Source organism: Papilio xuthus, unplaced genomic scaffold (assembly GCF_000836235.2).
Source record: "Papilio xuthus unplaced genomic scaffold, Pxut_1.1 DF825017.1, whole genome shotgun sequence".
Lineage (NCBI taxonomy): Eukaryota > Metazoa > Arthropoda > Insecta > Lepidoptera > Papilionidae > Papilio > Papilio xuthus.
In genome coordinates this window covers 4,615,868-4,728,119 of record NW_013533632.1, presented here as the reverse complement: position 1 = coordinate 4,728,119, position 112,252 = coordinate 4,615,868, and the positions used below count along the sequence as shown (strand labels likewise).

General features: G+C 32.8%; 2 protein-coding genes across 4 annotated transcripts; both read left to right on the top strand.

Moving 5' to 3' along the window:
• Window positions 1–10,559: 10,559 nt before the first annotated feature.
• Window positions 10,560–12,135, top strand: LOC106126203 (probable NADH dehydrogenase [ubiquinone] 1 alpha subcomplex subunit 12). Its single transcript, XM_013323694.1, has 4 exons — window positions 10,560–10,726; window positions 10,801–10,926; window positions 11,413–11,605; window positions 12,058–12,135. Exons 1-4 carry the CDS (start codon window positions 10,625–10,627, stop codon window positions 12,087–12,089), a joined length of 453 nt encoding a protein of 150 aa, XP_013179148.1. The 5' UTR covers window positions 10,560–10,624; the 3' UTR covers window positions 12,090–12,135.
• A 2,596-nt stretch (window positions 12,136–14,731) lies between these two features.
• Window positions 14,732–70,243, top strand: Bmap-A (apterous A). Of its 3 annotated transcripts, none has more exons than XM_013323934.1 (6): window positions 14,732–14,869; window positions 23,993–24,309; window positions 50,540–50,713; window positions 50,842–51,098; window positions 62,333–62,535; window positions 68,730–69,011. In XM_013323934.1, the coding sequence occupies exons 1-6, from the start codon at window positions 14,834–14,836 to the stop codon at window positions 68,922–68,924; spliced, it is 1,182 nt and encodes a 393-aa protein (XP_013179388.1). In that variant the 5' UTR covers window positions 14,732–14,833; the 3' UTR covers window positions 68,925–69,011. The 3 variants fall into 3 exon arrangements, with proteins under 3 accessions (XP_013179388.1, XP_013179387.1, XP_013179389.1); XM_013323933.1 differs by having other exon boundaries at window positions 23,987–24,309; XM_013323935.1 differs by lacking the exon at window positions 62,333–62,535 and having other exon boundaries at window positions 23,987–24,309; window positions 68,730–70,243.
• The last annotated feature ends 42,009 nt before the right edge of the window (window positions 70,244–112,252 follow it).

Sequence of the window (112,252 nt, the reverse complement as noted above, 5' to 3'; positions counted from 1 at the left end):
ACAAATTACATGCCAATAGCATCGCTTTATCTCCTTCATATTTGTTTGAAATAGAAAAGTACTTTAACGGTCAAACTCATTAGTCCAAGGCAATATCAAAAAGTACCTAATAACTACGGCGATAGAGTTTAATTAAATGTGCTTCCATATTAAAATTAAAAAGTTTAAATATCAAAAAAAAAATAGTGGCTTGGGATTTGAACCGCCGACCGTACCAACGGCGGCGAACGGTAAGGCCACGAGACCAAACTAGCATATATGATGACAAACTTAAATTTGATGTTGGTTTTATCTACCTAATATCTGTCATCCGCGTCGAACACTTTTAGTAAATTTTGAAAAACGGTTTGATGCAAAGTGTCAAATGAATGTAACAGAAGTAGTTTATTCCAAATTGTATCACAAGTATATAGAGATAGAGTTCAATTTTGTCAAATGTACCGATATTTTTGCGCACCTTGACTGCTTCGTTACTTATGACGCTGTGGCTGCTACGATATTTATGAGCATCTTGCATGTACTCATATATTTGACGCTGTGTATGTACCGATGTATTTGAGCAGGGTGGATGTATCTATTATTTTGAGGACTTTTGTTGTACCGATATAATTGATTACTTTCGGTGTACCTATATATTTGCATATCTTGTCTGTGACGATCTATATGACGCTGACTGTCCATTAAAATCCATACAATTCCTCATCTATTGGGATATCCATTAAAACGGGATCAAGGTCTTCCCAGAACTTTTCCTTAATACTTTCATCACATCCAGACTGTGGCGCATAAACTCTTACTATTATACATTCATAATCAGATCCCCTAACAATATTTTTATTACTCTTAACATCATCATCATCAGCTCACTATATGTGCCCACCGAGATGCTCGGAGCCTTTTTTTTTTAACGAGGGGAAATGCACTTCCGCACCCCTGCGCCGGGCCAGTGTGCAATGGCGCAGGGAGTGTGGGACTCGCCTACAGTCGTTCGGCCATACCCACTAAAACCCCTCTAGCCCTCCTCCTCGCCATATGGCCGGGTTACGGGTACGCGTGAGCACTCCTCCGCGACCCAGCCGGCGACCGTCCGCAATCGGACTCTCACGTCAGACCACGAGAGCTGCGGGTGGGCAGGATAAACCAGTACCCTCCCACAGCCCTCGCGGCCTCCACACGTCCACGGCCACGAGGGATGCAGGGGGGCAGGATAAACCAGTACCCTTCCCACATCCCTCGCGGCCCCACACCTCAAACTCCGACCACGAGGGATGCAAGGAGGGCAGGATAAACCAGTACCCTTCCTACATCCCTCGCGGCCCCTCCATCCCTCCGGCCACGAGGGATGCAAGGAGGGCAGGATAAACCAGTACCCTTCCCGCATCCCCCGCGGCCCCACCACCATAGGCAGCACGGAGGCAGACAATCGTCCACCTCCGGCGCCTCCACCGGTTGGGGCCCGGCTAGCGCGCTAGACCTGTCGGAACACCATCGACTATTCCTGCGCGCACCGCCAGGCCCGGGTCCGGCTAGCGCGCTAGACCTATCGACACCTCGTCGACTAGTCCTGCGCGCACCGCCAGACCCTGGTGTTTGGTTCGCGGGGCTTGCGCCCTACCCCGACACGAATGCCGGGGCATTCCCCTATCCACCACCCGGGGACGCGCCATGTCGGAGTTCACATCTCCGCCCACCCGGACAACCGAGCAGGTCCGTGGAGGGGCTCGGAGCCTACCCTAAGTTCAGGGTTCTCTTAACATGTGTCACACAATTTTTCAGTTCACTATGCAAAACAATCCCCACTCCATTCCTCTTTCCGTCACTTCCACAATAGTATTTGTCCACATTGTCCCAACATTCCAACTAGCTATTCGAAGTCGTTCAACCCTGTAACAAATACTGTAATAATGTTTTGGCTTTAAATGTTTTTACTGGCCGGCCGCCTGCCTAACGCCAAACCCTTCTCGGGACTACTTATATACTACTTATTAACTATTTTATTAATCTCACTAAAATTATTACAATAAATTATAAAACATAAATAACAGGGAAAAAAACAGTAGGCACAGACGTAGTCAAAATATCATGATACATATACATTTTTCCGACGTTATTACGGTGAGGAGATACATTGGGCTGCAACCTGCACGTATCTGGTTATATCTTCTATGACGTACTTGCAAGGACATCTAGCCAGACATAGGGTAGGGTAGGTATAAGTTGCTAGATAAATAGCAAAATTTGCATGGTACAGGTAATAAAACTGCACCTGTCGAGAATATAGAGGATTCTTGATAATCTTCTTCAATTGGTCTTTTGGTCTTTTAAAACTGTTTATCAAGCATTGTTTTAATATAAATACAAATTGTTTGACAATTCTCATGACATGACATGTGTCACTTTTTAGTATCTTACTAATATTATAAATTTTGTACGGGTGGATGGATTAATGGATGTTTGTTAGAAGGTATCTCCGTAACCGCTTAACAGACCTCGCGGAAATTTCGCACAGATTTAGAACATAGTCCTGAGGAACACTTAATTATTCACGTTATGAGCCAAGTCATAACGTTCCACTAATTTTCTCATACAAGTTATTGAGTTCATGAAATTAACTGAGTGTGTCGAAGCCTAATCTTATGACACTTGTAACCCAGATTTTAATAAGTCCCTCTGTTCTATTACATTATTAGACAATTCTGCAAATAACTGCTCACTAGACGCTACAAATATTTTAGTTATATTTAAATGACAACTTCTCATTCAGCTAAAGGCTATACTAGATTGCCAAACTTTACAAACGCTCTTTTTTCGTCTGTCCAACAAACGATTTTTTTTCGAAGTCGGTGCCTACGTCGCCTGAGTGCTTTATGCTTCTATAGTTTAGCTTTATTACATGATCTGAGTAATAATTTGATGAATATATAATAAAAGTCCTGTGTTCTGAAGATGCCTCTTGTCTTAAGATTGACAAGGAGAATGATTTGGGAGATTACAGAAAAATGAAAAGTAAAAGGTAATCGAAAAGGGTTGCTACGCGCACACTGGCAACGAAACCCCGTAGCCGGTGTTGCCGCAATAACGTCATGTCAGTGTGGACATAGAAATGGCTTCATTTAGTACTAACATTGGCAACATAATTTGACTGTTTAATTTTTTTTTCTAATTTTAAGAATTCAAGGCCAAATCTATCGTCATTTGCCACATAGTACTTAATATGGTTATTGAATAACATTACTATTATAATTAATATATTTATTTTTACTTATAATCGAATAAGTAAACTGCAGGAACTCTTTAGTATTCTAGTAACGTTTATTATAATTTAAGAGAAGGCAAATAAATATCAATTTCTTAATTTTAATTTATTCTATATAAAATATACTGTCTAATGATTGACGTTCCTTGGACTTATTCAGAAAACATTATTGATTTTGTTTTAAATGTTTATTTTTAATAAAATATTACGTAGGTACCTACACAGTCGCAACAGCTGAATTATTAACACAATATTTTTTGTACTTACATGTGTTTCGTCAGTGTAAACTAACGTTTAAGTAACCCTTCATGTAAATGATAGTTTATTTTTGTTATGTACAGTTTTTAAAAAGAATTCTTCCAATAAAATAGTGCCAAAACTATTTTCCATTCCACCTAATTTCATGTGGGACCTGAATAATATATACTTGTCTATTAGTACTTAACAAAAAATAAAGGTGAGTTTCCACTGATTACTCCTGCATAAGAATATTGCAATATTCTCTTTGAATAAAAGCAGATATTAATTTCAATAGGTATTTTTCAACAAGCATGAATGATCTTTTTAATATGTTATTTACTTATAGGTACTTAAAATTTAGTTATCTAGTCTGCATATAAGCAATTGGACTATTCTGCAACGATAAAATATATTAAGTTATTGTTAAAATTGTTTTCATTGTTGTTTTGTGATTTTTTTTATACGAAAAAATTAAAAATGAAATGAACTACATGTTTATCTTCTCTTCTATTGGACATTTTATTCCTAAATTGAATTATAAATTTATTATTTCTCTTTTCGCAATAAGTTTTTTTACAATTCTACTGGATTTTTACATTCAGCCAGTTGAAAATAATTCAATTTTTTTTTTTTTATTTAAAATGAAATTAATAATTCATTGTAATTTTAAAAACATAAAATGTAATTTTAACTCTACTAAAAACTCTCGTTTTGAAAGTACAGTTTTTAATCATAAGAATGGAAATGTTACATATATGTGTCTTTAGCAAGCCATGTTTTTTGAACAGTACAATAGAAGTGGCATTGTGGGTTTCCACTGTAGAAAAACTTGTAAATGACATTGCCATTCTCTTTGCAAAAAAAAAGAAACTAAATGTTTAAATACAAGCAAATACAACAGTGGAATAGCACGGTAACATTATAATTTGTATTGGCATGTATCACAAAGCTGTAACGTTTGTTAATGTATATCGTTGTCTCTGTTTAGTCAAAGAGAAAGAAAGAGATGACAATATGACAAGTGTTGCTGCATTTCTATTGTAACGTATCTTTTTAATGCGCAGGGCGCTTTATTTATATCTTGTGATAGATTAGATATTGATGTTAGATGATATTAAAATTTGTAGTGGAAAACAGAATATGTTACTCTTCCCATAGTATTTGACTGTCAACATTGAATCAATAAAACGTGTTTTTTTAATCTTTTAAAATAATATGTCTTGTAAATTATTTAGGTCTTATTCGGATGTTTTTGTATTAAATATGTCACCGAACGGAATTATTTGTTTTTAAAACTTCGTCTACTTATTTTTATTTAAATTTCATGAGCAATATTCTTTCAAAACTGTCGATAAATGGAACATCATTACTGCAAAAGCGTCGCCTGCCGTTGAAGGGAGATCTGGTTATATATTTTTTTTAATTTCAAAGATTAATGCTTATTTGGGGTTCTTTTGAAATTAAAAATTGAAAAGTCGTTTTTGAGTTACCCATGTTTGTCTATAGGGATCTGTAGGTTTATTAGTATGTAGAAGTAGTTTATATATCTATTTTACATTTTTCCCATCCCTAGTAAAGCAGAGAGCGCAACTGCCACTTGGCGACGCCCATGGATTCTCTTTTTAATTTTAAATTGTCGAAATTTACGTTCGGTTGGTGACATATGTTTCAAGCGAGTAATACATATTTAGGCTTTTGGTATACATTTTTTTCTAAGTACAAGAACATTGCAAATAAAAAGAGTTTCGATTCCCTTGTACATTATATCTTTCTGAAGATAAATTGATATAGTAATTAGTAATTTTGTATCCCATTTATGTAATCAATATAATAACTAGAAATAGTAATGAAGTGATTCAATTTGTACTTTGTAGAAACAATATGTCGTATTATATAACAATAATAATAAATAATATAGTTGTAAAATTCATCGATAATATCAGTTGTGTTTTGGTTGTGTTCCTTTTCACAAAATGTCAATTTATCTTTTTGTTATTTCGTAGCAAATATTTTGTTAAAATATTTCCAATATATACTGCAACTATTTATATGCAAATGGTAAATATGATTTTATTATATAATTTATTACATACAAAATAAATCTCCTTTATATAAGAATGTAATTTATACAGATTTTTGTCAATTATAATAAAACTTCATGTGCCGATTTACATAAGATTATGTATTTTACAGTTAAAATCTAAAATTAAAACATTATAAGTACATAATTCTGTGCCAACTATAATTATTTCTTCATAGATAAAACATTTTATTTTTATAATTACGAAATAATCTATATTCCATTAATTTAAACTATTTTTAAATGTTGCCATATCTTATTGTTTAAAAGTCGTGTGTAATTTTAATTATCATATAAAATATCTTAATCCATAGATGTTGTAAATTCTATGTCTATTCTAGTGTTTGTTTTTATTATCTGTGTATTATCGATAGTTTTTTATATCTCTCTATTTTAGTCATAACTTTAGATCAGGATAAAAACGAACGCGACATTTCTCGTTAACGAAATGTCATTCAACATGTTTTCATTTGATTTAAAAGGAAACTATCGTTAAATGTGTGCACAATTTTTAAAACGCAACAATTTTCTTTAGTTTGTAGTTTATTTTCGAATCTGAATCCAATGAACACCATGTAAAATCTGTTTTACAACAAAAAAATTAGTTATTACTAGTTGAAACCCTTTGACCGCTGGTGATATTATGACGTTAGGGAGCATGTTTGAGATTATCTCATAATTTTCAATTTAAATAATTAACAATTATTTCTATTGTTTATTTTCACTTTGTTACCGCTGCCAATGATCATTTCTTTAAAAAAAAATTATTTTCAGTTTGTTTTAACTACTATAATTCTATATCTACCTAATATATCATGTATTGTTGTATTTAGAAATGTGCGTTTTATATGCACACCCACTTATCTCATCTTTCTTTTCGTCGAGCGAAAGTCTATCTGTCTTGCTGCACTCCAGTGTGTTATGATCTTTATCACACTTTATCAAAAAACAAATGATCACCTTACCTTCTTTTTCCCTGATCACCTTGTTCTGCTACGTGTAACACGACAATGTTGGAATAATCTGTTTTGGTACGCTGTTAGCAAAGGAAGGCTTAGCAAGATTACACTTGCGTTCTGCTTCAATTTCATTTTCTAGAAATGCACATAACAAAGTTTCGATTTTTCTCTATTGGGATTTTAGCCCATTGCCAATGGATATGCCACATTGAATTTAAAGCCGATTTCCTTAAAGATATCCAGAAAAGTCCTGTTCGGGTAACGACAAGCTTGTTTTAGACCTTACAAACTTTCCTTTAACAAGCAAACTCGACTCGTCCCGTCTTCATACTCTTCTGGATGCTTAATATATATCCCTTCGTCAGATAGAGATCCATATAAAAAAGCTGTTAAAACATTGAACTTACTTATTTCATTTCCACACTAGCTGTGAGAGATCTTGCCAATAAAAGTATTATTTCTCACATTCCAGGTTCTTTATTGCCACCTTACCTTCTTTCTCGTTCTTGTCCTGCTTCGTCAAGAAACACGCCGTCGTCGAAATAACCTGCTTTTGAAAGGTGTTAGAAAAAGAAGATTTGGCAAGATTCTGGCTTGGTCCATTATAATAAAAGATCATCAGGTAATGATGACTTCATTAATGGCAATAAGATGCATTCGTATTTTTCTCTCACAATTCCTAAGGATTCCAAAATTTGCAAATTAACAGAAATTTTATTAAAAATGAAAATTATATGTTATTTTTTGTTAGAAGAACATCTAAAATTTCTCTGACATATATTTCAATTAAAACCTCATCCTTGGCGAAGCGTTTATTCAAGGTATCTACTACCTTCTCATAGTTCTTCTTTGTAGGCGGATAACTTTCTACTAATGTTCTTGCCTTCGAATGTGGAGCCATGCAACTTAATAAATATGTAAATTTTTCTTCGCTCTGGATTCTTTTTGAATGATTTTTTTCATACAGAGATCCACGACTTCTGGTTATCGTCGAATTTACGCATTTCTATTTTTGGTAGGTTCAACGGTATCTGAGTGCATCCCTGTTTGTTTGGGTCTGGTCTATTACATTTTATTTGCAGCCATCATTTTTTATTTCTTGACAGTCCTCGAATTCGTTGGATATTGTGTCTTCGTTGTAGTTGACGTCTTCATACATTTTTTGATCTAGGCTTACTATAGCTTTGATTTTGCTTCTAAAAATTCAACATGGGCGTCTGTAAATTTTTCACTCGCCTCGTGTCTATTAAAAATGCGTCGGATTTGGCACCTTTTTCGTGTTAATTTTTTAAGGTCCATATTTCATTCGTATTCTTCTTGTAATCTATATTCCTCATCATCAACCTGCCGTTATGCCTATCGAGGGTCGGCACAGCATGTACTACTCCTCCATACATCTCTATCAGCCGTCATATCCGAGTCTACCCCCTTCTTACGCATATCCTCTTTCACACAGTCATTCCATACTTTTTTTGGTCTTCCTCTACCCTTGTAGCCATCCACATTCAATCTCATTACTTTTTTGCTTATATCATCATCATCCCTCCTGATAACATGTCCAAACCACGCTAATCTTTTACTCCTCAATTTCTCGATCACTGGCGCTACTTTCAAACTTCCTCTAATATACACATTTTTAACTTTATCCTTCCTTGTCACACCACACATCCATCTTAGCATACGCATTTCAGCTACATGCAATCTTCTTTCATCCGAAACCTTGGTGGCCCAACATTCAGATCCGTACAATACGACAGGTCTTACGATGGACTTGTAGATCTGTCCCTTAAGTTTCATTGGCATTCTTGGATCACAAGTTACACCGGTGACCTGTCGCCATCTCATCTAACCTGCATTTATTCGGCTTTTCACATCCCGGTCAACACCGCCGTCATATTGGACGAGTGAACCGAGGTACTTAAAATCGGAGCAGGTTGGTAGGTTTACACCATTTAAAGCAATTGGAGAAAAGCTGGTCGGACCACCAAAATCACAGAATAAATGTTCTGTTTTGGTCCTACTGATTTTAAGACAAGCTCTCTCCAATGTATCTCGCCATATTTCCAACCTGCTCTGTACCTCACATTCATCCTCCCCGACAAGCACGATGTCATCAGCATAAAGCATACACCAGGGTGCTTCTTCTTGTATGTCTGATATTAGCGCATCCATTACCAGGAGGAAGAGATGCGGGCTTAAAGCCGAACCCTGGTGTAGGCCCACCGACACACCGAAGCTGTCGCTATCGCTGATGTGTGTATTGGCTTGGCAATACATAGCATGAATAAGCTGCAGATATTTCCCAGGCACTCCTTTCACTTTCAAGGCCCACCACGAAAACCTCCTCGGAATCCTATCATACGCTTTTTCGAGGTCTACGAACACTATGTGCAGGTTTTTGTGCACACGCCTATATTTCTCGCACAGTTGGCGAATAGCAAAGATGGCATCCGTAGTACCCCGTCCTGGCATAAAACCAAATTGGTTCCGAGTTACCTCACTCTTTTCTCTTATTCTTCCGTCCACCACTCTTTCCCAGGCTTTCATACTGTGTGACATGAGCTTTATTCCTCTATAATTGTTACAGATCTGCACATCCCCTTTGTTTTTAAATATAGGCACTAGTGAACTAGCACACCATTCATCTGGGATCACCTCTTCCTGTAACAACTTGTTGAAGAATAGAGTCAGCCATACCCATCCATCCGCCTTTAGGAGCTTCCATACTTCCACTAGTATTCCATCCGGCCCAACAGCTTTTCCATTCTTCATACCTTGCACCGCTTTCTTTACTTCTTCCACGCTTATCTCTTTCACCATACCAATATTAACCGGCACTTCTTCGAACACTCCACTCCAAATATTCTCCTCGTTCATCAGTTTTTCAAAATATTCCTTCCAACGCTGTTTAATATCATCATCATCCATTAGTACCTTTCCTTCATCGTCTTTTATAGACTTGATGTGGTTTATATCCCTTGCACTCCTTTCTCTCTCTCTCTTGCTATACGGAACAGGTGTTTTTGTCCCGCTGGGCTGTTCAGGCCTTCGTAGATTTTAACCTGTGCCTGTGCCCTAGCAGTTGCGATGGCTTTTTTTGCACATCGCTTACACTGCTTATATACGTCTCTTTGTAATCTATATTCATCCAAACTAAAATTTACATGGCTTTTTTAGTCACGGTCAGTGACCTGGAATCTGAAAAATAAAAGTATTATTTTTCACATTCCAGGTTCTTTGTTTTCTGACACGCGTTCTTACATTTCTTAAGCTCAAAAATGTCACTTCTTTTTTGACACCTTTTTTCGAAATAGGTTTTAATCCACAACACTCACGTCTTATGTCCTCGGTTAAACTATTCAGTAAGTATGCAGCTCGTTTTTTTTAACGGAAAGTATAAGAAGGAAAGAACAAATAACTTCGTTCTGTACGTATCCTGCTCTTTTATAGGCACAACGGCTAATTATCACCAAGCGGTTAAAGGGTTAATATAAATCTGAATTAAAACCTCATCTAAAAGATGTCTAAGTTTTTTGTAATAAGACAGCATCCGTTTAGGCTGTGAATAAATCTGAGCGATAAACAAAATATTGTTATTATTAAATTTTGTTGCTTTCATGTAATGTTTGTTTTCATTATTGTCCCAAAATTAGATTAAGTATGCGAAAGATAGATCGTAAATTATGTAACGAAGTGTAAACAGACATTAAAGCTGTTAGGTGATCACTCTTGATACACTTGTAAATAAAACATGTTGTTTTCTTTGTTATTTTTAACGACAAAGAGAGTGATGATAAACTGCTGAAACCTACGACCAGAGGTCACAGTCAAACATTTGCACCAACTACGAGTAGTTTACGTAGAGATTCTGCCTTAGGTAATCTCGATTAAGGAGAGTTATACAGAAAAACTAGAAGAGTTACGTATGAGTATAAACCAAAAAGTTTCAACATTCCAATAACCACATTTCTTTTGTCAGCACTGGTTGTCAGACGTTAAAAACTAAACGTTTATTTTTTTAAGAAAATATGTCACTTTTTACATCAAAATAGTGTCAAAATCACTAAAAGCTGAAATTGAACATCAACAATGAATCCATTATCAAAAATCCGTTACTTCTTTACAATTATTTATAAGAACGGTGGATTGTGGAAGTCACTATGCAAATTGGGACGTTTTGATACTTTGAAGGTTGGTTTCTAGGTATAGGATCAAACTGCTGACTATCGGTGCAATGCGTTAATTTTATTTTTTAATGACTAAAGGATGGTCGTTACGTCGGTTGCGACGCTTTCGGCAATCAATATTTCGAGAATCCTTATTACTTCCTCGGCCGAAGTCGCTGGGTGGAATACAGCAAGAGCGTTAAACTAGAATATGATGCAACTCAGGTGCGATGTTTTATAATTAATATGTTTACCTATGGTGTAGAATAATGTAGGCCGTGACCACAATTCCACCTAATGTGGTTACGTGACGTTGACCACAAAACGACGTGATGTGTGAAAGTGATGATATGGTTGAAACAATATACCCTATAGTTTAGTCAATGCACATTCGCCCTACTCATCTCGTACTTGTTTGAATAAGGAACAATGATTCCTATCACTTCTGAACTTGGTGTACATCGACTACGAGGACATGATGGTGGATTCTGCCTCATTTTTTTTAATATCCAATGGCTAATTGGATATAATTTGGGTTTCGAAAGATTTCCAATGATTTTGTTGGGCATGGGTTTAACTCATTAAAAGTGGAATAAAATTAAAACTAGAAGATAATTAGAATGATACTACATAGATATTCTTTATTTGTGCTTTTTTACTTTTTAAAACTTTTTGATTTATTCAATTATGATGTTATATTTATTGAAACAGATAACGCCGGAGTGGTTTGGTTGGTTACATTATAGAACGGACCGTCTGCCCGACCAGGATTGTCCCAAGTTTCTGCTCAAATCCTGTTGCAAGAGTCAATGTTGGTTGCTTAATCACGAAGAAAATTTGTCAGGCACTCCGTCAGCTTATTACCCCTACGATACCACACGGCGTCGCATTGATCCTTGGGATGGTATAAAATATTTAGTATTATTTCATGGTTTGGTTGGAGTCTTTTAGTACCTTCTTCTTTGTTTAAAGGTGATATGTATATTCTAGTAATACGCCTTCTAGGATAGATATTACATACATTCACATTTCGATAAACGTTTGAAGATTTTATCGAGAAGTTAATAAAAATCGAAATTAGCACCATCTATATTTTAAAGTAAGAAGTTGTTTTTTGTTGTTGTATAAATGGAATAGATGGCACTAGCAGTCTAAAGTTGTTCTTTAATACGAATAATTTACTTTGGTAGGGTGTTCGTAGAAGTCAGAAAATGTCCTCTAATTACATATTTTATAAGTTTTACTGGAACTTGAAATATTTTTGAATATTTAAACTTTTGAGCTGATTTTGGCATTGCAACGAGTGCTGGGTCCAACTAGTTGTTATTATTTTTATTTTTTATAATTTTTTTACAGGTACATCAATCTGTAGTCGTCGTTCAAATTAAAAATTGAAATCAGAAAATATGTGAAAAATGTTTGCGTTATCGCAAAATAATAACAAATGTTTTAGTTGTTTTGTGATATAATAAAATTAATTAAAAAAAAAAACAAATTATTCTTTTCTTCTTTTTTTATTTTGTTTTTTTTTTCCGATTTAAAATTACCTTACACGGGTGTTCAGCCGTATTCAAGGATAATAAGAAATATAAAGAATATATGTCACTGGCTGAAAATGTTATTTATTGTGGACTTATTGCGGAGTAATTCAGGAGAGTCGCGAAATTATTAGTTTTAACAGTAATAAAAGAAAAATCTCGGGTCGCAGCAGTGCCCGTTCAAGAACAATTCTTATTTCAGATTGACTTTTCATAGGTTTCTGAGATCAAAATCCCTGAATGAATCTTATCCCTCTCATGTATTTATATATTTTTTAAACTGGGATTTTGGTCTCCGATACCAAAGATTTGAGATTTATTTCTCGCCTATCGTAATTTAACTGGTTTATGAAGTGATTTTATTTCTATATAGCTATACGATGATCTCTTTGGGGTTAGACAAAGGGCTTTCTCTTCAAAGCAACTCCATAACGAACTTCAAAAATGTATGAAACTGACAAATGACAATCACGCGACTTATGGAAAGTTATTGTCGGTTCTAATGCATTTTATCTAACCCCGCTTAAACACGTGCAATTCGAAACTATCATAAATTGGGAATTGGGAACTATCATAGTCCTTAGAGATATTTCGAGAATAGTAGCAGTTCTCTATAGGTGTTTTAATAGACAATGATAGAGGAAGACCGAAGAAAGTATGGATAGATTGTGTATGAGTAGATATGCGTTGAAGGCAGTAAAAACAGATATGGCGGCTGATAGAGATGTACATAAATAAAGGATGTATAGTACATACTGTGCCGTTCCTCCGCAGGAGGAAAGGAAGTTACGGTTGAATGCATTTCTTATTTGTATTTTTTATGATCTCTTTCACTACGCTAAGTAAAACGGTGAAAATAAAAACTTTTTCTTGGATGGAATTTTCATTGCAAACTTTACGACGGCGCCGCGTAAAATTTATTTCAATTGCTTCATCCAGAGTTTTTTAATTTTTTTTTCTACCCCGGTAACCTCAGAGCTGCGTCAAAAGCGCGTTGGCGGGCGGTTTCGCTCACTCTATTTAACACAAGAACAGTTTAAGGACATTTTCTTTTTAACTCGGATAGTTTATAAGCGTTGGTTAGTGTTTTGAAAAGGATAAGATTATTTGAATAGATTTTAACTATGTGCTTATTTCATATATGGTCGGCTGATAAAATTGCATGCTTATAATTATGTACAGTGTACGATATTAACTACATAAAGCTACTAGGCAAAGAAAGGAAAAGCTTAGCTCTAGGTTTGTTTTAAGATGGTTTAGGACAGTAGTCGAATGGCAGGATTCGATTCCTCGACCACGCCATCGGATGTCCGTATTTGAACCATTAGGCTATTGGTGCTTAAAAAGGTTGACGGGCCTTTGAAAGGTTACAAAAGAATGATTTCTTAATTTGAAATTCATATCTGATTATAATTTGAATCGGGTTTCATAGCATTTATTCGACTATCAATTTAATAGTAATAGAAATAAGAACGATAATTGAGTACCACTAATTTTTCTGTTAAAATATTACTTAACTGTTTTTTGTTTATTTGTGAAATGATAGAATTTAACTGAAAACATAAATTACAGTTAATACACTAACAAATAGACCGAAACTGAATGGTTTAATTAGTTTAGTTAACAGTGGAGCGATTGCGAGCAAATTCTAACTGAATTTCCGACTACATCACTTTATTAATAATAGAACAGATATGAAGCAAATTGGTATGAATTTAGCTTTGTTGTAATATCGCTAGTTTAGCGGGCGTGAGAATTTAATTACGTTTTTAGATTCGTTTTCTAGATTTTAAAAAAAGTATTAATAGTGTTTCTAAGTTTTTAAATATTATATTAGATTACTGATAGGACAACATTTTTCAATGGTGATATTATGTAGATAAACACTTTTGGAACTTTAATGTGGTAGAGTCAGATTATATTAAAATTTGTTTTTATTTTTAAGGGTTTATCGACTTTTAAATATTTTATCAACATAATTTTACGTTTAAACTCTCGCTTTTTAAAGAAAAATAGAGTAATTAACACAGTTTCATATAGAAAAAATTTATAATAGGTATTCAAAGTTAACTTAAAATTAACAAAAAGTTATGTTCGCATTGTTGGTTTATGTTTAGTGGTCGAATGTGTTGTTGTGGGTTAAACTTGACAATTATATTCTTGAGTATATTTCTTTTAAATAAGTATTTTTATTGCTAGATCTAGTTTTACAAAGGGGCAAAGTTACATAAAAATTTTTGCTTCCAAAATTAATAAAAATATATTTAAGAAAACGACGTTAAGAAAATTAAAACAGTTCATCATACCGTTGTAAAGAATAACAATTGAGCGTAAGTTTCAAAAAATTCAGTAACGGCTCGTACGAAAAAGTGAAAAAATGAATTGCTAGAACCCACCATCGACCCGGGGGCGTTGCATGGGGCGGCACCAGGCGCCTCCTGCCCACGGAGCATCGAGACCGTTGTGCGGCCGTCAGTAGCCCGTCGGCCACGACGAAGTGAGCACGGCTGTGATGCCACGTGTGTTAGTGCGGTAGTGCAGTGGGGCACAGGCCCAATCGTTCGAAAATAGAAAACGGAAAAATTGACCCCCAGATGGGAGTATACGAGGAGAGGGGAGCGATGCACTGGGTGAGATTTTCACAAAAAAAATTGTCATAACTATTTTATTTTTTATTCCGAATTTCTCAAGTGCCTTTAAAACACCTACGATGTTTATTATCGAGGTAAATACTCAGTTAATATTTAAAGTGTACTTAGCGGACAGTTTTGAGAATATTCTAATTTCCTCGAAAGCTCTTTGCCGTTATTTACAATTAGCGCGGCAACTTTGTTATTATTAAACAAATGAAAGCTTACTTCTTTTTTTATTTCAGCAATTCTTAATATGAATTTTAAGAGTTATTTCATAATATTTATTTTAAAAAAAATCTTTACTTAATAAATAAACAGTAGCATATACAAACATAAGTTTCAGTATAAATTAAAAATAAGTCACTTCAAGGATATTTGAAATTATGTCCAATTTTTTTTTATTAGATGCTTGTTTCGCTCAATGTTTTATTGATCTGTTCATAAGTGTAATATATTTCTTGAGGTGTTTAAAGTTATGATATATAAATATATAAATATAGTCTGCAAACTATGCGTTGAAATCTTTTGTAAGATGATGTTTCCACAGAGCCTATGTCTTTTACTTTTGTTTCTTTCTATAAATTTCATTTATTACGATATTACTCATTTTAAATACATGTTTCTATAAAACTTTTATCACTTTTGCTTTCAAATAAATAATTATTATAACAATTTTCTCGTATGAATTATTTGTCAAAATGTTGTAATTACTTTTCATTTAACGTAGTAATGAACCGTACCGCGTAATGTTTTGAGCCTACACGTATCCAACCGCCCATACTAAAGTTTCATAATGAATACAATAATTTAATTAAAGTTGCGAATTAAATTATTTATTTTCCTTTTAATCAACTATTTTAGACTCTATATGTAATTGATTTTAATTGGTAAAAACCGGCATTTGTGTATATTAAAAAATTCAACTTTTATTGTTGACAATTATACTAATATTTTTTTATGAATAACGTACTTAAAGATTACTGCTTAAACTTTTCTTTTATTATAAATAAAAAAGAAATAAAAAGATATTTTAGTAAGAACTTTTATTTTAGGAAAACTTGAATAAAACTAAGTCAGTTTTATTTTGTACTTCTTTTGACTTGTTTTGTAATTAATAAACTCGCTAAACCACGAACTGACCTCACGGTAATAGGCCATGTTGTCAAAAAAAATGTCGCGAAAGTCATCTCAAGTTCAGTGAGGAGTTCAGTCCCTACCATTGATTCACCACATATGTCTATTCCTCATACAACTTTTAAAGATCTCTCTTCTCCAGTATTTTCTCAAGTTTCTCGTTTGTGTTTTTAAAATTCATCATAGTTTTCAGCCGGTAGCTATCCACTCATGGATGTATGCCTTTCCCATTTACTTCTAGAGTTAAATTTATGAAATAACGATTAATATTTTCAGGGTTTTCGAATTTCTTGTTTATATCATATTCAAAACTTGGATTTGTCAGTGGAGGGATATCTTACTCATATTATAAATGCGTTTATTTGTATATGTGGATGATTGTTAGAAGATATAAGTTAACGGCTTCGTAGATCTCTCTGGAATTCGGCATATAATAGAATAGAACGTAGGCGTAGGCGGGAGGTAGTTAAATTAGTTATATAGGTAAACAACGTATCTGCAATCTTCTACCTAAGTTGTATCCGATCGGTAATTTCGCTATTTTAGCGATTTCAGGTAATTCGCTCATATGTCACCTTGTACTTTAAATGAAAACCTTACTTTTATATTATTAATGTGAACGTTTATGGATAGATGGATGTTATTAATGTCCAGAACGGCTTAACGGATTTCGATGATATTTGGTATAGATGTAGAACACAGTCTGAAAAAACCGAAGGTCACTAAATAAGTTTTTTTTAATTCCGCACGGACGGAGTCGCGGCCGACAGCAGATTGCGAACCTAATAAATGTAATTATAACTACGCCGCTGAAATAGATATGACATGTATACGAGTATGTACCGGATATGTTAACAAACTTAAATTTAATTTTTGTATAATTAGTGTTCATGTTGTTTCTTTGAAATATATTTCTAGCGTTTATAATAAAATACTGAGCATAATTAAGTTAATTTTGTTTCTGCATCTCATTTTTTATATTATAAGGTGGCAAATGAGCGTTCTCAATTTCGTTTGCAACGTGTAATAATTCCCAAAAAAAAATAATGGATGCAAATTGCGAATAATTTTATTTGAAGCTTGGTTTAACATTGCCGTAACTTTGTTACAGTTCTCTTAAGTTTTATTTTACTTTAACTTAACATTCCATTGATTACTTAGATACGACTCAACAATCAACGAACTCTAAAAGAGATCTTAACTTATTGTGTTTCCACTACATTCCATCCATTACATTCGAATAAGATTTTTCTTTTTCAAAAATACTTTCAATTAATTTATCACAATACCATCAAAGTGAAATTTATTTTTTTAATACGAAAAAATATAAACGAACCATGTCTTTAAAGATATAAATTGTAACCGAAATGAAGCGGATATATATTTTCTGCTGCACTGTACGTGTATTCCGCTGCAATGAGTAGTGCAAAGTTAATTAATGCAATACAAATTATCGCAAAACGTTTTATGAACGCGATATTACTCCATCTTTTAGAAATAGTTGTAATAAAGTAATGCCGCTAAAAAGTAAACATAATAAAGATAACTCTCTCTTGTAATATGAAATTTCTTAATGTAATTTTGACTAATAGCTGTAAAGAGCCTATCAAGTTTTTAGCAAGTTTAGTCAATAAAAACTTTGTAATACAGTTTGTTAGTATAATAAAATTAGAAGTTTAAAAGACACAAGTATTCAATTCGAACTTTAGTTTTATCACAAGCCGATTAGACGGCCGCCGTCGGCGATTCGGGACGCTAATGTTCCTTCTGCATAGAACCTTCTAACCTTTTGTTTTTATACACATTTTATTTATTGCCGCCATTAAACAAATTCAAATGACACTTTTGTAAAAATATATATATTTTTGTTTAAAACAGTATTCGTTTTGTATTACATTACTGTGTGACCGTAGATTATATTTTAAAGTTATTTAGTGAAATGTCAAATATAAAATACACAGATAATATATTAAATAATATTCTATTTTTTTAATAATATGCGTAATACTAAACTAGCGGACTGCCTCGGGTATGCACGGGTCTAAATTTACCTTTAAACATTTTATAAACACAAATAAAAATAAAAAATAGCTTCTATGTTAGAGATAATGCAACATTCTAACTGTAAATGTATTTTTAAAATCAGTTCAGAAGCGATTCATCTGAGGAAAAAAGTTATATCTCTTAAGAGACTTTATAAGAGATGTAACCTTTTTCGTCGGATGAGTCGAGGAGTTTTCAAAATGATAAAATATAAATGATGGTGTGCTAATATAGTTGTAAACTCTGGTCAGTAAAATACAATTGAATTTTAATAAAAAAGGTAATGAAAATGACACAAATTTAAATCTAGATTTTAAGATAGAATATTTATTTTAGAATAACTTTACCACATTTAATATGTGTACGTTAATTATTTACTAAGATTGCTTATTTATTTACATACTTTCGGTTCTTTATTACCTGTAAATATTTATATATTAAGCCCGACAAACATTGCTTCGTATTTTTGTTTTTATTATAAATTTTATAAATCAATAAATGGTATTTTTTTTAATATAAGAGATAGCGATTCTTTTTGTCTTCCTTCTCATCTTAGAAAATTAGAAAACTTTAATGATAGACGTAATTTATATAACTTTTTTTAATTCAATTGTGGTTAGTTTCTTCTACATTTTATTAGACGTCTAACTGTGGGGTTTGGTTGACTTTACACATATCTTTGAATTTCTTCGCAGATATGTGCAGGTTACATAACGATGTTTTCCTTTACCGTACATCGGAAGTACATCGGATAAATGAACACATGTAAATCGAAAATCATATTGGAATATGGCGCGATTTGAACCCAGGACCTGGAGATTCCAAGTGGTTAACCACTGAGCCACCGACGCTTTGAGATTGTCAAGTCTAGTTGTTATTTTTATGATTGCCTTGTAGCAGATTATGAAACAAAATATACCAAAATTAATTGATTTTGTAATTCTTCCAATCCTTTTCCGTTTATTCATTTATGAATACTGGATTTATTGTGGGTTGTTAAAAGTTTCAGCTTAGTGGTTAATTACCGCTGAGGTTTCGGGTTAGTGAGAGCCGGATTTAAATTTATTTTATATTTAACTTTAAATAAAATGTGTTAAATTTATTTTGGCTTTAACTTTATCATATTTTTGTGCAGTTGTTAATAATTTCAGTATATTTTCCGTAAATAAGGTGTCCCATTATGTTTGAAAGTTGGAAATTAAGTAACAATCAGATTTTTTGGAAAGTAATAATAAAAGGAAATAGTTAACTGTAAACATACAACCAGGCTAAGATGTAATTAAGTAAATTAAAACTTAAAAGATTAACCGTAAGTTTCTGAGATCAAAATCCCCGTTTTAAACATAACATTTTACTTTTATACTTAGAAAAAATAACCTAAAAACACTACGTGGCCCTACGTAAGAATAATCAAAGATGATAATGGTCACAAAATATTATACTGGTATGATTGTCATTACATATTTAATAATTAAGTAATAAAGCCATTTTTTAACCGAACGTCTAACATCTTGTATATTCAAATTACATACATATCTGCAACATATAGATACTTGCAGCCAGAGTTTAAATAATCACTAAGTGAGAGATTACGATGATACAAGACTCTGGGAGTTGGTAAAAATGTGAAGTATACCACTTGAGAGCAGTATAAAGTTGTCCACAGGTCAACGCGTCGAGCATAAATCTTTAAGCTAAGGATTTCCTCTTATCAAGATGGAAACCCGGAATGTTACGCTCTGAAGATCTCGTTCAATCCGTAACAACGATTCACTTTACCGTTATTTAACTGTAAGTGAAGCAAATATAATTTTAAGTCCATTAAAGAAATTGATTTTCGTTGTGAAAGCTATGAGACTCTTCAGTGTTCTTAAACAGACGATACATCAAACTTTGAACTTTATTTTTTAATAATTTACGCATGTTATGAATTACTCAGATGTTTTGTATGAAGTAGTTTTTTTTTAAATTCTCAATCATCTAAGAAATGTACGGTAAATTAGTCATTTAGGTACATTATAAGTAATATTTCACATATGAGTAGTTTTTATATATTAACATAGTGTAGATATAAGTATACATAAGTACAGTTATTACCTAAAAATTTTGAAGTCGAACTTATAAACTACTAGTTAAGTGTAAGGTAGTTACTCTTCTCGTTGGTTATCGAGAGTTAATATTTTTATTTTATTTGCAATTTTGAAAATTTCATCAGAGAATAATTCCGGGAATCTCTACTGGGACATATACGGGTACAGTTCAGTGTTTGATATTAAATAAAATTATTATTTGCTTTAACATTTCAAAATTTTATTTGCAATATAAATTCCGCGAAAATATTCTCCGATTCGGGGAACTGCAATTGAGTTGAAAATTCAATTAAACAGCTTAAGTTACGGTCGCGTTGTGAAAAGTCAAAGTTAACGACTACATTTCAATGAAAAAAGAAATGTAAAAGCGGCAAGAAAATTTTCTCGACGCTTCAGTTGTGGAATTGATGTTTGAATTTTAAATTCTTATTTAAATACAGCACCTTTAGCATTCACTCCCTACAAAAGTTATACCTTTACAAGAAAATCTATTACTCTAAGGAAGCTCGAAATGCAATTTGTATTTATTAGTTGTATTGGTTGTTTATCTTTGGCGACCAATAAAAAGTTTGAATCAATTTTAGTATAATTGCTTTCCATAATTCCAAATAAATTTAGATGTTTTGAAGTAGAATATATTTATACGTTCTAATTTTCGCATTTATAATTTCATACGGTGTCACCCCGTCCGTGCGTAGTTAAAAAAAATAATTAAAACCGTATGTGTTCTTCTAGACTATGTTCTATATATTTGCCAAATTTCATTAAGATCCGTATGGCCGTTATGGGGATAACTTCTAATAAACATCCATTCATTAGTAAGATAAGTAAGTTTGAAGTAAGTAGACAAATAAAGTTAGAATTGTTTTGAATAAAAGCGTAGTTTGTACGTGGGTAAAATCAAAAACGTCAGACATATTGGTGTAACATATCACTGCCAAGATGTTGGCAAAAGCCGCTAGCTCGCTGCAGCATTAATTAATTGGCAAGTTGCTTAAACGCGCCAGACATACATATACATATGTTCGGTGCTGTATTGAAACGTATTAATTACTGTTATTTGTCCTTTTGATACGAGTTGGAACTAGCTACGGTGCTGGAGCTGTACCCGTGCAATTGGCTCGTAATAAAAACGAATCTACATATATGAAATAAGGAAAGACTTAAGTTTTTTGAACACCACGGTGAGGTTGAATTAGTAAGAAACAAATATATATGTAACTAGCTGACGTCCGCGACTCTGTCCGTGCGGGATTAAAAAATAGATAGCACCCGATACTGAGACCTATTGAATTATAGTAACCAACATTGTGACAGGAGAATTTTTTAAAGACGTAGACGTAGTTACTATTCTTAAAAATAAAATTATTATCAAAATTATCAATTGCACCACGACTTTATAATTCATAAAATGCATGTATGTATGATATATGTTTATTGGAAAAGTCAAAAACTACGATCCCTTCTTTTATAAAAGGGGTGTACACTAAACCGGTCCATTTGTTTGCTTAACTACTCTCCGATATGCACTAATCTACTTTCGTATATTTGTATACAAATGATATTTAAGTTCAAACAGCTGCGACTTTTACGACCGTTAAGATAACCTTAATTAGATGTAGAAACGATGTGATAATCATTATACATATATATGTGTACGTAGTTTTGTATGTCAATGCGTTATAGAAATAAAATATGTAAAGGGTGTATTTTAATTAATTAAAGAAGAAATATGTAGACAACATGTATACATTAAGTCTTTGTATAATGACGATTGTTCCCCTTAAATATCTTTCTCCGGTTGATCGTAAAGGTAAAGTTTGGTGTTTTTTTTTAAACTAACAAGGTTACTTATTCAGCAACATCTTGAGAGTTACCAATCATTATCAAAATGAAGTAATTCTATAGTTTTATCGCAGTAAACGGGGAGACGCGGCAAGTTTGTTTAAAAGTATTTATAGACTGTTCATAGATAAAGGCTAACAAAGTTCAAGTAGATACATTATTTTGATTATTGTGTTTGACTATTATCTGATAATGAAATTCTAAAATTGCATTTCGATTCTATTTCAAACTGTACGTACAAATAGGATGACATTTTTTATTCAAAAGAAAAATTAGAAAAATTATAATTATGTATTTGTAATAAACATAAAATTCTCTTAACCAACAACTCTTTGAAGCGTCAATAGCCTAATGGTTAAGGGTACGGATTTCCGATCACGAGGTCCGGGGTTCGAAACCCGCCATTCGACTATTGTCGTAATCCATATCCTAGAACAAGCTTAGAGCTTAGTTGGAATGGTAAAATAAATATTAGTAAATTTACAAAAAAAATTGCTAATATTAAAAAAAATATACAACTCATATTTATAACGTAGAGGTATAGGCAGATATTATAGGTTTCCATTTGGCGCCATCCTGTCAACTCTTTCGCCTTTTTCATATTCATAAAATTGTCTTATGATATCATATTTCATCATTTGATTAAAAAAAAACTCGTGTATAAAAGCTTTAAAAAAACGCTTGAAAGAAAATTTCCTTTTAATTCTCCACTAAAGGTTAATTAATGAGCCCACGGTTCCCGGCTCTTTATTTATTCTCCCATCTCTTTATGCTAGTAAGCTACGAGCACGTTTCGTGGAGAGATTCGACGGAAGTACCATGGATGCAGCATCAAGTGCTACGTCAAAGCCTGTTTTCTATTAACTATAACGCTTTGCAAAAAAATACGAAAATGAAAACATAATGTTTCTTTTTGGTTATTAAAAGTAATGTGTTGTTTTCGATTTATTGGTCTAGATTTAACTTTTGTATTTTAATATAAATATTACGCGCTTGAAATCAAGCTATATACTGTTATATGAATTCAATAATCTTTAATTTGAAATTGAATAACAAAATAACATTATTAACCATAATTATTGAATTGAAATATATAAATAAATTCATCAAGCGTGTGACGTGCAAATATAAATTCTGCAAATATAGATTTTTTCTTATAAGATGTTATGCTCTGCAATATATTCCATTAATATTATTCCAATTATGTGAGATAAATCGAGACGAGACAAGAAGTCTCTAGACGTCTTTGTGAGCACTCGAAAGACTTACTTCAAATAACTTTTTTCTATTGTTATATCGGTTAATTAGAAATTGTTTATTATCAAACACTCAGACACTCCATTTTTATTAATAGTTGGCTAGTTGTATAAAACCATAAGGATATTTTTAAAATCAAGATTTTTGTAATGATATGAAACTGATTTGATGACTTTGGGAAAAGAAATAGTTAAGTATACCCAACCTCATGTCTAGCGTTAGAAGAAAGTATTTATTATTCGTATATAAAATTGCGGAAACCAGTAATACTATACATTTTTAGCTTGTACATGTCCCAGAGTGGACGGCTATTTTTACAGCTTGATTTTAAATCGCGTCTGTCATAAAAATAGCCGCAAGATTTATTAACATGTGACCGTACATAAATCCATACATCACATTTCGATGATAAATTCTTGCGATAAGATATAGTAGACTTTCTTGCACTTTGGTAGAGCCGTGGATCTTGACAAAAAGCTTACGAGCGATTGACTTTAACGACGATAGAGAGAAATGTCGGCGACCCGTGCTATGTCCGAAACTCTATGACATTAATTGCGTAAGTCACTTAACGATTAAAATCGCCGAGTTTTAAAGAACTTACTGTTCTTTTGTATGTATTAGAGGTGAATGTTTGCACTTAAATGCTTCAGCATTTTAAAAGTCGTTAAAAGTAAATATTAGGTCCTAGGCCTAAATGGGACAATTCTATGTTGTTGTATTATAACGAGTGTTATTATTTCAGCAACAGAGTGAGCGGTATCTGCCTTCGGCGTATGAGCAAGGGGGCGAGTTGTCGCCGGTAGCGACGGCGACGTCGCCGGCCTCCCCCCGCGACTGCACCTCGTGCCGCAAGCGCGAGCCGCCGGACGAGCCCCCCGCGCCCCCGCCGGAAGAGGCGTGCGCCGGCTGCGGCTCCCGCATCACCGACAGGTTCTACCTCCTGGCCCTCGAGCGCCGCTGGCACACCCCCTGCCTCAGGTGCTGCGAGTGCAAGATGCCCCTCGACTCAGAACAACGATGTTATGCTCGCGACAGCAATATATTCTGCAAGAACGATTATTTCAGGTAAATTTCTATTCATTTTTTTCTAAATGCACGGTTTTTGATAGAGTTGTCAAACTATTATTATAATAGAGCTGTATTCATATAATTGTATAAAAGACAGTGAATATATTCAATAATATTTGACCGCATATTAATCAAACATTAAATCAGTGCACTTACTTTCAGGAATTGGGGAGATACTCTGATTTTCTATACATAAAAAATTGCTTATTATTATTTTTGATAGCATGAAGCTTAGTTCATATGAGGAACGCAATGATAGTAAATTTTTATTAAATTTTATTGTAGAGTTACTTGAACATTGGAAATTGTACAATGGAAGAAAATTATAATTTTCTTTTACTAACAACTCGATAGAAGTAGCAGCAAGAGATTATTTATATGGTGAATTTATGTTAGTACGGGGAAAAAATCTCATTTGAAAACTTCATAAATACAGTAAAGTGTTGCGTGTCGAGATAACGTTATAATGCAAGCTCTTTGTAAATGTGTTCATTAGTACAAAAGTTAAGAATTAATTTTAATTGACGTTGTGAATTAGGACTGCAGTAATATTATTTTTCGAAAACCTGCCAGCAATTTAGAAAGACTTTCATCAGTGCATTTTTATGTTTAGGCCTAAATATATAAAGTTTAAGAAGATAACAATATAATTTTGTTCAGGTAAATGTATAGTTCGCAATATAATTTTAGTACCTACACAATTAAGCATAAGGCTCGTATCTTTGTTGTAATTTTTATTACCTTATAACATATCTTCTACCATAAATCGTAATTACTATTTTATAAATTTAAAGCTATTTTATTCTGTCATATCTTATGTTTAAAACAATTTTATTCGATTTCGTGATTTAATAATTTTGAAAGCATATTTATTACCTATAACAAAGTAAAATTAGAAAATAAAACAGTATTCAAATAGTAAGAAGAGTACTATATTTTACGTATATTTTAACAGTGGTAGAGCCCGCTTTAACATCTTCGCACGAATTGTCCCGCTCGCCCGGTGAAATACCACGACCACACAGAAAACAGGCGTGAAGTGGAAGCAATTTCGCGTTTCGTCTGATGAGTGTGCGACCCGCAGGCCTAATTTAGTCCTCTTTCCCTTCCAACTCTTTTTCTTATAAGGAAAGGATGGGAAGTGGACGTGGACTTTCCGGATGAGAGTATGCATAGAAAAGGAAAATATTTCTTCTTTCTATGCATCCTCTCTTCTGTCGATTAAAGGTAGGCAACGCATATACAATTGCGTATGTCTATGGGCAACGGTCACTTCGCTATTTCAGCGATTTCGGGTGGGGATATAAAAACGTAGTTAAATTTTACGTTTAGAAATTTTTGCAAAAAAAAAAAAATGATTGAACGATATAACTTCCAATGAACAATTTTTTCGTAAAGCTGTCGGTTTGTTTTGAAATACGTTATTCGTTTTAGTTTCGTGCATCGCGTGATGGTTTGTGCTGAAAAAACATTTTGTTTTTTACAAATAAAAAGTTCCACGATACTCTTCAATGGCGCACAGATTATAAATGTTCACTGTTATTTTACTAAAATCTTTTATCTGTTGTATTTGGTCTCGGATGATTGTTATAGTGTGGTGAATATTGATTTATATTATTGTAACATACGTAGACATAACAATCTCATTAAAATATCTATCATATCATATCAACATAATGCCTACAACTTTATATTTTTTATTCTTTCTAAATTTTAAAAATGAAATTGGTAGTAAAACTATTTTTATTGTTCGAAAGTTTATTTCTAATTTGTGGAAAAACATATAGTAATTATTCTATTGTGTTGATATAAAACGTATAAAGCATACTTCTAATTTATACATATGTTACTCATCCATTGTGTTCAAGGAAAGGCAGTAAGAAGCTTGTGCATTTTCTATGCAAGAGACTTAAGGACGCCAGCGCTGTGCGAGCTTACGTCATAAAAGTTTTAGAAAATTCTTTGTGTAAAGTCATTCTTATATCTTGACTGGAATTTTTTATTATTATGTTCTCTTTTGCACTGGACTACGAATGTTTATTGTAATGTTAAAAGCAGATTTTAACTTACATAATTTTATTTCTAAGTCACAATTAATAAATAGTCATAATAGGCTAAAATATCAGTTATACTGACAAAACTTTTAGATTATAGATTCGAAGTTATAAGAGGTTTTGATTGTAATTTACAATATTAGACAAAGATGTATACGTATCAATTGCATTAGTATTTGTAGTCTTCTATCGACCTTCGCTCATCGGTCAAAGTTCCACCGCAGTCAAGTACGATCAGGTCTTAATTATAATTTATGTATGTCATATCTATTTGTGCAAAGTCAAAGACATTGATTTGAAATATTAATATAACTATTTGCTCTAAATAGGTTTGAGCGATAAGTAATGTTAAGATTTAATAGGGTAAAATGTTCAACTTAGACTCGATGTTCACTATTAAATCATATTATTACTCATCATCATCATTAGCTCACTATACGTCGCCGCCGAGGGGCTCGAAGCCTATCCTAAGTTAAGGGTTATTAGCCCATAGTCAACCATGCTGGCCAAGTGCGGGTTGGTTGACTTTAAGCATATCTTTGAATTTCTTCCCAGATACGTGCAGGTTGCATCACGATGTTTTTCTTCACCGTAGGAATGTCGGATTAATGTACATATGTAAATCGGAAATCGAAAAACACATTGGTACATGGCGGGATTCGAACCCAGGACCTGCAGATTACAAGTCAAGTGCTTAAATCACTGAGCCACCGACGCTCTTTATATAACTATTTGCTCTAAATAGGTTTGAGCGATAAGTAATGTTAAGATTTAATATTGTAAAATGATAGACTTTGACTCGATGTTCACTATTAAATCATATTATTGCTAGTCTAGGAAGATTCGGACAACATAAACTATATTATTAACCTCGAGAATGTGTTTTTCGAATTTATAACCCGCGATTCGGTATTTCTCGCCCCAGAAATACCTATGATATTAATTTATTACAAATTCCAAATTGAAGAGGCCTAGTTTTGTGTTATTTTTTACAAACATCGATATTTTTGTTTGTCTTGGATTTTTTATTTGTCTATATTACCAAAAGTATAAGGTATAAAATTAACCAAATCGCACTCAAATTACTTGTAATGCCTTAACAATAAAGTGTATTTCTATTTAATAATCATATTGATTTTGCTCTGAAAACTAGATTATAAAAAGGTAAATTTTAAAGTTTTTATTGATTTTTGTTTTATGTCTTTTTATATAATTTTATTATTATGTGAATATATTAAATACTAGATTATTAATGGTGCAATTTATAAAAATGAATAGACAAATGTGAATTGATTATTTTTTAAGACTATAACACAACATACATCACGTACGAATATATTAATATTAATAAGTTAAAACGGCCGTAATAATAATTATTATTGATGTCATTTCCAGCTGATAGTCTGATGATTTAATCTAAACTATATCTTTTTGTATACTTCACAGAGAAATAATTTAAAAGTATAGGTAAAATAGCTGTCGTTAGCGAATTGTAAAAAACTTAATAAGCCTATGTGTTCTTCCAGACCATGTTTTACATCTGTGCCAAATTTCATCAAGATTCGTTCAGCCGTACCGCAGATACTTTCCAACAAACATTCATCTATCCATCCATCCATCTAAACATTGGCATTTATAATATTAGTAAGATGTTGAGTATTATTAAACGAATTGTTCTTTTGTTATTTAAAATGTGTTTCAAATAAGCATAGAAACAATTTTATAATATTAAAATTATAAATGTGAAAACTTAGATGTATAGATCGACATTATACAGTACATTATCCCGAATGTGGAAAAATTTCATCATAATGATAACATTCTTACACATACTATTGACATTTCGAAAATCTCAATGTTATATAAAACGCTCAATCTTGAGTTACACCTACGAGTACTAGTCTGTCTCGGCGTTTTTCCTATTGCTACTATTTAGACGTAGAACATAGAGACAGTATTTATTCTTTTGTTTCAACAATAGTACTACTGGATTATGTACTGTTCTGTACTCGTGTGAAAGTATTAGTTTTGGGCGCGGGCCACGTAAGTCCGACCGTCACCCATCTGCACGGCTATCTGATGTACGTTTTACAGCCCACCCCGGTCACAACTCACTTAGTATTATCGCCGCGTCCAACTTGGACACGTCCTCATCTCAATAGCACATCTCTACGGGACGTCGGAGCTAGGAAATACGTGTGGTATCTGTTACAAGCGATAGCGGATTTAATTCAATTATATTTTAATACCATATTGGTTTACAGTAGGTCATTATAAATAAATGTAAATAAGGTTATTTAATGGTTGTCATATTATAATTTATAAGTAATTAATTATAAATTATCCACTTTAACTTTTTAACACTTGAAAGTGAATGATGAAGTAAAAAATATTATATTTGGTATGTCATGGTTAATTTAAAAATAACACATTAATTATATGTAGTTCATTTTATAAGAAGCATTATTTAAATTACGTGCTTAACCGGCTCGCCTTGAAATCTATAGCCAGATCAAATTCCAGACAATGTTTATAGTTTTCTTTTAAAAATAAATTAAGATGGGGCTTATATTGCACCTTATCAACCAAAGTGTGATGACGTAATAGGCCATGAAATGAAGCGTGTCTGCATAATTAAATATAGCTAAATTCTAAATTGTCTATTAATTTGTAAAATTAAAATAAATAAATAATTTGATACTTTGATAGTTTCACAATATTGCATTATTAATAAAATTTTTAGTATTTGAAAGATTATATTTATTCAATATAAAAAAAATAATGATAAAAACGCTCATTAATTAATTTGGACCAAAACGGAGGTATTAGCTAAGCTTCTTTTTTTATGTTCCACGTAAATTTAGTTTTTATTGTGGACTTTGTCGTCGATATGTCATATTGATGCGATAACAAAGTCTAGTAGTACATAATTAATAAGGTACGAAAATGAAACGGTTTTTACAATATTTTTAATCAAATAATTGTGATAGGCCTGATGATAAAAGTAAATATTAGTAAACAGAAAATTTAATACAAAACAAATTGAAACACATCTTGTTAACGTGAGATTTTAAACAGCCGTTTTCTTAGCCTTAGCATCTAGCCGTGAGTTTACACTGCTGTAAAAGCTGTATCAAAATACATTCCGAACCATCTTATTCTTTTTAAAAATAGATTTATTAACATGCGCACGTATTTCAGCAGTGAAAGCTTACGGTAACTATATACATCAAAACAATATATAAACTCTTTATATATAGGTTTGCCTTTTACGCAAATTTCATAGAACCCTAAATAAGCATATGCGGAAAGCAAATTTTTCTTAAATTAACCAGATAAGGCATCTGAAAGTATAATAAATGTTTATGTTTAGATGTCTTTAATTCTATTAAGTCAAGTCTTTTTATTTTTATCTGGCTGATTCTAAAAAATAAAAAAAAATGATGATGATTTTAATTTTATGTATTATTAATTTACATAGATATATGTCAATTATCAAAAGTCTGAGATATTGGGTAATATTTATTTATTTTTTTTAAACTTACTATTAATAGTTTCTATTGTGATATTTTTTTTTTGCCAAAAAGTGTTGGCTCACGCCGACTTTTTCTTATATTTGTTTACTTTCATCCGACATAAATATTGTTGTTAATTTGTGATATACATTCAATGAGTTTTTATATAATAAAACAATCCTTTTTTTTCCGTCAAGTTAATAGCGTTATTTTTCTTTGTTGATTGTTTAACAAATGATTCGCAGACATTACAAACATATCCTGTATTAATACAACTACACATTATATTGTAACTGCTCAATAAATTAAATTGATAATTATGCATGTTTACTTTGACTTTGAATTAACTTTTGAATGTTTATCAGGAAAGTGCGGGAAACACCAACATTATTGTTTTTTGTTTGTTATGTTTTTGCTTTATATTTCTATTGACAAAATAAAAATGTTTCATTACCTACAGGAAGTCTTGTAGACTTCGCCTACGAGGTATCATTACTGTTATCAGTCGTCTGAACAGCATTGGTCCAATGAAATACCACGCCCACTCAGTAGACAGGGAATGCGATAATATTGTATGTGGCCGTGTAAAATGTTTAGACTATGACCCTTCGTACACAAGGCTACGTAAAACTCCGGAAACCGATGATTTTAGTCGCCAAGTGACAGACTGTCAAGTGATAAAGCAAATCTCTACAGTTGTTATTTTGTAAATTCGCGTTAACTGCGTACTCGCTATGAATGTATTGACCGAATAGACGAGGACGTTGAATTGTGAACGCGAGACGTGTTGTGTGCGGACTGCGCGCTACGCGGTACTCGCAACTCAAGTATAAGATATTAGTATCGAAGATTTACGTTTCCTTCTTTCGAAGTCTCATTAACCGTTGGTTTCCGAGACTAAAATCTGTCTATAATAGCGATATCCCTGTCATTATCTTTGACAAAACAGATATAACAATATGTTTTAAACGGGGAGTTTGGTATCAGAAACCCACGGTAAAAACGTTGATTGATTTTTTAATTTGATTGTGGGTGAGTTCACGCAAAGGAGCAATGCAATCAGCTCACATTGTCACATGATAGTGTAGTTTAAAGTCCATAGATATAGAGACGCAATCGACTTTTATACACAAAGTTATAGTACTAAAGGCCTAGGTTGCAATATTTGCTTTATCATTTTATAATATCTACTTTATTGTATACGCAACATATTAGATACATTTAATTTCAACGTCCTTTATCCTCATTCATAAACCAAATGGATTAATAGCCTAATCGTAAAAGTAATTGAAAATCGATCTAACGGTCATAGTTTCGAATTTTGCAATATGTTTCGAGTTGATTTGGTATGGTTAATGGAAATGTTGATATTAAAACATACGTGTATTATAAATTTTATGTTATATGATGTGTATAAAAAAAAATGTTGGGTGTGAGTAAATATTTTGATTTCTAAGGTATAATCCGATATCGCATTATCGTGAAACGAAATGTTATTCGCCGTGGTAAGCGCTAATGAAGCTATTTTTTTAAGGTACGTGTTATGAAAATGTTAAAATAATTTAATCGGCGCACGCGAGAGCCGACGTAGCCGACACCGTCGTAGAAAAAAGTGTCGCATAAGAGGTCGCTTTGCGAACTCTAAAAAAACGTTTCCCGCTTCGGCTTTATCGTTTAGTGAAAAATTACTAACGCTTTTATAAACTGAAAATAAGTGGCTTTCATGCGTTTTGCTTCAATATAGGAATATTAAAACGGCTTCTTAAGTGAATTCTTCTTATTTTGTACAGTCGCGGTATTTTACTGATCCAGTCCACATAATTACTTACATAATAAATGCTTTTTGGAAATATACTATGGACATAATTTTAAAGGCGTCGGTGGTTCAGGGGTCAAGCATTTGACTTGGAACCTACAGTTCCTGGGTTTGAATCCCGCCATGTACCAATGTGTGTACATTTATCCGACGTTTTTACGGTTTAGGAAAACATCGTGATGGAACCTGCACATATCTGATATATGAGAAGTCAACCAAACAGTACTGGGCCAGCGTGGTTGACTATGGCCTAGTCACCCTTGACTTTGGGTAGGCTCTGAGCCCCTCAGTGGGGAGTTATATTGAGCTGATGATGATGATGATAATTTTAAATATCAAATTAGTGAATAATCTTTCTAGTAGATTTATTTTTATGATCTTTTTAATACTTAAAACTGGGTTTCATATTCAATGCCATGATTATCTAAATACAAATGGGAAGACATAAAGATATCTAAATAGCTACAGTAATGATAAGGTTACTGTATTTAACGCATATTGAACTTTAAATGCATCTTCTTTATCAGTTGCTGCAGTTATCACTACCATTTGATAAGTTCGAATTAAATTTAAATGTTAAATAGATCAAATATATTACATCTTGCTTAGTCCAGTAGAGTTTGTAAGCGACAAAATGGAAATTAAAAAGTCGTAAGAGTTATGCATATTTGGAAACCAAAGACGTAAGTTTTATACGTTCAAGATAAAAGTTCATATCGACACTAATCATTAAGTACACACTACGTGGGTTTTTATATGGAAAACATACGTACAACGACGTAGATTGGTATAATTTATTTAGTCATCGTCTAGAGACCGTTTGTAGGGCATCGGTCGGCTTTATCTCGGCGTCCTTTAGCTCTCAAATAACATTATCAGCTCCCAAACCGGGTGGAATACAAGAAACAATAAACGTACATCGTAAACGTTCGTTATGTGGACATAAATCAAATACGGCCCTGGCTTCGAGACACTTGTTAAATTGCTCATAAAAGTCTTCAACGCAGCGAATACGCGTATATTAGAGTAGGTTTATGGCAGCTTGGAGCCAAGGCATCGGTGCTTTTGATAGCTTTAGTACTGGACAATAATCAACTCTCTTCATACAATTCTTTACACATACTCTAATTTTTGCTCTCACAATATCATTTTCTCTCTCACAAAATTAACCACAAATTAAATATCCGTTAAATTATTTTTTAGAGAATTTCTAGTTTTATAATAATTTAATTTATTATTTTAAACTAGAATAAGAGCGTTAAGCGACCTATAACATCAAATTTTTCTTCACGTTTGTGAGAATTACGAAGGCCTTTGTTATAAAAGTTTTATTCCTTTTAGCTCTAGAAATACTATTGAATTAAAAAATTATTATAATATTAGTACAGGCTGTATTTAGCTCACCCAAAACGATAATTTATGCCTAGATGTATAAATGTATTATAGGAGCAAGAAAGCTGTGTCAGTACCGGGCCAAATGGTGGTCCGCAGTCTCTACCTACCCCTTTAGGTTACGGGCGTGAATTAATTTGTTAATAGTATGATTTTTATTTTTTAGATTTAACAAAAATATACCTACTAAAATTATCAACTAAATGAAATAGTGGTAGACGTTTTAACAGTAATAATTTTCCTTTATAATGCAAAACAATACAAACTTTAATATGTATTAAGTTTTTAGAGAATTATTTTTTTTCATATTTTTTGTTTCTTTTTAACTTAAACAAAAACAGAATGAATTATTATTGAAAGTAAAAAATATTCATACCGTGACTGCTTTTATTGTAGCAAAACTAGAATATTTTTGTTATTATTATAATCCAACATAATTTTTAATGCATTTAATTATTTTATCTGAAAATATAGTAGACATCTGTTTTCTAAAAAAGTTTGACATGTAAGATATGATTATTGTAGATTGATTTACTCATACTGTATCTTGTAGATTTAGTAAACAATTAGAAACTACAAAAAAAGTTAGAAAAAAAACATAAGGGAAACAAAGTTGTGTTTTTATGTCGGGTGAAAGGATCGAACTAGTGGTCACAATTGGAACAAACCAAAGTCGGCGCGGCGTCAAGCTGGGCATTGTTTATACCCGTCATTGTGCCGCTGAATGTATGCGAAATGCTATATTTTCGACGGTATTATTGTTATACGGGTGTTGTATTCTGCCCCCGAACGCAATGCGGAAGCCAGCATTTAAAAGGTGAGAAATGAACTGTGCGTTTCTCAACTGTCTTGCACATCATGACACAATTCGTAAAGAATTGAAATTGTAAATGCGAATTAATTCGTGAGTAGCGTAACGCGCGAATCTCGTCGAGCATTTCCGTCATGTGATGGCTTAAGATTCAAACAATACTACGGGCAGAATTGTCTGTTCTCGATTTTGTAAATTAATTGTGATGCACTGTTTTTTAATTTTAATACTGTCCTTTTTTCTTAATAGCGCCAATCACATCGGGCTGGATTAGTGTTGCGACTATAATTATAGAAATCTCTGATCTCTATAAATTGATAGTTTCGATTTAAACTGCTGATATTAAGTGATACGCAACGCTACAAATCGCTACTAACAGCACCTAAATGGCGTAAATCCGAAAGGCACAAAACACCACGTCCTATAGCCAAACTATTTATAGAGGTCAGTGGTAGAATTAGACAAGGACACTATACAGTTAGTGTATGAATCGAAGTGTCTGTGTAAACACGAGTGGCTTTTGAATCATCCGCACTTTTCGTACTTTAAGACATAATTTTTTAACTAATTCAGTAGTTTAAAATCAAAATAACAATTGAATGCTCGGGTCACACACTTTCATAATATTTAGAGGTTGCTATATACATATTTATAAGTGTTTTTTCTGAAGCTAAATTTGTAAGCTGATATTGATTGTGTAAAGACGTCAACTATTACGTATACTTATAGTATAAAATGTTAATTACGTGCACAGCATCTTTTATTGCCATCCCCGCAGCGTTTTATCTGATCACATCAAGATTCATATTTATTTTTTTGATGGAATTTAGTCGTCTTAGTATGGGAATGAACTTAGATGTCACCGCGTACAACTGAGTATTTTTATTTATCTACTTGCTGTCGCCTGCGACTCCGTCCGCGTAGATATATAAAAAAAACAATATATATATAAGTTAAATAAAAAGCAGCTCTTCAAGGCATAAATTCGAAAAAGAAGTAAATAAACACTATCTCATGTCACCAATTTTCAGCCATATCGGTAAAGCCGTTCTTGATTTATAAATAGTGTAACTAACACGACTTTATTTTATATATATAGAGAGTTAATATTTTTTTGTAAAATTTTAATATAGACAACTGTTAAATGAAACCGCAACTGAGAACGCAGATGCGTTAATTAATCTCTTTTGTGATATAATAATTAATGTGATTAATAGTACAATATAAATATTGAAAGCATTTACACACGTGTTTGAACAACACTATTAATATATTGCGCTGGTCATTTATATAATTAACCTTACGTGCAGGAAAGTCAAATATTACGGGAATACGATATGTAACTACCATGTTACTAAATTGGTAATGTTATCCCATGAACTAAAAAGCGTTGATAATTGTGAAAACTCATAAAAGTTCATCTATGAATGATCGTTGTTACTATTGAAGTAAATGCTGGTTAATTCTCATAAATAATAAATTGTATACATCCATGTTAGGGGGTAATCAATCTGATAGACAACTTTTAATGTTAAGACTCCAAGATCAGTTTCTCTATCAGACCGTATCATCAGTATTAAGCAAATCTATTCTTGCAGTTGTGTTGAGAAAAAAACCTTCTTATGCCCTTTACATAGAGTTGAATATCACTCGTCTAGAATGGAGTATTATGAGAACTGGGTGCATTCGAACAAAAGTTATTTTCCCGTCGGAAGCTCGCGTGACGTCACGGCTCGTGCGCCTGCGCAAAGTCTGACGGATTATACGATCAAACTCCAGGGGATCACGCGAGCGTTAATTAGCCTTTTTTTGGCCAAGTGTAAGGTCATTCCATTAGGGCCAGAGAAAAATTGTGACCACCCGCACGAGGCATAGCGCTTACATCGCTAATTAATATTTTTTATTTTACCAATTTTTGTCTTTATATTATCAAAAGAATTCTCTTAGCTATATTGTGAAATGTTGTATAACAGTTAGCAGTTAGTGCCTGTTGTGTTAATTTGTTACCTATATATGCGACTTAAAAGTAAGTTTAGGTGTATCTTATGCAAGTATACTTACATATATACTGATGCAACATACTTTTTTAGAATATTGTAACAATAGGAGGTGCAATTAAAAAGGGTATATAATTGTAGTTTATATAATTAATAGATTGTTAGACATTGAGTGATCCCGGTTACATAGTTGCGTATCGCTAGACAAATATATACTTTATTACGATATAAAGAAGTACATATGCACTCTATGAACGCGTGATTGTACTCGTGTTAACTTTGTACCATTTATATACGTATTCTAATAAAATAATCTCGAATCAACGTCTAAGTAAAATCAACTTGAACTGCGATAACAGTTTGGTCTTTGATAAAGCTAAGTAAATATATTAAAACTAACTATCGCCGGCGACTCCATTTGCGCAGAATTAAAAAAAAATACTAGCCTATTTGTTCTAATTTAAATTTTACAACTTTGCCGAATTTCAGAAAGATCCATACAGCCATTCTGGAGATAGCTTCTGACTGATATCATCATCCATCTAAAAATTTGAATTTATACCATTAGTAAGATTAACATTGTTTGATAAAATAAAAAAGAGAAATCGAGTGTTAATATGAATTAGGATGATATTCTAATATAGCTGACATTCTAATTTGATAGATGTAAAATAGGATTACTATTTATTATAATCGGCGATAGCAATCACTATAAGCTTTATAAAAGAAATTAGTTAGCATAATAATAAATTAGTTACCTAACTAATTAGGCAGGTGGCTGGCTAAAAATGTCTTAGGTCGGGGACACTTCCTAAATTAATAAATAATCAAGTAAATAAGAGAAAAAAAAATCTTTCGCTTAATATAATTCGAGAGGGTTATACAAATATGTCATCACACTCCTTGATATGATATGGTAAAAGCTTACAATGCAAGCTATATGATAGATGATATGAAATTGTCAGATTTAAAGGTACGTATTTTATATCTATTAACATACATAATATAATTAAGAACTAGGATTTATCGATAGTCAACGATCACTGGAGGTCTTGGACGCTGGCCTGGATATATTCATCATTTATAATTCATTGCCTAAGCGTTATCTACACCGCGATCGCGTCCGTCGGCAAAACAAGTTCATTCATAAGAATGATCATTATCGTATGTGGGACCGCCCGTTCATTGTCTCTTAGTTCTCACTGAACCGCTGGGGCGATGACCACCGACCAAAATATATTCTAATTCCGCTATTTAGCACCACTTTGTCTCATGCGATTTTTTATAACTGTTTATGAGCCTTCGCACGGTACATCGGTCGGTTTTCGCTAATTAGATAAGCCTAAAGAACACCGCATTATTCTTAGACAATTTTTAGGAATAAGATGAGAAGTAAAATAATTTTTTGCTAATTAAAATGTAGATTTTTTTACATTATTAGATGGCAATTGAACAAGCGGCCGCCTGAATTCCCCGAAAATGTCCAAGCGACCGCTTACAACAGGCAATTGCAGTTTCAAAAAACAAGAATAACATCGGCAAGTTATAAAGTAACAGTAAAATTTCTATATGTATTTGTGGTATCGCTTACTTCAGTTGTGTAAAGTGAAAAGCGTTTGTAAAGCAAAATAGCATAGGAGGATATTCCGAGCACTCGCTATTGGCCCGGAACCGCGCACGAGTCTAACTATAAACATAAACAGTGTTGTCACGCGTTGAGCAGACGGAGTTATCGATACCGCGTCCGGGTCAGGCGGGCCTAGTACGTTTTGATATCGCCCAGAAACTACCTATTATCTCAACGTCCGCTGTAAGTTATTGATTGACAATAGTGACGTCAAAACTTCCAATTGTCAAGGCTTCGACGCCTTTATTTTTTTCGTTTCACTTCATTTATATAACCGATTGTTAATCGAGTTAATTATAACCTGTTTATTAAAATGTATGCTTTGTAGATATCTTGATTTTATGCGTCGTTTCGCTTTACCGCGCAGTTACACAGGGTTGCAATTCGTCGACACAACGACTACTAGGGTAAATCTAAACGTTGACGTATTGATATTAGTTATCTACAAGTGGGCGGTACATTTTTACGCGTATAGATAGTTAATGGAAATATAAATGTAAATTTAAATTTCTTTTGGATTAATCTTAGTAAGAAATGTAGAACGCTACGAATTTAAACTCATGTAAATTTGTGGGGCGTATATAATTTTTGTTATAATTATATATGAGAATCTTCTCATATCTAATTATAACAAAAATTAAATATTTCAATTGCCTACTAATTTTTATTCAGTATGTTGGTAACCTGTTCGGACAAGTAGACATAAAAATGAAAAACATTAGATTTATGATTTTTATTGCTGCGTTAAATGTTATATTTATCTAACATAAACAATCAACTCTCTATAACGTTATTATAGATAAGACGATGTTAAAATCAAATAAATATTTAAATAGGTATATTAGCGATACACATTCATAATTTAACCACATTTATACATAATTCTAAACCAATTGCTTGAACTTTGACGTAATATTATGTAATAAAGGTCGTTTTAACATTTATTTTATTCTGATTACTTATAATGTAATAAAAAATAACTGCTTTAAAACTGGTAACGGCGAGTACGTAATTAGTTAAGTTAGTCATTAAAAGATAAACTTTCGAACTCGTAGCACGTATTACAATGCTGTGATACATTGGAATATTGGTTGTGCATATCAATGTTTACATCTTTACCAAAGTACGTCGCACGTGATATCTTCTCTGACATTCTTATTTATCTTAGAAAGCATGATTATATTTCTACGATGCGCAGTTTCATTTTACACAATGTAACATATAATTAGTTGATAATTATTGCAGTCTGAATTTTATTATAATTAAATTAATTTGTATACCACTACGGTAAAAATGCATTATATAAAAAATATGTACGTTAACCACCAAAAGTTTGTGTTTACAAAACATTTGACCTATTTAGTAAGCAGATGTGTTTAGCGGAAGCAAAACTTTTTTTGTTGCGATTTCGGAGAACAAGCTCTCAGTCAATGTAATAAGGGTTATAAATATCAACAAGCGGACCGTTGTGTGCTGTGGGGATTTGTTGACAAATGAATGATGACAATTATATTGTGTGGTTGGATCCATTGTGCAATTGACGTCTCTGCTTTGTTGTTCCCCGCTGTTGCGGGTCTTCACGTTTCACAATTTTTTCGTGTCGAAATATTCCAGACTTATTATTATTAGTGTCATTTGAACGTTATCGTAGACAACATCATATACGTGTAATATCATTCAGTTAATATAAGCCAATGAACGGAATTTTATAGAGGAAAATCCCCGAAATTTTTACTTTAGTGCAGAATGTTTTCGCTTTTTTCTTAAAAGTTGTTTTGGCAACTGGTAGCTATAATACAATGGACATACATATATACCTGAATATAAAAAGACATGCCCGATAAAAGCATTATCTTTATGCCAATCGAAATTTATTTTTCTCTTGTTTATATTAAGATTGGGAGAATTTTTCTGGCTCCATAAAAATGTGTTATTTAATTCACTTTCAAGTGCATTGTTGCAAAGTTAAAGTCGCGACAATGCATTCGACTAGCAAAATAATGCGATTTACCGCCTCACAAACCATAAATACCCTATACGTTTGTGGAACTATCAGATTCATCGTAGCGTGCAACGTGTGTGCGCATCACTACTATTTCAGATTTGTTTCCATACGGCCTTATTGCAACGAACAAGAGTCGATAATCCCGTAGGTATGGTACAGTTTTTTATACAATGAATGTAGCAGTTGGTCAAAGACTTTTAAAAGGGTAGAAAGCTCTTGACTGCATATATGTAAACAAATGAAATGAGTGATTTTATTAACGTTTTTTTTTAGAGATTTGGAGTAGTTATGCAAGCGTGACGTCAAAGATAAGTTGAAGTCGCGCCGAACGAGTGCTGTTGTTGTTTTGTTATTGTTATTTGGTGTATTGTAATTGTTGGAGTGATGTATGTAAATATGTACTATTGTTTAAAACAGACAGAGTGTTTATGAATGAGTTTTTAAACGTGACATTTTATTAAGAGAAAATATTGTGTTTTATTGATGTCTCGTACTTTGTAACACTACATTGTAATAGTAAGTACTAGTTATTGTTATTGAAGAGTACCGAGAATACAATTTTATAAAACATTAAAACGAGGCAACTAATTTATTTCAACAATAATAATGATTCTTTAGACACTTCTCTGTACTATGATATTGACTTCGTATAAATCGTCATCATAAAAGACTCGGAGATAAAGGAATCAAGAAAGGCTGACAAGATGCAGAGGTGTGCGGGCTTTACCACAATCCTAGAGTATTTGGGAACAACAATTACTTTACGTTATGTTGTTCTCCGACAAGGTCGTTTTTCTAGTTCTGATCGAATTTCCTATTGCATGGCGCTGTGGCCAACAAAAGTAACATAACATGACCTAATAACTGGAAATGCAGTATTAACAATTTCAAGTAAAAAATACGTTAAGAAAAAAATAAACATACTTGTAAAGAAAACAGTATATGCGATATGAATTTAAGACGCCACTAAAGCTAAAATTTCTTCTGTTTAATGAGTGAAAAGGAAATTTTATAAAAATATAAAATTACCTAGTCGATGTATACGTAGATTTAGTGATAAGAAGAGCGGCGGGAGACCGCGGCGTGGCGTTTATGAATAAGTAATGCGCGTTAACAAAATATGTAGGGAGGTAGATTCTGGTACTGAATTCCCATAGATGTGTTTCCCATTTCACGTGTGAATCGGAGTCGAAACGACAACTCGCGGGACCACGGCGGCGTCACGCTGGCTACCATTGTATGGTCCCGGTTAGCGAGGTCCATTGTTACCGCGCCGTGCCCCGGCTCTCTAGGCCATGGGCTCCTGCCGGGTGTATATTTGCAAACACAGCGCGCGCCCACCCGCTGCGTGGAACCCCTCGCGGGTTGATATCGCAATTTGTTACGAATTTAGTAATACGATACGCGGCTCGGCTCCGGACTTACTCTATTTTTAATCTTTACAAGTTACCACTTCCGAGCGGTTGTGGGCGTTACGGGTAAACTTAAACACGACAAAGTACTACGTATAACATTTGCCTCTTTTAAAAGTGTTCATATATGATTTAACATTAATCAAAAGAACAAATATTCCGCAGTGTGGTTTATAAAATTAATTTAAATAAAACATGTTCCAACGAAAACAAATAATATAAAATACTTCAAGCTCGTTTTGCATTACCTATTTTACACAGGAATAATTCTTGTTAAACAATTTATTGAAAGAGACGGTGTTTACACAGTATCATATTTTTTTTTGTTTAAACTCTGGCATTACTAAATATTTTATTAGTACTTTATATATTCTGTAATAAAATATTTTTACATCAGAGCGTTTCGATATTATCGAGACGACACTGTAATAAAAATGTAAAACGGTAGGAATCAAACATATAAAAATGCATTTAGATAAAATTGATGGCTATTGTAAAATTCGAATGACATATCCCATCGTTTTACATCAGTTTTTAATTCCTCTTAGTTTATTACCATTGCCGGCTTCTTTGTGGTCAAACCGTCAAAAGTAGATCGGAATACACAGAGTTGGTTCATTAGACATAGAGTTTAGTAGCTATTTATTTTAGAAATTATTTTATAGTGTACGATGACTAATTAGTAAGAATGGTATCGACAAATTATCGAGTTGACTGACTAAAGATGCTCTGTGCAGTTGTGGTCTTATGGTGTTGCACCGTTTGAACGGGTCATTCGCAGATAACGCTGCATCGGACTCTACACTCTGAAAATTAAACTTAATTGCTCTCTACTTTCTCGATTTTCGCTTTCAGAGTCAACTAAAAATAAAGTGTACGAGTGAACCAAAACAATTTACACAATTAGAACGTTTTAAACACATATCAAAAGAACTCTAACAACTTCTTGAGTAAGTCAAACTGTAAATTCCTCCCGTTGGTTTCAATTAACACTCATAAATGACACTCGATTTTAATATATTTACTTCGAGCTCCAATAAGACGCAATAAACATAAACTTAAGTATTTATACGTAGATTATACTGTTTTGATTGAGACTGTGGAAACTTTCGATTTTTTGTCGACGAAGAATAATATTTTTTTTGATATTAAGATTGATTACCAATTTAATGTTTACTGGCTTACTTTATTACAAACAAGTCTTACGGCCGTCTGCAACCATTTTTACTTATCCAAGTAATTTTAAATTGACGTATTTAATAAATTAACTACTATAAGAATTGCGATAGTCATTGAAAAACTTTTCATTTACCTTTATTGATATATTTTTGTACTCTTTCTCATACAAAGATAATAAAATAATATAAGTTTCACAAATTACTTAATACCTGTTCAAAGAAGTGAGGTTATTTGTTGTACAACTACAGCACTTATAACTCTGTACAATATACTGGTATGTTTTATAAGTTTTACCGGTCGTGTTAAATGTTATGCGATGTTGATTTATCGGACCATTAGCGTCGGTTAAAAACAATTGATACCAAAGAGCGCAAAAAAGCTGCCGTTAAATCAACAATTACGAAGCGAAGTTACACTTGAAGGAACTAGTATAGTGTTTACTTATTAATGCAACCTATAAACATTTATGGTTAATTTAACCGTTGCATTTATGTTCTATAGAATTCGCAAAAATATAACGGCAATTTGAAACAGTTAGCACATTGTTAAAAAGAAGACTCATAGGAAACAATCTATTTACAATATTATAGAAATTGAAGTACACAATCGGAAATAAATAGTCATATACTTGACGCCTTAGTTCCAAATTTGTCTATTTGCATTTCGTATTCGTATTTCCTCTGCTTTTTGGATCATTTGTACTTTGATAACAGGAAGTTGCGATGTTATTAACGTTCATAACAACTTCGAAACTGTGTCGCTTAACAATTAAAACACATCGTGTAAGGTATGAGAAAATCATGTCGCTTCCGTTAATAAGTATTTCCTGGTCCGATGTCTTATTTCGCCTATAATTGTAAACATAGTGAGTCCTGTTGTATGTTAATTTTGTCTAAATGCTGTTTACTGAAACATCGTTGATTAGGACACTTTAAAGTTAATGTTAAGTTATAAAGTTGAGATAAAGAAGACTTGCCTTACTTTTGAAATAAATAATTTTTTATACATATTTCGATGTTTCTATTATGTCATAGTCAAACGTAAAATTCCATTAAGATACCGAAACTATTGTTTTAAAATATATTGTTTTAAACATCATAAAAAAAATAGCGGAATGATAATATATTTTTGCACAAGTATTTCGACAGTGGAAACACAGTTAAATCAACATGTTAATAACAATTGTAGTAATATGAAAAGTTAAAGAAGCAGTGCATATTTTCTGGTAAGATGTGAATTTAGCGAGATCAAGGTCAATCTCTTCCTCAGCAACAATTTGGTTAGAAGTGGGCGACTGATTCATATCTACGAACGTGTTGAGGTAAAACGGCAATTACACAACATTTATTTCATTTATATACAATTTGTATGCATATCTGGATGTTTGTCAGACGCAAAAGATGTAAAATCGTGTAACGCGATTTGACATAATCAACTTTACTTAATGTATATATTTAGTTATTTAAGTGAAAACCTAGGCAAGGGGACTCCCATTAATAGTATATTTTTTTAGTTAATTATTAAGTACACTTTTAAATGTTTTTCTTTTTATGATATAGCGTCAATAGCCTAATGGTATAGGGTACGGATTTCCGATCACGAGGCCGGCGGTTCGAATCCCGACATTCGACTATTGTGGTGAACCATATCCTAGCACAAGCATAGCTTAGTTGGAATGGCAAAATAAATATTTTATTAAATTTACAAAAAAAGCTACTAATATTTTAATAAATAATAAAATTATATGTATCTTTAGTGTATAAAAAATTATATAGTTATATCGTTCTATCTACACCAACAGAGATTCGTGAGCGCTTACCTTTTTTATTTGAAGTAAATTAAGCCCCACAATGAAACATAATTCTCAATGTTGTAGCCACTTTGGCTATACAATCTCCAGTGGGTGGTGAGACAACGTGCCTGGTCGAGACTACCCACGATACATGACGAAGAAACTACGCCATCTTTCATCATTTCAATTACTCGTTACCTTATAAATTAAAACATTTTTTCTAATTTAAGAAGCGTTTGAAATTTAACATCTCTGTCTACAATACATCTTTCATTATCTTAGAAAAAAGCGGAGATAAGATTGATACTATTATTTAAATATCCTTCAAGTGGACGAAGTCTCAGGCTTAAGCTACTTAGATATAATTAGGCAGTGCTTTAAACACAAATAGTTCACATCAACAATGATCGCTTCAGGTGAAACTACGTGCCATCAATTCATTCCAGTTTAGTTATGTGGCCTGGCCTCTATTATTATTGCGCTAAGAATATATCAGTTCACATTTTCCCCTACTATTGTCATTGGCTGCATTCTATACAGGTAATACTTAAAACAATTATGTTTTAAGTTTTAAGTATTTTTTATGGTGTTTTATTTTGTTTTGGTACGGTTAAAAATATAAGTATCATTGTGACATACATATGTCTGTATTTCTTAATATAAAAACTAGTCGAACGGGTATTAACAAAGGTTACAATAACATTAAGTCTACTACTAAGAAATCTAGAAAATTATTCATTGGTATTATACATGTTACTGGATAATAATAATATTGAACCGGAGGAATTTAAAACAAAAAAAAAACTACAATAATAAAGTGTCTCTTGGTACACATGGTAGGGGACGGGTGGGGTTTCGGTCGATTGGCATGCGACACTGTGACGTCTTGGGGCGAAGCTCAAACGTGCGGTGTTAATTAATGGCAACTGCGTCTATCTATCGTTGACGCCCTATCAATCTCGGCACAGCGCGCCGGCGAACATTTGTACTCATCATGGCGCGTAAAAAAAAAGTTTCTCTGTTTAAAACTGTACACTTTTATTTGCATTCTAACATATTCAATAACTGTTTATTCTGTTGGATTTTTGTAGTAAGTATAAAGTTTAGTTTGATAAGAAAAATGTAATCCCATTTAATTTTAATTCGTATGCTAGAGTCGAGAAAAAACATCAAATTTACTCGTTAACATTTAGATACTTACATAGTTTAAGTTTTTAATCTGTTTAATGTTTCATGAGGTTTAATCTGGCGATTACAACATTAGTAACAACAGCTAACAAAAGACTAAGCCAAGATAACGGGAGAGGCTAAATAATTCGTGACATGGTTCATAGCTCCTGCGTTTTAACCAGCTACTGTACTTATGAAATTGTTAAAGCGTGAGCTAAATTAACTCACAAATGTCAAATAACAACAACAAGACTCTCTTACTAATATTATAAATGCAAATATTTAGTAGGATGGATGTTTCTTTGTAACTAGGTTATACCCAGAACGGCTCCATGAATTTCACTGAAATTTATAGGCATAAATATAGAACATAGCCTAGAAAAACACATGGGATACTATTTAAAATATTGAATACATAAATATTAAAAATTATCTTAACTTAATTAAAGTTACTAAAAATAGTATAAAAGCTTTAACTCAAGGTAGGTAGACTGATTAACATTTATGCTTAGTAAATCAATTTTTAAACCAGTTAAAGTGAAACATAAAATTAAGTATAAACCTGATCCATGAAGCAAACTTCTTAAATCAAAATGGGGTCAAAAATTCAACAAAAATTGACTCCAAGCCATGAAGCTTATCGCCTAGGTAAACTAAGAGCTGTTAGGTAAACTGGGAGGAACTGAGATATGCGAGGTCAACCATCTTCGCATCTTACGTAGTGTAGTAATTAGAGTGTTTGTCATTCATTGTGTGTGCTAATTGATAAGTGAATATTGCACTGACACGTTCGAGAGCCGTGGGAGAGATCTGCTCTACATTTTTCAACGAATACATCATATCATCACTATTAAAACATTTTAATCGTATTATAAAATACGTGTGCAGGATATTTTTATATTTGAGTTAATTTACTATTAGGGCGAAAACGATCTTATGCGTTTGGGGTTAGTAGGTTTTTGGTTTTAATAACAGTTCATAAATTTTATAACAATATTGTACGACCGGTAATAAAATCTTGCAGGATTTGTTTAAAATCAGCAAAAGTTTCGACCAACATGACTCCTGACCGGAGGGTTATACACATGTTATAAAGATTTGTTTTCCGAGCGCATTCCAGTGTGAGCAGAAATGTCGGCCGCGATATTGCTTACCGCCATTATCGTCGGTGAATTGGCGTGTTATATTCGTTTGGCGTGTCACATTATTAACAAATAAAGCTTGCCGCGGTCCATTGTTGACTTTGGTGTGACGAATCGCCTTGTTTCTTGCGTGAAACGTGCGTGACGTCACTGCGGCGTCGAACCGATAAAGGGCTGCAGGTTGAGACACCGAATTTTTTAATTCGATCCTCGTTAGCCTAACATGTTGACCGGATCGAAGGTTACTATTCGAAATTTGCAATGGTCGTTTGTTATTTTATTTAAGATTTTTGCCATGCATGCCTTATAAGCTGAGCTGTGATTTGGCTTTTACCGGATTTGTGTTTGAGGCTTTGTTTCTGGCGGAACATGGTTACGCACTAGAATTGTTGCAGATTAGGAAGAACAACACTCAACAACAAAGTTAAAATTTACATTACATTTCTAGTCTCTAAATTCCAATACAGTAAATTTTGGTCACTGTTTACCAACTTTTGGTTTTACAATAATGATTAATTGAACAGTCAGATTACGACTTCAGTCGAACCAGAAAATATATTCCTATAATAAAAGTCACAACATTTTCAATAACATAAATGTGCTCGCAAGAACCGCGGTACGATTGCAAATAAATGCAGGCAAAGGTATATTTTAACTTCAGTTGCGTTTTATTTATGAAGTCGTATAATGTAGTTTATCGAATGCGAAGAAACAAGAACTGCATTGACGAATTTAATCAAAGAAAACAAGAGGAATAAATAAATTCGGTGAAACTTGAATGTTACTGGAGTCTTCGTCGTTCGTTTCTTATCTCTCTGTTACTGCAATTGTCGCCATGAACTTAAGTATATTTAAGTTTTTTGTTTGTGTCTCCTTTACTTGGTGTAATAATAAATTGAATACCTGCATGTTCGTTTTTATACACTTTATTTTTACGTCTACGTATCAGAGTTAAACGTATTTTAATTTATTACTTCATTTTATTGTTTTTTTACATAAAATATATCGCAATTTTGAATATTAACCATTAAGTAAGAGTTCAATTTACGATCAAAGAAAAACTTAAGTATTAAATGAATACGGAATACAACATTCAAATATTTTTCCAACTTTAATGTTAATATTCATACTTAAAGTAAATTTATCATTCATTTACTAAACTGTTTTATGCTTTAATCAAATGGTTAATGTGTAAATTGATCTGTTAATCGACAAAAAAGTGATATTTAGTAGTAAGTGAAACACATAGGAATGCCTAGGTCAGTTACAAAGGCGGTCCAGACTGTGTGGCCGGTGATTACATCTCTACTCGTGACTGAAGCCCACGACTGCTACAATACTTCGATGGCTTCATTTTAACCTTACCTAGCCAGGTCAGGGGCGGTAGATGGTCAGGGGTGGGTGGGGGGACCCCGTTTAATATTATGCTAATTACAATCCATTAATTTTTAGAAACAAGGAGAAACTAACGCACCTGTCATTCGTGATCGGTCATTCTTTTGAAATTCGATGCGCGATTAAAATAAATGATAGAACGAAACATTATAACTATTGACATATTTCCTTTCTAGTAAAAAGTTAAATTTTCGCACTTCATTAATTTAATAATATTACATTACATGGATATCGCTTTTGTCAAGTGAACTCGAAGGACTATTGTAATCAATATTTTATTTGAACATCTTGTTATCTGATAATTGTTTTTTGGGTGAAGATCATGCTTTTTGACTTACTTGGTTTTTAAAAATTAAAAGATAAAGGCCCTGACGATAATTTCTGAAGATCAAACGACCTGAAGTAAACATTGAGAGTGTTGTAGATATATTCATCGTAATATTGTATTAAATCATATGTTCATTTGATTTTTTACCTGCAGGGTGGTCCATCTTTAATAATTCATTAATTATAATCTGTAGCATTTAATATGAAAGCGTGTTTTCGGATATTCCTTAGGCGTTTCTGAACTGCAAACGTGAGAAGAATAGCCACGTTACATTTACATAATGAGACTATTTATTTTTACGACCTTCTTATAACGGTGGCCAGTATTTTTTGGCGCATATTAAAGTTCTTATTAACGTTATGCTTAAAATATTTTAATCGATTTCATACTTTGCAATGAGTACTCAGCCACTCTCTTTTAACCCGATGATTGTACTAAATTTGTACAGTCAAATTATTAAATTGGCTTCCCACTTAGGATCGAATATTGTAAAGTTGTATTTTATCACGCATGTAAGTTGATATAAGATGTTTTCGACCTAAATACATTATGAGCGTTAAATGACATTTCAAAGAAGTGGGTATGGAATAAAAATCTTCGACTGTACATAACTCATAACAAATGATATTCGTTTCATGCCATATTTACCTTTATAACTACGGATTAAGATCCTTATCTCACTGCAATTTGACATGGAGGCGGGTGACAGCGAGCATTCACGTGACTCGAGTACGTAATTGTTCATAATGTAAATGCATATATATTTTTCTTGGCTTCTACTTACATTATGTTATTGTAGTATTAGCTCCTAATAATAACTGGTTAGATTTATAATTGTTAATTACTACCAGATAATTAATAAATCCATTTGTAGAGGCTTTTATCGATAATAAGTATCATTTTGAGCGTAAGGATTGTAGGTACATATTTTATAACACCTTTTATTTATATTTAAAATACAAATTCAGCACTTCTTACTCTATAAAAAGCATACGTTGTGTTGTCTCATTTAAAAATAGACAATATGGTTTAATTTAAAGACATAGCGAGGGTGAAGAAATATCACTAAAGTGGTTATGTTGGTGTTTTAGAAAATAACTTAGTGAAGTTCAATCGCGATATGCGAGAGTCGTGGAAGTGGGACCACACGGGGATGTCTCATTCGGGAGTCCAACTTACTATCTACAATCTCGACCCTTTACCGGTTTTAATTATTTAAGTTAAATTGCTTAGAGTCCACAAATGTATAAAAGATTCATCTAATATCGATTCGAGTATTTTTATGTCACCTCTATTAGATTGTGACATATGTTTTTGGCGCTGTTTTAATGCCAATTTCCAATTTCAATAAATCTACTTGCTGTAGCCAGCGAATCCGTCCGCGTGGATAATTAAAAAAACAAACTTATTATATAGATAAGTGAAATAAAAAGCAGCTCTTCAAGGCATAAATTCGAAAAAAAGAATCAATAGTATCCTATGTCCGTCTCCTGGCTCTAAGCTACCTCCTCACCAATTTTCAACCATATCGGTAAAGCCGTTCTTGAGTTATAAATAGTGTAACTAACACGACTTTCTTTTATAAATATAGATATCTTGACCGAAAAACAACTTAAAACAACTTTATAAACATTGCTTACAGTTTTTCTAATGTAACATATTTTCAGATGAAATTAGTTCAAGATAAAAACTTTCAAAAATATTAATCTCAAATTCTGCAACTAGATTCATTTTATATAATAAAAGCACATAATCAGAACTTTACTTATAGTATATCAGTTATGTTTGTGTTATATCCAGTCTACTATGAATGTGATATTTTCGATCATTATATTCGAATAATTAATCTCATTATTCTAATGAACTTGTTCATTTAGGAGCATTAAAATGTTTGTTTCACATATTTTGATGAGCTTTTATCGTTTTATGTACAACTAGCTGTCTGACTTCTCACTATTGGACAGTTAATATTTTCTCACACAAAGTAGCATTCTAATGGTGAGAGTTTTTAAAAATTCATACAAAATATGAGTATTTTTTCTCTTTATAACATCAATATTGCGTTGCGGTCTTCTGGACCAAGAATTTTTCTTTAAGATTCTAACTTACTAAGTACTTGTTTAGAAGTTGTTATGAATAAAACAGCCTTGTGACAAAGTCTTGCATAAATTACTATGACACTCGTCATGTTACTTTACATTCATTAGTAGGTAGGTATCGGTCATTGACATTGAAAACATAACCAGACCAGTTTGTTTGCTCTCGATTTTGATTTGTGTAATTATATAATGACAAAGTGTCTTTGTCAGTCTATAAATTTTAATAACTTTGTTCGATAACATTTGTTATTATTTAATTTCCTACTTAAAAATAGACTTGCAGAAAACATATTATTATTGTGTATTCAGTAGTTTGTTATTCTTAAGATACCTCTTTTAGCGTAAGTTGACTATTTATTTTGATGCTTTACTACTGTTTGTTTTCTACAACCAACTGCTTTACACGCGGTTTATTGAATCGTTAGCCATGGTTAAGTTACTTAAGTTTTTCTTAAGCCTTATTTTGTTCTTATGTTATGTTATTTTGTTATAGGTTATATGGATCTAAGCGGTGTGCTCGATGCAACACACCGATCTCAGCTTCAGAGCTGGTGATGCGCGCCCGTGACCTCGTGTTCCACGTGCATTGCTTCTCCTGTGCACTTTGCAGCACGCCTCTTACTAAAGGGGACACATTCGGTATTAGAGAGTCTGCAGTGTATTGCAGGTGAGTTCCAAATGACAATAACAGGCTTATTATTTTATTTATACATGTCCTGACAAAAATACTCTTGTTTCTAGTATATACCAACTAAAACAATCAAAGATAGAATTGAGATATTTTTTTCTTTTTAGGTTACATTACGAAACTATGCCGGACTACGGGCCTCACATGGCAGTCCCCGGTCCTCCTCAAATGTGTCCAGGACCTTACGCGGGGCCACCACCGGGCTCACATTACCCGCCTTATCCATCACCTGAATTCGCGCCGGTCGAACCTGATGTTCCTAAAGGGCCCTTCTTTAACGGGGCGGCAGCGCCTCCGCCTCGACAGAAAGGGCGTCCGAGAAAAAAGAAGCCGAAAGATCAGGACATAATGACAGCTAATCTCGGTGAGTTAACTGAAGTGTTTTGAAATTTTGCGCACGCGCGAAATTATATTTTCTTATATTTTATTGTTCTTATGATTGAACTGTTTTACTGAACCTAAAAAAATTCCAGTAAATCAGTAACACCAAGATATAAAGTGGTCGTGAATGATTAAAAAATTGCCAGTGTGAAGGGTATCTCCCGCCATTTTGTATAACCGCAAATTAATATTAATCATACATTAGGGTCGCTTTGCCGACAAAACGTTTACAATTTTGTTAACACATAAAAGTCAAAACTGCATTTACCTCACTTGATTATCAGCGGTGACTTCCCGTATGTTCGTTTTATAAAATAAAAACAACTTTTTGCCTTTTACAAGATATCGAAACCAGTCCGTTTATCTGGGCGGCAGCAGTCGCGCGGTCGACTCTGCGTGCCTCGTACCTTCACAAGAATTCCATCTCAATTTTAAAATAAGAACTTACTTGAATGCTTTTAATGAATAAATCACATATAGTAAAAGCATAATAGTTTATATGAATTTAACTATAACCGATATAAATCGATATTAAAAATGTTCGACTTTGTACATAGAATCTACTTTCACAAACTTGTTAAAATTATTATTCTATCCATTCAAATTATTAGCGCATATTATATGCTACAAAATGAATCAAACAAAGTACTTTAACAGACAGAAATCATAACAGAGGTAACAATCTTATCTAGATGCATTTTTTGTCTCCTTACAGAACTGTTGTAACAATACGTGTAAGTGTGGAACAAAACATATGCACAATTGAACTGGTTCTCAAACGACTTATCAGTGATTACTGTTTACATTTCACGTTCAATTGATTACACTTCTTGTATCAATTATTATGTTATTTCAATCGGAACCAAACGGCTCAATACACTAAACGATGCGTCACTGAATGCGGAATTAAATCAATACTTTCGTATTATTATGAGGCTGTAAGAAATAAATTATTCATTCAACTTTTATTGCGTTACCATAGCATGGCATTTACTAATTAATAAAAAAAACACTGACTTAATACATATCAGGGAAGAATCAGAATCATCAGACACCTAACGATTAAATATCGCTCAAGATATTAGTTACACTATTTATAACTCAAGAACGGCTTTACCGATATGGCTGAAAATTAGTGAGGAGGTAGTTTAGAGTCAGGAGACTGACATAGGGTACTATTTATTCATTTTTTTCGAATTTATGCCTTGAAGAGCTGCTGTTTATGTAACTTATTAATATTATAAATGCGAATGTTTAGATGGATGTGATGTGGATGGATGGGTGTTTGAAGATATCTTTAGAACGGCTGAACGGATCTCGATTAAATTTGATAACCTATAGAACATAGTCTAAAAGAACACATAGGCTACACTAATTAAGTTTTTTTATCTCCACGCGGACGGAGTCGCGAGCGACAGCTAGTTTAGGTTAAAAGTGGTTATGACGTTCGTTCATAGATTACTCTTCTGTCAGTTGGGCAAATACAATCCCTGTATCTCATCTAAAATAGCACAAACTGGTTTCTCACGTGTTCGCAAAACCGCGCGTGTGTCGGACGTAATCCAAAGTTCATCATACTAGCCACATTTCAATGAACCGATGTTCGGTCCGGTGCTTCAACAACACTCTTCGAACATCGAGATGCAAAGATTTATAATTCAAAAAACAATTCGTTAGTTCATTTTTAACGGAGTGATTTATTTTCCAATAGTATCGGATTTTATAAAAATAATGCAATATTTGAAAAGTGAAAATAATTTAAATGAATTCCTCTTTTGAATTCCTGTTTCCAATGTTTCGTTTATTGGAATAATTTCCATTAAATCGGAAATTTTACACGTATTTATCCGATTTCGGCTCAGAGCCGTGTAGCTCGGTTACTCAAAATATCAATTATTGGGTTTTCATACTTTATTCAATATTTATTGACCAGAATAATATACGGATTATAGTTTGTTTACTGGTCTAAATGATTTGTTTTAGCGGTTTTACGTTTTTGTTTTCGGTAGAACATACCTATGAAAATGAAAGTTACGAATAGAATTTGTTTAATGTGAATTTAGTTACGAAAATAACTAAATTTCGTTTGATGAACTTGACAAGAGTGTGTCAGAAGTGTTAATAAACGCAGCGAAAGATTATAAAAATATTGAGGTAACGCGGCCCGACGGCGCGTTCGAGCTCAAAGCAACACTTGCGAAGATATTAACTGACTTGTTTATAATACTATTATACATTGGAAGCTTTCATTTTAAAATTATTTCCTTATACGCGATAGGTAAATATGATAAAATAAAAGTTTAATTCTATTCTATTGAGTCGGAAATTATTCGTTTGTAAAATCAGTCTTGTAATTTATTCGGTCATGTTTTTCTGAAAGTCACATTTTGTTTTCTCAATTTATGTCTGCTACCAATGATGAAATGACCATCTATTGTCTCGTAAATCACAGTATAGTAAGTAAGCAAAATACGTATTATTCTTTGCGTTTTCATGATAACTGATAATGGTAAAAGTGTTTGTGGTATTTGAACACAAATTACATAATTATACGTTTAGGTAAAGTTAGGTAAGATTATGTCACGTTTGCGATTATTTGAATAGACGTTTGTTAGAAGGTATCTTCATAACGGCTGCAAGGTTCTTGCTGAAATTTGACATAACTGTAGAATATAGCCTAGTAGAATACATAGGCATAATTAAGTTTCCTTTTAATTCCGCGCGGAGAGAGTCGTGGGCGATAGCTAGTAAGTAATAAGTTCACGTTAAACACAATGTATATAATATACTTTGTTCAAAGTCTTCATCGTACCTTCTATTATATTATATTATGTTGTCTTTAGTTGTTAATGTTTTGACGTTAACATTGATAACAATGGGTAATAATATCTCAAATCTGTAACATAAGCCTTTTTAGAGTTTGCAAGTATCTCGTGATTATGGTACCCATTTATAATAATACACCCTCGGGCCTAGTAGATATTCAATATTACTTGTGTTTTCTTCCTACAAGAAATATTTTGTCATCTAATTTATATCGGAAAATTTGCGGTATTAAAATATTTAATTTAACACAAACTGTATACTTATGTATATTTTGATGAGAAAGAAGTTATGTAGGTATAGATAGATACATTGTTCATGTGTTTATTGAACCCGGTGATTTAAAGTCGGAATGGGGCGCGTCACCCCATGTAATACGAAGCTGAAATATGAAGAACGATTCTCAGTTTATATAACATCATAAATCTGTTACCGGACGAGGGCGGGATTCGGTTTTTTATTGCTACATGAGAGTAAAGGATAGGTCTCTTTTGAAGATAATTAAAGTATATTTCAGTTCACAATGTAAATCTTTCAAAAGAAAATGTACAGAAACTTACGGTTTAAAGCTCGTGACTACGAATATGTTTTGTCTGTATACTTAATTAAAATGTTATCGATTTTTATACGTAAATTATTAGCACCTACGTAGATAAGACATCCTAAAATTACCTGAAGGGCACAAGGCTTTCATAAAATACTGTTCTGCCCTCGTGTGAAATCATTATAAGGTAGTGTAGAATGATGTCTGACGGTTATGGCGCGACATTTTGCCGGGGACCGACGGGTCATCGTAGTACTGTCGTTCCGGCGCCCGGTTTGGTGAGCTGTGTGGTAAGTTTTTGCTATGGCCATTTTCGCGGATCGGGTTACTTTTTTAGCTGCCAATTTTGGACCGCCATAATCAATTACAAGGGAACGTCGGTTTGCGTAACGCCGCGAATGGCAGACTGTGGGATCCGCGGCCCACGCCTCGAGGAGTCTGCCTGGTACTCGTAATTTGTTGCAAATGTACATATATTGAATACATTACAATACATTTGTAAATTTTAAATGTTTACAAAAGTATATGTCGGTTGGTTATATATTATCTAACATACCTACGTGAATTGAAACAGAAAAGATCTTAAAACTAGATATAATTATTCGATAAGTCTCTTTTGCAGTGTATGATAAATTTATAAATAAAAAATAAATTGAGATTAAATTAACTTTTTAATTTTTATTCCGGATAATTCTAAAGAAATCTATCCGTTTGTTTCCGCTTAGATCTCCTAACCTTACAACAACCTTTTAGATATTGTTATCTTATTACAACGGTATTAAGTTCCCAGCACCAAAGCACTGTAAGGCGAAGAATAAGCTCGCTATCAGATCGTGGGAGGTTATTCTGATGTCAACAATATAACTACGATCGCACGTGAATAAGGACGCAACGATGTTTACTTAAAAATAGGGACATCACGTACCATAACGTGATGTCAACTTAATGTATTTTTTACTTACATACTTCAATTTTGTATTTAAGTATCAGAATTAGGCTGGTACAATGGTAAGATTAACGCACTTTTGTTACGGCAACCACGTGGCAGGCATAGGCGGTACCGCTGCCCGTGCTGAGTGGACGAGAAGTTGCCAAATGCGCGTTAATGTTCAAGTCATAGATACTGTCAAAACGAAAATAATTTTTATTTTAGTTTTTAAATCTTTCTAACTTCGGAACATAAAAAGCAAAGAAATGGAGATAATAATTATTATTTACACAACATACATAAATACGTGACGATGTAATATAAAAAAAAACATTTTCATATCCAATATATATTATATTCGGTTTTTAAACTGTATTTTCAACATAATCATGAAGTTAAATAACATGAGAACGAAGTTTAGATAGAATGGATGCCATATGTTGCGAGGCAATCGTTTCGGGCGCTGAGTTAATGGGGCATAAACGCTGACATGCACCTCATATACTTGTCTAGAAATCGTTCTACTTTGGTTTACAATTTAGAAGTTTTTTTTTCGTTATTTATAAATTCTTATCAATTTCTGTGAAAATGTTACAATAACAAGTACCTAATAGGGTTTTAAAAACCATTTAAACACAAATAGATTTTTAAGTAAAATATATTAAAAATGGTGAAATTCAAAGAATTGCAATAAGCACTTTTACTCCGAACTAGTATTGTTCGAGTACAATTTAAATAATATTCAGTAAAGCTTTATTAAAAGGAAACTTTATCCATGTTATTTTTATTTAACAGTATAACATAAAAAGGCTTCATGATTAAAAGCTAATGCACTTCATATTATTTACACGTTTTTAGAATGACATTCACACAATAATATTTATGTGTCTATAACTTTTTTTTTTATAAACGAATTTTACAATTAAAGTAGGATAAAAAAATGTCCCCAATCAAGTATATAACAAATATAACGTTTCATAACTCGTTATTCGAAAAACATTCGCAATGAAACTTAAAAACATTCCCGCGGCGCAATTATTTCGCAGTGCACTGAACTTAATTCGTACACATAATTATAATTACATACTCGCTTCGACATCGGCAAGACACTGTCAGCTCGCCCTAACTTTTGGAGCGGTGTGTCCATAAATTACCCACAAACGGGCGGATAAAAAAACGCTTCCTACTTCGGTAACAGGAGCGAAGTAAATTATATGCCGTAATGAAGTTGTCCCATCTGCTCCCCGGGTCACGTGGTGTCACCTTTTACGTTAACTTTTTTACCTTTTGTTTTAGTAGTTTTCTATCAACCAGAGTTAGGGACCGCCATAAATTTAATATAGCCGCATCTACAGCACCGTGATTTATTCCCTGCCAAAATGTATGCCTGTGTTTTTTTTAATATCGTTTTCGGCATCGGATGTGTCGAGTAGCGTCCGACGATCATACAGATAGGGTGACCGCGCGCTCCTTCTCCGACGGTAGTTGCCTTAAAAAAGTTTCACCTTTTTATTTTTACTGAAACAAAAAGCCGTTTGGATACTTTTAAGTTTTTCCTCTGACATTTTTGTATCTTTTTATACATACTGATAGTAGATTACGTAGTCACGAAAGTTTACAACTCAACTTGGTTTACTTCTTAAACGATAATTTTTATTGTTATTCCACCACTTAGTTTAAATTAATTAAATTATTTTAATAGGTTCTGATATTGTTATTGTTATTAAATTACAGAACGACTTTTTGTATATTTATTCAGCCCAAATTTATGATTGAGGAAGAGTTTTATATTTATTTTTTGGACATTAACCAGACCTTTAAGACTTTAATAAATAAAATAGTAAAACTATATTAAAATGATTTGGTTATAGTCGCATGCCCATGCAAGGAGATTGAAAAATAAAATGTTAATAACTAAGAATACATCAGCATTTTAAGTTAAATAACATTACTTTATAATACATTATTTAACTTCAACTTACATGAGCCCTTAAAAAAAATCTTATAGAGTTAATGAAAGTAATTAATCTTAGTTTCGTAACCGTTATATGACGAATATATGAATGAGAGAATAATTAAATTGATTTTTATCATTTATTAATGAGGAGTAAATTTAAAATGATTATAATATCCCCTCGGCGCATGGTTTCACTACACGTCAGTCGGCTAATGTGATATCCATGTAAGTTCGTTTTGTAAGCGCCGCTATCTCGGCCGAGACATCTGTATCAGTGGCACACCGACCCAATAGCTTTATATTGAAGCCTTATTTATTACTCGAGCCTCTCTCAAATTTAGAATAACAACGTTTTGTATACAATGGTAACTTCTCTATTAAAAGTCTGAAAACATGTTCCCAAAGCCTTCCGATTTTAAAATGTTTCGTGTTATTCAATTGTTATTTTGTTTAATGTGTTAAGTTTCTTATTTTATTTATTTATTTAATTATAATATGTTCGTTTTAGGATTATTAAATTACGTTATAAGTTTTGTTTATTTATTTGCAAATTAATTGTTTATTTTCTCAGAATTTGATCTTGCTAAAATATTTTGTAAATGTCAGTAAATTATAAATAACAATTTGTAGTAAATAAACACCTTTATACACTTGTATTGTTTTACTTGGTGATAGTAAATAATTCGTTCAGATTAATATTTACTGACAGATTATAAATTAACGAACTTCTCAGTTGGTCAATGACATTATGATGTTAAAGAAATAAACATATTTTAATGTCGCAAGTCACATGTTTAACAAACAAACTGAGCCGGCACAAAACATCTTGTAGCTGTAGCTGGAGTAACAAAATTAATCATTATTCAAATTTTTATGTCTCACTTTAAAATTTGTATTTATTTCGCAAGACATACTTTTAATATGAAAATAAAAGAAAAAAAATCATCGCTTATTGCGGTATTCATATGGAAATAATATTACATATAATAAATCTCATTAGGATCCAAATATGACACGGAATCAGACGATTGCCATCTGAAGTGATATTTTGATTTAATATCGCACGAATATTTAATCGCGGTTGATTTAATGGGAAATACTCTTTTGAATTACTAATACTGAATACATTTTTGTTATATTTTTGGATAAGTTCATATTTTTATACTCCTTGACATACGAGTACTTGTTTTGATAGTAGCTAATCCTAGTTATGTTAATGTAATTTTACTATGTGACGTAATTTTTTAAAAAAAGTTGTCTTAATAATTTCGTGATTTCTAGCTTCTTAATATCTTTTACATTTAATATACAATATCTTACATCAATAGCTGTGATCGTCATCATAGATTATAATATATGCAGCCGTTATAAGTTTTGATATCTATCGTCTGAGTATAACTTCATAGTTCTAGAGTAATAACAGTTGAAATATGACCGGCGCCCGACTGCTTCGCGCCACCCGACCACATATGAGTTAAAGTCGCCAGTAGCGCCCCCTGCTGATGCGTTACGTGATACTACATATGCGTCGATTAAATTAATATTTTTATTTGTATCCGAGTCACGATGACATCTCGAAAATTCTCTCTTTTTATCCGTAAAAAAATCTATTGAGGTATTTATAAGCATCGATAGAATTTACAACGTGTTTCTGATACAGGTCAGTCGGTGAATTGTTTTGCAGTGTCATCAGTAACAACGAAAATATCCCATAGATATAAAATGCTAGTGGCCACCGGACGAGATGATATCGCGTAGGAAATCTCATTTTTTTGGAGGACTTTAAACATGAATGGTGCGTACGATTTATGAGATCACAGCGATCTTTTATAACCCACCCACTTTTTACACGGATTTTTTTCTAGCCGTCGACGTGTTATCTGCGTACATTTTGTGTCTCAATCTATTAATAACGTCTTCTTTTAGCGGACGTGACGTTTTCGAGACGCGATCTTATTTATCGATAAGTGCCGGAACCGCACCACTTGCAAATAGCTAACATAAAAAATAATAAAATAGTGGAGCAGCGACAAGATATATCTCTGCAAAAAGTTCTTTCCCTCCTGCGATATCTATATACGAAAGTGTTGAGCTTGAAATTGAACATGAAAATTCTCCGCTTTGCAAATATTCCTAAGCCGGAGAGACCGTATCTGGTGCCTAGTGGATGCACGACCGCCTGAAGCAGGTCACTGACCACCAGCTTAGTTAGACCTTCCCCAGCCCCCTCTCACTTTTCTGGAGCGGGGCACGAGGGGATTTTCAACTGTTGCGGAGGCTCTTCGTGTTTTCTCACTAGTTTTATTGTTGCCAGAGGGTGCATAAATCATGTCAAGTAAACACAAACGTTCCGTCAACGTGGCAGATCGTACCTGCGATCTGTTACAGACCACCTTTATTACCTAAGCGTTAAAACTTAGAGTCGAATGTTTAGTTATATTATTTTTCAATTAAGCTCATAATTTACTGTCACTATTAAAGTAATATTTAAATCATATGTAAAACTGGGTGCACCGCTCATTAAACTTTCATTTCTCAACGGGAAAACTTTTGACTTGTTTTATCGCTTTTAAATCTTGTATTAAATGAACGCTATGAAAGCTTATGGTTATAAATATATTTAAGCCCTGATATTTATCAACAGATAGATTTCACGATAGCCACTTTACGGTACGCATAATATCCTCAGAATCGTTGATATCAACCAATGATACTCTTAGTAAATTGACACGAAATACATATATCGCGTTTGAAATGAAGTTGGCTCTAGTCTAACATCACCGGTGTAAGTTACGTCACCGTTGATTACTTTCCTTAGAAGTTTGTCTATGTCACAATTTACTCGGTAATCACTTGTTAACCTTTACATTCCAAGAAAATGCATATTTTACAAGAAGCATTGCGTTTGGGCGCCTATATCAAAAAATCAGTATCACCTTTATTATTTCTACCCGTTTTTTCGAAAATTGCCTCATATTTTGTACATAAATTATTGGATAAATTATATCAAAATAGGTATCTTCTAGTTTCCATAACGAATTGAAAATGTATTAAAACAGCTTTAAGGCAGGATGTGAAGTTATATCAAATCTTTATACATGTCTTTACCGCGGAGTTAGTAAACTAAATCAACACTAAAATTTCCGTTGTACAGTAGGTAAGGTAATGCTAGTATCACACGAGAGCAGAAGAGTGAACAATGATGTACTGCTATTGTTTGAACGGATATTTACTTCAAAACAGTGCTGTCCGATTAGGTGTTGTTCGTTCATAATAGCAAATTATTCTGACCTCCTGATCTCCGTAAGCTTCCCTCGTAACAAACCAGCATAAACTTAAAAGTGGTTACATTTTACGTGTATCTACCTCAGCGGAGGTCGGTGAATGCATCAACGAATCCTTGCCTAATTACCTATAGTACTAATTGGTCGAAATCAATAATAACGAATAAGAAGTTAATATGCTTACATGTTTTTGGTAACCGTTTAAAAAGACTGAATTTAATATATTATTTAAATTGGATATCGTTACATGTGGAAAATAAAATAATATTCAAATTATTCTTAACGTTTATACTTTTTTTAATTAATCAATAATTTTAGAATGTCTAAACGCTTTACGTCTAAAGACATTCTACTCCATACTGTGTTCCACCCTCGATGTTTCGGAATATTTATTGGCAACAATCTTTATTGGTCGTTAAAACCTCGACGCGGCAGCCGGCCTTTCCCGTCACGGATACGTCACGGTGACGTTGAGAAATCGTAACTGAAAACAATGAGCGGTATGCAGCGACCGATTTACGACTGAAAAAAAAAACATTTTGCCCACTGTTTGACAGTTGTATAACTGCTACTTCAAGTATTCTATCGACATTTTTTAAATAATTTTTCATTACGATTACATGGCAAATACATATTGTCATCCCTTTCATTCTTCTTGGAAAAGAGAGATAGCAATGATTTATAATTTACGGACTGTTGCCCGCACTTAGTCGGCGCGTAATAAAAAAATCCTATAGCCTATGTTATAGCTTCCCAACAGTGCAAGATTTTTTCAAATAGTTTATATAGTTTCGGGATTAATTCATTAAAACACACAATCAAATCTTACCTCTTTAAAATATAAGTATAGAAAAATATACAATTATAAAACAATGTTAAATAAAAAAAATCAAAAAAATCAGTGCATTCGTAACTCTACAGATTATATTCAGCCAGTGTTTTTATTCTTTGTTATTCTGAGCTAATCCATAAATACAAACCATTAACATTATGTTAATCATGTTAAACATGGAGTTATCATTTGATGCCTCAAATTACTAAATTAAATTTCACGTTAAGGCTAATTGGTGAGCTGTTAGGTCACAGCTAAAGGTAAATTTTATTTAACGACATATAATTTTATGTGTGCGAATTAGCAATGCGAATTGTATGTATATCTTAATTTAAACTCCGTTTATTGTTATTGGGCGTGCTTTGGCCGTTTATTTTGTAATTGCCATCAATTGTTTTATAATCCCATACAAAAGTAGTGTACCGCAGGGTAAAAAGTTTTAATTACGCTTACAAAATGCTTGGATCTCTTACAGAACGGAATTACATTGTAAATATTTTACATTGTACCACGTTTACAACGGCTTTATAAAATTGTAGTGTATTATTGTAGGTGAGGTATTTGATGGTCGCTATTTTACAGGTATGTTTTGATGGTCCTGCATCGTGGAAGTTCAGATACCTCGCTATTAAAGTAGATTAAGCCATGATAGATTACATTGTACACCTCACTCCTAAAGAAGATATTTAATTTTATTCCGAAGAAAATAGTTTCACTAATTGTCTTTACAAGAAGTGTTATTTATGGAGAATTACTTATTATTTTATTATATTTCTTTATAATAACACAATATTCTAACAATTTCAATGTGTTACATTGAGCAGCGTGAATCTTCTCTTCTCGTATCAGATCTGAATCCTGATTACCTGGAGATGGGATTCCGCGGCAGCGGCGGTCTGGGTGCCACCTCGCGCACCAAGCGCATGCGGACCAGCTTCAAGCATCACCAGCTGCGAACAATGAAGTCATACTTTGCTATCAACCACAACCCCGATGCTAAGGATTTGAAACAACTCAGCCAGAAAACAGGTCTCCCTAAGAGAGTTTTGCAGGTAATTTATTATTGGTTTTTAATTATCTTTTTAATACGTAATTGTCATAGACATTTGTTAATAGTTTTTGTAGTTACTTATAATATTTTGGAAGATTTCTTCATTTAAATAACCGATAATTTTAAGAGTTTGATAGTTTTGTAGTTATAATATACACTATTTCCAATGCGTCGTTGACAATTACTTAGATCTATATATGTAATTTGTTAATCTTGGGAATTTCCTTTACAAAGTTACTAAATTATCCAGAAGCTAATGCGATTTTAATGTAGTTAGAATATCGCTCGCTTTGTTACCAACGTGCTTATCGAAGTTGCCGCTTTGCGAACGTATTTCGTTAATAAAAAAAAGTGGTAAAGGTAAATTGTATGCGTCACGACCACTTTATTCATTTGTGATTTTATCACCACAGGTATAAGATACTACTTGAACGAATGTTTGTTGGGCGTTAATTTTTTTACAGCACATAATAATTATAACATAAACATCTAATTTACATTAATTCATATATCTACTAGGCAGAACATTTCTCGGTTACTTTTAATAGTATATTTAGAAAATAGCAATGGGCGCTCAGCTGTCTTTAAGTTCGTATAACAAGGATCAACGTGGCACAAATCAAGTTTGGGTAAGTGTCAAAACTATTGCTTTTAACCGGTTAACCGAAATATATTTAGACATTTTTTGTTTTTTTTTTCACATGAAATGCCTTGATAATTAAAAAAAATTGTGTATAGATTTTTGAATGTTTTCATAAAAAAAAACGATAGTAGATTTTGTTATGTGCGCGGTGTCGGGCCAAACGAGTTGAAAGGGCCAACAGGCCCATCTGCGCAGCCATTACCACCGGCCCGCTCGGGTACTAATAGATTGGACACACCGCGGCGCAGCTTTGCCGTTTAGACCTTTATATTGCTTTTAATTTGTTTACCGAGTGCGGCCCTTTAATGTGGATCTTACACGGTGCCTTCAAAGAGCCTTCCTTTGTTTTCGTAATTACACCATTTTTGATAGTTCGCTCTGGTTTCTTTTCAATATACCAAGTGGAATTTTTCATTGTTTGTTATTGAAATAGTTACTACATTCAATAAAATTATTTACATATAAGTTTAAAACTGTTAATTATAATAGTTACAACATTTTAAAAACCTTAGTAACTTACTGAATACTTCAATTTTGCTTGAACATTAAGCAGCCTCTAATATTTTTTAAAAGCTATGGTAGAGTGAAGAGAAAGAATCTAGGGGAAAAATAAATAAATGAAGCATACAAACGCGATCGGGATATGCCGAAGAAGTTTAGCCGTGTTCTTTTTGGACTATACGTATAACAATGGCTTCATACATACCCAAGAGATGTCGTCTTCGAAACATAAGATCGGTAGGCAGGGTCCCCTTACCAGTTATCGACATACCGAGCCAAGCCGAGCTGACCCGACGCAGATAGCGCGCGCCGCATAAATTTCCCTCCAACCAATTATACGAAGGCAAAGAGAACCTCTCCCTCTGAACCTCCGAATATTGATCGAGATTTTTTTGGAAAAAAGCTTACGGCTTGCCGTCGCCATTTTGCCGAGATAAGGGCTTTTTCGTTTTGTATATACCGACTTTTGGTTGTACGCTCCCGTGGAGAAATGTTAAGGGACGCGGTTTATTTTTTATAGATAGAATCTGACAGAGTTCAGATAAACTATACCCGCATGTGGTTTATTTTCTAAACAGTGAAATTGGTTGTGAAATTTTTAAATATGTTAATGCATTAAACATTTATTCTATATATTGTATTTAATTCAAGGACTCTACAAATACAGTATCAAATTCAGCAACATAAAACGACTTTGCCGCTAGCAAATTACTATTTTTTTATTTGTTAAATTTATATTTGCATTTAATTGTTTTTACAAAATTGATGTTAAAATTAGATATTCATTATTATTATGATGTAGTCTAAATTTTAAATGAATAATCTTAGTAAATGAAATTCTTTGATGTTATTCCGCAAATCTTTTATAGCACATTTAGCTAATGAAAAAAATCATTACGGTTAAAATATAGAACATACACCCTACTATTTCAAACAATGAATTAAGATTTAAACTTAAAGCAATTTCTTTAATACAAAATATTTATAAAAACATAAAAGCAGGTGCGTGTTAGTGTGGAGAGAGCGGGTGTCTAATTGGCCCGGGCGCCTTAGTAATATATGCGCCCGCGACGACTCCAAGTCGAAGCGCTGGCGTATTTAGAACAAACCGCACCATATTTCTCTCCGTGCGTCCGCAATTGCGTGATTTGTCACTCGTTCCGTTCTTTTTTTTTCTCTTCTTCCCTCCTGAAAAATGACTCGGGTTCAAGTAGTGCTGCGTAATTAGTCGATTGAAAAAGTACCTTTCCTTTTTCGGGCGTGTCACACGATCAATCGGTATAGAGTACACCATAAATGCTACGCGACTTTTTTTTACGTACCATTTATTTTAATGATATGACTGATGTATTACAATATCACATATTCAATATATCTAAATTTAGATAATAGTTAAAATAATACAACGATGCAAAGGGTAATTGGTGTATATAGAATTATTCAAACTCATATTTATAAATACAATCACTTGGTTATTTTTAAATCGTTTTCATGCTATGACTCGAGATACAATAAAGATGCCTGCAATGGCACACAAATAACCAAAGAAATGCTGAAGGCGTCTCGAAACCGGCAATTAGTATCGGATGGTCACACCTCGACATTTGGCCCGATATAATTTTACTTTCTAAGTACATTTGGTGACAATAATGAATGCGGTGTCTCGCTCGAAAATGAATTTAAAGAATGTCGATTAAAGGCGAGATCTGCTTGCGCGGGCGCGTGGTGATCACAATCAAACGCTCTAGTAATTAGTACCAACGCATCGCCCTGAGACGCTCGGTTGGGCAGATAATTTCCGCCGCGATTTCAAAAGGCATCCATTTGTCATTCGGTCGCGCGCACTCGCGCCAGGCGGACGTGCCGTGTCTACCTCCTAATTTATTTAAATATTATTTATATAAGGAAACGCGACTATTAATCACATCTCTACAGTTTTTATTTACAATACGCTGAATATTTGAGCGCCTTTGATCACATGTTTGTTTGGACATTTATTAGGGTCTACTTATGAATTCCTTTTGAAATTTGTCAAGTGGGGGAAATCTCTTTACTTAAATTCATTTTGTTTTTCATTTATTTTATTTCATTTCACGTTGATCACATTTCGTTATGATTTAAGTCAATTCACGGCACCATTTAGAAAATTATTTATAGACAATTCCAATTTACTCCAAGCTTTTACCAAGTACTGTCCCTTTTTTGGACAATACAATTGAATCTGTACAACTGATCATGCTATTTCAAAGATAAGCAGGAAATATATAGAATACATATAATATATTTGATATTACAGATGTTCACTTCAAATCAGCCCATGGACATAAGTCTACTAGTAACTGTGTCTGAAGACTGCTGGTAGTATTTTGTTAGATGAGAGGCATTTAGTTTAGACGGTATTTTAAAATATACATCTCGCTTATATATTTCGTTCCCGCCGATTTAATGTTTATATTATTTATTTTATTGCAACACAAATCTAAACAAGCGTCTTTTTACGAATAAAATGTTTTAACCTTCAAATTTAATAGTCGAACGTCGCGTGTGTTGTGACAATTTAGAAAAATATGTTAATTTTACTCTTCTGGATAGTAATTTATCTCATAATGTACTATTATTTACATTTTATTAGTATTTTATTTTATGTACTTACCCAAGATCATTATCGCATAATTAAAAAAACTTGTAAAACCTGCAAAATATTGATGGTATTTTCTTGTAAATATTTTCACACATTTCTTATTTATATTTTCTTAGTCCCTTTAAAATGTATGTAAAAGATAATACGAAGGTTGACGACCTACGCATGAGTATCACGATAAACTGAGCAGGTTTGTTATCTAATTTAAGTTAGTCATATTTCTTTGCCTGAAAACAAAAACATAATACGTTATACCGTATAATATTAAAATTTAATTGTTCAAAAAAGTACTTCGAGCCAATTAGTTTCGGTTGAACTGAATGTTTTGTTCATAACAAAAATTCCATGCGTGTTTGACGTGTAGGAAAGTTCTTAAACTATATATGAAAAATTCTATAGTAAAGTGGTTTATATGGAGACATGAATTCATATTATTTTCACATCTTTCCCATTAGTACATTGAGATCATAGCGAAGCAAATTGAGATGTAGTTTTGTATGAGAAAAGTTATTTTGAAACGTCACTCGGCTGGACGTGACGTAACAAATGACTTGTCTAATGCCGATGCGCGAACTTATTTGTGTTGGCTACAAGAATAACACTATTACGACCCAATTCACAAGTGTCAAGCGTTTAATGGACACTCAATAAGTATTTTGTCTCTTTGTAAATGTCGCTTATAACGCTATTAACTTGCAACATTTTTCAACACAAAGACAATATTTTTAACAGTAAAGAAACACAAACGTGCAAATGAATTATGATTGTTATAGTTTGCGATTACGGGTATTTTTAAACATCAGAATGAATGGCGACGGTTAGCTAAGATCTTAATAATGTGAGAACAGCTTATATGTAAGTAGGTACGCGTAACCGTTTGACCTGAACCTTTACAGCAATAGTCCTCAAATAGATTCAAATGTTCTATAAAATTGCGAAGAAAATCTAATATCCACACTTGGGTATCGTGGTGGATACTTTGCTATCATGGTTGATACTTTGACTATTGTGGGCCGAGTCATCAACTTAAGCTAGAATCCGAGCCTCTAGGTGAGGTGTACAAGCTGATATTCACACAATTGTTTCGACAGTGGAAACGAGAGTTTATGTTTCCGGGACCACCGCGCTGCGGGTTTATCTTGACTTTGACAGCGCCGGTATGTGTCGACGTGGGATCATCAATCGTGGCCGCGCTCACGTCGTCTCCCGCGCTTTTCGCCCATTTCTCATCGCTTCACTTTGAGACACTATCACCTCTCGCTTCTCAGTTTATGATGAATATACACGAGGAATGACAGGAGCGGGCTGCTTTCGGTAATTAGTACGACGAAATGTTACACATTTTTAGGAAGTGTTTTACTGACGTGTGAGCAGTGCTTATTAAAAAGGAAATTAGTAAGAAAAAATATTAAAATTAGTTAAATGCTTTAGTTATCTTAAATATTTTTAAGTAGTTTTTCAATTTTGAATCGGTGATCATGGACGCGCACCATATCAAGGCTACAAGTTCTCTTTAATCGTTTTAATTTGTAATAAATATTTCCTTACGATTGTCATTCGGTTAGGGGAAAAAATTCAATAAATACGCGAGTGAGTGCCTTTATTATGTGTGCTAAAATCGGTTCGATAATAAAAAGATGTTATATTTACGCTCCTCGATAGTGACGGATACGAAATAAGCGCTAATCTAAATTTGGCATTAGGCAGCGTCAGTAGCGGCCATACCGCGCGGGGCGGGGCTAGCGGCGGCCGCGCACGATTGGCCGTGCCACTCGCGCGCATGCGCAAACTCACGCAAACAATATTTGAATACTAGCTTCCGACGAATACTATTGAATATTAAAAGTACTTTCTTACACTATTTAAAGTTAGTTATACTTTTTACAAGTGCTTAAGTGCACAAAAGAATCTTTAAAAAAAGTTTGAGGCAATAGAGATGAATAATTGACCTAATCGTTTATGAACGGAATTAAAATATATTTCCATAAAGCATTATCTGCTATTAGACTAGTTAGGATGCCGAAGTTCTTGAGCGCTAGAGATTCAACTCAATTGAACACAACTCGCCATGCTAACCTCCTGCTATCCTTATATTATTTACAGGTAAATTTCCCCCTTCACCAAGCAGTCTGTGATGTCAGGAGTCTCAAAAAAACAAAGCTTCCGCATCAAAAGCAACTTTGTGCTCCAACGGAGCATAATTAGGTACTTCGAATAACGAAGACGGTATCATGGAGGAACATTCGAAGACTTTTAAGCCAGAGTTATACTTTATTTGGATCGTCGTCGCTTTACGACTCGTATTCTTTTTATGGCGAATCGGCTTTTCATTTTGCTGGCGACATTTCAATGCGGGGCGCGCTTGCATTATTCTCTCGGCCGACACTAACCGTGTGTTTTTTGTTCGCAGGTGTGGTTTCAGAACGCTCGTGCGAAATGGCGGCGAATGGTGACGAAGCAAGAAAACAAAATGGCGGAGAAGTGCTCTCCGGACGCGACGCTAGAGATGGACATGTACCACGGACCCATGTCGCTGCCTCCGCACAGTCCGCCGTACAGCGTCATCGGGGGCCCGCCCAGCCCCAACTCTATGGACTGTCCATAGCAACAATTTTGCGCTTTATGAGCGCTAAGAAACTGGACGAGACATTAAAAAGTGCAACCTTCAAAAGCGCTTTTAATAAATCGTGTAGAATTATAATGGACTTAACAAGTGTTGGTCACTTGGTCAAATATATTTAGTGGACTCTGTATAAAAATTGTGGTTGGAAGGAAGTGAAATCAATATAAAATGTAAAAATATGTGGGATCTTTAATGTTTAGCAGTTTCTATAAATGTACGTTTACTCCATGTTTAATTATAAAACTGCACAATCTTACAGCTGATATGAAAGCTCAATGTCACGTGCACCAGTTCCAATACTGAATTACTATTTTTGCATCGTAAATATTTTTTTTAATCCAAGTGTAAACTAATTTATTTTTTTATGTTTGTTCGTTCTATGGAATTATATTTATTTAGAAATGAAATAAGTTGTTGAACAATTTATGATATAATCTCCGTCCATCAATGAATATGGAGATTAACTTTGGTTTTACTTGCACATAAGGATATCTGCATTTTTTTATTATGAAATAATTTCATGAAGAATTTTGCACTTGTAGCGGATTAACAAGAGGAAGAAATTGTAAAAAAATCTAATAGATTCATGTTAATGTAATACTATTGTTCTATATTATATAGTTATAATGCAGTAATGATATCGTTTCAATAAATACACTGACTCTTAAATGTAGATACATAGGGATGGGCAAATTACAACGATGAATATCGATTTATTAATATATACTATTTATTTATTGAATAAGAATAAATGTAAGTGGTAGGTATGAATTTTTTCCATAAAATAATAATAATTATTAAATATTTAAAGACGATAATAAGCGAACTAGAAATAAATGTTGTATTAGTTTTTGGAAAACTTGCACATTGAAGTAGTGTTAAGCATTAAATTATGATGTAATGTGAATTTACTGTCGTAACACATGTATAACAATATTTCCATCCCTTTCAATCTTTCTGATAATAAGAGAGATAACAATAATGTTCTTATACTTGTGTTCCAACAGAAATTCACAATTAATCCAGCTAAGTACACGCACTTGTAGTTCCTCTTTGTATAAATTGATAAGACATTAATAAAGTTACAACTTACAGTAATATGTTATAGGAATCGATTAATTAAATTATCCTATTATTCATTGTGTAGTTAAGTTAAGAAGCAGACGTGAGTGTAATGTGTAAATGATGTTAAGTTAGAAGGAACAATCTCATGTAGTAAGCACAACAACCAATATATATCTGGAAAATATATTCCTGTCACTATAACAAATTATAACGAATCTGTTAATAAAATATTACGAACTATATAATAATTTCCACTTTTATTTCCACCTATTTTCAAAAACATACATTGTAATAAGGATCTTCATTAAAAAATGGCTGATACTATGAAAAAAAAAATTGAAGGCGAAAAGACGTAATAAAAGAATTATTTTTTACACAGGTATTCTTTTATATTATAAAGTAGCAAACGAGCAAGCGGCCATACATACCGGCAATTGCAAATGCGTTGACTACCTTTAATCGACGGAGCGAGGAGGCACAGAAAAAGGATATATCCCCTTCCTATGCGTCCCTTACTTATTTCCTTATAAGAAAAGAGTGGGAGGGATAGGGGACTAAAATAAGGTCTCCTACACGCACACTCGAAACGCGGACGTTAGATGAAATGTAGAATTGTGTAGACTTTACTCCTGTCTCCTTTGTGGAATTCATACAATAGCTGTTATTGTTGCTGCCGTCTAATATACCAAGTTATATGCTCACCGAAGATATAATTAATCGTATTAATCAGTAAGGCAAATATTTACGAAAGCAACTTAAAGTGGAAGTATAAAATAAATTATTATGATATTTCTTTTCTTTGGTTTTATATAAATAAGTAACTAAGAGATAGCCTACAACCATACATAATAACCTAGTAGGGTGGCATCACAAAATTGTTTGATACAAATCGTGCGTTGAATGCCACCCTCAGCAAAAGCTTACGCGTCATTTATCCCGAGGATTGCGTACAGAAGCTAAACTTTAGAATTACGAGCTGTCTCATAGGTGCGTTCAGAGGAGCCTGAGTTATGTTGTTTTAATTAAAACAATAAATAAGCGGGGCGGCAGCTGGGCCTTTGGGTGGTCCCGTCGGGTAGCTTTTTTCGTAAATTCCGGTCCTTATCGCTAACTCCAAGATCAGTATTGCGTTCTACACCTAAAGTTTTACATACCTACTCATATATGGTAGCATAATCTTATATCTTTTTGCAAAAATTAAGATCTCGTATCACATCTGACGTATCAACTTATCCAAAGTGATTATTTTTTACTAACAAACTATAAATGTAAAAAGGGTGGATTTCACAATCGTAACACTTATATATAAACATGCTGTTGTCTCTATTTTTTAACAAAGTATGATAGGGATGACTGTACTTTTATAAAAATGTTTCGACAGCAGACACTCAAAATTAAGTTAGGTTACGTTATAATTTATATCGGAATTGTTTCAACGTGAAATGTAAATGTTGTGAGTACAATCAAACAAGTGCAATTGATAAAAGGAAACAGTACTTGAGTACGATTGTTTAAATTATTGCAATCGATTGGTTTTACACGGAAATTCTGCCTAACGCAAAGTTCATACCGAACATTACTAACTTAATATTTTCTTTAAGAGAAATTGCAAATAATAAAATATCTCTCGCATTGTAGATTCAATATTTTTTACTTTGAATTCTTTATCTACGAATATAAAAGATATGTTTTTTTCAATCTGTAGATTTCTTCAATAATTAACTGGGCTTCAGTACGTCCTTGATAAATCGAATAATACGAAAGAAATAATAAGTATTAGAGACTCCGAAAATCCCTTCGGAGTCTCTAATACTTTATACTAAGAAACATTAACGAGGATCCAATTAGTAAAGGTTGTTTTTCTTTTTTGAAATTAAAAAGAAACCTTTGTTATTTCTAATTAATTTTATTTGCACTAACTGTCGCAGGCGACTTCGTCAGCGCGGAATTTAAAAAAGGTAGCCGTAGTTACTCTAGTCCAAGTTCCGTAGAAATCGGTCCAGCTGTTTTGAAGATTAGTCGGAAACGTGGATTTGCAGGCATAGTCAGGAAAAAGTGTATAAGTTTGAATTTCGCTATAAACAACGCGAATACATTATGTTCCCGAAATATATTTATTTATATTACGTACAGACACTTCAAATTTAGTAATTGTACAGAAATATATAGATAAAAGAGATTAATTTTCTAAAAATTCTACTGAAATTGAAAGATTATTTTTTACTAAGCCGATACTCGAGTTCTCCCTAAATATTAAGGCTTATAAAAAAGTCCGAAAGAGTGTAGCGTGCAAATTGTTTTAAAATATTACTTTAGACACAAATATTTTGTGGCGAACTCATGTAATTTTTTTTATGCGTACGAGGAGTGAGAAGCCTACGTCTAGCTAAACAAGTACAGTCTAAGAAAAAGGAAGAAGTAATGTGATTGTTCAAAAAATACATACTTGGTTATTAAAAATTTTGTTACATGTCACACGTTTGCTGTGGGGATATAGGATTGCAATATTTTTTGCCTTAACCTTACTGATGATAAGGTTTAATAAAGTGAAAACAAAATAACAATAAAAAAAATGGTTAAAAATACTAACGTAGATGTTTTTTATTAGATTACAGATGTCAAACTTTTCTACTAAAGTCGTTGCTTGGAAGAAGTGGCCGACAATTCCAGTAATATTCTTTTTAATTACGCAGATGAATAGCAAATTCCTAGTTACATCAAATTTCTTAATCAATTCAATTAATTGAACAAAAAACTGCATAATATTTCCTCATTTATGGCAAACGGGTCGAAGTGCATTTTTGTTATGGTTTATCGCAAATATTGCGGGTATCTTCGATATTTTTTTTTATAATGACGCATCAGTACACATTTGGAGTGACCGTGCATCTCTCCAGGAACCAGTTTCCGCGGGCACCGGGTGACTGATCGTCATGAGCAACACTATTGTTCATCTTAGGTATTTACTACCATATTTATTTATTTCTGAATACCTTGACTGCCATCTTCTTGAATTCGGATTCTGTAGGCATGTCTTTGTTGTGGTCGGTGCATAAAAACTGGTCCCACGCTCCTGCACGCCTGAAATCCGGTAGTCACCATTGAAGTGTAAGAGGGACGCAACGATATATTGATATTGTGTAATTGAAAAGGATAGCGATATAGAGTCACATAACGGGATGGTCTTGGATTCAGGCTTTTGTTTTATTGGTATAAATAATTCTCGGAAGCGAGTTGGAGAGTTTCATCGAATTTATGTCTCTTAGTTCCTATTTAATAAAACCGGGAATACTCGTTCGATGACTTTAGTTGGCTCTTGAAAACATAAGAGAACACATATGTGCTCTTTAAGAATAGGTATCCATTTATGTGAATTAAATGTCAGCCTTTTTTAAATCCACACACGGATCCATTCCATACACGGATTTCCTGCAGCCTCATAATATTCTAAATCCATAGCGCTTCGTTTGTTTACTGATCGTCTTTCTAAGGACCACAATTTAGTACATTGACTAACAACAAATCAAAAAACTTATTATCTTGTTTATATACTTAAGAATTAGTGAAAGCTGTAACAAATTACGCGACAGCTGGGATTCGACCGTTTATATCGTTATTCTGATATAAAATAAAGGCTAACATTATAATTCATGACAAGGGAATTGCGTGCAAGACTTAGCTTTACATTAATTTTAGTCTTTTTAGTCCTTACGTTCATAAATAACGACGCGCATCGTCGTGTTTGAAACAAACAAGTCTAGAGGTCAAGTATTCAAGAAAACATCCACCTATAATAAAGGTGTAATATTAAAGTTACAAAGATGTTGCGTCGTGTTGTAATAGTTAAATGTGCAGATTGTTTGATACTTAATGAGGTATTTTGTAATACAGAGGTCTATTCTAACTCTAACAACGTGTCATCTTTCAGTTTGTGCAAGGTTTCATTCGCTGCTATGATTATTGAAGTGAGTATTTTGGCCAACACACAGATGCCTTCGTAGAGCGATAAGTAGCCTGTTTCATGGTTAAAAATGAACACTGGTAATAAATAAAGTTCCGTATATTGTTTTCTTCTCGTAATATAACTAGGTGGTATATACATATGTATATAGTAGCTACGACGGAATAAGTACTAGAGCCTAGTGCAGCTCCATATTATAAAATACAATTTTAGAAGTTTATTTTCTTATGCCCGTATTACATGGCTGTACCATCTTACAATTTACTAATCAATATTATTATTTATTTAAAAAATATAACTGCGTAAGTTTATAAATGGATGGATGTGTTTGTTACTAGGTATCTCCTAAACGTCTAAACGTATCTCACTGAAATTTGGCATAGATGTAGAACATACTATAAAAGAACACATGGTCTACTAATTGAGTTTTTTTTAATTCCGCGCAAACGGTGTCGTGGGCGACAGCTTGCAATTCTAAATATTATTAATTGAAAAGCGTTCTTATCTTCAACAATATATCCTCCTTTATTAAATAAATTATAAAATAACTAATACTGAATGTGTATATGTCTACCGCGGTAAAAGTAGACAACAAAGGTAAGGAATCGATCATCAGACATCTTGTATAAAAGAGGATATGTGTAAGAATAACAGGGGAATAAATACATAAACATAGTATACATATACATAGAGGTAATATGTTTATCTCTATATGGTCCAGATATGTATGTGATAATGTGCAGTGCAGAGATGATAATGGTTGGTAATTATTATTTTCGTATTCAATACCCGAACGATTATTATATTGTTGAATAGAATTAAACAAAAGAATGCTTTTGTAATACTAAATTGTAAGGGAAGAGACGTTTTCGAGGACTCAGTATTTGCATCGGCGCAGAACGGAACGGGGGCGGGGAGGTAGCGCCAGCAAAAAGTGCACAGAAATAGGTCGTGCCCCCATCTAGTGTTACCGCATCCGGAGTCAAATGGGCCGCGACCGGCCGCCACTGCAAAAACCCCGGCCGCGGTATGCGACAAGCGGTATTTACTTTTAAAAGGATCCTTCGTATCTGTTTAAAAAGTTCTTAGTGTTCAAAATGATATAAACTGTGAGTTTTCACTGCTAAATCGTGTATAACAACATATTGTCATAAATATAAATTATTTATGGCCGAAATAGATATATTAAACAAGGAACCAATTAAAATCGCAAATACAAAATAAATAAACTTTTTGGTGAAACTAATTAGAAAACTTGACATACCAAAAATTTATAATTTTATATTGTTTTAATTAAAACTAAAAATATACAATTAACTAAATTTATAAGAAAATTTTACATTAATGTTGCATTATACAACAAAGATATAATATTTTATAACTTATAGGTATTACATTATGTGTTTCCTGTTTGTAAACGTAAAGTTACTAGATAGCACATTCCTTTTAAAAGCGTCAGACTATTGTGTTATTTACATCAAACCTCTGTGTTAACAAAAAGAGAATATAAATTCGCTGTAAAAATAATTATAGCTCGACCACGCTGGAACGATGCTAGGTTTTTATTAATTTGGCTGCAGGCAGATAAAATCTAAATCACAATATTTGGGAGGCGGCGAGTGACGGCGATATCTTCTGTCAGGTGTATTCAATGAATCAAACATAATTGATCGTGCGCCGGCGAGATCGGTGCGGTGACTTTGTCAGCGCTGTCAACTCATACACGGGTTTTTGTCACTTTCATATGACGTGGCCTGTGCCTTTTTTATTGATTCCCCATTGCCCTTGTGTCCCATGTTACGATATGAATGACTTAGGAAATGATATTTAAAATGTTTTTATATTTCAAACGATTTGTAGAAAAACTTAGACATATGTTTAAGACTATACTGCAATAGTTATCATAAAAATAGATATGATAAATTTAGAAGTACTTTTACATTCACAAAGCATACTGACAAATAATCTGCTAATAGGATCTGCTAAATAATTGTATATTAAATTGTTAAACATACATACGAGTAAGCGTTTTTGTTTAAATATTTGTATATGAAGAGAGCTAACTCCGTGTCCGATGTGATCCTGTGCGATGACAAACGTAACCAAACAATTTATGGATGTTAATTAATTTCTAGAATGCTTTGAAATGTAATATTTTTATGTGCTTTGTAAAAAAGATGAGTTAAGCGAGTAAAATAATTTACTTACACCTTTAAATCTTTGCAAGGACACATTAATATGTCCTCAGTATTTAACATAATATTTACTGCTTTAACATTTTAAAATCACGTTTGAATTATGTGAAACGCAAAGATCTTCAATTAAGTTGTAATTAAACTTTACTAAACCCAAGTTATTAATTATGAGTACTCATAATTTTTAATCGCTTCTTTACAATGTCGTGAATTTGTAAAGGAACAAAATGTAATTAGCGTCCTGTCTTTGCAACAAGAATAATAAAAAAAACACATCGCTAACTCTTCGTGTTCGTCAAAAATCACTACACAAAATTAGTTCTAATTTCCATGCACATCGGTAATCAATGTAAAATATAATCTGTTCGATGTTAATAAGGTTGTTTTTGCATTATGACGTTCTGTTTTAATGGCGAGTCTCGGGTTCAGGCCACGTGGCGCACCCCAGTGCCCTCTCCCGCCTCATTGTTAAGGTCAAAAAACAAGCCAAAACTCACGTACCTATCGTATCGGAGGAACAAAGGAATAAAGTGTTCTTGGGAAAAAGCGCTGCAGTTTTTCGATAGTATTATTACAGCAATGCTTTATATTTTACTCTGCGTTGTTTGTGGGTGAGACTTTCTCTAGGGACTGTCTAGTCGCCGGATATATGTACACGTTTACTCCCGTTTATTGCATTTAATTTAAATTCAATTACTACTAAAGGTTTTAATATTAATTCAAAGAAGTGTCTTCTTTGAATTAATATTAAAACCTTTAGTAGTAATAGTAGCAGTATTTATATTTTAGTAATCCACTCATGCATTGGATTGTCTTTCTAAAATGCAATATTTTGTTACAAAACAGATACAATTTTCAAATTAAGGAAATCTGTAGACGACGATCAATTGACAATTATTCCGTTATAACTAAATGGTAATACAATTGAAACACCTGTGTCAGCTAATACATCTGTTATCCCCATTGAACGTGCTCATCGTGTAGAAATAATTTCATTTGATTCGAATCAAATACCACGCGTTCGGATCGGTTCAGCTGACACGTTCTTTATGGCGCGAGCTTAACGCATATTAGCAAATATTATGTAGGCACTCACCCTGTTTTTAGACCCTTATTTAATATTGTTTTTTATTGAATTTCAAGAAGAAAAGTATAATCTAATTCTAGTACAGAAAAAGAAAAGATTTTTTTTAAATACGGATAAAAACAGTGGTAGACGCCAGTAACAACATCTGTGGATAACTGGCTCGACCGCAGCAATACTACGACCACACAGGAGACAGGAGTGAAGTAGAATGAAGCCTATCCACCATTTTCTTATAAGAAAAGGAAGGAAAAGGCAATTGATGGAGGTAATGGATTTGACAGAGAAGGGGATGCACGTTAAGGATAAATATTCTCTTTTTGTGTGTCCCTTCCTTCATTTACTAATGGTAGGCAACGCATCTGCATTTATCTATGGGCAGCGTGTCCATTTCGGCGAATTCAAGTGACCGCTTACTCGTCTGCCACCGTATAAAATAAAAAACGAGAATTTTATGTAGTATTCAAAAAACGTGATAGTACACCTTTTAGTAAATTTTTTCATTCCGAAGCGTCGATCGAAAAATACACGTACTTTCAAATTCCCCAACGTTCTATCACTGTTAAAAATATTTTTTTTATAAGAAAAAAGATAAGCAGACAATTCATTTCATGGTGAGTAAACAATGCAGAAGTACTCAGATATTTTGAATATTTAAATCATGTTCCGGACCACGTTTACGCTCGACTTGTTGAGTCATGAGATGTCATGTCTTATTAGACCAGGTAAAATCACTTTGCTCTCTGATACAGAAACGTTTGCATGTAACTGTTTAAAAATAGATATAAAATATTTAAATCATATTAAGCCTAGGTAAGTTCTTACAATTTTTATACGTAGTACAATGTTTTGTATGTTCTTGGAATTGTACCAACTGAGCTATTGCCGCAGTTATTGCTGTTCAATAAAGCACTTTAAAAACATTAAAAAGTTACAAACGCTTATCCACTAGTATCTTACCCTAACTTATTAGGCATTTTATTATCGTAATGGTATTTTAGTGTTACGAGAAAGATGTTGTAAATATTTAAAAAAAAAACTTGCAAAGAAATATTACAGATCAAACAAACGTTTTCTTTAGGTGTACACTCTAAACCAAAAAAAATTGGCCGAATAAACACGTTAAATCACGTAAAAACAAATAGTGGTGCGTAGAATAGAGAGGCACGCGTGCGCCACGCGTCTATACAAATCCAACTTGATTTCAGGCGAATAAAATGTACGAACGCACGTCCTCTGGGTTCTGGTGAATGAGGCAAAGCCGACAGCCCTTTCTAATAAGCGTGCGCCTTCCGGAGGGACTGTGAAATCGCATCCGTTGAAGGACGCCCCACTGAGAGACGCCCTCTATCTGAAGCGCGCTCCACCGGCGCCCTGCCATCAATAGCGTTATTTGTCCAAGCCTACATGCAATTATAATTTAAGTTTCCTATTCGTGCTGCTTTATATAACTTCACAATTGTACCTAGGTTTTATCTTTTCTTTATTTCAGTGATCGTTAAAAATACCTTAACAATAATAACGAAGAATAAAAATAATAGTATAAACCCACTATTACCTATTTCAGAGTAGGTTAGCCTATTAAGATATTGATGATATTTGTAAAGCATAAATGATAGATAGCATGGTCTCAGTCATATACTTTGTAGACTACATAGACATAATTTTTGTTCTTTTTATGTTAAACATGTTAGGGATATGTAAATCTACATATTAGAATTTTCTATACCAAAACGAGGCGGACAGCAGGTAAAATAAAATAAACACAACAATCATTGGATAAGTACAAGCTTTATCAAAATAAGCCGAGTATATCAGTGGCCTATCGACCAGTTCATACAACTATTAACCTTTGGGCCCTAATGCCCTACTAAATGGCTTGTTTATGTTGATTGAATCACATATCATTCACGATCGGCTTTTATATCGGAGTTTCACTAATCCTCGCCCTATTTGTTCTGCTGGATCCGATTACACGCCCGAAAAGGAGTTTATCGAGAAAAAAAGAAAACCACCATAATAGACACGTGGCGAAAAATAATAAAGTTGGCAAAGAGGTTGGTAATGAACAAGGCCGCGTGGCCCGGCGCGTGCGCAGCCCTCGCGTCCTCATTAGGACCCCGACCGCAGTCGGATACCGAGGGAGGTCCCCAAGTGGTGTACGAGAGACATTTAATATATTAAATTTATTTTATACAAAGATCCGACACGAAATTAATTGTTTATTCTATCAAGAAGGACATGATTGAATAAATTTCTAGGAATTATATGTTATAATACTTGCATAAAATTAATTCAAGGAAAAAAAAAACAGTAATTTGTGTTATACTAATATTTTAACACATGTTCATGGATGGAGCTCGAAACATATACTTTTTTATCTAGCTCAAATATCAAAATCCAATTACAAAAGAAATTAGTACATCTACTCTAGCTTTTTTAAATTATAACACGTAATCTCTCTAAGTATTGATCATAAAAACTAAAATTATCACCCACAAGGCATACCCGCGAGAGATCTGTCTCCGTATCCAATTCAATTTAGAGGTACGATTAATCAAATATGGTCATCGAGTATTGGATTGGCTCAGCCGAGCGCTCTGTTCTCTTCAAAGTACATCGCTTATATCGGAGCTCTTATTACAGAAGGGCTAAAGGCGATGATGGATCGTCGGTGCTTCATACGCGGAGAATAGTTTACTCGGTGGCCATTAAGATAGCGTTTCTAGAGAATATTATTGTATATACTTAATAATACTTCACAAAATTTTTACCTTTCGGTTTCACTGTAATAAATGTACTAAAATGTATTGTTAGCCGTTTTTTAAAGATAATTATAGTGACGATGATATCTATTTGGACATATGTATCGCCTATAAAACTAAATTAAAAAAAAGTAAAAAAAAATCATTGCGAAATATAAAAAAAATGTGGCCCTTATCCGTTTTTTAAATGTGTACCCACCACCCTAAGCTTATAAAAAGTGTACATTCAAAATATACTTTTATAAAAATATAGTTTAAATTTTTTACAATTTTTATTTATTTTCACTTTAAAGTGTTATAATTATTATAATAAATTAAATATTAAACTATTGTTTTATTTTGCTACGCTATTACATCTCCTTGCCCAACGTAAAGGTGTTTGCGCTTTGTTCTTTTTTTCTGGTATTAGATACAAACGGACATTTTGTTAGGCAGCGGGCCTTCTTTATCAGTATCGGGACATCTTCGAAAAAAGGGTTATAAGTGTTGTAAGCGATGACGACAGCTCGCCTCGAAATTCATTCACACATAACGCGATAAAGTCATCTGACTAGTTGTTAAATGTCTCTGACAAAAAGTAGGTGACCTATGATTAAATTAATAAATCAAATTTTGATTGAAAATTATAATTACACTAAGAATTGTACATATTATTATTAATATGAACATCTTTCGCAGGTGATTCCGTCCGCGCGGAATTAAAAAAAATAATTATTGGTCTATGAATTCTTTCAGACTATGTTGAACATGCTTGCTTGATAAAGCAGTTTCGGAGATACCTTCTAACAAATAAAACAATACATACATCCATCCATCTAAATATTCGCATTCATAGTTACAATAAGATTACAAGTGAAGACATACCGTCTTTCAGCTAAGGCACTGATTACAGTTCTGTCGTGTTTCTGTTTTCCCGTGAATATCAAAGGTTCCTTGTTCGACTTAACTATATATTTTAATAAATATTTATATATCTCTATATTGTATTTAGTGGGCTTTGGTTTTAATATTTATGCGTATAAATATATTTATTTGCGTTTCATTGTTCTTATAGTGGCAACATTATAAATTCCCCTTCGATTTTCACGGCACGACAATCGAAACGTACAATTGATAATATTCCGCATTATTTGCCGACTTATGATCTTCAAACACTGGCGATTGTTTCACCCCTCGGTTTTATCTTATATGTTATGTTTATTTTCTTTACGCATGGTACCAAAATGTACGCGGTCTGATATTTTTTATTTAAATATCTTGTACAATAAAACATACGTTTTAAACAGGGTAAATAATGTCACTAACTTTGAAGGGTAAGCATATAACACCGTTTTTCAATTACTACAAGTCTTGCATAACTCTCGGTCTTTGTCATACTTTCAGATAGTATTAGAATCATTTGGCGCGAATGACGTGCTTTCGTTACAAACTCCAGTGTCAGAATGAAAACTCAGGGGACATAAACGTTGATACACTGCCACATTTTCGGATTTGCTTCTTAACAATACTTGTTTATACTATTATTACTACCCTTTTAGTATACCTCTAATCTAATCGATATTAAAAAGAATATCGATCTATTTATTACAGACTAACATGTCGGCAATTTTTATAATGTTATATACATCAATAATATATATAATTTGTATAAATTAAACATGAAATATTATAATCGTAATATGTTTACATTTCCGCTTTCGCTTACAGCTTAACAGAATAGTTAGATTCTTTGCACACGTTTGGGTGACGGTGAAATATTAACGTAAGGGTTGATTTGTTTGGCCATTGTTAACTTGAAAGCTATGTTTGTATTACGCTTTGAGTTCTTTTTTTAATTTATTGTCCCAACTTAACACAGCAATAACAATAGTGAAAATTAGTATTGGTTTTGTTGTTAGTAAATAAAAATAGGTGTAAATTGGATATTCTGTTTGAATAAATAAAATCGGTGATAAATAATACTAGAGAAATTTATTTTATCATCATCATCATCAGCGTAGATTTATTTTATAATTTAATATAATAAACACTTGGATAGCATTTATTAGTATTAAGTCTTTCACCTTTACTTCTGTAGATTATAAAGATACTAGCTGACGCCAGCAACTCCGTCCGCGCGGAATTAAAAAAAATAATTAAAAGATAATTATGTTCTACATCTATGCCAAATTTCATCGATATCCGTTTACCCGTTTTGCAGATTCTTTTTAACAAACATCCATCCACACATCCATACATCTCTTAGCTTGGCAATGAGAATAATTAACCCTTACGTTTTAGGAAAAAATTATAGATGGTAAAATTATTTCCATTGGTAAGACTACACCGTGTTAAGTAAGTAATAGTAGTAACAATTCTATAAATGTTATTAAAAGAAACTTAATTGCTTTGAATTTTCAACATTATAATAACTGAATTTATTTTTAAATTTACGTAAACCAATGGGTCAAAAGAATTAATTTTTAATGTCATTATGGGCTCATATTTAATGAGCATCGTACCTTATTCTGTTCGACGATTTTCAAAGTAGTAGTAAGAGTAAATAATTACTAGTAATTTTATTGATAAACTTTTAAATCCCCTATGAACATCCCCTCGCGTCGCTAGGCAACTCCGTAATTGGCAAAGGGCGGTGAGGGATATGATCATTGGCATATGTCATCTCCCCTTTCTGATGTTCTGTGCATCATTATCTACAATCTATGAACACATTTCTGAATTTAACACATGTTTTTTTACATTATAAATTAAAAATACCATCTTAAGATATTTATATAATTTTATGTTCTTAATTAAATATCATAATGTTAATCAAAATATTTAACATTTTATAATAAAATATCTCGATTTTTAATTATTTAATTATGTTTATTACACGGGACAAAAAACGCATTGTTGAAAACACAATGTAAGTTCGTGTCAATAAAATATAACGTCACGGTGGGAAATCTTCATAATAGATACAGAGTGGCGTACCAAAAGCTTATACCAGAAAACAATGAGGTACAATGAAGATAATCAGGCCCCCTCAACACCGGCAATATACATTAGGCGCGCCACGTTTAGGCCGCGCGTACGCGGAGCCGCGCCGGGATCCGGGAGAAGCGTTGCGAACCGCGCAATTTGTCACTAATGAAGTTATTGTCGCGACACACTAACCGAGTAATTGTTCCATTCAGTGGGCTCAACCCTAGCGTTACAAGTTTATGGCATTCGCGGTCCGATATGATAATCATCGAGTTTGAAATATTGCTTGTCAATTTGTGTTTGCTGGCGCGCCACTGATGTCGGCCGGTTTATTGCCGGCTTCCGATGCTCGTTATTGAGCAAACACCTTTGTCATTAACGTAACAAAGTGCGATTGTGATTGTACACTTGTACAATTCGTGGACTTTGTAACTGAATCATTATGATATATGTCGCCCGCTTTGACTTCACGCTTCTTTGTTCTAAATAATTGCCTAGTGAACTTTCATTCGTGTTGACTAAAATTATTTCTTAGTCGCAATTTTATCGAAAACAATATTTCATCGTAACTCGTGACATTAACTAACATTAAGATTAACATTTGAGTTGTGAATCCATTTCCCCACATGTGTGTACGTCTGTTAAAGTAACATTTGTGTCATGACAAGTGATAGTATCATTAGACAGGTGATATCAAAAGTTGTTTTGAATTTAATCGGTAACAGGTGCAGGATCAAAAACGTGTGTAATCTTGAATCATAAGTTACGGTTCAATAAAACAACGCGGGGCTCGTAACGAGATGCGGAACCCTACTCGGCCCCTAATAGTTGCAGTCAAGCGTCACTCGAACCAGATTTTGGGGATTAGCCTGGATTCAATTGCTCCCCCGCGCCACCTGATCGCAGAGCTTGACGTCCGTAAAATGACCAAGGAATTATTTGTATGAGTAAGCTTTAGCAATTTAATATAACGAATTCATTGCTTTTTGTTCTGTAAATTTAAATACGGTTAACTACCTGTTATTTGTTGATTAGTAGGGGAGAGTTTTATTTATGTTATTAAAAAGTATCTTATTTATGGTATTAAAAGTTATGTGCATATGTATTATATAAATTGTAAGTACTATCATCGTTAAAAGACTTGTTACTAATAAGATATGGATGTAATCCTGATTAAAACGATTTTATTTTTAAATCTTTTTATACATAATATACCCCAACATATATGACGCAGATGCCATCTTGACTTTAATTTGAAACATCTAAGGCAGACTGACAAACCTTCCTTAACCTATTTTCCCTCTCAAATCGTTAGCCGCCAGGACTAATGATTGAAAGAACAAAGTCAACATTTTTGCACGTTTTGAGATATATAAAATTGCTTTAAAGCAAAACAAATTTATATATATCGCAAAATTAACGAATTCATTACTAATATTATAAATACGAATGTTTGAATGGATGGATGTATCCAGGAAGGTATTTCCAGAGCGGTTGCATGAATCTCGCCGAAAATTGCCAGTAATGTAGAACATAGTATTAGAAAACAGATAGGCTCCCAATTAGTTTTTTATTGTACAGACAGAGTCTCGGACGACAGCGAGTATTACATATTTAGTCATCAAATTCATGTATTTACTCTGCTGTTATTTATCAATTTTAGAATTATAATTTTATACAAGCACCAATTTGTAGCTTGAACACATCAAGAGTTCTAGTATGTAATATTTATTCGAGTGTTACTTCAAATTCCAATGAAGCGGGAATGTAGTCTAGACTACAAATTAGTCTACACACGTACGAAATTCTTGGATTTCAGGATTAACATTTTGTATTGTAGCAATTATAATCTCAAAATAATAAATGTTCATATTTAACTGCAAGTCTTGAACATTATGAAAATGTGTTGCGTATTAAATTGTATACATATTTTGTTACAAGAGAAATATATCGTTTTAAAATCGACTAACGAGTGCAAAACTCGATAGTGTAAAATATAATTGTGACTTACATACACATATACACAACTCTCGCCTGTAACCGAGAGGAGTAGGCAGAGACCACGGTCTCTATTAGGCGTAACCAAACGAACCTCTGTAATCCAATTTTCGCCCTTTCAGGAGACGGAACGTGACGGACAAGCCGCGTCGCCACCATTTTCTTCTAGGAATTCAATTTTTGCAATTTCTTTGCTCATATATGTACAGATTGCATCATGATGTATTCCTTCACCCTAAGAACATTGGATAAATGTACAGATGTAAGTCTAAAGACATTGGTACATGGCGGGGTTCGAACCCAGGACCTGCAGATTACAAGTCAAGTGCTTAACCCCTGAACCACTGACGCTCTAATTACTCCGATAATCAAATTATGTCCTGTTATTATTATTTTTGGCTCTATATTATTTTAGTATGTCAAGCTTATTAATATACAGTGAATGATTCGTATTTTTTGTTAGCGCAGTGGTTCCGGTAAGCCCTATTGAACTAGTCATTTCACACTCGTAGAAAACACACATAATTATATTATTCGACAGTCTTGGTTTTTTGTTAACTACAAATTATGAACGAATGAAATTATCTCGAGGAGGCCATGATTGTAGGCTGGCGAGTGACGATGCAAGTTTGCATTGGCGGGGTTTATTCTCAACTACAGAGGCAATACATTTTGTTTCTTCGGTGATATTTTGTAGAAAGGTTTCTTCAATAAAATAACTTTTAGTTAACAGCCTAAGTGTTATCTGTTTATTCGGAAAAATGAAGGCGGTTTTAGTATTAGTTCTTGGGATATTCAATAAAATTGCTTCCCCGTTCTGTCAACTCCACATCTTACATATAAAATTCTCGTGTCACAATTTTCGTTCCCATACTCCTCCGAAACGGCTTCACCGATTCTCATGAAATTTTGTGAGTATAGGTCTGAGAATCGGCCAACATCTATTTTTAATCCCGCGCGGACGGAGTCGCGGGCGACAGCAAGTAAACTAATAATTATGTTATGTTAGGGTTTTACCGAATTTTTATTTAAATGCAAATCATTTCTGATAGCATATTGGTTCGATTTGAGAATAACCCCCACGGTTACCAAGTCGGTGGAATAAAAGAAGCTCTTTGTCCGACAGTTACAGCTCTCGGGCAGGTGGCGGACAACCAACCGAATACCGAAACTAAAATGTTAACATATCAAATTATTCACTTGAATTTTTTTTTACAATAAAACCAATGTATTTGAATATGTTTTTATGGAGATTTTGGACCAGAACAAATTTCTGGTAAAATGTTATGTTTCAATTGTAAGGATAAATTTCTTTATCTTCGGACAAAAATATTTTAATAAACCCTTATGATAGAAAATTGACAACAAAATGATACGGAGTTGTCACGATAGTTATTACTTTTTGTTCAGCTTCTCTGCTTCCAAGAATGATTCTAACGTTAAATTATGTTTTGCTTAAAATAACGTCCCTGATAAAATTTAGTAATAATAACAATGAATTAAGTTCGATTCCGTTCGAAAAAACCTTACGCGACCTAACAGTGACATTGCGTGACAAATGACTGCAAAAACAATTTGCAACAAAAAATAACGGGAGACATTAGGTGGTTAAGATTTCCGTTGGTCGACTCCCAAGTAGCAGTTTCAATAACAAATTATTGTAAAAAGATAACGACATGCCACAGAATCTTCATAAGATTATTTCATGCGAAAATTTTGTACTTTGTTTTAGATATGTTTGATCAAACTTCTGGTCTTATTATATGCATCAAACTTCCTTTTAGACGAATTCTTAATTTTTTTAAACCTGAAATAAGTGCTTACAAAAAAGAACAACAGGCGCGATGGTGTCGTAGTGGGCACCCGGGACACTATTATCTAGGATCCTAACCTTAGACTGGGTGTATAAGGAGCGGTTGATGGTCCAGCCGATGGCCGCGACCGGTGATTTAGTGCTGGGCGCTGCGTACACTATCTTGGTTTCATCTCGTCGGCACCGCTCACGTCGCCCGTACGATAACGCGACGCGACGTACGTGCGACAGATATTCCGCCTTATGTGGGAACAGACACACAATTTTTACTTAACCTTAAAGTTTTAAATGTAAATATTCTAGATTCTTCGATCAACAGTTCGTCGATTTGGAGCCACTGTAAAAAAAATAAAAATGCACAATTAAGAAAGAATAACCAAAAGAATTCATATGTTTTATGGGTTGAATGGATGGAGCAGCTATGGCCACTTCGATGTCCGTGACAAATTTTCAGGTCAATGAACTCAGTAAGTCATTTATTAGTTTTTCAAAATGTGGATACATTCGAAAATCATACATTGAAATTCAAAATGATATAATACGAACAAAATAAAAACATACAGACGAATTGAGAACCTCCTTCTTTTAGAAGTCGGTTAATAAACATACATACCTAATATTGTTGAAATAATATAAGCCATTATTGAGTACAATAACTTAAGTTGAAATATGAAAATATCAGACTATTTTACATATCCCGCTAGAAGATCAAACTCGTGTGAAGATTATTCTGTATATTTTATTGTTTTAAGCGTTTTCTTTAACAACGAGGCGGAACGGTTATAGGCTTATTTGTGGTGGAAACAATAAATTCATTATTTGGGTCGGTGCGCACCTGTTTTAGTTTAAATTTTTTGTTTATGATCGCCAGAAAGTTGCCAGTTCGAGTTGTTTGATAAAAAAATATGGAAATTTTTTAAAGTTACAGTAAATTATAAAAACGATTTACACAATTAACAAAAAAAAGTGTACCGTGTTCTGAATGTAAATGTTTGACGAAAATCGAAACCATACTTTTACAATTATTGAAGTAAAAATATGAAACAAGGAAAATATTTTAGGGTACAAAATTGGCGTCTTCGGAGATCACTAAAATTTTTGGAACGTATATGCAACGAACATTATTGTATTATTTACAAAATATGATATATTATAGAAAAGTTAAGTAAGATTTTAGATAAAAGCTAACTTTATCATTGACTTTTGTTAATCGGCGAGCGTGAAAAGTAGATAATACAAGAGTCGGAGCAACACTACGATGAGACTACCAGTCTTACAGGCATAAAAGCATTCAATCCTCACACTGCGTCATGATTGCGTATAGTTCCTTTTAAATTTACTAACAATAGACATTTGGTAGCTGGTGTAAGTTGCAAGAAGTTTACCTATTATGATTTTCAAATATAGTTAAACTATGTACTATGTAATATATTGTGATCTCTGTTTTGTTTAAGAGAAAGAAAAGGATGACAATATCTATGTCAAGTGTTTTGTTTATGTTTAGGAATTCAATTACTAATTAAAATAATCAAAGTGAAAGTTAGCGATGAAATAATAATTTGAAATATAAATGACAGTGCATCAGTGTGACAAGGCCTGCTTATCACACTTTCTAATTAGTAATAGGGTGCATATAAATGAAAAAACCTATTTTAATTTATTTTATGAGCAATTTTGCTCTATATTTCAAAATTTAATTTGTATGTAGCGGTAAAATTGTTATAAAGGTTTTTTCCCTTTAACAATTTTAATCTTTAATGATTCTGATTTTCTAGATCATATTATTCGTAACAATGTAGTACAGGGCTACGGAATATCTATAGATGTGTAAAAGAAAGTCGTGCTATTTCTTACTTCTTGCGTCTAAACCGATTTAACTGTAAATTGGTGGGGAGGTACCTTAGAACTTGAAGATGGGCATAGGATACTTTTTATCCAGTTTAATTTTTTATCGCGTAATAAATCGGGGGTAAGCGGTTGTTGCTAAAATTCAAGACTTATCAATTACGATTTCACTTACAGAGTTTATATTATAAGCAAATATTTCTTTTTATGCTTCAAACATAAATGTAGTATAATATTCTTTCTATTTGTACCATCCACCAACATTTAATATCTAAATCCGATTGAATATCACAAATTAAGATGCGTCGAGTAAGTAGCAGTGGTGAAGTCATTTATCAAACGTCCACAGAACATGACAAGCGCTCTGCCTAACATTTATATTATACGATACGATTAAACACTTTATAATTTCACATACATATAAAAAATCTGTATATTTAAGGGTAATTTAATTTACCTCAAATTTTGCTTAGTTTAAAAAAACATAATGTTCTGTAGTAAGTTAAGCGTTTTAGGAATGGAACGATTACACGAAAGTAACAAAGTAGAGTATTGAATGATTGTGGAACGAACTGAAGAGGGATAAATATGCTTTATGTAGCTATTTCGGCTGTGGAAATACCTTCCGTATCCCTTCGTAGAGATACATAATATAGTGCCTACTCATTCTAACACAGAGGGAGACTATCCCTTGCATAAAATGAAGATTCGTATAGAACGCTTAGAAGTAAGAGGGACAGTTTTCCCTTCGCGTAGGGATCGAGGCGATAGGTTTGTACAACATATTTGATGAATATAAAATACATAACAGATATTTTGTTTTATCTAAATGCCAAGTAACCCCCTTCTAATCACCCCTAACTTAGGGTAGGCTCCAGCCCCTCTGTGATGATGTTTAGTGAGCTGATGATGATGTTGATGATTTAAATGCTTATTTCCTTTTCATGGAAGATATGAGCTAAGTAGTGTGAGTAGTAATTAGTAGTAATTGTGCAATAGATCGACTTTTTTGATATACTTATATTTTAATAGTTGACAACATTCAAAAAAACATTGTTTATGTGTTTGTTGTTTACTGTACGGTTGAAACTAAAAGGGCAGATTTACACATCACGCAAACTTGTTTACAACAAACGAACGCAACTGAAACCGTTTGGCCGGAACAAAAATAAAAATGTTACATCGCAAAATTTCGCGTCGCTTTTATAAAGTACTACTTTGTAAATAATAACGGAAATATTATGTGAAAGTACGAAACTTTCTAACGTATATTTTGTTTAATTACATTTGTGGAACGTTTAATGTTTCGACATCAAGAATTTTTTACCGAAATTAATCCCTTTTGAGCGGAGCTTATGTCTCCTTCAGAAATAATTATGAGGAAAATAACATGATCAATAAGTAAACATGTCTTATTTCTTGTTAATATATTCTTTCTTTTTGGAAGCTATAAATTATTATAAGTTTGTAGAACATATTTTAAATAGTTGCGGATTTCATTATTTTTAATACCGGGCTCCGGCGTGAGTCGGCGTTTAATGGATTGAAACGTTACCGCTGGCCACTTGTTCTCGCTCCTCTTTAAGGGTTGTCACACTAAAAAAATAAATTTAAAAATTCACCAACAGCCCATTACAGTCTTGATGGGCTATTTACAACTATCCACAGGTACAGCTTTTGTTTTAATAGACAACTTAATAACTCGATTAATTGCTCAAGCAACAATGTTTACAGTTTGCCAAAACATGAAGCCTATATTTTATAAAAACAACGCAAAAAAGTAGCTGCGGTCACCTAATGATAAATAATCCGATGTTCATGGATATGCGCGACTCTAGAGATACTGCAGATTACTTCTTAAAGAAGATGTCTACATCTGAAGTTGCACGTACTAGAATTACTGTTACGTTTTGATTTCTCTAATTTACTTAAAAAAATATTTTTTGACAATGATTATGGCAACACCACACGTCAAAGTCAGGTATGTGAATAGTGCGTGTGCACTTCCCGTGTTGCTGCAGTCATTCACTGCCAGATTTAATGATAATCGTTATTGATGATTGCGAGGCGATATCTAACGTTCTTATTGCTCCCGGGTGTATGGTCCAAGCTGCAGTCGACAGGAATCAAATATTAAATATTAAATTTTGATAGCATTTCACTTTTATAGCATTAAAGCTGAGATGGAAAACTCGAATGTATCGATTCTAATAGCTACAAGAACAGTATTCAGAAAAAAGAATCTAATCCACAGTTAAAAACTCTTTAAAACTGATAAGATCTCAGTGAAATTTAATATTGTACACTACCTTTAGTAAAGAGTCATCTAGAGTTATTTTAAAACATCTAAATGGTAAGAAATGCAATTATTAAAGCTATTTAAAAATACCGTCACATATACGTATATGAAGAATACCCGCTCCCGCTTCCGCTTATAAATTAAACGTTAAGAATAGTTCGGACAACATGCTAACTCACCGCGGTTTCGGCCGGCAGTTATTCTGTACTCTCACATGAAAGAACTAACGTGTTGAGCCGTTGATTGAGCGATTCATTCTCAAATAATGCCAAGGATTCCAACTTCAAAGCTTGGCTCCGCTCACAGCGTCGTCACCTTACTGACCACAGAGACAAAATATATATATATTGAATCTGTTTATTGTAAGACAAAATTTTTGCTGTTCTAGGATTTTATTAAGCTATATTTTCATAATGAAATCGTAGCTAGCGTACTTCAAGATAATGTACTACATCTAGATAGAAAAAAGTTAGATGACTTCTTTTCTATCAAATTAAGGAAATCAATCCGTTATCAGTAACTTAATCGCTTACCTTGTCGCCGTATTTTTATGGTCTCTAGAACTACATATCTAACAACAAACACCGCAACCGGTTTAATTAAAAGTTATACTCGAATCACTAATTGTAAGCAAACAATAAAATTACTAAATCTTTATCTAATTCTGGCAACAAGCTTAAAATTAAGATATAAGTTCTAAAATCAACTGCTTCCCTTTGCAATCAATCATAAGGATAGCTTTGAATAACGAAGGCGGCCCTCGCACTGTAATGAATGACCAATCGACAAAAATAATAATCACGCATAATTTTAACAATTTCTTGTAACGTAACAGCAATAAGGCATATTATTGCGTGCAGCTTTCATATTTGTACGCTTAGAAAATATTGGTAAATCATAGCTTCTTTAGAAGGAAACCGAATCCTCCGTATACCGTTTAGGATCTTAATGGCACATTTTTTTCCCACAACGAATGTATCATAAATTTTGACACGCAACACCCACTCTTTGAGGTATAGCGATACCACGAGCACATTTCTGTATTATTATTTAATTAATTATCAAGGCGACACCATATTTGTAGCAGTAAATTTAATATTATTTAAGCAAAAGTCATATCAACAGCAAGTCATGTTTTTGCCTTAATTTTGCTTATATGTCCTTAAATTAACATAACATACTTATTTGTTTTTATCACTGCATTTTAATATGGTTGGCTGATTTGTATTTAAAATGGTGTTATAAGTTCGTTACTTTTAATTCTATATATTACTGTTATTATATCTTTGTTTTGATTTGTAACGAAAACATGTAACATTTTATTTTCGACTGTTCATAACGGGATGTATTAATGAATAAATCAACATACACTTCCTTTTAATAAATTATTGTAATTTTTTTAAAATTAATATAACGTAATTGTTAATGTAACAAACATTTAAAATTTTAAAATGACATTAATTTATAAAACTCATATTTTTCTCACTTGTATGCAAATGGTAGGGGACGAGCGGATTGTCCTTTGAAACTGGAGCCATTGGGACGAGGCGCCGTCGCCGCGGCTCCACTCATGCGGCGCGCAGCAAAAACACGACACATCCTGAAAATAATCGCTCATGCCCGTTTTACACGGAGACAGAACAGTGAGATAGTGCAGTAGGACAGTGCAGTATTGCTAGTTTGAATTCACACTATCAACAAAGATCCTGTAGACAAAGTAACGAAGTCGCTAATAATTGATATCGCTAATTAAATAAACCCTCCACGTTACTCTATGGAGCCTATCTATTACGTATTGATGTATGCATTCAAACTATAGCAATGCTTCACTGTCTTAGTGGACTACCTCACTGTTTTGCCCCATGTGTGAAACTGGCATCATGTTTTTACCCTACGTCATGATCCTAGCTTTATGAATGATGATTTTGCATCGCGATTTTGACGTAACATATTTTTTTATCCCTTTCCAGTGTAGAGAGCACATTGAGTATGTTTTCGTGTTTATATCCAGTTTGGTTTTAGGTTTAATTTACATAAACAACTGACAGAAGATTTTGAAGGAAGACATGATAGAATAGATGATTATGTAGTTATTTTCTGTTTTGGTTAGTAAGTTGTTAGACAAGTACATTATACTAGCTAATTACAAATCATAGTAAATTATCTGCGTTTACGGAACCAAAAAAAACAGCAAGTCCAAAGCCATAGAGTTTCTTAATATATATTTAATTAAAATTCTTACTAAGGTACTCTTACTATTACGCTTCAACTTTCTGCAAATTTATAGTATCCAAGATAATAAATGAAAAGTTTATAAAGTAAACAAGTCACAATTATAATATTATTAAATCAAATTTACGATATATACCGGTATATGAATTTATTCCAGTTGCCTTGAGGCACAATTTACGTTATCATAATAATTTGCATATTTTTACTCACTGCGTAAGCACAAATTAGTCAATTAATATTCATAACGGTACATTATATAATCCAGTATCATGGTCTTAATTTAAGAAAAAAAAAATTAAATATAATTCTAGGAGTTTAAGTATACATAACAAGTAAATTATGTTTATAATATATAAAAATATCTGAGAAAAAGGAAGAAACAATTACAAAGTATCAATTTATACCTTTGATGTATTTTAGTATTTGGTATTGCGAAGATAATTCGGACGTAATAAAGTATAAATATATTGTTTTTAAATAATGTAAAAATTCACCAAAAAATTGTCTAAAGCTACAAGATTCAAAATATAATAAAATTTCACCCTTGAGCTTGTTTCGATCTTTTTCTGCAGTTATCAGTTTCTCGTCTAAACATTTTAGAAGACATCGGTAAGTCTGGCGTAATGTTTTCCGTATCAAAATTTCATAAGACTAGGCACACGTTCGTTTATCTGCATTGGAATATTTGGGATTGCATTCAAAACGCACGGAATTTGCATCCATTCAGAGAAAAACGAGCGTATGCGTCAGATAATGTATTTTATATTAGCAGTCAACCGCGACTTAGTTCATAAAAATGTAGGCTATGAGAACCGCATGTATCATCTACCTTCAAATCATGTGTGACCAGACTTCCTGTACTTTTAGTTATCATAAATTTTACGATATAGGTTTTTTATGCAAAATTAAACTACTACAAATCAAATATCATAATCATTTTAATACACAAAAGGTCCAATTTAAAGTAAAAACTTTATCTAGTCTTTATGAGCTGTAAGATATTGTGAACCTTATAATTAGTGTATTTATAGGCAAGCGTAGGATCGTCAATAGCTCAACATTAGGGAGGACTCCTTTCAATATATTTTCACTGAACTCCAGACATAACAAGGTATTAAAAGTCACTTGAATTTATTTCTAGAATATTGAAAAATACAATATTAACATGAAATTCTATATTGCAAAAGCAAATGCTAATGAAGGTCGTCCCAGAATAACTCCATCGATCGAATATGTAACAGTCTATTGAAAGGTGTACCCGCAAACTACGAGCATTTATGTATGTAGATATAACGCGATAATGATATGCTTAGTAAGACTATTACGATTGATATTTAAAGTGTAATAAGGACAAGGTATTGCTTAATCTTATCGTAATCCCGTAGGTTGTGCGCGTAAGGGTTACATTAAGGTTATCGCCCACTTAGCAACTCCTCGGCCATAACAAAAAATAAATTCAGGTAGTTTTGTTGCTTTAACAAATTGAAGCCCGTTCACCAAATTAAAATATTGTTTCAATCTTACTTATATGCCCATGTTTAGATGTATGGAAAGATATTTATTAGAAGGTATCTGCAGAACGGCCCAACTGATCGTGCTGGAATTTGGCTGATACATATTCTGGAAGAACACACAGGCTACTAATTACGTTCTTTTCATTCCGTACGGAGTCGCAGGAAACTAGTAGTACCTTTATAAACATATAATTATTCTGTTGCTAGATACCTGGCAATTATAACCGTAATTAGGACGAAAGTAAAATGAGAGTCCGATAGATTGTCCACGCTGTTTACAATAGATGACTATAGTTAATCACACCGTAGAACAACTTGAGCCCTCGGGCTCGTATTTAAATGAATATTATTTCAAATAAACAATCAATAAGTTACTTTATAACTTGTTCTTTATGAAGTTGAAACTTATTACATTATTAGGAAAATCAAAGATTAAACATTTCTAACGATTTACAGATTCGAGAAGGAAATCGCGATATAAAATAAAACTAATGCAAAAATATTCATAGATAATGGGTCCAAAAGCGTTGTATCAAACGCTAATTTAACGCACGTGTAAAAGGTAACCACGAAAAAAAAATACAACTAGTAATTCCATAATCTTATCCCAGATTATAATAGATTAATCGTTGAGATAAAGCACTGGCGTAGCGCTATGAATAATACAATTTCGCTTGATATCATAAAGTACTCTGTGCTTCAGTTTTGGGGCTATCATAACTTAAAACATTGTTCCGCGCTTTTTCATTGTTTAAGTAAGCGATTTTATACGCCTACATTAGCTATAAAAACGGCAGTCACACGCTAAATAATATAATATAATATAAATCTAGTTAAATGGGCAGTTGGTTTACTTACAGTACTAATTATTTTTGGAGAATGTACGAGAATGTGGTGGATAAGTTATGTTTTATTATATTTTTATTCATAAAGACATTGCACATTAAGTCTTAATAGAATTTATGTTTCTCGTTGATCCGATCGCCCTAATGATCAATAGCCCTATTGGTATTATTTTCTCATTTGTTTTATACATTTTTAATTAGAATCCTTTGGCGCGAATGACGTGCTTTCATTACAAAGTCTAGTGTCAGAATTAATAGTGAGGGCGCATAAACGTCGACAGTTTAGTAAAGCTAGTGTTGCGTCAATACACTGGCATATTTTGGATTCTCTTCCTAACACATCGAATAGGAAATACTCGAAAATTTCTCCTTATTTTACCGTAAACATTTAAATAGTATCTACTCAGTCTATAGACGTAATTATTCAACATAGTTTCGAATTTACTTCAATTGAATTCCGTCAATTTATACCTTGGTATAATAACTCAAGTTAGATTCTATAAAGTGAAGTTAGAAAACAACAGACATAAAACTCATGAAGCTATTCTTATTTAAAAAAGAATAAATCCGACTGATAATAAATAGTAAATAACTGTAACTGACTCGATCCAAATCGTTTCATTGCTTATTGGAATATCTGTCGGCAAATATACATACACATAATAATCTTGTTCGCGTCTTATTAGATTAACTATGTACTTATACTATATACTCGTTATATATTAGCAATTATACTTCTGCCTACTGCTTGCTTCTGATAATAAGCTCGTATTGAGATCGATATGTCTGAGTGATATTTCCACCCGAATAATTTACCAATATACATATTTTCTTGTGACTGATTCTATCGGATTCTGTCGTATGATTTGTATTTTGTCCTCATTAAGAAAATATGGAATTGTATTTTAATAAGTAACATTAATGTATACGTTACAAAGTGAGAAATCTTATTTATATTACAAATGCGAAAGTTTGGATGTATGAATGGATGTTTGTTAGAGAGTATCTTCAGAAAACATAATCTACTAATACTTTCTTTAATTCACTCGGACGGAGCCAAGAGCGGCAGCTAGTTACAAATAATTCTTTTATAGACAGTTTTTTTTAAGTTTACATTACCAAAGAACGTAAACGCTTTTTCCACTAAGCGGCAAATCGCGCGCTACGGTTATTTTGATAAGCATATGTAAGATTTCCATTGCCACTGGTAGCATGTTCCACGTAATCCGTTACGCCCTGCGAATCCCTCAGTGAAAAATGGGTTTAACAGAATATTATAATAAGGCGCCAGTAATATGTATTATAAATTGTACTGTACTGTAACCATTAGCATATAAAGTTGTTTATTTATTTTAATTCGTATAAATTTCGCTTTAAACAGACCGTCATATATAATTTAACACTTACGGTTTAATTCGACGGACTCTCAAATTTATACAAAAGTTATAAAAGTTTTTATGATATTATCTGATTCTAATTATTAATCGTTACACTTCACTCTTCAAAATTGGTCAAGCTGCTTAGGTATATATTATGCAATGGACATACATGCATGCAATAACGCGAAAAAAATAACCTAATAACAGCCGGGAAAAAATCTGTTTCCTACAATTTACTTGCCTCTTCCAGGGAAGGTTCAACGTATTAATCATAGTATTTCACTAATATCGTTGACCTCGGCACGTGTTTTGTATAAATATCTCCAGCTCTTGTAACTGCAGAATACATGGATGTCATATGTATGTACTTTGAGGTCTCTACAATTATTAAGCAACATAAATATATGTTATTAAATCAGTTTGATCGTATAACACACGATCTTATTGAATCTTATTGAACGTTATAGTTTTAGATAAAACTCTTTAGTTTTTTTATGTTACTGTCTTGATACAATATAATTACAGACAGTTCAATAAGTGCCTACGAATACGAACAAACGAATGCAGGTAGACGAACACTCAGCACCTCACGAAGGAAATTAAAAATCAAACAATCAAATTTTACAGCGTAACAAAATCGGATCGGATCGGCGCGTTTACTAACCGACAATAAACCGATGTTGAGACACTAAAAAAAAGCACTATAATTGTTCCGTCATAAACGACCGGTATTGGACTGAATGTTCGGCGGTGGACGCGACAGACGTAACGTAGATATATGTGCGTATCTATATACACATACATATACGATGTTGTTCAAAATAAAAATAGACAAAAGGTACGAATAGAGTACGACAGAAATTAACATCTGTACTAATTACAAATATTTGGACGATTCAGGAGACACTTCGACATATAAACTGAGTGTATAATGTCTTACTCTAATTCTGCAATAATGGCATTTGCTAATGAATATCTATAGACATATATTGTAAGGCTATTGTACGAAGAGTTTGCAGTATTAAAAATAACTTTATTAGAAAAAATAAATAAATTACCTAGTCAATAGATAGTTGAAGCCACATGGTTCCAAGCATAAGTATGTATTATCACGGTACCTTTAAGAAAACATATTTTATCTTATAAATAAAAGTGTGAGTATGCAAGGCTATTTGTCTTCGACGCCTCTAAAAGCCATTAGCGTATTGTTGCGATGCAAAACAATAATTTATTGACGCACAATGTACCGATCGCGAGTCTTGTAACGTGCAAACGAAAAAAGTTCGAACGACCAAAAAGAGATTAACAGTGAAATGAAGTGTTAATTGTGTGGAAACATTGAGAAATGATCAACATATGTTATATAAATAGTCATAAATAATGTCTCGAAATTCAGTTTAAATAATAATAAGTGCAAGAGCAGAATAAAAATTAAAAATCAACATGTTATTAATTTCGTGTCCGGTTGAGGTGTGAGATGAAATCACAGCGGAATCCATGGAGTTGAATTGTCCATGAATACATTGGATATCTCTATGTTATCTGAGATATTACTTATTTTTTATAAACAAAGAACTAAACGTTAAACTAATTTCATTTCTAATAAATATTATTCTTCTTTATTTGTCGTATTTTAATTAAAAATATATATAGTCAATTGATTCGATAAAAACTTTAAACTTAATGCTACATGTACTTGCGCAGTCTTAGCTTAAATATTTAACTTGACAAAATTTTTATTTAGTTATCTACTACAAGTTATCTTATGTTTAAAAATAAACTAAAATACAATATTTTATTTTATAGTTATCGTAATAAAATGCGTCACGGAGTTATTAATGTCTAAAGAAATCTATAAAAAAATATCACGCAACTCTACGGCTGTTTCAAGCCCGAGTTCAATCCCGAAGCAGCGTTTGACTTACGAGGCGGTTCTAAATAACTGCCGGCCACTCATTACATTCTCCATCGCTATTTGCATAACTATTGGAATCGAACCCGGGACCCGGTCGTGTGTGTTTAGAGTCTGATGTATGGGCTGCCGGCGCCAAATGAATTCGCTGTCCGGTGCCATTGCTTTGTGTTACGATTGAAACAATTTTTTGACATATTTAACGGGCACTGTCTTTTAATTAGAAGCTTGTAAGTTTTACTTGTTTTACTTTCATTCACAATCTATGTTTGATTCTAAGATTTTTAAAACAATACATTTAATGTGTACATAGCCGCAGATATCGTTACAACAAACACAATCTAGTGTACTGTTTCTATTTATTTATTCATTTAACTATATATGTATTTTGACTTTTTTTTAATTAAACTTTTTTAATTGAACTGTTCACTAAGCGTAAGCCTTCACAGGCATTAAAACAAAACGCATTCGATCAAATGTTGGCTTTAAAATAAAAGTGGTTTATTGTTTCAGTTTTTACTCTCTGTCAAAACTGACACTGTCCACTTATAAAGTTACAAGTGGTGACCGGTTTTATTTTGACCGGTTCGTAACTTTATTTAAGCACCTACTAAAGACTTTATGATAAGGACATTAAGTTTCATAATTGCTTGATTTCGGCCGGAACAAGAGTTGACCGCAACGAATCCTTTTGATTTATTATGCTATACAATAAACCCAAGGTATGTACTACAGTCGAGTCATGCTATTTTACGCCATTATAAATTTTATGCGTTGGAACATAAGGTGGTAATATTATTTGATGAGGACCAAATGGCGTAATAAAATGGGAATTCTGCTAAAGCGCTATAGTTTTTTATGTTTGTTGTTGAAAATTTTCTGGTATTACTATTTTATAGAGTTATTATTTTTTTGCTAATCAAATGTTTTAATACAAATGTACATTTAAAAAATAATTAAATTTAAAAGATTTTCCAAATTTTAAAATCGTATTTTGAAATTTGTCGCAAATGTTTTTTAATAATTCACTTCAAATATTCAAATAGAAGATCATTGAGTAAACTCAAGTGCATAAATGAAACAATCATATATCAAAATAAATTTTTACATACACTACTTGAAGGGGTTGACTATGATAATACGTATATTTCATAATCCTCTCCTACCTTTCTAGTACTGTAACGGAGTAGACTTCATGAGTACCTATGCATTAAGGTAATAGCTAAGTATGGTCAGCAAAAAAAGTTAAACAATTCAATTATATTCTTTCCGAATTGACACTTTAATCATGACAAGTCAATAGCGGACGTAGACACTTATATATAATGTCATATTTAGTCCTAACACAACAGTTTACCTGTATTATTGGATAGAAAACGATTTTTTTTTAAACAAGCTACTGCGCGTTAGACAAGAACACAAACGCACCGATCGACTTTTTCCAAACACTTGACTTGAAAAAAATTCAAATCACCAGACAGCGGCCTCTTATTTTTGAGTAGCAGAAAAAAAAAGACAAAGCAAGGAAAAATACAGCACCCAATAGTCCTTCAATAAAACTTGTAGGATTTCGTCTTTATTTGAAAATTAAAAGGTAACATTTCTCAGAAGAGCTGGGATGGTTTTCTCACGGGGCAGTAAATAAATACATGCTCTCGGATTTGATAGAGTAACCACTAATAAATCGTTGATTACAGGGCAAGCGCCGTCGGGTCGTAAAACTATATTATATATTTTACGACGAAAATAAATAAGTCTTCACATAGTATGTTGAAATTATTTTATTCTAAGAATTTAGTATTTACCTAAATAAAGTCTTGAAATGAACATTCCATTTACACTCACGTAACAGAATCGATCCGTAACTCGTGAAGAAGGCAGGAAGTCGCAAATCTAAAAAAGGCAGTTAATATTTTTAATTCAGCAGTGGAAATCTACGTTTAAGTTTAATAATACAGAAATTTGCAGAATTAAATTGAAGATTAAAAAATGCTGTCATGACCGTAAAACTATAAAGGGATGGGTAAATGTGTATATAATTGAAGTTACCCTGTGTCATTTGGCATCAGACCTTATTAGGATCAAGTTGTCAGCCTATCGCCGCCATGTATAGTTGCAAAGATAAAAATATTTTAGCATTCTTTATTTTACAAAGAACCGCTACATACAAACATTCGATAGCTCATCACTCTTTACATTATAGGCCGATCATCTAATGTGTTAATTATCATAAAATTAAGTTTATTGTGCATTGTTAAGCAAATAATTATTTTTAACTATGTTACCATATTATCCTTAGTGGCAATTTATAAAGACATATTTGGTTATTGTAAAAATATTGTAGAAATAAAGAATATATCGTTTCATTTAATTTAAATATTGTCAATTATTAAGTCAATTAAGCTAAAGATAATAGTAGAAGCATAAGATAAAATAAACTATTAATGTAAAACAATGCCTTTGTTAAAAGTAAAAAATGAATATTCTTAATTTCCAATTTTCATAAATGTATGCTTTTAAAATCGCAATATAAATACGGTAGGCTTGTTATTCGCACGTGATCATTGAGAGACATAAAACTGAATTTTTAATTTAAGTTCCGAGATGAGAAATGGTAGATTGAGTTTTAACACAGAGTAATGAAAGGTTACCACCCATTTAACGAACAGACGCCTCAAGGTGGTATTTAAGCCACCGTCGGTATCAAAATTGTGGCTTACGATGCCTATATTAAAACGTCAGCTTAAAACTATATACCAAGTGAAGACATTTACCACCATAGCCAATGTGCTAAGTTATAACTTAGAATAATTCTGAATAACCTCTTTTCCATATTGAATCAGCTTAATATTTTTCTGCTGGATAGACTTATGACGATTAATAATAATATGTCTCCCAAAAATAATTCCATTACGTTACAGGAATTCTAGCTTAGTATGGTATTAGTTAGAGTCTAGGAAATAGAAAACTTAGTATCGAGTCCTAGATATAAAAGTGTGTATAGCATTTTCTCCCCCATTTCCTACTAATTTCTTTGATATAATAACAAAATACTTTTTACGTTCAGATATATTTTAGGGCAAAATTGATATTTATTATGCGACAGCAAAACTTTGTGTTCCTTACCTTTAATTTAAAATAGAAGTAAAGTTAGTAGGTTGATTAATGTTAGATAATTTTAATTAATCAGGTCTCGCGAAGTAATTTAATATGAAGAGAAAGTTTATAAGGATTACAGGAATTCTCGGTGCCTGTAAACAAGAATGAAACAAAAGCAGATAGCTTTATTCTCTTGCTTGTACTTCATAGTGTTCCGCTTTGTAACTTTATATAACTTGCAGAAACGACGCTGCGTCAGATTTCGACTGACAGCATTGTACGCCGTGAGTGTACTTCGTTAATACTTAAACAATATTCTAAGCTAACGTAGGCAGTCTCTTGGTTATTTTACCGTTCTGTCTTGGTGTATTTTACATGGCGTACTGTCTTGGAGTATTTTACCTGCCGTACTGTCTTTGTGTATACTATAAATATGTGTTGCTAATTTAAAGTCGTAAAACATTATAATCATTTATTTTATTTTATAAGTGTTCCTATTCTTTTTATGAATATTGGCAGTACAGCCAGTTTAATAGATTTAACTGATTCCCTATCGTGACAATGGTGACTACTAGAACGATTTGTTAATAAATATTTTAAGATCAGAATCAATTAGAACATAAAGTTAAAGTTGTACACTAAGAAAGGCTTACTTGTGAAGTGTAAATTTAGAAATATACAAAAATCAGAAAGCTTCATCTGTTCAAGGAATATCGCACTAGATGTTCACAATAATTGAAATTAAGAAAAACTGAACTGAATACTTGATAAAAGACGTTAATATTATTAGTGGTGTTAAAGTGATAGAGTAGAAATACTTTTTACAGCAAGAGTACTTACTTTATATCTTATAGAAAAAAGTGAATTGATCGACTCAAATGGTATCATTGAAAAGTAACAAAACTTTTCATTCAGTACTCTAAAAGCTCTGCACTCTGCAAAAAATACTTATATTCGCATAAAAGTATTATGATATTTAAAACAAATTTTTTTACACTTTAAATTACTAAAAATTAAATATTAAGCAGTTTTTAAGGAAATTTCAATCCTAAATCATGAGAACACACACTTAGAATACATTTAAATTAGATGTGATTTACTAATCTTATGCAAAACAAGACTAATTTTATGATAATTTGATAGATATAGAGAAAACATCACTTTTGATATTTTTCCCGCAAAATAATATCATTCTTATTTATAAACCACAATTTTAGTAACAGAAAATTTTCGCTTTTACAAATTATAAAACAAAATAGGCTAAATAAATACAAAACAGATCTTTTTTTAATTCTTTCAAAGTAATCCCCTTTGTTATTTTCCGCTACAGCTTGTGTCCGGGGTTGAAAAACAATTTAAGTAACATGCATAAAACCGAGATTGGCTTTTATAATTAAATACGGTCTCGTTTTGTTCAGTACTTTTGTACATGTAAATTTATTTTATGTTTAAAATATATGTTTGCTTGATTCATAAATGCAAATGTCTGTTTCATAATTTTGCTCTTATGTTGTGCGAAAATTAACTAAACTAGCTAGGCAGGTGAGGACATATATAAGCCGATGACGACGATATTGTTCAATCTGCGATTTACAATATTGAAAAAAAAAATAACAAAATATTTCTATTGTAAGAATAAAATAATTAGGATTTAATTGTAATTAAATTAGCTATCAATCGGTCGACTAGTGTTGAAAGGGAGTAAGGTCGTGTATTAGAGTAATAGCGAGGTGAAATGGGGACAAACGAGGTAACACTAACCTGTAGGTTTGAAACAGCCATTCCGAAACACATATGTAATTACAAATACTGAGCAATTACGCCCCTCAGTGCATCAATTAAGCTCAATTAACACCGACTGCTTTTGATATAATGAACAAATTTTAAAGCGAATTTGATAATTATTCTAATGAAATATAAAAAATAACTTTACAATGCTTATTTATAAATTAATGTTTACAAAATATGTGAGCTTTTTAGTTCTTACTGGAAGTTAGTAATACAATTATTTACGTTACGTTACGAACATTTACGTTATAAATCATCAACCCGCCCTTATTGTGGATCAGCACAGTATGTACGACTCCTCTATATATCTCTATCAGCCGTCATTTCTGAATCTACCTCCTTTCTACGCATATCTTCATTCACACAGTTCATCTATACTTTTTTGGTCTTCCTCTACATTTGTTTTACGTTATAAATAATCACAAAAATGTTATAACTAACTATAGTTTGTTTAATTATTAACCTTTACATACGTAGTCATAGTATCTCTCCACTTAAAATAGTGTAAGATGCGTACCATTTTTAGCAAAGGTGATGTAAACAGTTGTTAATAAATAGAGTTGTAAATTGTTAGGTATATCGTGTATTCGCCTAGTGTAACACAACGTAAATGAGGAATAAAAATATTCGTTTTAGGTGTGAATGTCCCAATTTAAGCTTCGAACAGACACAGCTGCCGCGGACAAGGGACTTTTTGTTTTATAAATTGTTCTTCGTTAATAAAGAAGGTGCTAAACAGGGACTAGCGGCTGTCACTTAACATGATGATAATTGGTGGGTGTTATTCTGAATATTCCTGCGCGTATACATTCAGTAAGTTCAATTAGTAATTGTTCAAAATAAATTACATCTCTAGCCATCAAAATACACTGATGGACATTTGTATTACAAAACTTCGTCTCTGTTATACAAAGGAAAATGCAAAAAAATAATTAAAAATTTAATTAAACAAAAGCCGACAATTTATCACTCACGAATCTTCAGTTAATTAATTTGTAGATTACTGTAACTTTATTTTGTATAAAATTAAAACGTACGACTTTATCGATATCGTTAAAATAATTCTTGAAATGTACGACAGAAATACTTTCCTTGTTATAACTGTAAATATTGACAATTCTATATGATACGGTTGTTGTAATTAAAATTGCTAATACTTTTAATAAGTCAATGTACATTATACTTGCAATGTACATTTAAATGACCAGCTTGTACAAAGCGTACGTGTTAAGAATATTAAAAATAAATATAAAAACTTCTCGGTTTTTAATAACTTAACAATTCGTTTCAATGGTATAATAAAAATGCGAATATAAAAATTTGTAATTCTTATTTCGTCATATGAAGAAATGATTAAAAAGGTAGACTCATGAAAACATATCATTACAGGGTGTACCCGTACATATTATCTGGATGTTGAAAGATGTTTTGTCATAATGGTTGTCAAATAAAAAAAAATGTTTCCAATGTGATAACGTCTAAAAAAAATATTTAAATACTTGGTAATTTTTTCCCCTTAAATACGTAATACATTTTTAAGGATAATGAAGATATTAAGAATCAGCCTGTGTCTAATTGCAATCAAAAATGAGCACACCCCTTGCTAAATAAGATGCCACATGCTCCGTGTCGAGATTGTAACCGGTAATCCGAGAGCACGAGTATCAACAGGCGCTCTTTGATCCGCCGCCCCTTTGTAACGGGAGCACCGCGTGCAACCATTCACGTTGACACCTGAAGTTGCTACCATTAGACTGTTAACGCTGTTCAAACAATCCAAATACAGAGAATCCGAAAATCCACTTTTCATATCACTTATTAATAGTTTTACAAGTTATTGTCCACGGTCATTCAGGAAAAAAAAATTTCGCATAGAAAATATTAGGCTGCATTCGCACGGACGTTTTTTTTTTACGTCGTGTTAAAACTCGGCGTTGACGGCTCTCAAGCGATGAACATTTTAAAATCGCTCTTGTTTCCTTGCCTAGTTTTCAAAAATCAAACACTGCGTGATAAAAAAGAGTCGCGTAGTAAGCTTTGTCGTTTGAACTTGGAAATGCATGAAAATGTATATGATCGCGGCGTAATGTATTATTTCTTTGTTTTTATAAAAATTCAAATGACATTAAACGTAACCGCAGACTTTGTTTTAGTCCACTATGTTATTTCCAGTATTCCATATAAATATTTCCTGAAATAATGATAAAAGGTATTGCGCAAGTTCAGCTTATTTTGTAAACAAAGTTTTCCTTATAGTTTTGTACTTTGTATAAATTTATCTATGGGGAAAATAATTTATATATTGTTATTTTTACGACTGGCCTTCAATAAAAATATGTAAACTGTAACACGATCGCTTGGTTTGTTATTAATTTAATTTACTATTGCAAAAACTATAGTAATTATGAATTTTACGTTCCAAAGACAATCAGTGTCCGGTGTATTTCGTATATATAAAATTATTTCCAATTGTTATGAGAAAGGCATATATTTTCTTCTATTTGCATTGCAACAGGACCGGACCTTTCGGATTCGAAACTTTTAATTATCGAATATCCTGTTGCTTTATAAATAAATCGTACTGATGCAACCCACACGTTAACATGAAAGCGACTTTTCACAAGCGGAGGTTGTTACGTCGAGCTGAGGTCATCGTACTTTTAAGCAACTCGAAACAATGGAGTACTTAAAGAGTGCGCAAATGTTCGCATGCAGCATATCTTATAACACCTGCGGAATACTCAAAAAGGCCGATATCCAATCCTGTCCCCGGCGTGCCTGTAAGCCGGCACAAAGAGGCAGCTACCTTTTTATATCTCTATAGAAGGCGGACTCACAATTGATATTAATTTCATGAAGTGGATTGTGGTAAAAACTAACTGGCGGTTCGTGCGTCCGAACGATGACAAGATAGCCTTGTGCTGTTTTTGCTGCAATCCTGATTAATATTCGATTATTCCCTCGTATAAGGCGGTTAAACGTGAGCTCTTGGTCCAGAAGTGGGCACCTTCGACTGTATGTGTTATTGTTCTCTCGAGGAATTCATACTCGTAATAAATTGGTATATTGTTTCATGAAAACCAAATAACCACTACGATATATCAGTTAATTAAGATTTCCTTTAAAGTTTCTTCACCTGTCCCTCGATAATAAATTTAAGTTTAACTATTGTTTTTTAAAAATGATTTCAATATAAATTATATGGAAACATATCTTTTATGACGGGTACGTATTTTGTTCATTCAAAATTTCTTAATAAAATTTTAGGATTATAAAATTACAAAATTGAGATAAAAAAATAAACATACCTAAAGAATAAGACTTATGACTAATAAAAAAATATTGTTATAACGTTAAAACTATTGAACATGTATGAATTTTAGTTGTACGCCTAATATGCCTATAATTGATGTGGATAAAGTAATATTATTGTTTATCCTATTATCTTATAAGTCTAATAAATTGCGCATTCACCATCTTATTGGATTTCTTTAATAGAAGTAAATGCTTACTAAGACGATGTCACCCTATAACTTTGTGTTCGTACAGACTCGTTTATCCTAACCTTTGAGCAACGTATGTATAGTATACGTTACGGGGCTTTGCTTTGAATCTTCGAATATAATATTTCATATCCTTTTGAATTTATCTGGTAGACGTATTTTAAACCTTATGCCTTTAAGTTAGAAGATAAAAGTGACGTCTTCAATCAGCAAAGATATAATTGTCTCGGTATAACGAGATGAAAGCAGAGGCGTCTATTTTCGGGTGCTTACATGACTGTGACACAAGAACGTGTAGATTTACTAACATGTTGTACTATTTAAAATTCAAATTAAAATGTATATCAGTATGCAGTTTGCTCATAACAGTTGAGACATTTACGAGAAAAATTGAATATTCAATAACTATTAAATATACTTTAAAAGTAATTTTAGGCACAATAATAGGCACTTACTAAGCTAGCGCTTACCATCTTTCGACCAAATCTCTACTAACACCAGGTGGGATCGTGGTCAAGCGCTGGCTTATCAAATGTAAAAAAAAAATTAAGGATTATCTGGTTCGTTCAGCCTATAAGTTACCGCATCTATTAAACATTGAGCTTCTTTATTTATTTTTTTATTTCAGTATGTATTTTTTTGTAGTTACCTTATAAATTTAATGTCGAATGGTATAGTTGAAAATTAATTTATAGTTTCATCAGGAGTACGTTGTTCTAAATGACTGTGTGTCACGTTTCTAATTATTATAAATCTGTCAACGTAGTACCGGGGCGACATTGTGTAGTCTTATTTGCGCCGAACGTGTAAATTCACACGGACAAGTGTTAGGGATGTTAATTACAAATTTTCTGGTATATTTCCTTTAAAAGTTCCGTTGTCGACGACTAACACTTTTTCGTTTCATTTTTATCAGTATCTACACGTGTTTCCAGCCAATTATAAATAAATCGATGCCCAATTTTGATTTGAGCATGAACCTCGTATAGCAGAAATGTTTACGAGTTATTTTTCTGATGGTTTTTCTTAGAACTGGAAGTAAATATGATTGATCTTAACCAAAATAAGAAACATAACAAAATTCAGTACTGAATGTTTATTATAGAAAAAAACCAGTTCGTTGGAATTCCAAAGAAGTAGTTCTTTTCTGGGCTGGGGTTTCACTAATAGGTATAAATGCAAAAACACTAAATGCGTTTTCGTAAAACCTGGGATGAAAATTCAATCATGTTAAAATCAAGTGCCTTTCAAAAATGAATCGCTAAAAAATAAGAATGCTTTAATCTTTTTTAAGCAATTTGTCAAATTAATAATAAAATAAATTAATATCCTAAAATAATATTATCTAATATTGATTATTTAACAATTAGTATTGACTAATTCGCCACCGTAATAATCATTTCATGACATAAATATTAGTTATTTCAAATTGTGGTCGAGCAAGGAGTTAAATTTAATTAATTTCCCGCAATCAAAAAGTTTGAAATTACTCATAGACGATAATTATATTGAGCGCATTAAATTTGATCAAAATTTCAATTTATTTTGTAAAATAATTTGCTAAAAGTTTGTATAAACCAGGACGCCGGCCGGCAACGGCAACGTGTCAATGGTTTACCGCGGGACTCGGATCGCTGAATCGTCAACCGCCTGGCCTTTTCATGTTGTACGTAGCTTAAACAACAACCCAATTAATATTTACTTTCTGCCTAGAAGTGTACGACATCTGCGAGGCTTAGTTCATAATAGAGACATGAAAATCTAGCTATCTGTACATTGTTATTTTACTACAAATTCCAACTTGATAGTTTTTGTAATATCCAACGTTAAGAACGTGTAAAAACAGTTATGTTTTCTTTAAGTTGTGACTACTTAGGTCGTAGGTCGTGAAGGTCTTAATTCGTTTGCATGTTTTTATTTATGTTTGTCACCTCAGAAGTTATTGCGTTGCGAACTGATTTTGTTTCTTCTATGTTTATTCAAACGTTAATCATGTCTATTATGACGACTAACTACATAATCTCCGTTTAATATTCAATAATTGAGACAAGGATTAATACCAAAATGAAATAAAAAAAAACAAATATTGGTTACATTTAATGATATGTCTAGCAGATTTGCCGTGTGTGTAAGCACTTCATGTTCGCGGTGTCATGTCTGCGGGAATATTCTGTGACGCGGCATCACTCCTCACCGGGCGGCCATTAGGCGACGCTAAGTACTCACAATCACGCCTTCACGTGCCCATCACACCGCGAGAAACGTTCCGTTATACGGTCGCATAGCCCGACCCGTGCTATTTCAGATATTTTTAACGCCAACTATGAAGAGGGTGTAGTTTTAGGGATCCCTTTTTATATTGACAAACTCTCGGAATTTTTGTTATATATAATTTGTTTAGTATGTTATGTAGGTTTTAGTTCTTTTTAGTGTTTCCAGTGTTATAATCTGATTCTCCAAAGAATACTGATACTTAAAATTATTATGAAACCAGATAAATAACATTAGAAATTTATAGACAAACGTGCATCGTCATCTATATGTTCTACACCTGCTTCACAAACCCAAGAAACGGAATTTATTAAATTATTCATTAATTCATTGTTAATAATATTAAGTAAAAATAAAACGTATCTAATGCCGTGATCCTAAATAAAATCGCCAATATTTTCAAAGGTATAAATGTCTGCGAAAGGAAATATCTATTTAAATTTTGTAGAAAGCCGAGCAAACGCAAACTTTTGAAGTATCCTTAAAAAAATTGGTTTGCGAAGCTTGTGACAAGATATATATCTACTGAAAAAAATAAAATTTGTAAATCTGAAGTGGAATTGCAGAAACTAAGCTCCGATGCTCGTTTTTAGTAGGGAACGTAGTATTTCAATACTTACTTCAATCTTTTACTTTTTTCAACGAGACAAAATGTACGACGAAATTCGGGTAGATAACAATGAGAAACGAAATAAATAAGGGACAAAACATACTACAGGACCTTTTGACCTGTATAGCTTATGGTTCGCTGATTTCAGAATTTGCGGACAAATTTTTGTCTCAACAAAATCAAATTGAATAAATGAAATTTTCGGAGCCAAGAATTCACAACGGCATTTTTATCTCACTAATTGGCCAGATATTAAATTAATACGGATATACGTAATTTAAACTTTTGGACCGTGCTGGAATTCGTCCATTTATTTGAAATATAATTAGATTAATTATAACTTTGTAAAGTTTGTATTGTTGAATGTTACAGCTCAACTCGAACTCCGCGCCACGATTTTCACTCCGGATTGTAATATCGTGTGAGTAATAGATACAAAGTGCCTCACTAACTCTAACTGTAGTTAGTCATAAATAAATGTACTTTTATTTGTTGACAAATATTAAATTTAATTAATGTACACATTTTTATCCATTTAATGTACGAATCTTTACTCCGACATTCTTCATCTTGACTGCAAGATCACGTGAATACATTTTTTTGGTGTAAATTGAAAAGAGAATCAACGAACGATGACGTCACGCCAATTAATTTTCTAGCTTCGTATTTTTCTTCTATTAACTTGATACAACTTGTTATTAGTTTTGATAAGTTTTCAATCAAATAAATAAAAAAATCGAAAAGCTAACGGTTCTTGAATAAATATACGATATTTTTTTAATTAATAATTTAAGTTACGTCCAATTGCTAAAGTCCGAAGATATGTGGAAGAGAAGAAAATTGTTTATAATCATGTTATCGAAAAATATAGAAACTGATGGCTCGTTAAGAAACAAATGAAGTAAAATTAGACAGTTATTATTATTTATCCCCCTCTATCTAAGACTAGGGTGGTCAATGAGTCGATGCGGAGATATTTGGACGATGTCGGAGCTAATTTCGGTCGACATTCCCTCACATCTTAACTGAAAAACTAGCCGTAGTAATGATAAATAGAGCACTTATTTTAGACCCCCCATCAGTGTGGCGTATAAATAATCTTATGATTATTTCCACACATAAAAAATCTGCGTTTGTATGTTTGTCCTCGATGCAATCCTGAACTATTGAACAGATTTTGATAATACTTTGATATTGATAACAGACATTGAATTTCACGTTTCCGCCACTCACGTCAGATCTGGAAAAAACCAAGAATTAGTCTAATTTTTATGGCGATTTATTTCAATGTTTTAATGGATTATAAAACAAAATATAAAATTTCTGTTAAATAAATATATTGGTAAAATGTGCAAATATCATATTTAATCAGGGTGTTTGTTCACTAACGAGCCATTTGTTTAATCGTTATTAGAAGAAATTAAAATGAATAAAAACGCCGATTATTTTTTTAGCCCCGCTCGAATGTCGACGGAAGTGCACGATAACTTATCAGAGACTCCGATCGCCGCTCTCTCTATATTTATATTTAAACTCCGTGTTAGCGGTACACCTACTGTGAAAAATATTTATTACTCAGTAGAAGCGATACCGCGCTTACCGCCTCCGACCGTCTAATTATATAGACCTGTCAACTCCTTTATTTATTAAAAAGGTAAAAATCAAATAAACGACTTTTGTTCTTCAAGATCCTCGTCAATTTACCTCTCAGTGTAACTCTAAACGTCACATTTAAGAACAACATATAGAAAAATATAAACTTATGTCCCTATTCTTACGATGTTTTGCAATGAATCCCAAGCGCATGCACAATAGCAAGAGGTCCAATATAATTTTTATACGCCCAAGAGAAAAAAATACTGGGCAATCTAATCGGACAAAGGTACAAAAATAGATTTTAATTTTAGTATGCATCGAAATCAAATATTTTGACTTGAAAGGAAATAATAAAATCCCAAAAATTACAACATCAATTTAAAAAGAGCAATTGTTTATTTTCATCATAAAAAAAATTGTCACTCTATTGAAATCATACTCTATAAAGATTCGAAGAGTGTAAAGTTTTCCAGTCTATTTGAGAGGAAATGCAGTGTAAATCCCACACTTAAATAAAAAAAACTTAAGCTAAAGTTATGAAATACAAGTTTATCTTACCCCAGTAAGAA

Bases quoted from the DNA above. Each gene is read 5' to 3' on its own strand.
- LOC106126203 (XM_013323694.1), top strand. From the start codon at position 10,625: ATGAATCCATTATCAAAAATCCGTTACTTCTTTACAATTATTTATAAG. The intron at 10,927-11,412 runs GTGCGATGTTTT...TTATTGAAACAG, and splicing joins TAGAATATGATGCAACTCAG to ATAACGCCGGAGTGGTTTGG. The intron at 11,606-12,057 runs GTATAAAATATT...ATTTTTTTACAG, and splicing joins TCGCATTGATCCTTGGGATG to GTACATCAATCTGTAGTCGT.
- Bmap-A (XM_013323933.1), top strand. From the start codon at position 14,834: ATGGGAGTATACGAGGAGAGGGGAGCGATGCACTGG. The intron at 14,870-23,986 runs GTGAGATTTTCA...TTATTATTTCAG, and splicing joins AGAGGGGAGCGATGCACTGG to CAACAGAGTGAGCGGTATCT. The intron at 51,099-62,332 runs GTGAGTTAACTG...TTCTCGTATCAG, and splicing joins CATAATGACAGCTAATCTCG to ATCTGAATCCTGATTACCTG.